Here is a 121896-nt window from a genome sequence, read left to right on the forward strand (position 1 = left end):
GAGCACCTGCCGACGCACTGCAAAGATTGCGGCCGTTTTCCGCTTTTCAGCGGTACAGTTATTTTAGGCCGCAGAAAAGACCCGCTTCAAAAGAAAAATTTTTGAAGCAGCAGTCATTCATCGTTCGGGGACAAACACGTGCGTGAGCAATCCATCTGTGACGCTGCTCAAGAAAGAATTAGGGTTTCTATCAAAATAACTAGATTTGGTGCAAGACGATGTTCGCTTGTGTCACACGTGCCGTGTTTGCTAACCATTTTGTACCTAGTGCTCTCTTCACTGTATTTTATCTTTTTGTCGATGATGAGAGCAAAGCATATATTCGTTGACGCGGGTTTCAATAAAATCAGTTGTTAGTTGGCGCTCTGTGTTTTCTATTTCTTGTCCTTGTCTGCCGCGCCGAAGCATTTCTTGAAGAACGCTCTGCTGCCAGCTCTCGGGGTCTTGGAATTTTTGGTGACGTCACCGAAGGCACAGCAGATTACCCTTGAGGCAGATGGACAGTGATACTCTGCGTAGCGAGATTAGTCAGCGTTCCTTTGCGGCTAGGCTTGACCAACGTTGGCATGATTATCTGGCGGGTATTTCTGGGAACTGCGATGTGGTCACCTGTGACAAGTCTTTTCTATCGAGAAACGGATTCATGCTTTCGCTCTGTGCGATAGATGGGTGCAGCAGACAGTTGTATGTCCCCAGAACAGCTTCAGTAGAAGGGCTGCGGTGTCTTGCACCTGACACTTGGACTTCCTCATCTCTTGCTGGAATCGAGTGAGGACTTGACCCAGTTCGACGGCATTCTGCTGTATATATATTTATTTATCCACTTATTAGCCCCCAGGGCTCTACAGACACTGCAAGAGGAGTGAGTAAAACAAAACAAAAAACAATAGAAGTGAACAAAGAGGAGTAATTGTTCCTGTTTCTACAAAGAAAAACGAACAAGGGTCGAAGGGTGTAGGCTCAGTCTTCCAGCCAATCTTTCGACGAACAGACGAAGACAGGGCACCTCTTTTCAACATTTGTATTTGCAAGCATGATAAATCGATTTAATGTATCAATCGTTACCGAGAAAAACATAGCAACTGAAAAGAAACGACAAAAATTTAATTGCCCGTATTCGTTTTCTGCTCCCGTTGTTTTGGAACACTAATGTTATATTTCGCAAAAAGTGTGCTGAGTGTTTCTACAGAAAGTAAGTGTACAGAAATTTTTTTTCTGCCCAACACGCCTTTAGAAGGGGGTCTATCCTGCGAATGACTAGCGGTAAACAGGTTGATTATATTTTACCTACATCAACCAGGCCAAAATTTGCTCAGCCGAGGGTAACTGGGTTTTCGAAATTCTAAAAACTGAAATCTATATTACGTACGGTGGATACGTGATTGTCAAACAGTAGTAAAGAAGTTACCTGTGAAATAATAGCTAACCAGCCTGCTAGTGTTACCACGTCTTCGCTGTATGCTGATGGGTTGCACCACTGATAATGGTAAGCCGAAAAAAACTGCCCTGCTAACTCAAAAGCCTATTTGCAAATATTGTAGAATATCCCAGGTGAAACACCCAGTATATAATAGAGCATTCAGTTCTTGCTATACTGTATCTCCTCAGGTAGCCCTGTCCTCTGGAACGGTGAGCCTTGTCGGTGAATTTTTCATGTCCAACATTCCTGGATAAAAATTTTGAACACAACAAAATTGTAAGGTAATGTTGTGCAAATACTGAAGGCAATGTTCCATTCTTCCGTAGCCATATCTTTGTTTTAAATTTTTGTTGCGAAAGCAACACTACGCGAGTCGCCGAGACATTTCGCGGAGCTGAGGAAAGGCCATACTGCGCATGCGCGAGGAGCAGTGACGTCACACAGCGCACAGTGGCGCGCCGCCGCCGTCCTTGCGCGGCTGACTCAGAGGTGCAGCCGCCGCGCTCGCCAGTTGCGCATGCGCTAGCGTGCCGGGGCCGCCGCCGCTGCCGCGCGCTCTCCATCGTCTCTCTCTGTCTCCTCGTTGCTTTCGCACTCCTCCAGGCTTAACCACAGGTGAACCACTGCCAATTTTTTCCATCGCTCGCATCAACCAGTTCACACCGCCATAGAAAACTAACGGGGGAACGCATTTGACGATAGCATAAACGTCAATAGCAAAAAAAAAAAAAACTGCACGTCTGCCGACGAGGAATCTGCGGATATATCGATTATTACAGTAAACTCTTACAATATAAAAAAAATGCGTTCATATGCTCTTTCCCGTTCAAAAATGCCTTTGTCCAGAAATGTTGGGTATCTACAGCGCGAAACGCCCGGAGTAGATGAATTCGACAGCCGAGACGCTTGCTCTCGAAGTCATCCTAAAGGAGCGTGATACGTAGGACGAGGGAAAGAAACAAGAGCCGACACGAGCGCAATCTAACAACTGAATTTTAGTCTTAGGAGGGTTAGATAAATAAGCACCAAACACAACGATAAAACACAAAGACACATCGTGATAGCCCCCACAAAACCCGTACGCGCATGTAGCGGGACGCAAAAACGCCTCATCCCAACAAATGACAGAAGCCAACAGCCACAGAAACCAAGGGGCACAGGGGATATTTTTTTTCTTAAATTTATTTATTTATTTCGTGGTGTTGATCAATTTAGAATATTACTGAATATGTTATCGCTTAAAGCTAATTGATTAGAAAAGCAGAAGAAAAACAACCACACGCCGCCGGCGGGATCCGAACCCACGACCTCCGAATTACGCGTCCGGTGCTCTACCTCTGAGCTACGGCGACGGCTGCCAAATCTTCTGCTTTCGGGGGTATTTATGTTTACAAGTAACCTAACCTTGAGAGTGTTCATCAGCGCCACCCACGTTCATAAGCGGCGGACGTAGAACGTCCTGAGTTACCGCAGGTGTGACGTAGAACATCATTGAACGGAGAGGGTGGAAGCTGCGTGAGAACCCTCTTATGCTTCCTATGACATCAAGGCTGCCAGAACCGAGGCCCTCGCTAAGCAATTAAGCAAACAAGGGAAGGGGAATGAGGGGCTCGTTATAAATATGACAGAAGCCAACAGCCACAGAAACCAAAGGGCACAGGGGATTTTTTTTAATTAATTTATTTATTTCGTGGTGTTGATCAATTTAGAATATTACTGAATATGTTATCGCTTAAAGCTAATTGATTAGAAAAGCAGAAGAAAAACAACCACACGCCGCCGGCGGGATCCGAACCCACGACCTCCGAATTACGCGTCCGGTGCTCTACCTCTGAGCTACGGCGACGGCTGTCAAATCTTCTGCTTTCGGGGGTATTTATGTTTACAAGTAACCTAACCTTGAGAGTGTTCATCAGCGCCACCCACGTTCATAAGCGGCGGACGTAGAACGTCCTGAGTTACCGCAGGTGTGACGTAGAACATCATTGAACGGAGAGGGTGGAAGCTGCGTGAGAACCCTCTTATGCTTCCTATGACATCAAGGCTGCCAGAACCGAGGCCCTCGCTAAGCAATTAAGCAAACAAGGGAAGGGGAATGAGGGGCTCGTTATAAATATGACAGAAGCCAACAGCCACAGAAACCAAAGGGCACAGAGGATTTTTTTAATTAATTTATTTATTTCGTGGTGTTGATCAATTTAGAATATTACTGAATATGTTATCGCTTAAAGCTAATTGATTAGAAAAGCAGAAGAAAAACAACCACACGCCGCCGGCGGGATCCGAACCCACGACCTCCGAATTACGCGTCCGGTGCTCTACCTCTGAGCTACGGCGACGGCTGTCAAATCTTCTGCTTTCGGGGGTATTTATGTTTACAAGTAACCTAACCTTGAGAGTTCATCAGCGCCACCCACGTTCGTAAGCGGCGGACGTAGAACGTCCTGAGTTACCGCAGGTGTGACGTAGAACATCATTGAACGGAGAGGGTGGAAGCTGCGTGAGAACCCTCTTATGCTTCCTATGACATCAAGGCTGCCAGAACCGAGGCCCTCGCTAAGCAATTAAGCAAACAAGGGAAGGGGAATGAGGGGCTCGTTATAAATATGACAGAAGCCAACAGCCACAGAAACCAAAGGGCACAGAGGATTTTTTTTAATTTATTTATTTATTTCGTGGTGTTGATCAATTTAGAATATTACTGAATATGTTATCGCTTAAAGCTAATTGATTAGAAAAGCACAAGAAAAATTACCGACGATTACGTTACTTCCTAATGCGAAATTTGAGCGCAGCAAATAAGCTGTTTCACCTTTTCGATAGATTGAGGCAAAGTAATCGAGCAACACATGTATGCGCTATCACAGATTTTTTTTTTTATTTTTCACACGTATTCCTTTAACAAAGACTCCACTAACAGTTCTTGACAGTCATGAAGGAAGCTTTGTGGTCGGAGAAATAGACTGATATATGTTCGACTTGGTACACCAATGCTTGATTCTCAAAGACGAGATCTATACAAGTGCCTCGCGAGGTTGTCACAGCCGTGGGACGCGTTACGAGCGAGAGGAACGGGATGTTCTCCCGCATAAGTGTTAGGAAATTGCTGTTTGTCTTTATGTCAACATTAAAGTCCCCCACTACTAACATCGGTGTGGATCGATGGACGGTTAATGCGAGTTGCAGGAAGTGCACGACGTCTTTCGTGAGTGCGGTAGGGGCGAAGTAGGCAGCTACTACCAGCAAGCCGTTGGGCAACTTTGCGGCGCACAGTTCGCCAACTTCATGTGACGTGCCAAACATTTCGACTGGTATTGCAGAGAGACCTGTGCGCAAGTAGATAGCGACTCCCGCCGCTCTGTTGTGGTCTCTGCGAGCACCACAGCAGTATAGGAAATCTATGATTTCGAGAGGCTCTTCGGGATCCATCCAGGTTTCAGCAAAGCAAAGTACAGAGGAATGGCGCAGAATGTGATCGTGGTGTACGTCCTTGGCTTGTGCGGCAAGGGAGCGTACGTTAAGAATGTGGTTGTGAATGATGAATCAAGTGCTGCCAGCGAATGAGGCGTCCATTGGCTGTCTGCGTGTGTTACTGATGTGTGGGTAACATGTTAAGCTTCGCCTGTAAGAGTGGAACGCGACAGCGTCTTGCAACGCTGCCAGGGAGTCCACAGAACGCCATCGCCAATTCGGCTGTACGCCTTGCTGGACGGTAAATTTATTTTTTGAGGAAAGGAAATGTATCTCTCTCGCATATCTGGGTGGACACCTGCACCTCGCCGTAAGGGAAAGGGGGAAGATGGGAGTGAACGAAGACGCCGTATTAGCTTGACGCGCCTTTGTTCATTCCAAACCATTAGCTGGAATTACGGAGTGGCTAGCGTGCTCGTATCGCACTCCGGAGACCCTGGTTCGATTCCCCAACTCGACCAATTTCGTTCTCGGTTTTATTGATTTATGCGGTCTAACTAGAAAGGTTAATTAGGCTATTTCATATTTATATTCTTGTTTTTCTATCCATCGTGTTCTGTCATTAACCTGTCAATTGTTGGAACTGTCTAGGATGTTCGACACAACGTATATGAAACGAGCAACGTCTTACTGAGTGGGGAAGTGCGTGGTGGTGGAGGGAACGCGGCTTCGTACTTATGTTTTTTTCAGCAGCGTCTCCTTCCGCGGACGCTGTTGTCGCTGCGGCGCGCGTCCTTCTTTTCTTTTCTTTTCTTCTGACCTCTTCATTCTCCTCTATATTAATTAGGCTAATTGATTAATTAAGCAATTAACTAAACTCAGTCCAACTTAGTTGCAGCATCACTATACGATCCCTTTGATTGGTTGCATGGTTACTAGCCAAAGTACAATTGGCCCCATTTGAAATTCGCGCACTGTGACGTCACGAGCATTTCGACCAATTGAAAAGCGTTACATTGGGGGCGGAGCTGGTTACGAGGCCGACGCCGACGACGACGCGAAACCCAGGAACGGACGCCAAAGAGCTGCGCTCTAAAAACAACCACACGCCGCCGGCGGGATCCGAACCCACGACCTCCGAATTACGCGTCCGTGCTCTACCTCTGAGCTACGGCGACGGCTGTCAAATCTTCTGCTTTCGGGGGTATTTATGTTTACAAGTAACCTAACCTTGAGAGTGTTCATCAGCGCCACCCACGTTCATAAGCGGCGGACGTAGAACGTCCTGAGTTACCGCAGGTGTGACGTAGAACGTCATTGAACGGAGAGGGTGGAAGCTGCGTGAGAACCCTCTTATGCTTCCTATGACGTCAAGGCTGCCAGAACCGAGGCCCTCGCTAAGCAATTAAGCAAACAAGGGAAGGGGAATGAGGGGCTCGTTATAAATATGACAGAAGCCAACAGCCACAGAAACCAAAGGGCACAGGGGATTTTTTAAAATTTATTTATTTATTTCGTGGTGTTGATCAATTTAGAATATTACTGAATATGTTATCGCTTAAAGCTAATTGATTAGAAAAGCAGAAGAAAAAACAACCACACGCCGCCGGCGGGATCCGAACCCACGACCTCCGAATTACGCGTCCGGTGCTCTACCTCTGAGCTACGGCGACGGCTGTCAAATCTTCTGCTTTCGGGGGTATTTATGTTTACAAGTAACCTAACCTTGACAGTGTTCATCAGCGCCACCCACGTTCATAAGCGGCGGACGTAGAACGTCCTGAGTTACCGCAGGTGTGACGTAGAACGTCATCGAACGGAGAGGGTGGAAGCTGCGTGAGAACCCTCTTATGCTTCCTATGGCGTCAAGGCTGCCAGAACCGAGGCCCTCGATAAGCAATTAAGCAAACAAGGGAAGGGGAATGAGGGGCTCGTTATAAATATGACAGAAGCCAACAGCCACAGAAACCAAGGGGCACAGGGTTTTTTTTTAAATTAATTTATTTATTTCCTGGTGTTGATCAATTTAGAATATTACTGAATATGTTATCGCTTAAAGCTAATTGATTAGAAAAGCAGAAGAAAAAACAACCACACGCCGCCGGCGGGATCCGAACCCACGACCTCCGAATTACGCGTCCGGTGCTCTACCTCTGAGCTACGGCGACGGCTGTCAAATCTTCTGCTTTCGGGGGTATTTATGTTTACAAGTAACCTAACCTTGAGAGTGTTCATCAGCGCCACCCACGTTCATAAGCGGCGGACGTAGAACGTCCTGAGTTACCGCAGGTGTGACGTAGAAGCCATTCAGCATCTTAGCACATGACAAGCACCAGCTATCACCCTGTCGCCACACATTCCACGAGAGCGCGAATCTCTTTTTGCACGAGATTAATGGAAGGCGAGGCGACACATGTTTCAGACTACTGGCTTATCAGACAGGATATTATTAGAGAGGAGAGGATACAGAGAGAGGAATATCCGAGAGGATATTGATAGGGGCGATAGTCTAGCAAAAGAAAAAGACAGCACGCTTACAAGAACCGTGGCGATTCCGTACGTACATGGAATGTCACACCGATTGAAGAAGGTAGGGTCGAGATTTGGGGTGGAAGTGGTTTTTATAGCGAAGAATCAGTTGAGCAGAGGCTACAGTGCGGTAAGGAGGAAGATCGAGTGCCGGGACGACCAAGCGAGGAATGAATGCACAGTTTCCCACAAAAAACCAGGGTGGTTTGTAACACTGGATGGGTTTATTCTATACCGCTTTCCTGCGGCAAGACGTACAGGCGCGGCCATAAGTAAACGGAGCACTCTATTGCGTTCGAAGTGCAATCACGCTTTCTCCATTGGTAATGAAGAAGCTTTGTCTGTCTGCAAGAAAGCCCATCAATCTCCTCTACCAGCATGCGCGTATCACTGCTGGAAATTTCAATTAGGTGACGCATGAAAAATATTCGAAGACAGTTGCGTGCTCCGTTTACTTTTGTCCGCGCCTGTACATCGGTCAGTGAAAGGAGCAGTGTCATCGAACCTGGCTCTGCACTGCCGGAAATGCAAAGATTGTTTCCCCCATTTGGACAGGACTAATATCTTGTTCCGTCACCCAGATCGGACCTGCAGGGAGTTAGTTGAGGCGTTTCTGATAAGCCAGGAGTCTGAAATATGTGTCGCCTCTCCTTCTATAAATCTCGTGGAAAAAGAGATTCGCGCTCTCAGGAAATGTGTGGCGACAGTGTGATAGCGAGTGTTTGTAATGAGCTAAGACGTTTAATGGCTTTGTTGGGATGAGGCGTTTTCGCGTTCCGCTACATGCGCGTACGGGTTTTGTGGGGGCTATCGCGATGTGTCTTTGTGGTTTATTGTTGTGTTTGGTGCTTATCTATCTATCGCTTCTAGGAATAAAATTCAGTTGTTAGATTGCGCTCGTGTCGCCTCTGGTTTCTTTCCCTCGTCCTGTGTATCGCGCTGCTTTAAGATAACTTCGAAAGCAAGCGTTTCGGCGGTCGCATTCATCTACTCCGGGCTTTTCGCGCTGTACATACCCAACATTTCTGGACAAAGGCATTTTTGAACTGGAAAGAGCATATGAACGCATTTTTTTTATATTGTAAGATTTCGCTGTAACAATAGATATATCCGCAGATGCCCCGTCGGCAGACGTGCAGTTTATTTTTTTCTTGCTATTGACGTTTTTGCTATTTATTTATTTATTTATTTATTTATTTTTATTTATCATCATACCCACAGCGCCATTGGCTGGCATTACAGTGGGGGGGTAAAAGAAAAAGTACACAAATGCCAAAATCGTCAAAAGCGTTCCCCCGTTAGTTTTCTATGGCAGTGTCAACTGTTTGATGCGAGCGATGGAAGAAAATGGCAGTGGTAAAGCTCTGGTTAAACCTGGAGGATTGCGAAAGCAACGAGGAGAGAGAGAGAGGCGATGGAGAGCGCGCGACAGTAGCGGCGGCACGCTAGCGCATGCGGAACTGGCGAGCGCGGCGGCGGCACCTCTGAGTCAGCCGCGCAGGGACGGCGGCGGCGCGCCACTGTGCGCCGTGTGACGTCACTGCTCCTCGCGCATGCGCAGTATGGCCTTCCTTAAGCTCCGCTAAATGGCTCGGCGACTCGCGTAGTGTAGCTTTCGCAACAAAAATTTAAAACAAAGATATGTCTACGGAAGAATGGAACATTGCCTTCAGTATTTCCACAACATTACCTTACAATTTTTTAATGTTCAAAATTTTTATCCAGGAATGTTGGACATGGAAAATTCACCGACAAGACTCACCGTTCCAGAGGACAGGGCTACCTGAGGCGATACAGTAGCAAGAACAGAGTGCTCTATTATATACTGGGTGTTTCACCTGAGATATTCTACAATATTTAAAAAAAAAAAGGCTTTTGAGTTAGAAGAGCAGTTTCTTTTTCGGCTTACCATCATCAGTGGTGCAGCCCAACAGAATACAGCGAAGACATGGTAACACTAGTAGGCTGGTTAGCTATTATTTCACAGTTAACTTCTTTACTACTGTTTGACTGTCGTGTACCCACAGTACGTAATATAAATTTCAGTTTTTAGAATTTCGAAAACCGAGTTACCCTCGGCTGAGCAAAACTTACCCTCGGCTGAGCCTGGTTAATGTAGGTAAAATATAATCAACCTGTTCACCGCTAGTCATTCGCAGGATAGTCCCCTTCTAAAGCCGTGTTGGGCAGAAAAAAAATTTCTGAACACTTTCTTTCTGTAAAAACACTCAGCATACTTTTTACGAAATATAACGAAGTGTTCCAAAACATTGCAACGGGAGCAGAAAACGAATACGGGGCAATTAACTTTCTGTCGTTTCTTTTCAGCTGCTATGTTTTCCTCGGTACCGATTGATATCATTAAATCGATTTATCATGCGTGAAAAAAGAAATATTGAAATCGGAGTATGCAGACGAAAGAAAATTCGAAATTAAGCTGTTGGTAGGATTGCAATGCTGCGACAGTCCTCTAGCGTTATTCATGTTAGTTTTCGTTCGCTTTCACTGCTTCCTTGTAGTTTTTGTGGCATGCAAAAAGCTTCGAGTACGCAGACCGATGATTTTTGGATCCATATCTTGAGCATAAAGGAACAATAAGCAAGCTGGCCGCGCAACCAATCAGAGAGGTAGCACCCAATCTGGAGCCACAATGCCACTTCCTCTGCATACAAGGAATAAAGACCTCGTGCTTTATCTAAGTCGTAGGGCCCCTTTAAGGGTGACGGAGAGGCCTTTGCCCTGCGGAACCGTCAAAAAGCTCGCAACTACTACGCAGCAGATAGTCAATCAATCAATCAAGCTTTATTTTAACATCGTGATATTGGGTGGGCACATACAAAAAGCAAAAAGAGGCTTGACGGGGAATGTGCCCCCCTGTACAGGGCATAGGTGGTTACAGCAGGGGGGTGAGTTACAAATAAACAGTAAAAAACATCATGTGGTATCTGCGTGCAGCAAAGGTTAATAATTGCATATGACCACTATACAGGCTTATTAAAGGACAGAATAACAAGAAAAAAAAAAACAAATGCATCCATTCTAATTCGTTAAGACGGTCATTTAAGTACCACAGGAGTTATATATACTATTAGGCATTTGGGGAACCAGAACTCGAAGCATTTGGCAACCATAATTAGTGCGAGAGCGAGGTATGTACCAATCATCATTAGCTCGCGTAGTGTACGGTTTGTCTTTGGGAGTTAAGCGAGCTAGAATGTCGAAAAATGGATTCTTGTCTTTTCGGCGGGTTTTATAACGACGAATTAATAACGTGTTGTAAAGTTCATTGACGGGTGTTATTCTTAATGAGGCAAAAAGCGGAGACGTGTGGGTTACGTAAGCTGCGTTGCCAGTAATGCGAAGAACTTCTTTTTGCCGATTGTTCAATTTTATTATGTTTGAGAACATTGTCGTGCCCCATACCAAATGACAGTATATTAGATTGGAATAAAACAATGAATTATATAATAACCCCTTAAGCTTCTGAGGCAATAAGAAGCGCACCCTGGAGATGATCCCTACCACTCTAGAGAGTTTACCAATGAGATGATTGATATGATTATTCCAGAGCATGTTCTCATGAAATATAACACCCAGATTTTTTATGGAAGAGGCAATTTCTAATGTGTTGGAACCGAGTGTTAGAACAGGACTAAAATCAAGAGGTTTGTTTTAAGAGCGGAATATAATAGCCTTCCTTTTCATCGCATTAACTTTCAAAGATGAAGATGTGCTCCAAGTGAGTATTTGATCAAGCATCTTGTTAGCCCTTTCTTGTAGTTCAGGTACTGTGGATCCAGTAAAAGAAATGCTCGCGTCATCTGCATAAATAATATAGGTGGTAGTTTTATCAATGTTAATTATATCATTGATGTACAGGTTAAATAGTAAAGGTCCTAGTATGCTGCCTTGCGGGACGCCTGCGCAAACAGGGTTTAAGTTTGAAGTATAGCCGTTGATGGTTACCTGTTGCTGACGGTGGTTAAGATACGTTTGAAGTAGTTGCAAGAAAACGCCGCGGAATCCGTATTGTTAAAGTTTTGAAAGTAGCGTAGCGTGATTTAATTGGTCAAAAGCTTTTGAAAAGTCAATAAAGAAGCGCCTAGTGTGTATAATTGTTTTTCAAATAAATCCAAAATTACTTCTTTTAGAGCTAGGAGGGCTGATTCGGTAGATTTCCCTTTCGTAAAACCAAACTGAGAGGCTGTTATGAGATCATGTTTGTTAATAAAACCGGTCATCCCATCATGTATTAATTTCTCTATACATTTCAAAAAGACTGGAAGTATAGATACCGGCCTGTAATTTCCTAAATTATTTTTGTGTCCACCCTTGTATATTACAGTCACTTTAGCGGTTTGCAGCCCTTTTCGGAAGATACCTGACGAGAAAATTAGATTGGTAATGTATTCCAAGTGTGACGAAATTATTTGTAATACATTCTTCACTGGCTGAATCTGAGGACCATCTACGTCCAATAGCTGCTGCTATTTTTTTTTACTGGATAGTCTCAATAACTTCTTCTCGGGTGACGGGAGTTAGGAATGCACTCTCAAAAATCTTGGGACCCAGCCATAGATAAAAAAAATCGTTAAAAGCATTTGCCAACTCAGATTCGGAGAGCATTTTACCGTTGGAAATTATCTGGGTAATAGTCGGCTTTCTGTTCTTATTTATTAAATTATTGAAACGTTTCCAAACAATGTCCGCATTTCTTAATATTTCCATAAGTTGTTTATGTAGTGTCTCCTGACCCTTCTTAGTATGGTGTTCACCTGATTTCGATAGCTTTCAAACTACTTAAGGTCCTTTGTGGCTTTAGTATTCAAAAAACGTTGATAAAGTACATTTTTCACGCGAATTCTTGTTAAGCATTCTTTTGTTAACCATGGTTTTCGTGTTTTTGGTGTCCGTGTTCTTGTTTTATACGGAAAGCATTCATCATAAATATCTTTAAAGACTTGAAAAATGCGGTATTCCAGCTCGCGTGTGCCAGTGTATCAAAAAAATGCTGCAAGGTATTTTGAGTAATATGCCGGAACCTTACAGGATAACACTCCTGAGTTGATGCTTAAGGTGATAAGTGTTTAGACGGGAAGCATATAGGTAAATAGCCTATTACCCCGGATGCCTCTTGCAGTTCTTCGCGAACATTTGTGATGAATACGTGTAGCAATATAAGTTGTCCCTTTGACCACGTGTTGGATGGTGAATGGTGTTAGTGAATGCATTGTATTCCAGCACCTGGAATATGTCACCGCTAAGTACGAGGGTATATTTCAGGATGCTTTCACATCTGGTGGTCGATATACTGCAGAATTGTTGTACAGCAACCACTTCATAATCGCTAGTAATAACAGAAAACGTTTCTAGGATTTCACATTTCGCGTACTTTTTTTGATAAGATCGAAACACCACCGCCTCTTTTAGTATGCCGGTTTATGATAAACGTGTCATATCCGGGCGTATCATTACAACACCAAAAAAGAATCCCAACGAAGAACGAAATGCAGAAATTTTATCGCCTTTGTTTCGAGCTGAATGGGCATTAAAGTGAAGAAAAGAAGAGCAATTGGCTTCACTGCATATAAAAGTAGAAAACTGACCGGGTGTTAAAATTTAGTTTTTCTGCAGAGCCTCCAGTCCCATGACTGGACTGCATCTTATCAAGGTCAGCGATACGCGACGCTAGAAGTATACGTTTCATGTTTGCGCGCAAAAATTTTGCCGTCTGTCGTCCACGCAAAACGCCACCCTTTTTCAGTCTTTCTTGCAACCGTCATGCCGAGCAGTACAGCAGCGCGTACCAGGATGCTCAATGCCACAGACAGACTTCCGAATCCCAGTACCACAGCGAGGACTGTGGGCTGCCAGAATAGGCGGACCACCCAAGGCTCCAGTAACTGCCATTGTTTGGATAAAATTTGCAATCAATCAATCTCAATCCAGATATTCGGGAGGTCTTGATGCGAGCATAGAAACCGAATGTTCTGTTGCCAGTACTCTGACAAAAGTATTATTTTAGGAAATCATTTGACCACGAATGCAGGCGAGAAATGCATCAAATGTAGGGCTAGTTTATTTGAACAATACTTATATCATGTCGTACTTGTGTACAAGTCAGACGAGTGTCCGCCGCGGTAACGTTCCTTTCGTGCAATGAGCGGAGCCGGATGTGTCGCATCTCAAAGACTGTGGACCTCACCCATGAAAAGAATGCGGTTGTTGCTTCGGTCCCTGATGTAGAAGAGGAACGGACGATCCACGGTGAACTGGACGGGTGGGGGAGGCCTGACCGACGAGAGGGGGACGATCGAGAGCCCGGTCACTGCGGCCGCGACGGTCCCTTCTTCATTGACCTCCACAGCCGCTTTGTGGACGGCGCCCGAGATGCGGGTCGGCGTGGTCGCGCTGATTCCGCTGAAGTTATGCCCGTGTCCGAAGACGACGCTCAGTCCCAGGGCTCGCATGGTTGGCACCAGGTCGTAGCGAAGGCTCATGTCGAACTTGGGCAGCCTGAGCTCGACGATCTCGGAGCTGAGCTTGCTGCAGACGTCTTCGAGAACCGCTGGCGACAAATCGGCCCTGAGCGCTGCGAGCTCCGTCTGGGAGTCCGGAAGCAGGACCACCATGCCGAACCTGTCTCCCGAGTACGGGATCTCCACGGCGGCCGCGCTATGGTGGCTAGCCGCGCTGAGCGCGTCGAGACGAGTGTAAGGGAAGCGGCTAGTGAGTTGCATCGCCGGCTGACTGACCTCGTCGGTACCTTGGTTGAAAAAGGGCCTGTTCTCTGTTTTTGACGGGTCGAACTTGGTCACCCAGGTACCCTTGAAGTAGACGGCGTTGACGATGAAGAGAACAATGTCCAGCGGCTCATTCTCGGGCAGGATGCTGTCGATCTTTCCTCGCGTCTTCCCTCGCACCCAGGCGTTGACCTCAGCGGCGACTCCCGGGCTGGCAAAGTCCACGGACCTGAGCTCGGCGTGAAACACGTCGTGCAGCTGCCGCCTGTAGCTATCGGCGATTTCGAAGCTGTCCTGCGCCAGGACCATGTCGGCCACTTCCAGCGTCACGTTCGGCGAGGACCTGAGCTCGAGCAGGTGGTTGTACGCCTCCAGGACCATGGACTTCTCCTTCAGCCCAACCTGTTTGTGACCCAGCACCGATGACAGCTGGGCTTCCGAGCTTCCCTCGGCGCCGGCGTAAGCCATGCCGAATGCGGTGGCGATGCTAGTTGGCGAGAAGAAAACATTGGAAGAAGGATTCTCCGTCGCCAAGCGCTTGAGCAGGTTCACGGCGAAGTGGTTGTGAGCTTTGGCGAGCAGCTCATCGTCGGTCTCTGAAGATGCCGACGGGATCAGCGCGAGAAGAACGTACTTGGCGAACATTGTGGATGTTTTCCGAGGACTGCAGGTCGCATGTAAGGCGCCTCTTTTTATACCGACTGGCAGTGGTGTTTTTTTTTTTTTTTGCTTTTTCCCCCTTCCTCTGCGGTCGCCAATAAGAATTTCGATTTTTGCGCCCCCCTCCCCCACTTAACCCCACGGCCAAACAAAACGCTGAGTCACTGAAGAATTTTCGCTCTAGTCAAAAACCGCTGTTCTGATTGGCGTAGCTTTTGAAGCAAGAGCCACGTACATGATTCATCGTAGCAAGACGACAAGCAAAAAGGGAGCGGTACATTTCTGTACACGCAGTGATTTTGAAATGCTGACAATTCAAAATAAAAGCCAAGTAATTTCTGTTGTATACCGCCCACCAAACGGTAACATTATGCGCTTTCTAGATTTATATGAATCTTTTTTAAACTTCGTCTCAAAAAATAACCTGATATTGGTTGGTGGGGGTGATTTCAACATCAATATCTTAGAAGATAGCCATCCTGCACGTGAATTTAACATGCTACTGCTTTCGTCTGGTTTCACAAATGTAATTGAAACACCAACACGCATTACATGTTCCACATCTTCTGTACTTGATCTTTTAATAACAAACATTGATACTACCATACACAGTGCCGACACAATTTCATCCGACATCAGTGACCATTGCCCGGTTTTCCTTGCGCACTACGTAAATTCCATACAAAAAGAAAAGCAAAAGGAATGTTTCACTACTCAGTGCATCACTGAAAAGAGTTTAGAGCTGTTCAAACAAGAAATATTATGCCAAGATTGGTCAATAGTAGAAACAAAAAGTAACGCGGATGAGGCTTATAATGAATCTATCAAGCTTTTCATGCTTGTCTATGAAAAATATTTCCCATTAAAAACAATTAAACGCACTAAAAGGGCGAGGAAACCCTGGGTGACAAAAGACCATTTAAAAAAGATAAAAAGCAAAAACCGCCTTTATCAATACTTTTTACGTACACGATTGGATACAACTTTGAAAGACTTTAAAACCCTTCGGAATAAGTTGAATGCGGAGCTGCGGCGCGCGAAGTTTTCATATTATGAACAAATCTTTGCTAATATCACTGAACAACGCACTAACGCCGCCTGGAAAGTAATGAATAGTGTTCTAGGTCGTGTGAGCAAAAATTCGCCGCCAGACACTTTAATGATAAATGGCCGTGAGCTTGGCGGTAAGGAAGTCGCTGACTACTTAAATCATTTCTTCATTAATGTCGCTGTCCCAATTCAAACTGAAATCGAGCCCACCGAAAACAGAAATCACCGGAACACCATCATTGACAGCATATTCTTACAGCCAACCGATGGTTCTGAAGTCTACAGTATAGTTATGGCTTTACCAAACAGCAATGCGCTAGACACCGATAATATTCAGATAAGACCCGTTAAATCCGTCTTGAGCATAATAACGCCTGTACTTGTACATATATTTAACTTAGTATTACAGTCCGGAAAATCTCCAGATGCTATGAAAATAGCTAGAACGTCAGTTGTGTTTAAAGGCGGAGATCGCAACTTGCCAACAAATTATCGACCTATATCTATTCTTGCAGTCTTCTCCAAAGCGCTGGAAAAAATCATCTCTGTTAGAATAACTGGTTTCTTTGATAGACATAACGTTCTGAGTGACGCGCAATTCGGCTTTAGGAAAGACAGGTCGACGGAAATGGCTCTATTAACAATAAAAGAAAGTATTTTCCAAAACATAGAAAACAATATGTTCACACTTCCAGTTTTTGTAGATTTTAGCACAGCATTTGACTGCCCGAACCACCAAATTTTAATCAGTAAACTCCAATGTTACGGAATCCGCGGAAAGTGCATTGATTTACTCAAAACATACCTTGAAAACAGAGCTCAGTTTTTGCACTTAAACAACCATAATTCAATGATTCTACCTATTAGATATGGAGTCCCGCAAGGCAGCGTTCTTGGTCCGCTATTATTCAACGCCTATATAAATGACATTGTAGACATAGATAATTCAACAGATTTTATTATCTATGCTGACGACAGCACTCTACTTATTTCTGGAACAAACACAGATAATTTAATACTGAAATGTAACGAAGTACTTGAAAAACTGTCTGTTTGGTCCAAAGCAAACCTATGATTTTTCGCGCCAGGAATAAAGAAGTTAAAACGAACCTTACAATTAAGTTCGAAACTCTAGAAATAGAAGTTGTTGACGACTACAAAATTCTTGGAGTGTACTTCTCTTCTAGCTTAGGCTGGGATACTCATATCAATTATCTAAGTAGAAAACTGTCTTCAGTTACAGGAGCTGTAGCACACTGCCGCAGGCCTTTGAAAGCGAAACTTCAAATATATCAAGCGTTATTTAATTCTCATCTAAATTATTGTACTTTAGTATGGGGCACAACAACAAAGAGAAATTTAAACAGGCTTCTAGTAATACAAAAGCGAATAATTCGTCATATTGCGAATATGGAGCCAATGGCCACTACAACGAGTACCTTTAGGTCATTTGAAATACTTCGTATTGAGGATATTTATGAATTCCGACTATTGAAAACATTTTACTTTTCCTCCCTTACTACAATAAATCAACTAATGTCATTAGCATCACTGCAGCGCCGCGACGCTAACGTACCCACAAGAAACAAAGATTTGTGGGAAATCCCACGGTTCCGAACCTTTTATAAGTATCAAGCGTTATCACACAACCTCCCAATTATACTAAACAAAAATACTCACACTTTAGGTTTGAATAGAAGAGGTTTGAGGTCTCGTTTTTTGTAATTGCTCTCCCCTGGTAATACTTTGTATTGTTATACTGTGTTTTGTTGTACATTATGTTCTTTTTTCTTTTTTTCTTGTTCTGTTCTTGTGCTTTGTTTCATGTAAATCAATTGTACAATATTTCTTGCCACGTTTCTTGAAATGTGTTTTTTGTGTGTTTTGTTTGATGTCTGACTTGTGTTATTTACATGGTATAATTTCATTGCTCCGAATGTTGTACAAAACTTGAATTTACTGTTGCAAATTAGAGGTAAAATGTCTGTTTTAATTATAATATGTTTTCACTGTAACTGCTATGTAAACGGTCTCCTTGGCCTTAGTCAAGCTGCGTGAGCAGCTTTTAGCCAAGGAGACCCTTCAGGCACTTTCTGGAAAAATAAACATTGAATTGAATTGAATTGAATTGAATCGTCCCCTCCCAACTAGGAAATGCACAAAGCCGCGGAAATACTCGGCTGAACCTGCCTTCTGGAAATTGTTATGTGTTCTTGTTCTTGAGTCAACCGCGCACGTGTTTTTCAGCGAACGACGTTTGTTCGAGCAAAGAAGCGACGGACTGCAGGGCAATAATTAGGTGCAGCGCTGGCATCTATGCTTTCGCAGTTGTCCACGTGGTCCTCGCACCCATCGGCAACACGCGAGAACTCGCGGTCTGATTTTGAAGCCTCCTTGAGTAAAGGACTAATCAGATTAAGTGCAGTGCTGACAACGCACTTCGCACACTTCCCTTTATTCACCTTAAAGACCCCGTCATGGGGTATTACGTAAGAGCTTAGCTAATATATTCATCGCCAAGTACAAGACTCTGGAAATACAGATGGGGACTTGATGGCGGCGATATCGGTGGAAAGGGCATTCCAGCCTCAACAGTTCGGAGAAAAAAGGAACCTGAAAAAGTTGCAGTACGGGACACAGGGCGGGAAGTCTGAAACGGATGTGTAGTGTAGGGTGGTTGATTTTGAGAGCTATGGAAAAACTTGCTCTTGCTAGATAAAGCCGGCACTGCTCTTAACTATTCCCGAAAGTAAACCTAAAAGGCTTTTGTGAAGAGATTTAGAAAGTCTACCCACAGAATTTTAGCGGCTGCTAGGAGGAGTCACCACATGCTCGTGTATCGTCTAATGCAGAACAGAAAGCGGCTGTGAGGCCACAGAATGCGAGAAAGCCTCGCCCTGCTCTGGGAACAAGCTTGAGTTCATATATATCGCGTTTTTGATTTCTAGTCCACACGTAGGTCAGCCTAATATTGGGACGCTTTTGTGCATAGCTGTGCGTAGTGACTGTACGAGAGCCCGACTTCATTCCCTGCCTCAGAAACAATGAATTCGTCGCAAGTGACCTGGACACTGGCATGCAAAAAGCTAACAGAAAATGCCGGCGAAGAATTTCAAGTACGGCAGGCGTAAACGGGCAGCGACAGTGATTGCAAACACCAGGCATCTTCTACTACCTAAATGCACTCTCCAGCCATACGTGCTTCGTTATGCCAAGAACGTGGTTTATGCTGATGCATAGATACACTGAGGTGGTGCTTTTAATAATTTTTCTCATCCTCAGGCAGGGTTGCCAGATTGGGCTATAAGTAGCGACACTGGGCTACTTTTTGTTCGGGTTGACGTCGAAAACTTTTCGGGGAGCTACATTTTGTCAAGGCGGAGAGAGAGCGCTGGGGCGATGTGTCTGAAGAGCAGGGAGTGGTTGGTGGCACAGAAACCCGTGCCAGCTGAAAGAAATTAATTGACGCACTACTCAGAGCCACCCCTTTTCCGCCGTCTTGGCCGTTGGCCCTTGTTCATGCGAAAAAAGGACATGTTGTGGAAGGTCGACGAAGTTGGTTATGTTCCATATAGTTGGTTATGTTCCATCTTTGTAGGCACGTGTGCACACTGCCTATAAAGCGGCACTGAATCGAATAAACACCAGTTGATAGTTTGCGCTCTTTCAGTCTCCCTCGTGTTTTTCCTGTGTGTGTCTTTTGTGCGCAATTCGTACCTACAACAGTATGCACCAACTCGCCCAACAAGAAGTTCTTCTTAACTATGTTCCATATGTTCTTTTGAAAGGAAAGTACCCCGCTCAGGGGGTAGACAATGGAACAACACCGTGTGCAATAGGATAAAGAAGGGTGAAGAGTAACATATGGGTGTCTTTTGCATTTCCTCCACGAAAACTAAACACTGTGGCCGGAATTCGATCCCACTACCTTATGATCAGTAGACGAATGCCATAATGACATAGTCTGCAACCGCGGCTGGTAGGTCAGGTAGAAGCACAAGTGGTAGACGGTATAGCATGCTGATTTACGGAATATAAGCGAATGCATTCCGGAGATTAGTGTGGCAGCTGTATGGATCACACACACGTGACTATGGGCAAATTATAAAGCTGTCGCCTCCCCGCCCGCCCGTCCATCATGTTAAACCTAGGGATAAGCAGAATTCGAAATGTGTTCTTGGCGTATGAGGCGTAGCAAAGCTCGAAAATGCACAGTATAATCTGCAAATCATTATCTGTGTTACTTCGCGGGAATAAAATAGTTCAACGTTCACTGATGGCACACTTACTTTAGTTATTGGTCAATCTTGCACGTAAGCCGGATATAAATATGATGTCTCTATTTTCGCCAAATGGGAGGCGTTGACTAAAGGCCAAAGCTTACTGAAATTGTCGCACTCATTTTCAAGTTGCTTCAGTGGAAGGCACACGTGGCCATTTCCGTACATGACAGCTTTGGAAGTGGCATTTTGTCAGTAGTTTCATTTTAAATATAGCACCAATAATTCAAGTTTTTAACCACTTTTTCCTGATTGTACCCACGAAAGGCAAATGCTCTTAATTAATTCTCGAGTCAAGGACTTTTGAGAACAAGACCACGTGTTCTCGCCTGAGGCCGGTGCGTGCGGAGTTAGAAAAGGATGTGGACAGTAACAAAATAAATAAAAGAATTCACCACTTTATTCACTGGGCAAGGTGGCACTCGCCATGGTCCCGAAACAAAGGCGACTGCAGAATTTGGCTACGTGCGCATCTGCATGGCATGTATGCCACAGTCCGGGAGAAATCAAGAACGAAGTGGCAAATGCCTCTGAAAGGAAACGCTCCAGACAGTGACTTCGACTGATATCCATGACCTCGTGGCGAGAAATAACAAGCGTCGACCAATCGTTAGGCACAAACAAAAACAAAAAGAGGCGTTTCGGCTACGCTACGGGAGCGTTGTTTACAATGAAAGGGAGAATAAAGTGAGGGTTCATTTTAAATGCTTCATGGTGTGACGTAAGCAGCGCGTGTAGATCAGGGGTAGATTTCCTTCGTTGCGGTTTAGCGTCTGTGACGTGGTTTGGATATGAATGGATTCCAGGTAAAGCCTTGTCGTCTTGTTCTTTTATTTTCCAATTATCCTCGTGCTATCCCAGTCGACGGCATGACCCGTGGAAAGAGCATGTTCTGCTAGTGCGTTTTTTGCCAGGTGTCGCTTGTTGACGTCATTGTTGTGCTGCTGCAATCTTTTGTGAAAATCACCCGTTTCATCTATGTACGCTTGGTCACAGCCAGCGCAAGGGATCTTGTAGACAATGCCAGGGAACTTGTCTTTTTCGAGCTTGTCTTTCACTTTCACTACCGCGTGTCTAAGCTTGCGCGTAGGAACGTGCGCGATGTCGACATAACAGGACCGGAATATGCGGGACAGGCTCTCGCTTATGACGGGTACATAGGGTATTGCGACCCTTTTTCTTCTTTCCTGTCGCTGGGATTGTTCTGGTGCTGGATGCGCCAAGCGATTTTCAATGGTCCGAATAAACGAACTGGGATAGCCCGAGGACAACAGGTCACGTCGTGTTGTCGCCAAATGTCGCGTTGCCCCTGGCATTGTCTACAGGATCCCTTGCGCTGGCTGTGACCAAGCGTACATAGGCGAAACGGGTAATTTTCACAAAAGATTGCAGCAGCAAAACAATGATGTCAACAAGCGGCACGTGGCAAAAAACGCACTAGCAGAACATGCTGCTTCCACGGGTCATGCCATCGACTGGAATAGCGCGAGGGTAATCGAAAAAGAAAAAAAAAACAAGACGACAAGGCTTTACCTGGAATCCATTCATATCCAAACCACGTCACAGACGCTAAACCGTAACAAACCCTTGATCTCCACGCGCTGCTTACGCCACACCATGAAGCATTTAAAATGAACCCTCACTTCATTCTCCCTTTCATTGTGAACAAGGCTCCCGTAGTGGAGCCGAAACGTCTCTTTTTGTTTTTGTTTGTGTCTAACGATTGGCCGGCGCTTGCTATTTCCCGCCATGAATTTTCCCGACCAGACGGGTTTCCGTCGAACCCTGGATTTTATCCATGACCTCGTGATTAGTCCGTATTAAGCTACGTGTCACTCTGTGGCATGACAGACGATTCACCTCAGCTTGCCATTCTCAACGCTGTCCGGCGGATTAACGCCACACGCCCTCTTAGTGCATTGTCCCGAAATTTGATCTAGGATGCCGCCAGGATATTCCTAGCGTGGCGGCGAGAAGGATGGAACTCGTCTTTTCTGTAGGAATGTTGTGTGTATATGGTGGTCCTGAAAATTTTTGGGGTGGTGACTGTCACTGGTCACCTCCTCTTGAGGCTCTCACTAAATTTGATACCATACACTATACTGTCGCATTCCTGGAAACCTGGCCCACCACAACGTCCGAAGTTCCAGGAAGCCACTAAGCTTTCACACTAAGCAGCGCAGAAACGAAGCGGCTTTTCCCAGTCATAGCACACCATTCTCGGGACCCTCCTAGCGTGGCAATAAAGGGAGCGGCGCTGGTCAAATATTTAGAGGAATCCTCCAAGGTGGAGTAGATTTCTAATAAGGGAGTAATTACTCATTGACATCATCATCATCATCATCATTTATTTGACCCTTAAAGGCCCCTGGGGGGGTATTACATAAGGGGGGGAGGGGAGTAGTACATTCAACATGACTCACATTGGTGGGGAAAAAAAGAATTAAAAAAAAGAACAAACAAGAAACACACACACAACAAGTTTTCATGCACCGTTCTAGAAGAAAAGTGTGGCAGAAATGTGAACCGAAAGAAGGTGTCAAGATCAGTGTTAATCCGAGAGTAGTCGGCCTTAATGTAGTCACGTATCTGTTTAGTTTCACGACCGGAGTGCCTATGATTGATTATGATTGGTAATTGCATCAACTTGTGATCACTGAAGTCATCCAAGTATGTAATATCGCCTATGGAATCAAGAATGCTACTAAAAATTAGGTCTAGAGTGTTTTAGCCACGTGTTGGATGGTTAACAATTTGAGACAGGTTAAGGTCCAAAGTCAAATTTAGAAAATCTTGGGATGTGCTGCTAGCGGTCGATAAATTAGACCAATCAATATCTGGAAAGTTGAAGTCGCCGAAAAGGTATAGGTGATCGCATAGATATTTCAATATAGCGGCATCAATGCTAAGGCGTAACTTCTCAACAAAGCCGTGACTCTGATCGGGGGGTCGGTAGCAGGCACCAATAAGTATCTTTGTCGATGACAAGACGAAGGTAGTCCAGACAATTTCAAGGGGGAGAATGTGTTTAGACTACGAATTACCTGATGGTTTTCTTGATGTCAATCAAAACGCCTCCGCCTTTTCTTTCTGAGCGGTCTTGACGATATATACAGAAAGTATTTCTGTCAGGCAGAACTTCACTGCTGTTTATATCAGGGTGTAGCCAGGTTTCAGTTAGTATGATATCAGTGTTGTTGTCATCGATGAAAGAACATAACTGATCACGCTTCGGAAGCAAGCTACGAATATAAGCGAATGTAACTGATAAACTCGGCACCGATGCGCTTCTTGCAGCGCCTGTATGCGTGTGAGGACCTGATTTCCGAGCTAGCTAGCTGCAAAAGATTACGGAATCTGTTTCACTATCGTATCTGTAGGTCCTGTCATCCATTCGCATTTTGTCAACAGATAACCTGAACTTTTTGTCATTTGCTTTGGCGTACTGTATTTCGGCAGTGCTATTCCGAAATAAGCGCTCTTCTAACTCCGAAAGCCTATTTTTAGAAATTGTATAAAGTCTTAGGTGAAAAATTCTCATAAGGTAAAATTATAAGGTACTGTTATGGGAATATTGAAGGTAATGGTCAATTTTTCCGATGCGTAGAAATATCTTTTAACGTTTTTCCATCGCTCGCATCGACCATATATTCACTGTTATAGTGAAATATTACAATATATGAAATAACTGCGTTCATAAACTTGAAAAATTGCCTTTGTCTGGAATTGTTGGGTATGTAGGACGCGAAAACCCTGGTAGATGAATGCGACATAGTTTTATTAACGAATACTACCGCCGAAACGCTTACTTTCGCAGCGTACTTTCCGTTTTCTTATCCAGCCTCTCATTCTGCGCAGGCACCACCGTGTTCCTAATACTTGGCGGTTCATCGTACACGTAATAGTACTCGTACTCGTCGCTCGCAGACGGCGGGTTGACGTGACGGACCACAATTTGCTCCAACAAAGATTTCTTCCCGCTATTCGCAGCGCAACGTGCATCTTTACACTCCGAATTATGCGTCTTCATGTTAATACTGGACTTGAAGAGGTCAATGTTCACCGGCGACAAGGCGTTTCGTTCGGCCTCTCCGTATCCGATCGCCGCTCTCTTGCCTGGTGGTCTACTCGTGTTCTGATCGGCTTCACCGTGCTTTTCTGTGGGACCGACTAGGAAGCCGGTTTGCTTCTTAGGGCCCTGCCGTCGTTCTACGTCGTCACGTTCACGCTGGCGCGAAGCTTCCGGGCTGGCTAAGCCTAAGATGATTTCGAGGTACGTCGTCGACTCCGTAGTCGCCATCTTGCGTGCATTATTTCTAGCGTCTCCTGGCTTTGACTCCGCTGCTTCGTGGAAGATGGCCGGCTTGCGTTCCAAGCTGCTTCCTTTTCTGGCGGCGGTAGTTCTTCGGCCACCGCGGCGGACGTTGGGGGCCGGCTCGTGGGAATCGCGAAAAGGGTAAGGGAAAGCGGTGCTGTTACGAGCGCGGTACCGAAGCGACCGGCGTACCGTCGTTGAGGTGAGCGGGGCGCGCGTCCAAACGAAGTCGTAGTCGTCGTGCAGGTGGTAGTGCGTGCTCCTCTGGCGTTGTACGTCGTTGGACGCGGGTTCGGCGGCGACGCGCTTCTTTAGCTCGCAGCTGCTGCCGTTGCATTCGCCAGATGGCGCTGCCAACGCCGCTGCGGCGCACATGAGTATGAAAGCCAGTGAGTTGTTCCCTCGCTGTGTGTCGTACTGCGGGCATCGAGCAGACCATGCAGGTGGGAACCTACTGGCGTTCGACGACGTCAATGACGCCATCAGTGCAGTCGTAAACCTAGTGTATTGAGTTGGAGTAGTGCGCGTGGTAGCAGAGCCGTACTTGCGCAAGGACGACGAGAAGGGATACCCTGTGTTCGTCTTTGGCTTCGTCTGACTGGATTTCGTTGCAACGATTGTGTAACGGGGTTTCAGGCTCTCAGCGGCGATTGTCGCGTTTGCCACCTTAGAGTCGTTGCCGAATGTGTGGAACGCTATGCGCAGACTCAAGTGCCAGCTTTCGTTGGATGAACCCTGAACGCACTGCGTTGGCTTGGGCGCCCTCATATCTGGAGCATTCTGCGACGCGTCCTCTGCGCTCCCGCACTTCGTCAGCGGGGTTAAGAAAGTCGACCTTCTTTTGAGGGCCGCTTCGCTAGTTTCTGTCGTGCTCCTGGTCGAGTGTGTTCTTCGCATGGTTTCAAACCAGGCGTAAGGTGCGATGTGAGTGATGTTCTCTGGTGGAAAGCTGCCCGACCCTCGAGCTAGCAAGGTACGGCGGGTGCTACCGGCAGGCGCGCGGTATAAGCAGTCGGTAGACCCGTGGTCCTCGCACTCCCAAAACGTCTCCTCCTTGTAGACGATTTCCGGAAGCCACAGCTTCCGGCAGCCCTTGGCACGCGCCGGAAGTTCCTCGCCCGGAAGTTTGACGAAAACACGGACGGGACACTTGGTTCCTCCTGGTCGTCCCGCTGCACTGGCCATCGCAGTCTGAAGGCGGGCTTCGGGCAGACGCATTCTGCACGGAAGTAAGGCGCAGAACTGCATATAATGCAATGTTCTTTCTCATATCGTATGCACTGAATCGTTTAACACACTCCCAAAATCTGCATACTTGGAAATAATTTGAGCGCAGTATACGCTAAGCACTAAGAGACATCGAGAGTACGCTGGCAGTAGTTTCGTTGAGTGATCCGTTCGGTGGAACACTGCTCTGGTCATAATTTACGTGTGACCGGCACAAAACCATGCACAAATTTTTCTTGTCGTCCAGGCCCACGCCGTAGTTCTCCCTTCACGCGGCGACGAGGAGTTAAATGTCCCATGCATAAAAGTGCAACAAATTTAGCTCCTGGACTTTACCTATCACAGGGTTTCTAAGCATTGAATATTTTTCATGCACACAACTTGACTAGTATAGCCTTACTAGTGAAGCATCATTGACGTTTGTCAATGTGCAAATCATGCAAGATGCCACATTCTATCCAGTGTTATGTTTCGCTCTTTGCGTCCTATTATGAGCCACCCAGATATGAATTTTCCTCCAACTCATGTAACGCCCCTTAAGTAAATGAGATAAATGGAATGAACCGAAAGCTACGTCTTTTGGATAGTGACAAACCTGGCTTCGGCGAAAGTCCCAACCGTCATAACTTTTTCAGCGCTCGCGGTCTTCGGTAGCCTTGTGACGTCCACCGCACCAGGTGTCGCCTTCAAGCCCGAGCTGTCATTCCGGGCACACGAAATGGGTGTCTTCGTTTTCGCAGCTGCACTTGAACTCGACGGCGACGGAACCGTGGTGTCATTACCACCGCAGCGACAACCCTTCTCATATATCCTTTCCACCTGCACAGATTTTGACAGCGATGCCCGGATCACCTCCCTGATCAAACTCCCGTTTGCGTCGGCTTCCCCAGCCGTCCCGTGGGAATGCGGCACCAGGAACACCACCGTGCTAAAGGTCTCGTTCGTCAGAAGTTCGGTGCAGTTGCAAGTCCTGCCTGTGATTCTGACGAAGGGCTCGGCGGTGTTGGCGCGCAATTTAGAGTCGTCTTGTCGCGCCGCTGCGCGAAAGGGGGCCAAGTCGACGTTGCTACGCTTCAGCTTTGCGGGAGGTCGCGTCGACTCCATGACCAGATCGGCTGGTGGTGTCTCGCGCGGTTCCATGAGGTTCTTCCAGCGACGCAGGACCACCTGCTCTCGCCTGTCCTGCACGGTAAAAAAAAACCTCCTGAAGTGAGGACGATTCCAGTAAACTTAACGGCTGAATGGTCGATTGGCTGCCGTTAAATTTAGAAACGAAAGCACTGCCATGTTTAACCAACTATCGGACTTAGACGAGCCAAGCTCGTCATAATAATCTGGCTGTGATTTCCGGCCGATGACGAGTCTAGCTCGTCGCATGTTTTCTGGCACTCTGTGTCCGGTTTAAGGCAAGACGGGGTCGTTCAAAGCATTTACTTGGTTTTCCAACAGATGGCACTCCGGTACCGAATGACTTTCCAGGTACCACTTTCCAAAAAAACATGAAGTGCCCTAACGGGCACATTATAGGGCACGTTGCCACTGCTGTCGCTAAACATAAACAAGAAAGGTTACCGCCCGAACGAGAGCTTCAGAGTCGCCTGCTTTCTCTGATCACACCTCTGCTTAGTATAGCAATGCAGCGTACGATGGAAGGAAGTTGCAGGTGGCTAAAGAAAGGCTATGCGCCCTTGTTTAAAGGGTCTCATCGGTTTATATTTAATTAAGCGCGCCTCAGCTGCTACCCGCAAATAGCGTCTGGAGCAAGAGAAAAGACGAGCCTGCTGACCGGGCCAACATTTCCGTGGTCATGCTCGGTGGGGAAAGTGATCGACCCGGTTCTGACGGTCATGTCCTGGCCAAAGCGTCCCCGGTGAGTCCAGGCCTTGGCACTGCCGCCGTTGTTGTCGTAGGCACTGGTTCCGGTCGAGTCTTGTTGGTCGGTGGCATCGCCTTTCTGCTTATCGTCCAGCACAGTGCTGTCGTACTGCCACGGCGACCGCTGGTCCCACTGAGAAGCCTTGCGGTTAAGCCTCTGGGACAGGACCACGCCCAAGGACGGAATAGACAGGTCGACGCGCAGGTCTTTCTTGACCACGTGGTGCTGGCGAGGGAGCAGACGCGTGACACGGTGGTGAGTTTGAAAATGTTTTACAGCGCGACAGCTGTTACAGCCACGCTTCCTATTTATGCGGTGTGGGTGAGGTTGGCGTAACACATCACACGCGTCACGATGATTGGTGATATTGGAGTGACGTCACACATGGCATCATGACAACGCGTCACGCCAATTTGTCAGAATGGACTGACGTTATTCGTGATGCCGCGACAACGCACTACGCCAGACAGACTACCAGTCCGTGATTTGTCCGAAAATCATGACGTCGCTCGTGACATCACGAGATATTCAAGACCTTGCCAGTGGCGCTACTGCAGCTGCAGAAACTCGACATCCTATAACTCCTATACAGTATTATAAACGCTCCGAGTGGTGTCTCCGTTTCTTACCGTCAAAACTGTCGCTGAAGTTCGCATCACCACAAGGATAAACGCCCGGTGTTCTTCAAAAACGTTTTGAGATAAACACTGAGAACGCCGAGCAATAGCCGTCAGATCTGGCGTGGTATGAGTACTGACTGTCATACCATACCAGTACCAGTACTAACTCATAACTTTAGGAAGTACAGAAGAGAGAACTGCTCACGCACTAATGAAATGATAGATTAATGATCACGCCTCCGAGTTCGACTCACCGGAAAGGGTTTTGAACCTGCTACATTGTGTTGAGAAGCGAAGGTGCAGTCTTGCAACTATCGCCTTTGCGAGCGCTATTATTCGCGAGGATGGTGCGCGCCTAAAGATAGCATTGAACAAATAACTCGCGAACGCGCAGGGAGTGAATAATAAATAACACGCTTGACCGCGCAGGCGAACGAGACAAGACTCACCGGATCGGCTCTTGCTCGAAGCACGCAGGCAATCAAGCCCGCTAGAAGGAGCAAGATATTTGCCAGCCTGCACCGTGCCGCCATATTAACCAGCCCCAGTTAGATCTGAAACAAGGACACCAAGTACGTTTAAATGGAACTTCCCGGGCTAATTTGTTTATACTTAAACTGCGCGAATACGGACGTAGAGTAGCGACCTTTGCAATAAGCGCACCCTGGGCGTCGCCAGTTTGCTTGCTGGACTGTTGTGTCCATCTAGCGATAGCACGGCTGAAAGCGGTGGCGGAAAGCGGTGGCGTAACCGGTTTGGAACAGTCCAGAGAAGAGGTGTTTCGATACTTGCGTGTGCACGATAGAAAGGACGTGTCTTCCACGCACACTTCGTCCATTCAGTGCATTCCATGACCTTCGAGCATGGACTGCTTGACGTGCACTGTTTTTTCACAAAGCTGAATCCATGTTGAATAGTGCAAGGGAGTGGTCACAGGGTACAACGGATATCAGTGCGCATACTAGAGAGTCCGATAGTCCCGAGGCATTCTGCGCGAACGTGGTGATTATCATTACCGATTGTCCCTCCTCGCTGAAAAATCTGACCTATAAAATGCTTCCTTAGCTCACATCAACTATTTATCAATGGCCTTAAAAAATCTATGCAATGTACCAAGCATTAGAAATTCCCGCGGTGATATTTAGTGTTCAGCGGCACCTATTGGCAGCCATGCAAACTAAAATTTGTCCAGATTTTTATCCGCTTGGCCACTGGGCCGCAACTTACGATCCACAACTAAGCGCACTCCTATCTCCAAGCAGCCACACATTGAACATATCTTTGTAAACACAATTGTCTCCAAATAAAATTCAGTCGATAATCACCGTTTCATGTGTCTGTTTCTTTCCTCGTCCTGCTCTATTTACGATGATCCTTATGCTAAATTTTCACTCGACCAGTTTTCCCTTCAACTGAACATACCTGCCTGACCATACCGAGTGGTGCAATGTGCCTGCGGCGTCGCATCGCCGTGGCGACGGCGGCGGCCTGGCCAGGCCTCCGCTACCGGGTCTGGCGTCGACCACGCCGAGCTGGCGGCGACCGGCCCCTTGCAGCGTCGATGATGATGATGCAGCGTCGGGCCCCCTTGCCTCTTCCTTGTCGTCGTCTATGTGGTCGTACTGTACCCGGTAAACACGTTGCCGACATTGTTTCAGTCTGCCCAGTTGAAAGGAGTAGTATGTACTACATTTGCTTCGTTGTGATTCGAGTGAATGTTTTCTAGGCCCGGTGAAAAAGCTTCAAATAAAATGGAAGGCAGCAGCGCCAGCTATGGCAAGAGAACTGACAGCTGACAACGTAGAGTGACAGATACAGAGCAGAGAGGGTCAGAGTATCCACTCGTATGCTGAACGTTTACAGTGTTCGAATCTCGATATAACCAGGAAACTCAAGAACGAAGCGACATACATGTATATGTGTATGCCTTTTACTTGCCAGGAAGAGGCCAGTAACAACAATTACAGGCAGCTTCCTGGAGAACACTAGCAGCTGCGAGCCAAAATCCAACAGCGGTGACGTCGTGCCCACTGCGCAGATCGCTGAGGATAGACCAGATCGCCATCCCCTTCCTGTCAGCGATCACGGTGTCCATAACAGCCCACACGTCATCGTCAACGCCACAAGTTTGAAGGAAGTGGCGGGAAAAGATATTCTATTATTAACTTCGTTTATCAGCAATAAATTCTTATTTTCTTGACAAACTGCCGACAACATAGCCACAAAAGCCAAAGAATCGAATTTCACTAAGAAGAAAATGTTGATGATGATGGATTTCAATAGCGCAAGGCTAGCTGGGCTAAGGAGTGCCACGGCACAATGACGTTTAGCTCTACACACCTCTGCCCAGCCATGGGAGAAAATGGAGGGACATGACGGCTCTCGCTGACTGTCATAACTACGCCGTAGCTTAATTCATATTTAAATTAATTAAGTTCTAAAGTGACGCCAACTGTAACGTGGGATTAAGTGACGCCGCCTTTTTCTCCAGATGAGACTTCTAATGCTGTCGTATTAAAAAGTGAGTACAAAACAGTGTATTGGAGGGACGACGAAGGTAAACGAAGCTGGAATTGCTGCCAGGAAAGACGGACCGAAAAAGAAGAACGCACGAGCCGTTCCACACGCGCATCCCGAAAGCTGAGATCGACAGCTTTGGGGAGCCTCCGAATTGGGATCAAGACAAAGCAGCCGCAAGGAGTGAGCCAGCGTCGGGCTCATCGTCTGAAGTGGAGCTCAGGACACAACAAGCTCGAATAACGAGAAAGGTACGCTTAAACCGCTTCTGGGAGGGGGCGACGTGGTAGGCCTTGTGGCACCCGAGACAGCAGTCATATTTTAGTGCGGCAGCACTTCTAGGCGTATTTTTTTTTATCTCGGGCATAATACCCCCTTTGCCAAAAGTAACCGAGCAACAGGTTTTTGCTTCTCAACCGTAAAATGGAGCCTTTACGGCACCCCTAAAGACCGAAGGGTGTCAGAACCTGAGGGCAAGGGCTCACCTTACTTTACACAGATTCATAGCTTAAGGGCTGCCATAAGTGCTTCTCTACGCGGCTAAGAAAATAAACCACATGTGCTCGGTTACGGTAATGACTGCACGTCCCTGAAGCCTGCTTTGTGGCAGGCGATCCACCTGCCCGCTGGGTTGTGGGCAACCTGCCAGGCGTGTGCGCTGAGTGGCCTTCACGTGGCTGAAGGGTACACCTGGGTTATAAACTTCAAGGTATATTCCTTCAGGGTGAAGGCCTTTACGTCAAATGCCTTTAGGGTTAATGCCTTCCGGGTAAAGGCATTTAGGTCAAATGCTTTGGTGAAGGCCTTCAAGGTAAATTCCTTCAGGGTGAAGGCCTTTAGGCATTTAGGCTAAATGTCTTCAGGGTAAAGGCCTTTAGGTCAAATGCAATAGCACGTAAGTACCTTAAGTGGCCACTGCAACTAGCGCTATTTGCACGATATTGCGCTCTTAGCCACGCTAAAACGTCTGCTACTTTTTGTTGGCAGTACCGGAACCAAAGCTTGGACACCATCATTTACGAGTATACCTTGTTGGCGAAATAACTAAGACTGATATTAAAAGGAAATGCCAGGAGGAATCGCAAATGACCTGTGACATGTAACGACCTCACATGCCCTAAGACTTGCATGCAGACTCTCTGTACTGTGGGAGGCTTTGCGGTCGTTTCTAGTGATTAAGACTATCGGAGTAATGGTGAACGGCCAACATGGATAGCCAGCTTGGTTGATCAATCATGCCAGTTCACGAAGCTTCCGGTTAATTTCCTGGATATTTCTCTTGCGTATGTCCGACGGTTGCCTCTGGGTGTTCCTCTAAATGTAAACGTGAGCTCGGACCGCTTGATTCCGTACAGAATGATATTTGTTTACCAGAGCTTGTGGAGCTGGTGAGACAGGCTCGGTGAGCTGAGGGTAAATCTTCCTCGAAGTCTGTATGCCCGGGGACCTGACACTCAAGGATGGGTGGCAACGTCACGATTTGTCTTTTCCATTAATTTTCAGGGCACTAAGCACAGAGTCGTGGGATACCTGTTCACCGACACCCCAACAGAATGACGTCATTTGGGAACGCGTCCAGTCAGCGGCCGCCTTTGAGCCAATTACCCCAGCAGAACGTTCTTCGGCCGCCGGTGCAGGCTCGACCCTGGCCAGCCTTTCCGGTCAGTGATTTTCAATTCTCCGTTTAGGTGAGGTTCTGTGCCGAGACTGACAAGCTGCCTACAGGTATTAATGTTCATCACAGTAGAGAAATGGCATTTCACAAGTGAAAGAAAAAAAAAGCATAGACGTGACTGCGAAACAGTTTCCCGGTTGGTGAGGTGCTTCTTCTGAATAGATGAGTAGGAAGTAGCGGCCAACCGTGCATACTCTTCCCTTTGTCCATGTCTTTTTCATATAATGATGCGTTAGCATGAGAAATTTCAGTGCAAGCAGAAATGGTGATGGTAGGTGCAACCTACCCACCGGGCTACGAATGAACTTGATACACTACCTGGTATATAACGAACCTCATTATGACACCTCGGATATAGCGAACGTTATTGTGTAAACCACGTATAAAACGAATTTTTGTGTGTAACCTTGGATATAATTTCATGTCTGGACCTCAGGTGTGTGTTGATCTTAGTGTGTTGATCTCGGATATAACGAACTTGAGAGAGTCGCCCTCGGATATAACGAACGCCTGGCTGGCTGATAACGCAATCAAACGATTCACAGAGGATCGCTTCAGAGTTTACTGTCTCAAGGTACCCATGTGGGCTAGTTGGTGTACATCAGACATAACTTCACCAGCGAAAGAACGAGACACGAGAAGAACAACACAGGACAACGCTTGTCCTGTTGTTCTTCTCGTGTCTCGTTCTTTCGCTGGTGAAGTTATGTCCGAGTTTACTCTCTCTTCCGTTGTATATCAACTAAAAAAATTCTAGGGGCACTTTGCTCTCACTAAAGTGCGAGGAGGCGAAAGCCATTTCCGCCTCTGTTGGTGCCTCTCTTACTGCTGTGATGACGTCATATGTGACATCACGTGTAAGCGCAGTAGGTTTCCGGTTACGACATACTACGCCATTGGATGACGTCATCAGTTTATGTTAATTATTTTTATTATTTTTTAAATTCAACTAATTTTGCGCTACAACATGCTGCGCAATGTATATGACGTATTCAGTTTTTATTGTTTTATCAAGTATTTTGGTTAATTTCAGCCTGAAATTTCAGCCTGACTACGCCCACTGCAGGGCAAAGGCCTCTCCCATGTCTGTCCAATTAACCCTGTCCTTCGCCAGGCGCGGCCACCATATTCCCGCAAATTTCTTAATTTCAATAATTCATTACGTGTTACGACATACTACGCCATGTTGATGACGTCATCACTTTGAATGACAGCTAGGGTGGGACAACAACTGCAGACGCACACGCCGGCGAGTCATGAGCCTATGAGGCTTTCGGTTTAATAGGCCGTCCTCGTCAACTTTTCGAGCGACTAATCCGCCTCCTTCGCCCTTTCCTATACGACGTCCAGGTGCCCGCACCCAAGAGGCGCGTTAACGTCGCGCCCATCGCGACCACCCCGGCCCTGGGCGCCGCCGCTGTGGGTCCAGGGACGCAGATGTCCCCGCTAGTGCTGCGTCGGATGTCGCTGGCGCCGTCGACGCAGCGCGGAGGATCCGTCGCTGCGCCGGGCGCTGCCCCGGTGCTCCTTAACGTAACAATGCCAAGGCCCTCGACGCCCGTCGCCGCTGCCGCCAAGAACCAGAGCATGTCCGTCCCCACCGCAGCGCAGCAATCCGGAAGGCAAGCTCTCTACTTCCGGTTTACACTACTTCACGAAGCATCATCCCTCTCTGGCTTTGTATGGTCGCTCGCCAGTGAACTTTGATCTCCGTCACGTTCTACCTTTACTTGTGAAGCCATTACCGTGGTGGAGCGCCCTTCGAAATCGTTATTAACGGCGTTAAGGTTCCGCGAACACAAAGGCACGATGTTGGTCAAATGTTTTAGGGGAATCCCCCAAGGTGGAGTAGATTTGTAATAAGGGAGTAATTACTCATTGGCATCCACCCGAGCGCAGCCATACGGCTACAAAGGAAAGAGAAACTTCGTAGTTAAAGTAAAGTTCGTCCTGGTCCGGGGTTCGAACCCAGGACCACCGCTACACCGGAGCAGTCGCTCTACCAATTGAGCTAACCAGGACGGCAAGCTTATGATAGAGCGAGAGCGAATTGATCAATAACTCGAAGTGGGAACAGTGTTGGTCAAATGTTTTAGGGGAATCCCCCAAGGTGGAGTAGATTTGTAATAAGGGAGTAATTACTCCCTTATTATTATGACTGTTTTAATGCGATAGGATTTCGGTTGTCTTGCAAAAAAAGAGCTTTTCAGCAAATAAATTCTGTGATTGGTCGAGAGGGTCGGGATGTCATGCTTGCCAGATTTGAAAATCTGGGGTCTAGAATGTACGAGTACTTTCCTATAGACTATCATATGGGATAATATACTAACCCGATTCACTCTTCCACCTTAATCCACTCATTTATTCCCAACGAATCCACCTTAATAACCCACTAATACTAATATTTCACCCGCTAATTCCTACTAATCGATCATAATTAATTTTCTGGATTGGGCCTACTTCGGAAATTTGAGGGCTCTTTGGAATATTTGAGATTGAGCCAACTCCCAAATCTACCGCATTTTCTTCTTTAAAAATGTGTTAACAAAACTGTCTGTTTATATGAGCGAAACGACATATCTGATGTTTGTGGCAATTAATTCATCAGCCTATAGAATCAAAAAACGAAAATGATTCATATTTTCTTCCAACGGGTGGTGCAGCTAACGTGTATATTGTGAAACTGATAGTGCATGTGTTACTGTGTGATTTGTGAGCGTTATCGAGGGATAGCTTACAATGCGACTAATCACTTTGTAAGTTAAGACTAGCACATTGTAATAAACGCGAGTTGTTAGGGGCTGAATATTTAGCAGTCGATATGCAAATGCGATTGAATCATCAAAAGAAAAAAGAGATTGGCACGCATTGCCATGTTTTGAACCATTTGAACTTTAGTCGATTCAGTCAGTTGGGATGAGTCTGCACATAATTTAGGAAGTGGACTAAATTTAACTTTAGAAACATCCTAGCCCGTGCAGGAAATTACATGTCGTATTTGCTCGCGTATTGCCCGCATGCAAAATATGGACTTTCACAGCGGAAAAGAGAACTCCGTCCGTATACCACCCCCTCGCATGCTTACGACTATGGACGTTTACAACTGCGGAAACAATGTTCTCTTCGCTGTCAGCACAAGTTTATTTTGAGATGCTCCCTGCAAGTGCCCGCAATCTCCATCGTCATCGACACACCATTGTGCCGATGTATTATTGAAGCCTGGTCGATCCCTTCATGGTAATAGTCGCGGATACAACTCAAGAACGGAGCGGCTTTTCCCCGTCAAAGGACCCCCTTCAAGCCAATGGCGTCGGCGAGTTCTCATGAGCCTGCTAGCGTAACAATGCAGGAAGTGGCGGATGTAAGGGGATAGTGCCCTGCCTCCATGGTTGCGGATATTCGCCCCCTCCATTGTCATAACCGCTCCCTCCATTGTCCCGCTAGCAGGTTCATGAGAGTCGGCCGACGCCATTGGCTGGACAGGGGGTCCTTTTTACGGGGAGAAGCCGCTTCGTTCTTTAGTTGTATCCGACTATAGAAAGTTTGATGTTAACAAGATAGTTTTGACAGCTAGCGATGGATCAGAAAGCAACAAAATCTTTGACAGCGATGACGATGCTGAGGAAAACGGCTGTGAAATTGATGATAGGCTGTGGTCGTTGGATGTTTTCCGCAGAAAGGCCTCTGTGCGCGCCAAGTCTTCGAAGGCCAACCGCCGTGCATCGAGGCTACCTCCGCCGGAAAAAATGCCCGTCTCCATGGAGGGGCCCACGGTCGCCGATGACGTCCTCCTGGCCGAGGAGTCTCGGAAACCAATGTCCAAGTGAGCGCCCGTGATGTCATTGTCCCCAGTTAGATTTCTGTATTCGGGAGTCATCTTTTTAGCCAAACATCGTTCTTGGCTCCCATCAGCGACGCGGACATCCAGGAAATCTTCTGAGCTATATTTCGATAAGACACAGATGATTTGCACAACGAAAAAAACAAACAAATTTGGGCGATCGTCCTGGTTACGCGTAGTGAACGGCGGTTATCGTAAGGTGAGCGCGAATGTTGGTTATCAGATCATGTATTCTTGTGACCAACGAGTGCGACTTTTCACACCTTGTGACTAGGCAGTCATGAAACCTGGTCGTGAAAACCTAAAGCTGGGCCAACGCCATCTCGTGCCAGGCAAATCAACCGATTCTGGCAAATTTGAGCCCTCTTGCTGTTCATTTCTCTCTCTCTACCATTAGCTAAGATTCTCGCCTGCTCCGCACTTAACATGAGAGGATGAGGGCCGCCCATAAAAAGCGGCTTGGCAGGAGAAATAAGCGAACAGCTAGCGCTATGACGTAAGTCACCGATCCCCATAAGTGGCGCCACATCGCGGCGAGTTAAAGAACTCGGGAGTTAATTTTGATACGATTGCGAATTGAGCGGGGGGAATTGCATTGAAATAAGTTCTAGAAGCGCTATTTTGGGCAGTTTCGTCTACGTCCACGGCGGGAGAAATGCCAAAAGGCCAGTTTGAGGGGATACGGTCTACAGCAAGGGCCATACCCACAGGGGGAAAAAAAATTTCCCCAGCAAACCTTACCAAGGCCGAATTTTCAACAAAAAAAGACGGTTCTTTTCAGTAATATATTTTCGGTACATCGTTCTTCCGGTTTCAGTGCACTCCGATGACCGCGTGTCTCCTAGCTGGTCGCTCACATGTTCGCTCGGTACTCCATCCAGGGCACCGGTGAGGAACGAACCCGAGACCCTGTGGGAGCGGTGGTGGCCCTTCGCCTTCGCCGTGGCGCCGCCCCAGCTCGACGACAAGGTCACGCAAGAGAAGTACGCCGTCCGTCTCCTGTCGGCGCATTACGCGCTGATTGGTCATGATGGAGTGACGTCATGCATGGCGCTAGCAACCCACCGCCTATTGGTTCCATCGGAGTGACGTTACACATGACGTCATAAAAACGCAATACGTTGATTGGCCCAAGTAGAGTGACGTCATGAGGCAATCGCTACAGCTTGACCGAGGCGCCAATGTGACAGCAGCGGCATAGTAGCACGTGAGCTGGTGTACCTCAGTCTCGCACCACCCTCAGCTGTCATTGAAATTCGCATTGCCACGAGGGTTAACATCCGGTCAGTTATTTGCAGTCTTTGATACTGGCCTACGACAACGGATGCGAGTTCCTTCAAAACAAGTAAAGTCTGTTACTCTTCAGTTTGATTTGATAAACGACGAATAATCGTTTACTAAATGCCGGGCATTTACAGGGATAACCTTATCACTTTCGCGATGTCCGGTGTTGCCTCAATAGGATTCTGTGATATCCAGGGAGGCATGGAGGAAGATAGCGCCTCATGGACTTCTATGGAAGCGCATGCTGTAAGGCACATAGGCATTCTTTTATGCGCTCACAATACGTTAATGCCCATTAAGCACTTTCCTTCCTCCTAGAGGCCCTAAAAATGCTATGCGTTTAGAATGCCCTTGGGGCATATGCCAAAGAGACAGCGGGAAAACGGATGACTGTAGAAGCACCGATTAAATGAGCTTGTAAGCTCTGTGTTAGACTTTCAACAGTTCTTCTCGTGGTCAAAAATTGGCAGTGGCGGCCCCGGCACGCTAGCTATGCGCCGCTACTGCGTATGCGCAACTGGCGAGCGCGGTGGCGACACCTCTGAGTCACACGCGCAGCGACGGCGCGCCAGCTATGCGCCGTGTGACGTCACTGCTCCTCGCGCATGCGCAGTATGGCCTTTCGTCAGCTCCGCGTAAAGGCTCGGCGACTCGCGTAGTGTTGCTTTCGCAACAAAAAAGAGGAACTATAACGTCAAAGTGTTAACCTCGATACTGGCTGCAGCCAAGACTTCTTCAGCGTCCACTTCGTTGGTATATATTACTGTAATTACGAGCTAAACGCCATTATAAAGTTCACAAACACTGTATAACGCCGCTATTACCAATTTTAAGTTGTTGCGACCGGAAACAAAAAATTCAGTGGGGCGCTTTGTTGGCCTAAAGTGCGGAGAGGCGGAAGCCTTAAGTGCGGTGGTGCTGCTTGTGTCACTGATGTGTGGTTAAGATCTTAAGCATCGCCTCTAAGAGTGGAACGCGACAGCGTCTTGCATCGCTGCCAGGGAGTCCACAGAACGCCATTGCCTCTACGCCTTGCTCGTCTGTGAATTGGTTTTTGAGGAAAGGGAATGTATCTGTCTCTCATATCTCGGTGGACACCTGAACCTCGCCTTAACGGGAAGGGAAGAAGATGGAAGTGAACGAAGACACCGTATTTACTAGACGCGCCTTTGTTCATTCCAAACCATCGAGCTGGTATGGCGGAGTGGTAGCGTGCCCGTCTCGCACCCCGGAGACCGGGGTTCGATTCCCCAACTCGACCAATTTCGAGCTCGGTTTTATTTATTTATCTGGTCTGACTAGAAAGGTTAATTAGGATACTTGGTTAATTACGCAATTAATTAACCTCAGTTCCACTTAGTTGGAGCATCACCATACCGTCCCTTTAATTGGTTGCAAGGTTACTAGCCAAAGTACAATTGGCCCGTTTGAAATCCGCGCACTGTGACGTGACGACCATTTCGACCAATTTAAAAGCGTGACATTTATGTCGACAAGTCCTGCGTACAACGATGAGGCATTAAAGGCTTCCGCCTTAAAAAAAAAGGTCACTCGCTTCGGTATCTCTCATGCTGCCGACGAGACAATATAGCAAAATTATAACTGCGAAAATCAGAACACATGTACTAACCATGGCAGCGAAAACTTGATCCTCCTGCGTTTCTCTAATTCGCTCCTTTCTTGCTCGCAGCATCCGACGTCGTCGCGAGCGGATAAGAAGGCTACGGAAGTACGACGAAGGCCGTGACTTCGAGCAGTGAGGACAATTCATTGTTGCTTGTAATTGCACGGATGTAAGGTATCGATATTTTTTTTCATATCCCCGTTACCCGAAAACTAACGGATCTCAGAGTCCAAGCTACACCGCGCCTTTCAATGCTCACTTGAAAAACGGCGATCACGGAGTCCTCGATGTATATCGTCACAAGTTTGAGTCTGCTGGCGGGAAAATTTCTAAATGCAATTTGCTCAGCAACTGATGCGCCTTCTTTTGTCTGAAAAATATAAAAAAAATTCAGGGGGCACTTTGGCTCTCTAAAGTGCTGCACGGCGAAAGCGTTTCCTGGCCACTGTTTTTTTTTTACTTTATTTTTCATATTTTGTTTTTTTTTGCTCCTTTTCTTAATTTTATTGCTTTTTTATTTTTATTCCCACATCTTTTTTATTTTGTTTTTATTTTTGTTTTTCTTATTTTTATTTTTTTCTTGACTTTACTCCTTTTATTTTATTTATGAAGCCCATGCATTCACTAGATGCGCCTTTATTCATGCTGGAACCTTGAGCCTTTAAGCAGTGACGCCGAAAGGCGGACAAATCTGCCGACGCGTCTGTCGACACGGCTGCCGACGCGTCTGTCGACACTTCTGTCGACACTTCTGCCGACGCGTCTGTCGACACTTCTGTTGACACTTCTGCCGACGCGTCTGTCGACACTCCTGCCGACGCGTCTGTTGACACGGCTGCCGACGCGTCTGATAACGACAGTATGAGGCATTAAAGGATTTCGCCTTAAAAATGATAGACGATTACGATAGCCGGTAATTAGAAATTAGAACACAGCTATTCACGGCTGGCAGGTGGCGTGATAGGCTGCTAGCCACCCCCTGGGAAGTTCCCGTGGCAGCCACCTCCCAGGTGGCGTTCCGCTCTACTACTTGGACAACCGGTTGCGCCGACGCCGTCGGTTACGACGCGGGAGCCAGGAACGGGCGAGCTGTGCTGGAAAACACGCAGCCAGAAAGAGAAAGAGAATGGGTTTTTACCAATAACAAAATGGGACGGAGATGTCCCGGGTGTATCCTTAGGATGTTCTTGAAATTGCTTTTATCTATATCGGGCATTGGGACCGCGCTCACTGCGTCGCCGTGCAGGTTCACCGACTCGTACCAGGGAGACTCGAGCCAGGGCAGCATCGGCGCCGACGACCAGGCGGAAACGCCGGCGGGCCACTACTCCAAGGCGCACCCCTACTACAAGAAGCTGCGCCTGCCCACCGGACGCCGGGTGGACATCACCAGGCGGAACTACTTCCTCAGGTATAGCAGCCAAAAAAAAGAAAATACAATGAACGAGAGTGGAAACTTTAGTGCTATATAGTGCACTATGCCTCAAAACACGCAAAAGCTCCCCCGAGACGTGCATTCACGTTCGTGATGTCGCCGGGGTCACGCAGCCGGCTGTGGCTCGTGACCATAAACCCAATGGGCTCTGGACATCCCCAGGACGTCCACAGGACGTTCAAGGGAGTTTCAGTGCCCATTGGTAAAGCGGCTCGGCAGTATGGACTGATGTTCACACTGGCAAGCGCGAGCCGCGTGTCACCATCCCGAAGAACATCGTTTCTAACGAGAATAATCGGGATTTATGCATCGAGAAATAAGAAGCAAGACTTGAGACTTCCGAGTCGCCGCTTTTTGGTTCAGCGGCATTGTGTCGCTCAGACGCGCAGCTAAAAAATCGAGAAGCTTGCGACTGGAGCAGCGGGATTAATGTTTAAATTGATTTCTCTCTGACCCTTAATTTCTGTCTACGTCTGCAGAAAATGGCGAGACAGGAAGGTGAAGACTACGTACCACGTCTTCGCCGTCCTCGCCGGCCTCTTTCTCATGGTCTCCTTGGTCATGTACGCCTACAAGGAAAACTTGCGTGAGTGACGCCGCTCCTGCGTCGTATTAGTGACGTCACGGAGGTATTAAGTGACGTCACGGGCGCCATTTTGTTGTACAGCGTGTAGCTTCAGTAGTGCATGCAGGCCGGAAGCTAGTAGCAATAAGACGATTAGACATGTGTGCGGCCTTCTGCCGTGCTCCGTACAATAGACAAAATGGATGACACTGTGACTACTCCCTATACAACCGTTATGCACTGTGGAACTTCTCAAAACTGCCCCGAAGGAAATAGATTTGATTCGGATAACAGATTTTCTAATGACACTCAGACTCTTTCAGTGCAAATTGCGAAAAGTCATTTTCTAAGCACGTATAAGCCCTTAGAAACTTCTCAAAACTTCCCCGAAGCAAATAGATTTGATTCGGATAAAAGATGTTTCTAATGGCGCTCAGACTCTTTCAGTGCAAATTGCGAAAAGTCATTTTCTAAGCACATATAGGCTAATTCTTGGGTATTTCTTCGTTTCCTGTTTCATTTATACGTGAATTCACTCCTGTACGCCTGATAACCTGTGACTGCAGCCTGGCTTTACAACATCATCAGCAAACGTGAGTTCAAATCAAGTTTGTTTTCAGAATGAGCGCATATTAGTGCTAGTTTGCCAAAAGTAACCGAGCAATGGGATTTCCTTCTCTGCCGTGTGGTTTTGGCTTAGAGAAAAGGAAATCCGTTTCTTGCACTAGCTCTTTTCATGTATAACCAACAGACCCAAATTCACCCCTTAGAGTACGCGCGTACACGCCGTTTCCTCCCCTATCGTCCAAGACTTCCGCGCCGTTCCTAAAATATATCACTAACTCGCCCTTTTAGCCATCCTATACGTACAGCTGCAACGGAAAAAGATTAGCACAAGTTACTCATGACCGGAGCGGAAAAATTGCGAGACGCGGCGCTATTGTAGCCGTATGCGCAGATAGCATAGAGTAATATAGAAGTAAAGAGCGGACACTCCCGTAGGCCCCAGCGGCCGACTTTTGTGCACAGCGCACCTAGCGGACCCGGGGAAACGCACTGGCCTCAGAGATGATAGGCCTAAACAGGAATCTTGGAGGCTCTACTGTCAAAACCTGGTGGTGGGCATCTGCCCTTGACGCAGCTTTGTTGCCTCTTTGGAAGTGCTTAGGAAGAGCCGCCGCCGCCGCCTTTAAGGCCGACAGCTGCAGCTTCTTGTTGGACAGTTCACGGGGTGGAAGAAACAACCGTCGCAGCACCACAGCAGTACACAAAACGGACGTGCCCACGAAGCTTGCAGACGCCGCAAAAAAATACAGCCGCTCACACCGTCGGTCCGTCGCACACTGCCGCCTGGGCGTGCTTGCCCGTTGGCTTGACGCACTTAAAAGACGCCGCTGTTGCTGACGTAACTGCGACCGTAGGCGCGCAGCGCACGTCACTGCAAGCCAAGATATGCCAAGACCATACTCTTTTTCTTTTTTTATTTGCACGTTCAGTGCCATCTGGCGGAAACGGGGAAGCGCCGAACTCGGCCGCGAAAGGGCCCGAGTGTCCGCTCTTTACTTTTATGTTACTCTATGCAGATAGCGAGAATGCCTGGCACATTCCACTTTCCAAAGTGGGGGCGGCCGACAGAAAGCAGCCCATCCGAAAGCAGGCACTGCCGCACATTACTTTTGGCAGTGCATCCCCAGCACATTTTTAAAGGAAAACGGTGATAAATATAACGTTGCTTGCCACGCTAGCGCAAAAAATAAATAAAACGAGATTATGTGCTTAGCCGCCTTAGCACATGGTTTGGCTGATAAGACATTTGCAGGCGTTCGTTTAAGATGTTGCATTTCTGATGGGCGAATGTCTAGGTGGGCGGCTTTCTGCCGGCCACCCCCGCTTTAGGAAATGGAATGTTCCTGGCACTCTCGCTATCGGTGCACTCGGCAACAATAGCGCCGCGTGTCGCGATTTTTTCGCTCCGATCATGATTCACTTGTGCCATTCTTCTTCCGTTGCAGCTGTACATGCTGTATAAATAAATACCATGGAAACTGCATTTCAAGAAGTATAGGATAACACAGGGGTAGCACGGATTCGCCTGCAGCTTTTTAATATATTGCAGCTGGTTTAAGGGAGTGGATGTTCATTCACATTCACCAAAGCGCAAGCATGCAGCTACAAAGGAAAGCTGTACAGCTTTAGCATCAGTAGTTCGTAGTCGAAGAAAAATTCTTCCTTGATGCTGGGATCGAACCCGGGACCACCGCCTATCCGGGGCAGTCGCTCTACCAACTAAGCTAGCCAGGGCGGCTTGCGGATGATAGGGCGAGACGAACTGATCCACAACTCGGTAGTGGGAATGGTCTTAGTCCAATGTTTGGGGAGAATCCCTTAAGGGGGTGTAGTTTCGAAATAATGGAGTAATTACTCATTAACATCCATCCAAGCGCAGCCATACGGCTACAAAGGAAAGGAACTTAGCTGACTCACCCCAAGGTGATGTAGCTTAGTGCACTGCACGGGCTCGGGCCAGCCCGAAAGCCCGGCCCGGCCCGCGGGCCGGCCCGGCCGGGTCGGGCCGGGACATGATTTGTTTTGCCGGGCCTGGGCCGGGCCAGGGCCTGAAGTTGCGGGCCCGGGCCGGGCTCGGGCTTAAAGCTGCGTGCCCGAGCCGTACAGAAACGGCTGGTGTTCGCGACTTTTCATTCACTATTGCGGAGTGAAGTGCACAACTGCGGCATTGAAGCAGCGACATGGATGAGCTATGAGTTATAGTACGCGCCGAGAAGAAACTAAGCTTCATTCATTGACTTATTTATTTCTTTATATCCACGCCGAGGTGCAGTAAGAGTAAAATTCAACCGGCGCTAATTGGTCATTGATGGTTCGTGATCCCAAAACATACCGATACATTTTTAGAAATGCATTCGGGAAGAACATATTAGTTTAGGACGCTTATAGTCTTCGAACACATACCGTGAAATACTCCAGCCTTTTAGCTTGTCGTTTCTGCTGAAAGGCGACCAGGTCGGCTATAAGCTCAACATGTGAGATCGTGTCCTACTGCTTGCTAGGCAGCTTTAATATTTATACTTCGCGGGCGGCAGAATATAACTGATTAAAATCATGGGGAAACGCAAAGTAGACTACTACGCGCGTATGCAGCCATTTTTAGTTAGCTCTCGGAACTTCCGAGCTTATCCTTGCCCACATACACGAGATCACTCTCGAAAAGAAGGGCCTGGCGAGCACTACTCTTAATCACGTCCTTCTGGGTTAAAAAGAACCAACTTTCTGGTAGCCAAACTGCGGCTTCAGAACTTTTGTCGGCCAGTTCCTTATCGGTGTAGTAGCAGTCTACTTGCTCAGAGTGAGCAGCATACCTCAAGCGTTACTGTGAAACGGGCCGGGTCGGGCCCGGGCTGGGCTTCACTCCGGGATTCACGGATCGGGCCGGGCTCGCTAGAACGATAATTTAGCGGGCCCGGGCCGGGCCCCGGCTTGAAGCCGCGGGCCTGGGCCGGGCTCGGGCTTGAGGTCTCGGGCCCGGGCCGGGCTCGGGCCTCAGATTGAGGCCCGTGCAGTGCTCTAATGTAGCTTTCCAAATTTACAGCCGCCTTTGGTGGTTCCCTTAAACTTTGTACTACCCAAGAGGACTATAGTCACGTAATTGGTCATTGGGCGCAACTGTCTTGGACCAGATGGAAGGTTTGTCGTCTTTCCGCCCATTACCGCGATGTCGCGTACACGATTTGCCAATCAGGAACGAGAGTGCCGCAGAGACTTGCTCGATCTGCAAGAACGCGTTAGGTCTGTTGTACGTCACCGCGCCAAGTAATGAGAAAATGTCGCACCGCCTTTCTCTCTCTCTTTTTATTTTTCATATTGCGCGTGTCTGTGCCCACAGTCCGCGAAGTGGCTCAGGGCACGCCGGAGGGGAAGCGTCGCAGCACTCCAGTGCATCAGCTACAGGCTCACTGGAGGGCCGGTAAGCACGAAGCGCGTCGCAGCTGGCGCAAACAGATGGGAACTTGCATGAAATACCGAAATGCATGCTATAGCTCTGTTACTGTGCCGCTTAGAGTAACGCAATGGAATACGAAGACGGAAAAAGAGCTAAGCCTACCGGCTTAGCGCATTACTAAGCAAAAGCCGTTATAGCTTTGAAATTAGACATTAAGCCCTGCATTTGGCCGTGGAAAATACATCGTCGGCAGTAAAAGAAAGCCTAGTCGTGCAATGCGAATCAGCGAAATCTTATCGGGCCTCTCTTCACATCCCACCCTCTTCACCCTCCCAGGGATCTATGAATGTACAGCATAGAGAATGACCTTCTTCGTATATGGGAATTAACTCTTTACGTTATCACGTCGTACCCTTAAGGTGGCGGTTAAGCGTTCCCTCCAATTTCTGGCCTCAGGGTGTTTCTAATTGTATCCCAATAATAATATAAGAATACACCCAAACAGCATAGGTAATCGGCCCATGGTATCACTCTGATCCTTCGTAGATCCAGCCTTTGCCAATACGTTTACAATATTGCGACAATTACATTGCTGCTTGGGAAGCGATAAATACTCCACACTATATTTTAGGGGGAGTAAAACCACTATTACTACGAGACACGGTAAAATAATAGAGAACACCATACTATAGATGCTAGAACACATCCACGACGTGACAGCTGCTGGGAAGGATTCAATACGCGTCTGCGAAACGCAAATGGAGAGAGCCCACTTTGCGGTGGTGGTAATCCGAGGCTGCATTGTTGGTTGAACGTGCAGCGACGCGAGCGGCGGGCGGCGGCGACGACGACTCCGTCACCGAGACGTCCGACACCACCTCCGAGGGTACCGTGACACCAGGAGGCGCCTTCGGCGCCGACGACGACATGCGCAGGAGGCTGGTCTGAAGAGCCTCGAACGAAGGCCGTGCCGGCGCGGAGCTCGGCTGTCTTGCGTATAGACTATACACGCCCTGCCAGCATTATAGGACCTGCGGCACCACGTTTGTTTCGAAACGTAAATGCTACAGCGTCTCAGAGATGCACGGTAAAAATACTTCTCTCGTAAAACGTTTTGAAGACGTACTCTTCTTTTCTTCGTATAAACGCAGAGCAGTAATATATGTTACTCCCCAGCATGAACTTTGCATTTAGCTATATAGTATAGAATACTGAAATTAGAGCCGCGCATGAGGCGGAATGACAGCACATTGTGCAACTTCGCCTTACATGCAACATCTCGTCACAAGCATAATGGAGCAAATGCGTCTCTGACAAGCTTACATTCATTGGAAGAAAGGTTCATGCACTCCTCCTCTCTTCTTTAACACCGTCATCCTCGCCAAACATAAAGACAGGTTAACACGGGAAATTAGAGGCATTTCATATTCACGATGGAGTGGCGGGTGCATCAGCGATCCCTCTATCGCTCTCAATGATAGTGTTCTTATCCGGAAAAGACATCTGTGTCACGCGCATGTGCCACGGCGTTGATGTGTGTGTCATGTCACCGTCATGTATGATCAGTAGCTTTAGTTGTCTTCCTTTAGTTTTGGTGTTTTCCTGGATAGGAAAGCATTTAAACGAACGTTTTCTTCCTATAAAAATCAGTTGCGAGTCAGCGCTTGTGTTGTGTCTTTCTTCGTTCGTCTCGTTTTCCCGCGGTGTATTCACAATGAATCAATACCAACCCGCCCAAACCGCAGCCTTAATTTTCATTATGGTCACTAACTACCAATGAATATGGAAGATTATGTGCAATAAAGCAGTATGTGATAGCGTGGAACAGTTGGTTCATTAGGGTCACTATCAATTAATATGGACGATCATGTGTAATTATTAAATAGTATGTGGTGGCGGAAGGGTACGCCAGGTAACCCCCAAACGACCGGATCATACTCTCGAGTTGAACTTAACTGTCCCTCAAGGTCTTTGAACCCGCTTCGGTTACTGCAGAGATATAATATGCCGCAGATGGCTGGAACTTTTACTTCGAGCTATTTGCGACATGCCCGGTAGGGCTATGGGTAAGTCACGTATGCCAAATGAACACAGTTTTATGCGAAGCATACTACTTTAGCTACCACTTCAGCCCTTCACCGTGGTTATGCGCCTCCAAATCACGTGATACATGACGTCACACTACGTGACACGATGACGTCACGACAGTAGAGAAACGGGGGCCCACCTCGCGCCGTCGCTGTGGTTGTGCACCTCCAAATCACGTGATACATGACGTCACACTACGTGACACGATGACGTCATGACAGTGGAGAAACGGGGGCCCACCTCGCGCCGTCGCTGTGGTTGTGCGCCTCCAAATCACGTGATACGATGATGCCACACCACGTGACACGACGACGTCACGGCAGTGGAGAAACGGAGGCCCACTTCGCGCCATCGCTGTGGTTGTGCGCCTCCAAATCACGTGATAAATGACGTCACACCACGTGACTCGATGCTGTCACGACAGTGGAGAAACGGGGGCCCACCTCGCGCCGTCGCTGTGGTTGTGCGCCTCCAAATCACGTGATAAATGACGTCACACCACGTGACACGATGCCGTCACGACAGTGGAGAAACGGGGGCCCACCTCGCGCCGTCGCTGTGGTTGTGCGCCTCCAAATTACGCGACACGATGATGCTTCGCATTCTCCAGGCTTAACCAAGTTAAGGCTCAGCCATTTTTTAATAACGCCGTCGTGTTACAAGCGCCGGTGTGGCTCCGAAACAAATGAGTGTTCACTGACTTGTTCTGCGCACATCAACATTAAAAAAAAAACTAATGAGCTAAATTATTTAGATAGCTTACCCACCACCTACCTGGTGGGTGAGCTTAATTAATTGAGATTTAATCAAGAGAATAAATCCAGGTCAGTTGGGCGGGTCTTCATTGCATGAGCCCATATTGCTTCTGCCACCGCTCTTGCCCGGTTCACCAGCCAAATCTGGTCTTCCGGGTGTAAGCTGTACAGCACCGCCCTCCGTGCAGTCCTCAGTTGTTGGGTTATTGATTCTCGCAATGCCTAGATTTTTCTGGTATGCCCGTATCATATGTGACAAAAGCTAGCCATTTCACCAGAGAAGGCGCTAAGCGGATAGTACGAATTTTGCAACAATTTGACTCGGTTGATATAAATATTTGACTGCACTTTGCTCAGGATGACAGCTTGCTCCCTGTTTAGATTTTTTTTTTCCGGTTCGGCGTATACTTTACTTCTAACCTCAACTGTTGGATGGTTTTGTTTATGGGGGTTTAACGTCCCAAAGCGACTCAGGCTATGAGGGACGCCGTAGTGTAGGGCTCCAAAAATTTCGACCACCTGGGGTTATTTAACGTGCACTGACATCGCACAGTACACGGGCCTCTAGAATTTCCCCTCCATCGAAATTCGGCCGCCGCGGCCGTGATCGAATCCGCGTCTTTCCGGTCAGCAGCCGAGACCCATAACCACTGAGCTACCGCGGCGACTAGATGATTCGGTACGCTTCAGTAGTAACAGCTGCATAAACCCGGAACCTCTCACCGGTGAAAGAACAGAGGAAAAACGAACAGGGGTCAACTTACGGATGACGAAGAACGAGCAAGTGTCAGACCTCACTAATAGGCGACCAGGCAGTCGGAGTAACAGAGAAGAGACTACACATACCATAACCCGCTTAGAGGCTTAGCGGCTTAGCTCCCACCCGGCTTGCAGGCGACTGGCGGCACCTATACGTACTATCAGGGAGATAAGTGTCCGGGACGCGCCGCCGTTGGCTCAAACAGCTCAGATGCATCGCTGAATCACCTATAGTGGTCCGAGAATATAAAGTGCCCAGTCAGACCCCTTTGCGCTCGGTACGAGAAGCAGCTCGCGCGATGAGTCGACAAGCTAGCGTGCTTCGCGGCGTATGCCACCACTTTGATAAGGCGCCGCCAAGCAACATTTGTTATTGGGTTTCACCAGCTGTTGCGGGCTAACGTAGCGTTTCTTTGCGTATCAAGACGAAGGATTGGAGCACCGTTCCGGACACAACCGCCTCAGCCGCTACATAGCGCCCATCCAAAGGGCTACTAAAGTACAGGCTGGGACACGAGCCGAGAAACAAAAGGTTCCCTGTCTCTGACTTGCTAAATGCAAGGAGTAGGACGACACGATGCATGACGCGAATCAGGTTTTTCACATGACGAACTTTTTGATGTGCTACCTGTTTTCTCCGAGCCATGGACTCCACTCTGAAGAACGCGGAACATAATTGGACACTTAAGTTATACCATTGATGATGATAGTGAATTTTTATGGCGCAAGGGCATCTGCGGCCAAAGAGAGCCGTGGCACAAGGTACCTTCGTTTGCTCAAGGTGAGGTCAAAGACCCATTTCCCAAGCATCATCATCATCATCAGCCTGACTACACCCACTGCAGGGCAAATGTCTCTCCCATGTCTCTCCAATTAACCCTGTCCTTCGCCAGTTGCGGCCACCGTATTCCCGCAAACTTCTTAATCTCATCCGCCCACCTAACTTGCTACCGCCCCCTGCTACGCTTGCCTTCTCTCGAAATCCATTCCGTTACCCTTAAGGACCAGCGGTTATCTGGCCTTCGCATTACATGCCGTGCCCAAGCCCATTTCTTCCTCTTTATTTAAACTATAGGATATCATTAACCCGCGTTTGTTCTCACCCACTCCGCCCGCTTCCGATCTCTTAACGTTACACCTATCATTTTCCTTTCCATAGCTCGCTGCGTTGTCCTTGACTTAAGCTGAACCCTCTTTGTTAGCCTCCACGTTTCTGCCTCATAGGTGAGTACCGGTAAGATACAGCTGTTGTATATTTTTTCCCAAGCATTTCACCCTAGAGAAGCCGAGCACCAGGCCAGGGCAAGCGTGTACCCATTGCATAACCGGTGGGTACCCGGCGGCACTGGGGATCGAACCCCGCACCTCCCTTATGCGAGGCAGATGCTTAACCACCAGGCCACCGCAGCGGTTTGTCACACCGTTACTTTGGATAAGGCAAATGCGATCTATCTCTTCTTCGGAGTTTTGTCGAATGCGCAGCGCACCTAAATGCGTCATTCTGCTTGATGAAATAATGATCTGTGGCAGGAGTCGACGTCTCGCTCCGTCGGTAATATCCGCAAGAATGCTCATTTTGTTCTCTTGGCTTCGGGAGAGCTGCATAAGCGCATGTATGGACGTTTTCCTCGAGCTTCCAACGAAATTTGCGTTCGCGCTGCAGAACTAAAAATTTCAAGCCATTCTTCTTTTTTTTTAAGATCTGCATTCAAGTGCGCGTCTTATTTTGCATGACCAGAGATCTTATTTTGCAGATTCTAATGTGGTATTAGCTGTTTACGCCAGGTATCTGATCGGCCCGCAATGGGAGAATTCAGGTAATCTGGGAAATAATACTCCGTTCTAAAACAGCTGGAGCTGTGCTCTACTAATTGACTATACCATTCTCATCCTGTAACAGCCCGCAAAGGCTAACAATATCTGAAAATAAATGAATAAATAAAGGTGACTAGCTGCAGCTCAAATTTTGCCTTTTTTTGCGCGAAGGGATTCCCGGCACGTAATTCGGATTATTGGCATCTGAAAAGGACCCCCTGTGTTCAACTTATACGAATACGCTCACATGGAATATCGCGCATAAACTTGCGTTGAACCTCGTTATAACGATTTTGAAGGCGCCCGGCGATTACTTCGTTATAGCCGTAACTTTGTTATAGCACGTGTTGACCGAGCTTCCAAGGGGAATCGTCATTCCTTCGTTACATTCATTATTTCGTTATAAACCGCTTCGTTATAACGAGGTTCGACTGTATTAGGCGCGCAGCCAATCCTTCGTCGAACTTGTCCCTCCATGGCCGCTGCCCATCGCTTCTATATGGCCTCAGTAAACTTAAGAAACTTATGCCGCTTCCTTTCACCTGCCTAGAGGCTCAACCAAACGCACCACAACTTGTCGGAATATCACCAAATATGTTAAAAAAAAATTACCGACGATTACGTTACTTCCTAATGCGAAATTTCAGCGCAGCAAATAAGCTGTTTCACCTTTTCGATAGATTGAGGCAAAGAAATAGACTGATACATGTTCGACTTGGTACAGCAATGCTTGATTCTCAAAGACGAGATCTATACAAGTGCCTCGCGGCACTTGTACGCGGCTTCGTACTTATGTTTTTTTCAGCAGCGTCTCCTTCCGCGGACGCTGTTGTCGCTGCGGCGCGCGTCTTTCTTTTCTTTTCTTCTGACCTCTTCATTCTCCTCTATATTAATTAGGCTAATTGATTAAGTAAGCAATTAACTAAACTCAGTCCAACTTAGTTGCAGCATCACTATACGATCCCTTTGATTGGTTGCATGGTTACTAGCCAAAGTACAATTGGCCCCATTTGAAATTCGCGCACTGTGACGTCACGAGCATTTCGACCAATTGAAAAGCGTGACATTGGGGGCGGAGCTGGTTACGAGGCCGACGACGACGCGAAACCCAGGAACGGACGCCAAAGAGCTGCGCTCTAAAACACGCAAACGCAAGCGTGGCATAGCCAAAGCGAACTGCCCTTTTGCCTTTACACAACGCAAGTCGCTGCTGACGCCAGCGCCGCCGCACATTCGTGACGTAAAAAAAATCTCTGCCTCTCCCGTAACCGAGAGTAGAGTAAGCATGAAATGTTTACGGGCCTAATGTCATCTCGGTGGACACCCGAACCGCACCGTAAAGCAAGGGAGGAACGCCACCACCCGTTCGGCGCGATGCCTTGCCCTTTGAACGCAGCTCTTCTCCCCCGGGCCCCTGTGCACCTGCGCAGCTTTGCTTCAATGCGCGAAGCCCCTAAGAGATCACGTACGACAACGAAGTGTACGTGGCATTTATGTGCTTTTTGCACGCGTTATTAGAAATCGGAAATTATAATTCCGTGCATTATCAAACGCACAGCGCGACTGATATCTTGATAAACATTGAGAAGGCACTGGCAGCAGTTATTTTTTGTGACTCGTTTGGAGACCAACCGTTGCTTGCATGCCGGTCGCGTAGGAGGGCTTAGAGAGTCTCGTTAAATCTCGTTAAGTCTCGTACGGTGCCCGGATGTTCTCGTTTCAGAGCCCGGATGACTGGATTTCAGTGCCCGGATGACTGGGTTTCAGTGCCCGGATGAGTGGATTTTAGTGCCCGGATGAGTGGATTTCAGTGCCCGGATGAGCGGATTTCAGAGCCCGGATGAGTGGATTTCAGTGCCCGGATGAGTGGATTTCAGTGCCCGGATGATGGCTTTCGGTCTCGGCGTGACGTCACCACACTGCCGACAACGGGGGCTAAAAGCATTTCATGCTTAAAACCTAGCTGTACCAAGGTTACACTACTAGCGACAGCTCTCGCTGCGCTATAGGTTAAACGAAGCTTAACCGAACTTTGTTTCATTCTGCTGTCGCATGTCCTGTTTCATGCTGCTTGTTTTATTAGATCGCGAAAGCTATTGCTCATGACTGTATCTGCCGAAGCGCGGCGTCCTGCAAAAATCGAGAAGCTTACATTATGAAGAGGTTGCCATTTCAGCTGCTGCCGCGGAATACACGAAATCCAATCGGGTGTTATAAGTACATGCATGCCTTGTTTTCAGCGAAAGCTCAATTTCCGCTCCGCGACAGCCAGTCCACTTGCGAGTGATTTCAGCTACAGATGCAAACGGACAAAACAATCCTGTTAGAACACAGAGGGCTAGCCTTGGTTTCGGTCGGAAATGTTGGCGTACATCGCAAGACTGAGACCTGGTGCCAACAAGAACGGAAAATATGAGTAATTTTATCTACAAAAACGCCCGCTGGGTGCGTCGTGAGCGCTTCCAGCGCCAGGGCGCGGCCTCGCCGAAAAAGTCTTCATTTCAGGGTGGGCTTGACCGGCTTGACCCAAGCGCGCAAGGCTCGCGATCCGTGGGTGACGACCTCCCACAGTCCATTGGCGCTTATCACACTGCCGTCCTTCCTGATGGCGACCAGGGCGGGAATGTTGCTGACACCGTACTTGGTCTTCAGCTCCCTGCATAGAAAATAAACAAAAATTGTAAAGCTCAGCCTTGACCCGATAGCGTAAGTGTGTTAGATAACAGCTCACTTCATTTTGTAGCGAAAGCTGCATTGGCCACGAACTTGCGATTTCGCTGTGGCGGTGCTCCGAGGAGGCACAGAGACCGACCCTGAGCAATACCTCCTAGAAATCTTTCTAGGAGGTATTGCCCTGAGCCGTTGCCTAGCAACCGCCGCGGCTGGCGGACGCCGCGCCATCTGGCATGACGTCACACCGCGCGCCTCGCCGCCGTTTGGTATGACGTCACACCGCTTGCCTCGTCGTTGCGCTCGCTTTCGCTACGTATATCCAGGCAAAGCCGGGATAAGCCACTGCCATTTTTTTACTCCCATATAGGCTTATTTGTGTTTTTTTAAATAAAATTCAAGCCTCTCTCCGAATGTTTATTCTGCTAAGTAGTCAGGAGGCCAGGCGGAAGTCCGATGGGAGAACAGCTATTTATAAGGTCGGCTCATAGTCTAACAGCCAGCACGAGCTCAAGCCACAAGTTCAATCTCGGCGCTGCTACTCATGTCTAGCATTCTCAGACAAAAATATTGAAAACTGGAAAATTGTAAAATACTGTCATGGAAATACTGATGGTAATGGTCCAGTCTTCTGATACGTAGCAATCTCTCTTTTAAAGCTGTTTCCATCGATCGCATTGAACAGTTAAGGCTGCCATAAGCTTTTGACGATATATCAAAAACGTTAACGAAAAAAAATTCACGACTGCCGTCGGGTGATCTGCGGATATATTGATTTTTATAGTGAAATCCTACATCCTATGAAAAAATTGCGTTCATAAACGGTTTTCCACTCAAAAATGCTTTTGTCCAGAATTGTTGGGTATGGTCGCAACTGCCTACAACGCATTCGTTCAAGGAACATTCACTTCACTTGCCTGGAGTCGATATTCAGCCGAAAGCCTTTATTAGCTCATACTCGCGGTCATGAATCTGTTCGTTCGTCCGTCACATCTGAAGTGAAAGTCATAACTAGTCATTACTGGTCACAAGTCATGAATAACTAGTCATTAACCAGTCATCAACTAATTAGTTACAACTAGTCAATAACCAGTCAATTAATTACTAATTAGTCATGACTAGTTAGTCATTAACCAACCATGACTAGTTAGTCATTGACCAATCATGACTATTTAATAACTAATCAATCATGACCAGTTAGTCATCAACTAATTAGTCAGGACTAACTATTCATTAGCCAGTCCATCAACTAATTAGTCATGAACCAATCATGACTTGCCAGTCATCGACTAATTAGTCACGACTAACTAGTCATCAACCAGTCATGACTAGTTAGTCATTAATTCCCAGATGCATCAAAAGTATTAGCCAAAGTTGCGTGGCAAGGCTTTCATCTCGCGCACTATAGCTCGTCAAAGTGCCCCCTAAATTTTTTGTCTCCAGACTCCAGCATAACGTCCTGACGGCGGCAAGACCGTGCAGTTTCCGATCACTCACTCTTGTAGAGGGTCCCCGTACTTGACGGCGTACCAGTCTCCGTGGCTCTGCCGCATGTAGCCAATCATGGCGAAGCTCGAGCGGTCCTCAGAGACGAAAACGACCTCCACCTTCCGCTGCGCCTTGTATGCCCTGGCCAATAGAGGAGTAAAGAGGCGACACGATGGGCACCATCCGGCCGAGAAGAACAGTGCCACCACACTGACGTCCTTGAGAACATCGTCGGCAAGGTGCTCGGAACCGTCTTTCTGAATTAGCATCTTGCCCCTGAACAGGTCCATGGTGTCTTCCGCCTGGAGAGTGAGTGAGTGAAGAAACTTTATTTCCGCCAGAAGAAGACCCGTGCCCCTCCGGGTCCGCACGCAGGCGTCCGGGGAGGGGCAGCGTCGCAGCTGGAAGACTAGCAACGGTATAGTCGCGCAGCTTCTGCTGCCAGGCGGGTAGCGTATCGTTGTATGCTAAGGTCGGCACTTCTGAGTATGGTCTCCCATTCCTCTGCATTATTGATTCTGCCATATCCTGGGGCACTGGGGCATCTCCATAGTATGTGTTCGAGTGTAGCGGTATGCCCGCAGAACTCGCACACCTCCGCATCCTCCCTCGTGTCACCTCCTGTCCAGCTCCTCCAGAGCGGGGATGCGAAGTTTCTAGCTTGGAGTCTTCTCCAGTCATAGGCCTCAGCCGAGCTAAGCGATCTATCCGGAGGAGGATAGATCCTTTTGTTCTTTTTCTGAATGTCTGTGATGCTATTAAAGGTATTGGTTTCCTCTTTAGTGCTGAATTCGTATGAGGTGTCCACGGCTCCCCGAGGTAAAGAGGAGCGGGCGAGCCTGTGGGCGGCCTCGTTTCCAACCAGACCCGAGTGGGCTGGGGTCCAGATAATTAGAATATTGTGGGAGATATTTAGCCGCCATTTCGTGGATGCGTCCCTTGCTGTAATTTCTAATTGCGGCTTTGCAGTCGCTTACTACGTATTTGGTACCTGGCTGAGTTAGAGCGATCGCTATTGCAACCTCCTCCGCCACAAGGGGTTTTAAGTCAAGGTGTCTTACAACGCGTAACGTTCTGCCTGAGTCCCCGACGGCTACGGAGACGGTGTCTCCTAGCGTGCCTACCGCGGCATCAGTGTAGGCCACGGTTCCCTGTGGCATCTTGCCTAGCTTAGCAGTCAGCTGTGCGACCCTGCTTTTCCTTCTGCCTTTGTCGTGGATGGGATGCATGTTTCTAGGTATGGGAGCGATAATAAGATGCTCTCTTATTTCTCTTCCCAGATCTGTTCTGGTGTTCACTGTGCTATCTACGGTTGCCCATTTCGCTAGCTCTAGGTATTTCCTTCCTGCGGGTGTGGATGTTAGCCTTTCGATTTGCGATGTTCTAACCGCTTCAGTCAGTTCTCTCCAATTGTTATGCAGGCCCATTTTCTCCAGTATATCATTGGACGTGGAAATGGGCAGCCCTAGCGCTCGTTTGACACATTTTCTGATGATTGTGTCTAATGCCTTTTCTTCGGTTTTGTTTATTTTCAGGAATGGGGTTGCGTAGCATATCCTGCTAACGATGAAGGCCTGCGTGAGTCTTAGTTTGCTGGACTCTGAGAGTCCTTCCCCCCTTCTAGATACCTTTCTGAAGGCTCTGACGACAAGTTCAGCTTGCGCTTTGAGCTTGTCTAGCGTACTTTTGTTTTTCCCTTTTCTGTTAATATACATGCCTAGGATTCTTATTTCCTCGACAATTGGTATCGTTCTATTTTCAAGTGTAACCTCGATTGCCGGTATCCTTTGACTGCGCTTGCTCATTGCTACAAATAGCTCAGACTTTTGCGGAGAGCAGCTGAGACCCACGCATTTCGCATGCTCGTTAATGATATCCGCTGCCTTCTGTAGCTTTTCTTTCATTTCTGATTCGCCTCCTTTGTTTAGCCAGACATTTACATCATCTGCGTAGAGGCTGATGTTTAAGCCTGCTATCTCTCTAAGCTTGCGGGGAAGGTCCCTCATTACCAGATTAAAGAGAAATGGGGAGAGGACAGCCCCTTGTGGGGTTCCTCTGCATCCCATGGGGAACTCATCGGATGTGATGCCCTGAAAGGTAATGATAGCAGTCCTGTCCCTTAGGAACGATCGGATGTAGTTATAGGTGTTTTTTCTTACAGCTATCTCATTTAGCCCATCAAGGATGGCGTCATGGCTGACATTGTCAAAGGCTTTTTTAAGATCTATACCTAAGATCGCCTTCAGGTTGCCGAGGTCCAGCTGATCTACTATATCTCCATAGAGTCTTAGCATTGTATCTTGGGTGGTGAGCCAAGGCCTAAATCCGACCATTTCATCTGGCCAGAGGCCGTTATCCTCCATGTATTTGGTCAGTCTGGTCAGGATGACCTTCTCAAGCAGTTTCCCTACACATGATGTTAGTGAGATCGGCCTGAGGTTCTCCAAGCTCGGAGGTTTGCCCTGCTTGTGTATAAGCGTGATCTTGGCCTTCTTCCACTCCTCGGGGACAGCGCCTGCTTTCCACACTTGGTTGAGATACCTAGTGAGGCTATTTATTGATTGATTCTTCATCCAGATTTCTCAACAATCTGTTTTCTACTCTGTCGAGCCCCGGGGCTGACCTTCGTTTTAGCTTCAGCAGTTCCATCCTGACCTCGGCTCTTAATATGGGGGCATCCAACTCCTCATTTGGTTGTCCCTTATAGTCGTCATATTTAGCATGCACGAACAGAGTGTCCAAGAGTGAAAAAAGGTTTGCGCAAAACTAAGATCGATTGGCTAAACACAGAGCGAAAGCATCATTGCATGAAGGAAGCTTCCCAGGAAACGAGTATTTTCGGTTCAGTCTGTTCGTTTCAACACGTCTGTTTTTAAGCGTTGCGTGACACGTTATGCACCAAGTACTGTCACCCTGACGAACAGGTGGTTAACCAAGGACTTCCTCTGAACTTACAGTCGCGTACAACTCAAGAAAGGAGCGGATTTTTCTCCAACAAAGGACCACCTTCCAGGCAATGGCGTCGGCCGGTTCTCATGAACATGCTAGTCTCACAATGCAGGTAGGAGACTCTCCCGACTACGGAGGAAGGGGACTATCCCCTTTCATCCGCCACTCCCTGCACGGTCAAGCTAGTACAGCTCATGATAATCGTCCGACGCCACTGGCTGGAAGGGGGTCCTTTGACGGGGAAAAGCTGCTTCAGTCTTGAGTTGTATCCGGCCATAGTTTATTCGTCATTATGATAAGAGGTGCGCAGTCAATCGTGGACACAATAGCGGAAATCCAGCGTCGGCCATGTGTGTTGTGACCGTTTCGGTTGAACACCCGGTTTTCGAATTGCGGAAACATTGACACAAGTCCAAAAACTCGGCCTGAGTGTGCACATTCACTGATGAACAAGGACAGTTTGTCGCTGCTATAGTCGGTTACAACTTAAGAACGAAGCGGCTTTTCCCCGTCAAAGGACCGACCCTCTTCCAGCCAATGGCGTCGGCCGATTCTCATGACCCTGCTAGGGTGACAATGCAGGGAGCAGAGCCACAATGAAGAGAGGGGTCTATCCCGGACTATGGAGGAGGGGACTATCCCCCTTTCATCTGCCACTCCCTTCATTGTCACGCTAGCAGGACAATGAGAATCGGCCGACGCCATTGGCTGGAAGAGGGTCGGTCCTTTGACCGGGAAAAGCCGCTTCGTTCTTAAAGGTGCACTGAAGAGGAATCTGAACTCGTCTTTTTGCCGCGGGAACTCAATCTGCACGTTCCGAGCATTCTTAGAAACTTCGATTTATTGCCCTGTGTGGCTGATTTTCCTAATTAAATCGAATTAACGTCCGGCTCCCGCCTTTTTTTTTTAATTCTCCCTCGTACAGTGGGCGGAGTCGACCAACGTGGGGAGTGCCTTTCACCCAGTTCCTTGGCGGTATGGAGTTTTTTTACCTCCATGCTTGGCGGCTTGCCGCTCTGCCATCGGCGGAGTAATACGTAGTAGTCCGTAGAAGCAAATAGTCCGCGCGTATTTTTATTTCTGCGGGCTTATTTTGCGGCTATATTATCTGCGAATGAAACTATTTATTCACGGAAACCTAAAAAACAAAATAAAGCAAAAGCAAAGCCTCCACGGAGCTGGCTGCAAGGCACTCCACGCGTTGGTCGACTCCGCCTACCGTACGAGGGAGAATTCAAAAAAAAAAAGGCGGGAGCCGGACGTTAATTCGATTTAATTAGGAAAATCAGCCACACAGGGCAATAAATCCGAGTTTCTAAGAATGCTGGGAACGTGTAGATCGAGTTCCCGCGGCAAAAAGACGAGTTCAGATTCCTCTTCAGTGCACCTTTAAGTTGTATCCGCCTATAGCTATGATCTCGGCCGCACTCACAACGTTGAACCACCAAAGCATTGTGAAAACATCGCCAGATACCACGTTAAGTGTCGGCAGAATGAAACCGGATTCCTGTATACCGTTAATTCACGGACAAGAGTGGTTAATAAGTTCACTGTGATCACGGTTTCCTTCGTTCCGTGTAACTTAAGGTTGTTGTTGTTGCCCCCGAAGCGATGTCACGTAACCGCGGTGGGGGATTGGCCAGAGTTTGATGTAGATCCAAAAAGGATAAAAATTCATTCAGGCTAATCTCAAGCGGCTCATAAACAAGAATTGAGGAATCAACTTACGGTTGAGGGACACACAGCCGAGAGAGATTCCTCTTCTTCTTCGGCGTCTTTTCAAGAGTCCATCTTCATGCAGCCGCAGAAAGCGACACACATCACAACCTCATAATGTTCAGAGACTATGTGAATAATCGATCAGCATTGGGGTATACTCAATATTTTACCTGAGACTTTCCACAATTTTTAAAAATTGAATTTCTGAGTTAGAAGAGCGCTTTTTTTCGGCACAGCATTGTCAGCGGTGTAGTACATCACAATACAGTTTAGACGTGCTAACTAGCACGCTGGTTAACTAATATTGATTAGATAACTTTTTAGCTATTACTGAGAGGCGTGTAACCCACCGTAAGTAATATAAATATCAGTTTTTAGAATTTCGAAAACGTGGTTACCTTCGGAGCCGTGGTCCAACAAATTCTGGCTACATCGCGCCAAAATACACGCGCTTTCGAGAAGCTTGCAGGCAAAGCAACCTCTCCAGTCCATGTAACTTGTCAAAATAGCCCAAATTTTTTGGACCACAGCGTCGAGGGTAACCGCGTTTTCGTTATTTCAAAAACTGATATGGATGTTACTACGGTGGGCTGCATGCCTCTCAACAATTAAGGAGCCCAACAGTAACAGTTAAAAAGTTCAATATTAGTCAACCAGCCTGTAGCACGCCTTAGCTGTATTCTGATATATTACACTGCTGACAATGCTATGCCGAAAAAAGCGGTCTTCTAATTCAAAAAGCCTATTTTTTAAAACTGTGCAAAGTCTTAGGTGAAACACCCTCTATATCTTTATAGGCGCGAAATTGAAATCGGTATCAAGCTCGGAAAGAAGCGCGGAAGCAGAACATGTACATGGAAATTCGTCATCAAGGTCTGCTGTCCATGTTCTTCCTCAACTTCCGTGCAGCTGTAGAGGAGCACTTATTTCACACAGGCTCCGAATACCAACACAATTTCTATTTTGCACCGGCAACTGGTAAGGGCAAGTCTGCCGGTCCAGCGGTGTCGGCGTCGTTGGCGCAAAATTGCGCCACGCTCACTGGTCGGCATGCAGTGGCGTCACGCATGACGTCACTGCAATGCGCCGCGGTGAGTGGTTAGAACGTAGTGACATCACGAGTGGCTGCGTAGTGACGTCACACGGACTCCACCAGAGAAGACGTAATAACTATTTCTTCATTTTTCATTTTCTGAAAAAATGTTATGGGGAAAATGTGAAGGCATTTGCAGGATAACAAAAATGTTTTACAGTTTGTTTTACAGCTTCTGGGCCTTCAGGTTGGTTTGACGCCTTCGATTTGGTCTTTTACACAACTCGGTCTAGCTGCGCAAAATGAGCCAAATACTAGCAGTTTCTAATAAGCGAGCGCCGATTTCTTAAATTTTAGCGGCGCTAACATAATTTTGATACTGGCTTTTGATTGTGGGTACACTAACTAGCATCATCATCATCATCAGCCTGACTACACCCACTGCAGGGCAAAGGCCTCTCCCACGTTTCTCCAATTAACCCTCTCCTCTGCCAGTTGCGACCACTGTATCCCCGTATCCCCGCGAACTTCCTAATCTCATCCGCCCACCTAACTTTCTGCCGCCCCCTGCTGCGCTTGCCTTCCCATGGAATCCACTCTGTTACCCTTAAGGACCACCTGTTATCTTGCCTTCGCGTTGAATGCCCGGCCGAAGTCCACTTCTTCCTCTTGATTTCGACTAGGATGTCATTAACACGCGTTTGTTCCCTCACCCACTATGCCCGCTTCCGATCTCTTAACGTTACACCTATCATTTTCCTTTCCATAGCTCGCTGCGTTGTTCTTAACTTAAGCTTAACCCTCTTTGTTAGCCTCCACGTTTCTGCCCCATAAGTGAGTACCGCTAAGATACACCTGTTGTATACTTTTCTCTTGAGGGATATTGGTAAACTGCCATTCATGATCTGAGAGAACCTAGGATGTCATTAACCCGCGTTTGTTCTCTCACTAACTAGCATAATATGGAGGTAATTATTTTTTTTTGTTGCATTACTTCATAATTTGGGCATCAAAGGGTTGAGATACACCAACCAGTCCCAACTGAACTCCTTCTGAAGTATCCTTCCACAGTGCAAAACTTGAACAATTGCGCGAGCTACGAGACCATGGGCTGTACGCACACGATCTCTCGTGTATACGCGTCCAGTATAGGCGAATGCGGGGCCAGCGTCGACGGGACGCGGCCATTGTTCGATCCGCGTCACATCAACAGCCTCGCGCGTATTGACGAGTGTCACCGGCGACTATGCAAAGCGCTGCGTCGCGGACCCTCTGGCCTCGCAGGCAGGGTCGCAGTGCGTCTCTGCATCAGCGACAGCGGCCATCGGTGTTGACCCGGTTTCGGAGGTCTCTGGGAGAGTTGCACAGCTCTACCTCTCAAGACGCCAGAGTTACCACCGGATATACAGCTCCGACATACAGCGGGTAAGCGTACGTCCACCAGATCCACTCCGAATTAGTGCTTTCGAAATGTTTTTCGCGTTTGCCACGTAGAGAAGACATCTCGTTATTTTTACCATCAAATGTTCTCTCGTGCTTGCATGATCACGTGTTCGTTGCACTCAGTGAGTTTTATTTAAAAGGTTCCTCAAATAAATCCTCCAAACACTTTATTTCGCAATTAAGATAAGCGCAGTCCACACTTCTCTGAATAGTTGCCTTACAGGCAAAGGTGCAGTGATCGCCAAAATTCAAAACATTACGTGCGCGGAACTCTCTGTTCCGTAAAGTGGTCACATGTCAGCATATATACACTGCGCAAAATATGAATCGGTGAAGAGCATTGCTGAGTGTAATCTTTTAAACTGTCATTGCCGCAGAAGTAGCGCACTCCGGACCGTACTTTAATCCAGGTTTGTTGCCAATTAAAATAAATGCGTGGACTGAGGCAGGCGTCAGAAGCCGTTTGCTGATAAACTGAGAGCAATTTTGCGTAAGGTAGAGGTAGGTCCAATAAGAAACGGAACACTGTTTGCACGCGAGAACGGACTCTGTTGTTACTTATGCACGGAAGTTAAAAATGCCGCCTGAGCATTACCACTGTAGTAAATTGCAGGCGCTGTATAGTTTTACACGGAAAGAAGGGAATCCAGGAAAGACGTACTTGGTGAAGGGAGGTGGAGGTAGAAGGTAAAGGAAGACTCTATGAACTCCCCTTACCTTCTACCTCCCCCCTTCACTAAGTACGTCTTTCCTGGATTCTCTTCTTTTCGTGTAAAACTTTTCAGCGTCTGCAGTTTACTACAGTGTTAAACAACCAACTAGCCCGAATACAAACTATACTAAATGGGCATTAGCTTCTTGATTAAAACTACGTAGAACAACGAAAAAAGCATGCTTTTCACTCAAAATTACACAGTAATCGTTGGTTGAGTGCGGATGTGATCCCTCTCGTATTGGAGCTACCTGTGCAGCTTATTTCCGTAATTCTGCGCTAATGGCGACGCATTCGTGATTCTTTCTCGTGTACATTTCCCATCTGTACCGCATATTTTCCTTTTTGCCATTGCGCCGTCACTTAGACGTCATAACTCCCGTGGGCATGTCCGCAAATGTGCGATTTCCGATTTGTTTTTCCGCCCATGAAAGAAGCTGAATTAAGCGGCTGCTCTCTTGCAGGAAGCCCCTCCATTCCAGGCTTCACTGCGATGATGAAGGGACCAAATTACGCAGCTTGGACGGTCCTTGTCTTCGTGACTGTTGTTCACGGTGCGTATACGCATGTCTTCGTACGAGTTAACAACGCGGACTTATACTTGCGGACAACTTTCTGTGTCAATGCAGTTGAGGCTGGAGGACCGAACAGCAAGTGTCATTCCGCTGACGACACCAGCAAGTTAATACAAAGTATCGTATACTCGCGGTCAATTTTCCGTGGCTCTGCCACGTCCGGGATTCTTGGACTTCACTTTTAATTGTTACAAAACTGTGCAATATTGTTAGGTACTGGTATGGAAATGTTGAAGGTAATGGAATTGCCGAAGAGTAGCAAAATATTTTCCACCGCTCGCACTGAGTAGCTAAGACTGCCGTAGAAAACTAATGGGGAATGTTTTTTGACGGTACCAAAAACGTTAATATAGCATGATACAACTTAAAAAAAGACATCAGTTGCTAACACTGGGCCACAGTCCGCGGCGTCCTGTATTACTCCGCTGGCCGATCGTAACAGTTAATGTCTGACTATCTTAAACCAGGTATCAAAACTTTAGAGTTTATCATTTTTTTCTTGTGATAACCTTCTTGTTAGGTATACAAGAATAGTTTCAACGACGGACTACTTTTTCGTCGTGGAGGAATTCTGTGCTGTGGTCCTGAGTGTGGGCGGAGCTTCGCTGCCAACTTGTTGCATCCGACTATGCAAGCTTGCCGAGGGGAGATCTGCGAATACATTGATTGTTATAGTGCCATCTTACTATATATGAAAAAAAAATAGCGTTCACAAACAACTTCCCGTTGAAAAATGCGCTTGTCCGGAATTGTTGGGTGCAAGTCAAGGTTAGGCATGAAAGAGGAGATGGGGCCTTTCTCTCCGTTCTCCGTGCCGTGTCACTCCGCCAAGTAGTTCGGCCAGAAAAAGACTGCTGTTTCCTGATGAAGTAAATAGTTCTGATTAATTTATGAGCTGCTGGTATCAAGGACGACTGTTCCATTTCATTCCCGTTTCAGTGCCACCGCCTAAAAAACCGCTTTCAACAGGTATACATTTGTGTGCGTGCGTTCTCAGCGCATCCACGGATACGATGCCACACAGCATACTCTAACTCTGAAATAAACTCCTGAACAGCGAAATACTCGTACTTATAAACGGGACACTAGTCCCTTACTCTCGTTCCCAGGTGTACCCCGTGCACAGCGAGTGAGTGCACGCAAAAGCAAGCAGAACGCAGTTCGATCAAGGACGCATGCTACGCTTCAGCGAGCGCATCAGGGTTACGGTCGCTTGCCTTGGGCGGATCTCAATTTCCGCCACGTCATGGGCGACCGCGTTCAGCTCACAGCACCTTAAGCGCCTCATTCGCTGTCGCTTGCTGCTGCTAATGGTTCCGTGATCGCTGTGCCAGCTTCGCACAGTGCATGCAGACAGCTATAGTCGGATACAACTTCAGTCTGCAATGAAGCTCCGCCCACATTCAGCCTCCGCGCACAGAATTCCTCCACGACGAAAAAGTAGTCCACTTCTTAAACGTTTCTTGTTACCTAAACAAGAAGCTTATCGCAATAAAAAAATTATGAGCTCTATCATTTTGATACATGGATTGTTTGATATAGTCAAACATTAAAAAGCTGAGTTCGTTTACTGCTGCGATTGGCCAGCGGAGAAATACAAGACGCCGCGGACCACGGCCCAGTGTTAGCAACTGCTTTTTTTTAAGTTGTATTATATATCCTACTACAGTGGCTTCTTTCGAGGCAAAAAAGTCGCGCCAGATTCAATTCAGAAAATTCTCAAGGTAATATAGAACTTTACAGAGACAATGAGGTTAAAACTCTATATGCAATAAAAATTGTTCTGAGTGAAAATCGATTATATGGTTCTCTTCGGCTTTCTGGTTGATGGTTGTTCGTGCATGTATTGCTGAGAAAGTGCTTTCAAAAAATTTTTCTGCCACTCATTCAAACTACTTACGTCGATACAGAAAAAAAACTCCAAGTAGTGTTCAGGGTCTAGGTCAAATGTAGCCCAACCTCAGGGATACTTACACTATAGCAGGATACAACTTGAAGAAAGCAGCAGTTATTAATACAGGGCCACAGTCCGCGGCATACTGTATTACTCCGCTAGGCAGTCAAAAAAGTGAACGAAATCAGTGTTTTCATGTTTAACGCTATTAATGAAGCCGTGTATCAAAATTCTAGAGCTTGTAATTTTTTTCACATGATTAGCTTCTTGTTTAGGTGACGAGAAGTTTTAACGGACTACTTTTTTTGTCGGGGGAATTCTGTGCGCTGGTCCTGAGTGTGGGCAGAGCTTCACTGCAGTTGTATCCTACTATAAAAACTGTCTCGACGTCAATGGAGTGTGCTTACGAAAACTGCCGATGGTGGCGATACATGTATTTCGTTTTTTTTTTTTTTTTTACCTTTTATAGTTTAAAAAGCTCTGGGTGATCTATCGAATCAGGCCAGCATCGATTTGCGATCAGTGTCGTCGGTCGGCATTGAAGACCAAAGACCAGACAAAACCAGGAGCGCCTTTCTGCACATCGTAAACACGATCAGCCTATATATAGGAGTAAAAAGAAAGTAACCCAGCAAACCAAAAACCTCTCAGAGACGTCTAGCTAGACGTCTGCGAGAGGTTTTTGGTTTGCTGGGAAGCTGTTCTCTAACATCCTCCCTTTTAGGGGCAGCATATGCTGCCCAAGTCCCTGGGTAGATTTCCACCACTAAAAATACGGAATACTTGGTCGATAGCGGAGACGAATTTCCTCTTTAAAACATGCGAAGAAAAGTTCGAATAGTTCTAGGACATTAGTAATGGCGGTGTTCAATGTACTCTCCATCTGGGCCTCGCAGGATCCGGCTGGAAGCACGACCTCTCGCGTCCTGTCCGTGACGAGTGCTGCAGAGACCCGGACAAGTGCTGCCCCTACGGCTACCGGTGCGACTCGCGCTACCGCAACTGCGTGCGCATTAGCGGGGACGCCAGGCCAGTCTACACGTCGTCGTCGTCGAGGACTCAGCCCATCACAAACTACGTGTCCGGCACGCGAGGCTACTACTCGACGGGCTACTCCACAGGACGCTACGGCGGCGTGCCTGACCAGGGCTTCGCGCTGTCGCAGAGCACCTTCTTGAGCTCAGGTGAAGAAACGTCGCAGACAGGGCGCACCGAACTCAGTGGAAGTTTTTTTTTTTTTACAGCGATAGCTGTTAAAGGCGCGTTTCCCGACTCTACGGCGTCGGCGTAACAGGGAGGAATACGACGAGAAAACGGAAGAGCGAAGCGGGTGCAGAGGGCCACACGATTCGTCAGCGTGCAGTGACGCCACGTAGGACGTCACATGAAATGTATAAATCAGGCATATCTAGATACATCAGCTGTTTTCCTTGCTGAACCAGTTTGTTGCTTCTACCAGATGAGAGAGGAGATTCCCGCAAACTCCCCAGCTAACTGCTGCTGTGTATGGGCACGCCTTATGCCCTTTTATTGCGCAAGCAGTAAGAGAGCCATTAGGCGAAAATACCGGCGTGCACATGTCTCTGTATAGCCGCAAAGGGAAGCCTGCGGCGCCTGCAGCGAGCCAAAAATTGATTTTGAGGAAGGCGCAGCAACTGTTTCACTTCTCAGTAGACACCTCAGCCGTGCGTGAGGTAGGGGAGGAAGGTCGGAATGAAAGCAGAGAAATAGAGGTGCCGTAGTGAAGAGCTCCAAAATAATCTCGAATTTTTAAAAATGGGGTTATTGAAGTAAACAGACGCTTCTTACGCGCAGTGTTGGCAGACATCAGAAAACAGGCAAATGATAACTAGTAAACTGATTAATTGCCTAAATTCTAAAAGGCAACTTTCTAACTATTAAAGATATGTGTGTCTGATTGAAATTTTAGATTTGTAGCCTGGCTTCAGTAACATGCAGCCATATCAGCTTTTCGAAAACGTGATTACCTTGCCCCTGTGGCTCAGCAAATTTGGGCCATAATTCGCGCCATTCAGAATCTGCGGAGAGCGCGAAGTCATCATATATAGATCCTTTAAAGTGCCCAGCAGTGTAGGCTAATCATCAGGACGACATTCCCTGTGGAGAGGGAATAAACACTACGCCTATATAGTGCAACGCATCAAGTGTGCGCAGAACGCATTTACGACGAGCGACAAAAGCTAGAAGCTGGCAGCGACGTCCGCCGCAACGCAGGCGTATTGGAGTTTGTAGAGCACAAGTTGGCCTATACCTTCAGTCTGCTTCTAGCTAAACGTCTGTCGTGCCGCAACACTGGAGTTTTAACAGCTGGCGCCTAGGAGCATTACGGGCATGACCACTGGCGGCTCGCTGTAGTGCTAAGCGGCGCACGCTACGCAAAACCCACCATACTACTGCTGCTGCACTACTGCTGAGAGTGAGCCACCAGTACGCATGCAGATGGTCATGACGAGGCAAGTGTGCCCACAAGCCAGCTGCGGGCCATCTGCACATGCGCACTGGCGGTGTAAGCCACGCTAAAAACAATACTTGTACACTTACTGCACAACACGCTGCTCGCAGAAAACTGCCCCACGGGCACCTACTGCTGGGACGTGGACACGTGCTGCCTCATCCGGCACGGCTACAACAGCCTCTGGACGCGCGTGGAGTCCACCTGCTGCACACGCTACAACAGCCCAAACTGCCAGAGGGTGCGTGGCTGCAGGGTCACCATGGGCGACCAGCGCTACAAGTCGTACCGCGAGACCTTCACCCGAAGGCCCGCCTACTATGGAGCGGCGCGGCCAGCCGCCGAGCTCCCATCCGCTGTGGCTGTCCTCGCGGCGATAGCCGCGTGGCTCTCGGCTGTCTAGTTCACTACACTCCCGGTGGAGCTTTCAGCTTCCGGAGTGTGACCGCACGGCTCCAGGCAAAAGGGTTACAGCGTGCAGGAAGCAAAGAACCCAGGAGAGGCGACTATATCACATCTTTTGAAGCCAGACACGAAGGCTTCCCCCTGCTCCCCCCCCCCTCCCCGCCTACCTACTTGGTTGCCGTCTCAGCACGCTTGAGCACGCTTAGCACATAATGTAGCAAACGTCACCGTTGCGCCAAGCATTACTATGGGCTGCGCAGTCGGCCAGACTCCCAGTAGCCCTTGCAAAAACACGTGACTTTCAGCACACTTTTTGGCGTGCAGCTCGGACAGTGGGGGCCTCTCCTGAGCTTTCCATCCTCCTTGGCTTAAGCAAGCTTAGAGGCCAATGTGAAGAAGTGCACTTTGTGCCCAGCCAATCACGACTTCCGTTGAAAGCCAGTGAAAGCGAGAAAGGTAGGGACACCAAATTTTCCACTCTGTGCTCCTCTTTGGAATGCTGTGTTAGACAACAAACATGGATCATCACGTGGCGTTCGCCTATGCCCGGCAAGAAATTCGTAAATTTCTACTCTAATTCCGTTTGAACAGCCCAACTGAAGCTGTGATGTCACAAGTGGAGCCCTAGCGCAGTTGTGCGACACGCGAAAACTGCATATATAGCTGTTTGTTCAATCGCTGTGATTCGGAGAAGCTGATGCATGAGTTAGGGCGCATTGAAATGACGAAGCAACTATTATACAGCAGTCTTCATATGCTTGAGGTGGCCTTGACCTTACTTGTGATGTAGACACACCATACATGTGCTGAAACAAACTGTATGGGACAAGTACAATTAGAAACTGCTTACCGGATATAGGCAATTCCAAGTCATGATCTATGTTTTTTAATTTTTTACACACCACTCAAAAGAAAAAAAGACAGCAAAAATTTGGAGCGTCTACTTTAAATTAGCAAAGGTTCATGATAGTACACAGTACGATTCATGAACCTGCAGTGAAGATAAATTTCAAGTCTCAAATTAAGTTTTATTTTGACATGATTTGTATCATATCAAAACGTGAAGTTACTTACTAATAATATGAGATGTGAAGTTTTTATTAAATAATAATATGAGATTTACTTTCGTAGTTGGAACACATGTATTCACTTGATCACCATCTATTTATATGCTTTCATTTTGGATAAGAACTCAGCTCAGCATTAGTGCCTCTCCCATTCTCTTGCAAGACCAATCTGTCCATTTTTATCTTCAGACAAAACACTTCCAGAAGCATTTCCGAATTCTTCTTCACTCACCGCTGACAGGTAATTCGCACCGGTACCAGCTCTTGGCAGGTGTTAACATGAAAAAACATGTACAATGGATGCACATAAGCTAAAGGTAATCGAAGAGGATGATGCAAACAGATTGAGCTAAAGCTTATTTTCATTACGAACAGATTTAGACAAAGCAGAAATTTTGCAAGGCTAGAAGTACATGTTATACTAGCACTTACCAGCTATACATGAGGTAGTGATTTAAATGAGAACATCTTCAACAGAAGCCTGCCGCGTTGGATTGAGATATATCAATTCAGAAATGCCAACACCAACCAACTAGTTCCTGGCATCATACATCAGCGAGGCAACGAACATCTCCGTCAAAAAATCAGGCAACACAAAAAATGACATCTGGTGGAAGAACACAGAATGCAACTCCCTCGCCAAGCACTGCGAGCGTGCTGGCCACGAGATCACCTTTGAACAAGTGAACGTGTAGGCTGTGGAATATAACCTCTTCAAGAGTTATGTAAAATCGTGGCACGTCCATGTCTATGCACTGTAAACAGGTTTCCAAAAACGCTCTCCCCTGCATATTTGAATGGCCTTCGTTATGTGACTACTAAGAGGAAGCTAAGGCTGATCACAGCTGCTGCTAGCTCAACTCTAAGTCATCCCTGAAGAATGGATCGACTGGGTCCCGAAGCAATGGGCTGCTAATAAATATTGGTTGGTTTCAGTATTTCTCAGCATTTTGATTTGTCCTAAGTATGCTAGAACTTTCGATTCACTCCTCGTGATACAACAGCACTGTTCACCCTACTCTGACATTGCATCCGATGCACATACTGTCCATATGAGTACGCAAGTCACAACCATACAATATTATCACTAGTAAAGCAATGAACTGTTTGAAAGTTTCAAGTACCTTGGACTTATTTCTATTGAGTGCACACGAAACACAGTCAGCCAATAGAAGCGATACATTAGTATATGGTAATTAGTAGGTGCTGTGCCTGTGCAACACGAGATTACTGCAGTGCACAAATGGCAATGCAAAAAAAATGCAGTCATCTCTCTGCAACTCATGACAAGGTAAACACAGGACACACTTTTTGGGCACAGCGAGAAGTGGATAAATTTAGTTCCCATGCAATCATTAACAGCCGTTTGTATCTGTTGGCTCGTTGCTTCATGCCCATAAACTTGGAGAATTCTTTCTATAGTTATTCTATTACGCTTCTCTAGAATAGCCATGACAAGCAATTTCTTCGAACGTCTAGTATTCAGCGCAATGCAATATTTATCAAAATAAACCTGCTGTCACAAAACCTAATCAATAAGGCACTGAAGGCTCCTTCACGAAAAATTCTGCCCTTTAAATCAATAACATTAAATACTGGGGCTAATAACAGGTGTGTTTAATGCACAAACATCTTATTTATGCAAAGACATAGTTCTTGAGGATCACAGGTGCCGCTCGTAAGAGGTACAAATGTATAAAACCGACTGCAGGAAGCCTGCGCAGTTTGTTCTATACTAGACCTTATAAGCGTTTGCTATGGATTCTAGTAGCCGTAAGAAAGGGTCCTTGCATCGCTCGGGTCCATTAATCGATAGCCACCAAAACCAGTCCAGATAAATCTGAAATGCCCCAGCCTCTCTCAGTGGGCCAGACAGCTTCAAATTCGACAGCACTCGACGCCATGCGACTCGAAGCTTCTGCGTGTTAAAGAATGCGTTGTTCCCTTTCGATGACGATTGTCTGGTGTCTCTGCCACGGCGCCCAGTGTCGTGAGTGAGACGCATTGGACCTTCCTGATCTTCAACCCCTTCAACGCGTCGGAATGCTTTGCCGCCATTTGAAACAATTACGGTTTCAGGAAGGACATGGCTTGAAATCACACTCGCAATCGTGCCTGGATCATCTTCCTCGATGAGCCTCAGCCGGAACTCGCCCGTTGACTCAGCCTGTAGCCCCAACATGAGGCGTTCCTCTTCTTTCTCCGTGCCCTTGGCACTCCTCCTGAAGATGCCTGCCTGCGCAGTGAATTCATTTCGCATCATCTCAGGAGGAAGTGACATTCCTACAGACCATTCATCGTTTACAAACACCACTGGTACTGTCTCTATCAAGAGTACATGGGCTAATGACTACCTCAACATCTCAGGAGGAAGTGACATTCCTACAGACCATTCATGATTTACAAACACCATTGGTACTGTCTTTATCAAGAGTACATGGGCTAATGACTACCTCATCATCTCAGGAGGAAGTGACATTCCTACAGACCATTCATCGTTTACAAACACCATTGGTACTGTCTTTATCAAGAGTACATGGGCTAATGACTACCTCATCATCTCAGGAGGAAGTGACATTCCTACAGACCATTCATCATTTACAAACACCATTGGTACTGTCTCTATCAAGAGTACATGGGCTAATGACTACCTCATCATCTCAGGAGGAAGTGACATTCCTACAGACCATTCATCGTTTACAAACACCACTGGTGCTGTCTCTATCAAGAGTACATGGGCTAATGACTACCTCTGCAACAGGCATTCAAGTTTCCCAGGAAAGGATACAACAAGGCTCTTTCTTGGGCTAGCTGATGGCTCATACTGACAAAAACATGAGCACACAAGAATACAGGGATCCGACATAGACACAGGACAGTGCTATATACACACACACATGCACACATGCATGCACAGACACACAAACACACTGAACAGACAGTTCAACAAAACAAAGAGCGAAGGAACTCAATGCATGTGCGAGCCACCGAAATGCAATCTCCTTATCCAAGAGATAAAATGAAGGTGTGCTGATGCACTTAGTTGCCTTCTTGCCAATCATACATGCTTCTATAACCTAACGCATGTAACGGCTCCTCCTCCTCGCTTCAATTGTGCACTATTGGCAAAACTGGTGACTGCAAATGACAGGCTGGGTCATCATTTGTCGGAAATGACCAAAACCCAGCTCGAAATTTTGTCCTTCAGCAAACACAGAGCCAATACCAAATGCTGTGCGTTCAGTGACATCACACATGCAAGGTTGCCAGTAGAAATTTTCCTGATTGAGGCTAAAAATTGGGATATTTTAAAATTAATTTGCACTGCAACAAAACATCGCCCCGCTGCAAAACTTGGCACAAAAGGAAGGCCAGAAAACTGCAGGTGACAAATACGACAGCATGAAAATACTGTTCTATATTATCATTGAAAGTAGGTCTAAAGCTCAACACTATCTCCTAGCGTACTCTGCGGAGGCCTGTGGCATTTATCAGAACACCGCAGCAAATGCCTAAGTTGTAGCCGTGGCCGCCTGCTCCCACTACTACCACTGTGCCGTAACTGTTGGCTGTGAAAACTTGCGAGTGCTGCTGCCACTGCTCCTCAGTACCAATAAACCAATACCAGCAAATCAATAAACCATACCAATAAATATGGCCAAGTATACTGACTTGGAGAAAATGGTGCGAAAAAACAGAAGTGTGAACGGAGACACCCTGTTTTCAGATTGCAGCTCTTAGGTGACTGTTCCTGGGTTGAGCGTTTGTGTTGGCGTAACCAAGAGAGCAAACGAAGAGGACAGTTCAGGATGAAATTACGGCGATAGCGAAGAAAGCATAGAAGGAAAGCAAACGAGGATGAAAGTGGCAGAGGAGGGTACAGCTGGGGCATGTGAGAGTGCTACAATGATCCATCTGCAGACAGCAGTGATGCCAAGCTGTAGATCCCTATTACTGTGAGTTTGGCTGCAGCCAAGCCAAGTGCCGCCACTGTTCAGCACTCCACTCCATCTTCGATCACCTACGGTTCAAATGCCTCAACAACTGCGACAATACAGCAGCATCATAAACATGCAGTAAATTTTTGCGCCCCTTCTTGTAAGTGAAACCATGTACCGTATAAACCGCATATAGGTCGAGTGGGAATATAGGTCGACCCCCTTACCTTGAAGTGAAAATAATTGAAAAAAATGAAAAGAAGCAAATATTGCCGAAATGCATTTATTTGCGGCGTCGGCTGCGTCCGTGGAGCACCGGAGCGGCGACCTCACTCCGAGCTGTCATCAGCGTCGTCAGACGACGATTCTTTGTCGCTCGCCGCCTCCCAAAGTGCGTCGTCCTCAGTGCCGTCAAGCATGTTGCTTATGCAGCACTTTTTGAATGCGTTCTCGACCATGGCGTCTGGCAAAGAACGCCAGGCCGACAACACCCAGCTGCAGACGGTCGCAAGCGGAGGCCTTTGCAGGCGGCCCGTTGGCGTCTTAGGGTTGTCCCCGGACATCCACTCGTTGTACTCATGCCGCACTCTGTCCTTAAAAGGCTTGTTCAATACGACATCGAGTGGCTGAAGGGTGGACGTCATTCCACCAGGAATGACGACGAGGTCCGTCCTAGCCTCGCTTAGGGCACGCTTCACGGCTTCCGTAAGGTGGCCACGAAATGCGTCCAACACCAGCATGCTCCGAGGGCGCAGCAGTGCACCGGGCCGGCGATTCCATACCACGCGGATCCACTCAATCATCATAGCCTCATCCATGTAGCCCTTCTCATTTACTCGCACGATGACACCTGAAGGGAAGGCTTCCTTCGGTATTGTTTTTCTTTTAAAAATTACAAAAGGTGGCAGCTTTCTGCCATCAGCTGTACACGCGAGCATGACAGTGAACCGCGAGTGCTCACTGCCTGTCGACAGCAGCTTCACCTCTTTGGCGCCGCGTTCGCTGACGGTGGTAGACGAAGGCATGTCAAACCACACAGGGGTCTCGTCAGCGTTTCCAATTTGCCCCAGCATGTAGTTATGCTCCTCTCGGAGGCGGATCACGTACCGCTGGAAGCTGACGAGCTTATCAGCGTACTCCTCCGGCAGCTTTTGGCAGATCGATGTGCGCCTACGGAGGGAAAATCCCTTGCGCTTCATGAAACGGCGCACCCATGCCTTCGGTGCGCTAAATTCTTCGCGGCTTAGTCCGGCTTCACGCGCAAGCTCCAGGACTTTGCACTGAATCAGATGCGCCGTCACGGGTAGTGAGCGCGCACGATGATGCCGCACAAAGTCCGCAAGTGTGTCCTCCAGTTGTGGGTGCACTGCACTACGCCCACGAAAGGACATTTTGCTGGGCTTGCACGCGAGCAACTTGTCCTTTTGCCCTCGCCAATAGCGCACGCTCTTTTCCGAGACGCCGAACATGCGCTGAGCGGCCATGTTGCCGTTCGCTTCAGCGAACTCGATTACTTTTTTCTTGAATGCCGCCGTATACTGCCTCCGCGTGCCGCTATTCAATGTTGAAATGGAATTTCAAGCGAGGGCTAACAAAACACCGCACGGGAAAACTAACGGCCAGCGAAGGAGAAAGGAAATGCAAGCGAAGACGTTTGATGTCGATACGGCTTCGGCTGTCCGTTCGCGAGCAGCTACGCCGCATGTTGCCAGACTGCGACTCATGTTCTGCTAAAGGCCGCTATATAAGACGAGGGGTGACTTTAGCTTGCTATTTTTAAGAAAAAATCTCGACTTATATTCCGGTTTATACGGTACCAACCGGCCCAAACAGCCTACATTCTGAACAAGAGGTACTTTCGTTTGGGCTAGTTGGTTTGTAGCCATGTTTGAAACAGAAAGGCACAAATGGGGACGAGGATAAGACGGAACGAGAAGTCTGTCCTGTTGCTTCTCAATCCTTCAGGCCTCGTCCCATTTGCACCTTTCTGTTTCAAACATGGTCTGAACAATAGTTGCTAGCCGTAGAAGCGCTGCACTACAGATGACAAAGTGCCTTAGAAGAATCCAACTGCTCAGTTAGCTGCACAAGGTTGCCGCCATCGAAAGGAAAGGGACATATCCTCATCGTTGCTATGAGACTATGGACGAGTTTGTGTCTTGCTCAAGGGTAACAAGACAAACTAAGTGAGGGATCGCCAATTTTTAGTAACGGCGTGCGAATGACATCCCAAATACGAATTAAATATGTTTTTCATTCGGTTCATATCCAATTTGAGAAATTGGCACTCGAACATTTCAAATGTTTGGCAGCAATCAAACATTGTGCCGCTTTCACAAATCCAACAGTGGCAAAGCCAGATACCCGGAAAACTATCCGAAGATTGAGTTTAATGGGGAGAGCAGTACAGAGACATCCTCTTTGTTTTCTGCCATTTATCGTGTGGACCAGTTACAATTGACACTGACTGGCCTGGACTTCAAGAGAAATTTCACAAGTGGGCTTTTGCACATATCACACGTGAAGAGAACAAGATTGCCAACTACCCACTTTGAACAATCGCAAGACGGAAGCGCGTTGTGTTTGATCCTTCCATAATGTGCTATATACTTAACGCCCACACCCATGGTTGGTAAGGTATATGGGGTTTAATGTCCTTGCATGATGCTCCTAACCCAATTTTTCGGCTAGCTCCATTAGCATCGAAGATAGTGGCGATTAAAAATGACGCTCCTCTTCTCACCTCTCAACTCAAACATGCCGACAAGTCAGAAACACAAAGGAGACAAGTCGGAATAGCACCCCTTTGTGTCCCATCCCACCTGTGTCACTTCAGCACACCCAACGTAAAGGCTCTCCCAGACAGCCCATTTACGTCATGGGGGTAGGGGCGGCCAAGAGCATGAAGTGAGGTGTTGCCCTAATCGGTTGCTAGCAGCAATTTTCCAGAATTATTTGTAAACTACAGGGTCCATGCAGAGCTTTTAAATTTCACTCTAATACTCACAAAGACCACCTCTACAGATTCCTTGCTTTAGAATATGAGCATCAAAATTATTTCAGGGTACCTTTAATAACTCTACCTACGGATAATTGGGGCATTTCTTCCTTTCCATCGAAGTCAGAATTAAAGAGGTTTCACTACCCACCAAATATGTTATTTTTAATTTTTTCGTTTTGTTATTCATTTTATGCGACTTGTTTGATACTGTTAAGTTGTCTAATCAAACAGCATACATACACTTGCACATCATATTTTCTTTTGTAAGGTACAAAGCGTCAGTTTGGTTAATGCAGTTGTGAAGACCATACACTATTCTAAAAAAAAAAGGGGGGGGGGGCAACAACATATGCCTATATGCCTATTTATCTTTTCTTGAAATTATTATGACATACTGAACACATATTTGATTTGATATTAAAAGGCATTTTTTCTTTATACTTGTATTTGATTCATATTCAAAGATCTCAATATTTGCACACCCCTAGTTTTTAGCCCCGGAGAACCCCCAAAAGTTTCCATAAGTTGCTCAAGTACATCACGTGTCTCGGCGCTTCTTCCCTAATATGCACGTAAAAAAAGTGCATGCATGCACACAACCCTTCGGAAAAATTATCAAATTCAATAATTACGATCAGGGGCATAGCCAGGAGGGTGGTACGGCATCAGAACACCCCCAGAAATTTTCAGAGCGCTGGATCGCTCCCCCCTCCCCTTCCTCTCGGCCTTTTTTTTTTGTTCGCTCATGTTATTTACAAACCACATCGATACAGTAAAATGTAAAAACAAAATAAGAGTGCCAGCTTGTTGACAGAAATGGTTCCTGTTCTAGAAACCAGATGGCGCCACTAAGCTGAAGTTATCGCTGCGTCTCTGCATGTGCTGAACTAAAAGTGCGGATGTAACGGTGTACATTCTTGCAAAACGCTGGCACTTAGCGTTTGTAAGCGTTGGGGTGTAATCAGCTAGCAACAACACCTCCGGATAAGCACCTAAGCTAACTGAAAACGCTTCTGTCCCTTCGCTCAGCATTGAGATCCCCATAAGACTCTTGATTTTGACTTCTACGATATCATTTCATTGCACTTTTGAAATATACTTTCAATTTCGTGCTTATCTATCGTGTGTGTGTGTGCGTGTCCTTAAATTGGCGCTTTAGAAATGCGCTAAAAAAAACCAACTCAAGCTGACACTGAGCCCTTTAAAGAAAAGAGAAAAATTGACACCCACTACAAGTGCCGCACCGGCCACTCTAACAGAGATGGCACAAGCGTCTCCAACAAGGTTAGCGAACCTTCAGATCAGGCAGCGTCATCTACTTGTCTGATCGAGAGCAGCGTTTCCGTCAATGACATCGGACTTTACGCTGCATGTGGCCTGAGAAATCAACAAATTAGGAGTATTGTAATATTGTTAATAGCAGATTTTTCGTCTGTTTTTTTTTTTTTGTCAGAAAATAAACGTTCTTTATAAGCGAAGTCCTTGCAGTCCTGTGTGCACTAGTATTTTTATGTAGTATTACAATGAGCATTAAATATTGTTTCGGCACAGGTTCTCTTTTTATTTTTTTTACTGGCGGCATATAACCTCCTGAAAAAATATTTCTGGCTAAACTACTGACTATGATTGTCTGTACGGTGAAACAGTTCACTATAAGCAATTGCAGTGAGTTTAGTCCCAAAATAAAATGGTTGAAAAGAAAAGTGACCACAGCGGGTGAGGTGATGATCGAGGATGGATTTAGGTACTCAGGAAACCCCAAAAAAGGCCGCCACCATCAGGAAGACGTTGAAGTAACAAGCGTTAGTAGTTTGGTTTACTAGAACTGACATGGTTGTTTCTACATCGCTATTGTAGATGGCGCTACAAGTCTCAATGCGAGATGTGCTGTTTTCTAGTTGCTGCCACAGATGGCGCTGTGATCTCAGGGTGGTTAGAGTTGCTGTATATGCTACTAAAGGTAGCAGAGTTGCGCTTTTGTTTGATAAACGGCGCTCGCGACTCCATTGGTAGAGCACCATGTACTGCGGAGAAGACGACGCTCGATGGGCAAAATCGTCCACTTTCGGTTCTGAATCGGTTTTACCGGTGTCGAGTGCTCGCCCGCCACCTCTGTTCCCCGATTCGAGACGCCCTGCAGCCTTTCTTCTCCCTGTGAGAGCCTCCTCGGTACGGTGCATGTTTTGCCCATCGGACCAGAAACACGTGCGCGAACTGGATTGACAGCTGGCCAAGTTCGAAGCGGATCCACTAACCAACGGCTGTTTACGTTCGCTGCTGTGGGGTGTCTAGCGTGCGTAGCTCACGCCTTTTTTTTGTTTTTTTTTTGCTAAAAGTTGCATTGAGGTTTCTTTACCGAAAACAGGCTGGACTTGCGGCTCTGCGCTTTTTCGTGTACACTTTTGAAACGCTAAAATAGAGCTCTGCGTTGCATATTTGTCCCTGTTGGCATAAAATCTGAATGGCAAACAATTTTTAATCGAGGGAAGCATGTTTAGGCACCTGATTGTTTACTTCCGATGGTAAAGTTCATCCAGTTTCGAGTAAACTGTATTTTGGATTTTTATACTGTTCTTTTTATAGTTCCGGATCATAACTTTTTGCACAGTTTCGTATTTAGTAAAAGAGACTATAAACAGGTTTTTTAACGCAGGCCCGGTGAATAAATGTTGCCGCAAAGATGAATGAATGCTGCATTTGCACGGCGTATTTAGAATATTGAGTCTGCCTTTAGGTTATCAGGTAAGTAGTTCGGGGAAGGTGACTGTGGGAATCGCTTGCTGCCGCAGCTGACAGCGCGCGCTAGAAAGAGCACCGTTTTTTCTTGGCTATATTTCTTGACTGGGTTACGCGGTCAGCATTTTAGGTGCTTTTTATTTGCGATCAATCGAAAAATTGGTTTAAGAACCTCGGAAAAGCGCCCACGGTCGATCGGTGGTGCGCTAGGCATGTCGCCTGCAGAAACAGAGTGCGGCTTCGCTGCATAACTTCGGTTGCTTGACAGGCAAGATGGCGGACCTACGCGCAACTCTGCTACCTTTGGTAGCATATACAGTAACTCTAAGGGTGGTGGCAGACCCCACGAAATCTCAAAACATGACGAGTAAAAGCTAATGCTCTTAAAAGCACTCCCAAAGGGAAGCTGAAACAGTTTTCTGCGAATTCGAGGTTATGCAAGAATTCGAATCTGTCAAGCTTCTAGATAAAGCAGGCAAAGTATTTTTGCATTAGCATTTAAAATGGTGACATAATCGTCGATTAAAACCGCGACAATGTTTAGGCTTCTCCTCACTACGCTGGAGAAGTGCGAGGAAACTCCCCAGTGACGTCATTGTTGCCGAAGTTTTAGATGCCTGCTGCTTACGCCTGCATGCTGCTGTGCGTCGTCAGATGGCGCCAAACAATGAATCGTGAGCTTCACCTTCCATGGCGTCGGTTTTCTTCCATGGAATAACCGTTTCTTCGCTGGAAACGTGGTGCCGTCATACGTGACGTCATTATCGGGGCCTCTGCCCGTTGCTGTGCACTTCAGAGAAGCTGAACGCTGACGAGGACTTTATTCGGCGATTACGCCACCATTTCAAATGGTAGAGCAAAACGATTTCGCAGGCTTTACCTGCACATTTTGCACATTCGGCAACCTCAAACTCATCGAATTCTAAAACCGCTTCAGTTGACCTCCAAGGAACCCACAGGCTCTGCAACCCAGTGAAAGAACCCCCGGACTAAGCCATACCTGCACCCTCTCTGAGCTGCCACCTAGGCGTGGGAGGTCAGCGAGACTCCTGGAGGCAGCCCGTCGCACCCGCTGCCGCCAGTGGACCAGAGTCCCAGATGCCAAGGAGAGGGTTCTTCCCCCAAGATCCCGGGTGACGGTCGCCGACAGTCCCTTGGCCATGCAGTACACTAACCACAGTATTGTGCGCTTGGGCATTTTTACATTTGGCCGGCCCGCAAGGTCAACTTCGTAGAAGAAAGACTCTGCCGCCTTGGTTGACTGCTGGGCCCACGGTGCTGCCCCACGCCTCTGAGAGACCTGCGCCGTGGAGAATGCGAAGCTGTACAGCAAGCAAACTGGTAAACTGGACTCCTTCTAACACCAACTCTGCTGAGGAAACGTAGTTGGGTTGAGTGAGAATAGGCCGGCTGTCACTGGAGCAAGACAGGGTCAACAGGAGAGCATTAGGAGAGCCCGTTGTCCTGCATTACGGCCACCAAATTTCCTCCTTTGCGATAGGAGCGGTGCAGCTGTCACAGAACAGTAAGACCTTAAAACAAACAGCTTATGTGGAGAACCAAAGGAGCAATACAACTAAAATTGGATACAATCAAACTGACTTTGCCAAACACAGGTTTTTGCTACATATAGTTTTCGCATGAAGACACAAAAACAATGCAGAAACAAAACTGAAATGAGAAATACATGCTGGTGAACTCACTCAGCAAGCATTGACAGTAAAGCCCTCTTATTTGAAGCCGTGAAAGCAGAGAAACATTTTTAAGATAAGCAGAGTTTCAGAGCGAGAAAAGCATCAAAATGTTCAGTGCACTGATTGCGGACTGTAAAAATATTACTTATTCACAGGGTTGTTTTCCAATGAAAGCTGCACTGTTCGATGGAGCTCCATGTAGCAGCAAGGCAGTGCAAAAAAAAAAATGGCTGTGGCTCAACTCGGCTGAAGCGGGTTATATGGAGCGAAAGGCAACCAAAGCATTGGATGTCAACGCGGAGACGTTGGCAGCATGCGCTGCCCTTTTCCGCTTGAGATGTACTTCTTGCCTGTGTCACTGCTTCTCCAGACGTACCTTCCTTTCTTCATTGGTTTCATCAACCCGACGAGCCCATTATCCTGGCTTATATCTAACCAACGCGGCTTCATGACGCTCTCTGTCGTAGGGATTGCTAGAAGCAGCCCAGCGCCTCAAATGCTCAGTTGAACTCATCCCGGTGACCGGTTCTGGCTCCATGTGTCTGCGGTGTCTAGGCGGTGTCTAGGCAGCGAGCGCTGGCCTTTATTCAGCAAAAGCGAATCGCATGGTTAGTCACGTGACACAACTGGCGAGAGCGGGCGTTCAGTGTGGCGGAACGAGCAGTAACAGCTGCGACAAGTCAAGTGGTATGACATCACAGTCACACCTGCGACGGGCCTCCAGTTAGAGGTCAAATACAAACATCATACGACCTTCAGCTTCGCATGCAAGAAGTGTAACTCTTCGCTCGAAAACAAAACAAGAGTGACAAAGGATGCATGAGCTTTGCACCCACTATCGCGTTAGAAAAGGAACCGGGGCAGCGGCCGCCACCACATGAGTTGTTGGCGCCAAAATTACACGAAGAATACAGCTGCGGCTAAGGGCATGCATTGTTCATGCTATGTCTTCTCTGTAAAGTCCTCTTTGTTTCATGCTAGTTTTGAACAGCTGCTGTAGCGCCACTGAGTGTCATGCTACATAAAGACTGCAGAGACCGCTGAATTTTCCATCAGGTGACGCTGATTACACTGGGGATGAGGCATTATGTTAGCTGCTATTGTTTGGTTTGGTTTGGTTTACGGGGTTTAACGTCCCAAAGCGACTTAGGCTATGAGAGACGCCGTAGTGGAGGGCTCCGGAAATTTCGACCACCTGGGGTTCTTTAACGTGCACTGACATCGCACAGTACACGGGCCTCTAGAATTTCTCCTCCAAAGAAAATCAACCGCCGCGGCCGGGATCAAACCCGCGTCTTTCGGGTCAGCAGCCGAGCGCCGTAACCACTGAGCCACCGCGGCGGCTATTGTTTACTGCGATCATAGATAAATTCTCTAAAGGCTGGTTGTGTTTCATCTTTACTTGATGTGCAACTTTTGTGCAGTTCAACTGAATTTCAAGAAATACACGCACTCGCAGATGAATGACGTAGCAAGTTCGTTGCGTCAATCAACTGCCGTGCCACATTTACACACGCTTTTGACGAGGGCAGTGCTAGGATAATTGAAAAACTTCATAATATTGAAGAATTCGCTATATACAGGATCACTGCCTCTATGTCTGACAATGTGAAACTTCTGGATGTATTTGTCAGAACGCTAATCGCCATTTGCTTGCAAACACCTCCTTATTTATGCAAGTCCGAGATCCTTATTCAGTAATACCCGTGCCACACGCTCACAAGAAATGGCAGTAAATGCTTAAGGCCTTAAGTTTGTTAGTGCCATTATGTTCGGAGTTGGTGCTACACGTCCACATTTAATGTCATTATCGAAAGTGACGATGACGATAACGCTTGCAAGGTAGTTAAAAGTTTCATCTGAATATAAGCATTGCTAATGAGCACAATATATGGGAAATGTTGTTCAAATATAATATAAAATCGATTTTTCAGAAAATACGGCTGTTCCTGCTTTACAAGTCGAAATAGTAGCCATAGACTCGCATGTCAGCACCCAAGTCGAGAGTACCTGTCAATAAGGCTGATAAAAATGGCGCTCTTCGCATCGAAAATGCAGTATAGATGCCTCATCTGACTGAAAGTTAAGAATTAACTATTTCCTACTGGTTAGGAAGTTGCTACTAACAAAGCTGCATGCTTTTTTGGTGTGGAATGGGAACGAGAGTAGGCATTGCACGGGCGAATGAGTTGTGGCGAACTCAGTAGGTCGCGAATGGCAGTAAGGCTAATGCCATCAAATTTGTGCGTGTGGCACCGCACGAATGCCATTAAAACTTAAGGCAGTAAGCACTTAATGGCATTAAATCTGTCCGTGTGGCACGGGTATAAACCTTGTGGTGACAGGACTCCCCGATTACTTCGGTAGCCAATCGGAGATCACAGCACAAACAACCACATGGGGGGGGCTCTACCAAAGAGGTGTCCAATGTTTCTGGATCAGAACTCACCGTCTTTTTGCAACCAGTGCAGCGGTAGCAGAGGCTGATGCTGCCGGATTTCCCTTTCCGATTTATAGTGGTGACACATCCTCTGCATTGTGGTGCCGCAGGATTGAACCCAAGCTCCACGCACTTGCCCCAGACTTCATTTTTGATCCTGCGCCCGCGCTTATTAGGGCTGGAGTCAACATCTGGCCTGGACAGACAGAAATGGCAAAGCAAACAAATGATCTGAGGGCACATACCACACTGATATCGCTCATGTAAATGTTAAGGGGGGACACTGGTCTTGAAAAGAAAATTTTATTAATTTAGTCATAGTTATGAAATTTTCAGGGCACATGTATTTTTGTGCGCTGATTCTAGATATGTCATTTAATTTCATGTAAAACAATTCCTTGAGCACTTATGCACTTTTTATGCAAGTATTTTGCGGAGAGTTTTGAAGAAAAATTGCTGCAGGAAACTCTCTGAAATGCATGCCATTGGGTTCTCTTGACACCAAGGAATACAATAAGGGTAAAATTATCATCCTGGCTCTCATAGAACTTGACTAATAGGGTACTGAAGCTGCCGCTTCAGAAACAGGAATACACACTTTCCTTCTCATTTCTGAAGCGACAACTTCAACACTTCAAAACTTAACTTCAAAACTTCAGTTCTATGATAGGCAGGAAGACAATTTCACCCTTATTGTATTCCTAGGTGTCAAGAGAACCCAATGGCATACATTTCAGCGAGTTTCCCACAGCAAATTTTCTTCAAAACTCGCCGCAAAATACTAGCATAAAAAGTGCATAAGTGCTCAAAGAATTGTTTTACATGAAATTAAATGACATACTTACAATCAGCACACAAAAATACATATTTCCTGTAGATTTCGTAACTTATTCAAGATGCTTAACCCAACTAGCCCGCCAAAACATGTTCGTAACTGTGACTTCATTAATAAAAATTTTTTTTTCAGGACCAGTGTCCCCCCTTAAACCCAAACTCCCCAACACGCCTACAGTAACGTAAGCCCCATCACATGAACGTAATGAAGGAAATGAAGTTCCTCACAAACTGAGTTCACAGGTGTTTCTCCATTTAATCCTTCATTTTACCAAGAGAAGATTTCCATATCCACGTAAGCACTAACAATCATTTTCATCTCCCCATACAAACAATCAATGATTTGTGCCCTGTTGTTCATGCTGAAAGAGAGTGCAATGCTAATTTTTGGCTAGCCTGGAGCACGGCTAGCAGCAAAGACTGCTTGTTGCTATAACAAAAATATCGTTGTGAAAAAGAACTTTAATGCCCCTTCATTCCATTTTACATTTCACATGATGAGTCTCAACTACATACTCCACTGTTGTAAGCAGCCATCTAGTTCTCAATATGTACACCCATTCTATTAAGTGACTACGTTATGAACTCAGCTAAAGAACTGTAAACTACTAACACTTTCGCTCCATTAATGCAGGCTCCTCAAATTGCTTTGCAGTTTCTTTTTTCCACGCAAAAAGACGTTTTTTAATCTATGAAACTCATAAATAAAGAAATAGTCTTCATGGAAAGGTTTGCTGATATATACCCACAATTAAATCAGTAGCCTGTAGTGACATCACTAAGAGCTTCCTTTTTTTTTTCGTCATTTTTAAAAACGATTCACTTTCCAGTATTTAAACACCACCTTTAAAAAGAAACAAACTGAACTATGGGCTTTAACATATCCAAACGACACAGGGGCTATGACTGACGCTATAGCGGAGAGCTGCAGACTAAAGGTGCACTGAAGAGGAATCTGAACTCGTCTTTTTGCCGCGGGAACTCAATCTACACGTTCCTAGCATTCTTAGAAACTGCAACTTATTGCCCTGTGTGGCCGATTTCCCTAATTAAATCGAATTAACGTCCGGCTCCCGCCTTTATTTTTTTAATTCTCCCTCGTACGGTGGGCGGAGTCGACCAACGCGTGAAGTGCCTTTCAGCCAGCTCCGTGGAGGCTTTGCTTTCGCTTTATTTTCTTTTTTAGGTTTCCATGAATAAATAGTTTCATTCGTAGATAATATACCCGCAAAATAAGCCCGCAGAAATAAAAGTCGGCGCAGACAATTTCCTACTACGGACTACTACGTATTACTCCGCCGATGGCAGAGCGGCAAGCCGCCACGGGACTGGGTGAAAGGCACTCCACGCGTTGGTCGACTCCGCCCATCGTACGAGGCAGAATTTTAAAAAAAAAGGTGGGAGCCGGACGTTAATTCGATTTAATCAGGAAAATCGGCCACACAGGGCAATAAATTGAAGCTTCTAAGAAAGCTCGGAACGTGTAGATTGAGTTCCCGCGGCAAAAAGACAAGTTCAGATTCCTCTTCAGTGCACCTTTAATTTGTGCTCTAACACCGCACAGCACACAGGCTTTTTTGTGTTTTACCTCTATAGAAATACCGACGCCGCAGCCAGGATCAAATCAGCATCTTGGGATCTGCCGCCGAATACCACAGCCACTGAGCAAATTTAAAAAAGAAACAGCTCCAAGCCAAAGCACGTCATTTATCGTGCCTTTTGTGTAACTATTTCTAACAATGTACAAGACAGTAGGTCTCCTCGATTCGGCTGCACTTTCAGCACTAGTTCACAGAACTGCTGTGCCAGTGCAGTGCCAGTTCTTGCGGCGCGAGTGTAGCCTGGCACTAGTGCTGTCGGCGCAGCGGCCAAATCGAGTGCAAAAGTGCAGAAACGTTCGTCTGCTGCGGCCGTATGTTGGTGTTTGTCGCGTGGTTTGACATATGCGTGGGATTGTGCTAGACTTTGTACTGGGCCAGTTTGCAGTGGGATATTTAACGCGGGATATTATATTAAAGCGCAACAACCGTTTTCACGCGAGACTTGGGCAGCATGTACCGACAACGGCCTTAGCATTTCCATGCTTTGGCACATCCCCGCTCTCAAACTAAACTTACGTCAAACAGGCTTAGAAATAGTGAACTGAATAAACATCCTGCTTGGTCAGAGAAACCGACATGTCACCGACTGGAAGCCATGTCCACGCACCGGACCATGCAATTCTATGACTGCGCTTTGCTTGTTTGCAACTGCCGGTACAGCAAATCCACCCAGTAATTAGTTGCGGCCCTGCGTCTAGCTTTGTTGTAACGAAAGAAGATCACCTAAAGGCCCAGCAATTCTACACTGGCAACATTTCAAGCGGTAAGCATACCTTGGCATTGGTGGTGGAGGAGCGACACCAAGGCCGAATTCAACCAGCAAACCTTCGAGGCGCGCTGGGTCAGTGAGGATTTTGCCAAATTCTATTATGTCTGGGTCAACACGCACCGAACCCAAGGCATTGCGCCACAATTGTGGCTGCATCTCGCCAGCTCCTGTAAAACACAGCAGATTTGACGGTCAGGAGTTTGTCGTGTAGCATCGCTAGAACAAATGGCAGTCAGCAAGGAAAGATCTCTGAAAACATGTTTCCACTGTGCATTTTTCTCTACACTGTGGGGACGCCTTCGTCCCCAGCGTTCGCTTTCCCTCAACTCACTAGTTCCCTGTGGTTAGCTTCCCCACAACGCACTCCCTTTAGTGGGGTTACTTCTAACGGGAGGGCGCTCGCGTCGCAGCAACACCAGCGCCACGGATGGCGTTTTGCAGCGCACTCGCGGGGAGCGACGGGGTCTCTTTTGCTCGGCACTGGGATAGCGTGTGGACGTTCACGCGCGAAGCTCCGCTCTTCGCCGCGGGTGGCCTCGTGTGGAAACATGTTCCCCTCAGCTCGTCCCGTCCGGCCTCGGAGATATTCCCTCTGCCCTACCGTGGGCGAACGTTCGCTCGTAACCGTGCTGGTGAGTCGGACATCCTCGATTCCTCAGTGTATTTTGTTGCTAGCTGGCGTTATTGTTGTTATAGCAATAAATGCCTTGTTTGTGTCAGCCAGTGTGTCGTTCCTTTGTTCCCGCAGAGCACGGCCCGCCGTGGTCGGCGTGCGCTCGGTAGCGCTCGCGACCACGGGGTGGGGTCCGCGCGGCTTTGAATTGTGTCAGCCGCGGTAAAACGGGGAGAACGTATTTATCTTCCCCATTTTAAACCCCACAACACATATAGAGTAATAGAACGGGGCTTTCATGCGACAGTGTTCACTTTCTAAGTTTACTTACTGTGATAATTATACACAGCGCTCGGTTACACTGCACCCAGCATAACTGACCACTATGTTATTACTATGCATGGTAAGCTTGGCAAGCTCGGCAACAAATCAATGCTGCATACCTTTTTCATTTCCGCCAGGTGTGAGGGAAATACTGTATGCACAGGTTTGAACCTCTTCCTCTCTGCCAACCTCTGTGCAGCTGTTGTCTGCAAAAACAAGTTGTCACACAAAAAGCTCTTACAAGCTGAGCGGCCAGTGTAAATCCCGATTGCCCAATTCTAGCCACTTTGGACCAGACTAGAGCCCATCTTTCATTCATCTTTCATTGAGCAGTGGCAGCGGCTGTTGCTATTGCATGCTGTTATGGCTGTCTCCGCAAGATAGGCTTTGATATTGAAAACAATAATTATCAACTAAAATGCGCATTGCCTGATACCACAAAAGGCATGCTAGCAAGTTCACTGCATTGTGAATACTACAGCTAGTGTGCAATGTCATTCATTTTGGTTGTGAGGGGGGCCAAGCAGACAGGTAATTAGACACACACACACACACACACACACACACACACACACACACACACACACACACACACACACACACACACACACACACACACACACACACACACACACACACACACACACACACACACACACACACACACACACACACACACACACACACACACACACACACACACACACACACACACACACACACACACACACACACACACACACACACACACACACACACACACACACACACACACACACACACACACACACACACACACACACACACACACACACACACACACACACACACACACACACACACACACACACACACACACACACACACACACACACACACACACACACACACACACACACACACACACACACACACACACACACACACACACACACACACACACACACACACACACACACACACACACACACACACACACACACACACACACACACACACACACACACACACACACACACTACCTGTCTGCAATTATAATATAATATATACAGTGTATACAATATATATAGTTTAGCACCTCGAAACTGCACCCAGGCTATGGGCCGTACTGTTATGGATGGCTCTGGATCATTTTCAATTGCCTAGGGTTCCTTAACCCACAATGACATTGCACAGCACATGGGCACTTTTATATTTTGCATCCATCAAAGTGCAGATGCCATCGCTGATATTCGACCCCATGAACTTGGCTCAGCTGCTGAATTGCATTGCCACTGAGCCCCTATAGAAGGTGAGCCCAATTGCTAGTCCTGTCGTTGACCACTTCACTTTTGATAGCTGACAGGCACACGACTGAAGCAGCAAACCTTGATATCAGTTCACATAAATGAAGAGCGCTAAGCTACATTCACTGAGAACACAAATTAGTTTCAACACAGCAAGGAAAATACAACAAGAAAGAGCACATGAAGAATAAAAAAAATTGGAGGGGACACTTAAGGGGGGACACTGGTCTTGAAAAAAAAAATGTTATTAATGAAGTCACAGTTACGAAATCTTCAGGGCATATGTATTTGTGTGTGCTGATTCTAAATATGTCATTTAATTTCATGTAAAACAATTCCTTGAGCACTTGTGCACTTTTTATGCTAGTATTTTGTGGAGAGTTTTGAAGAAAATTTGCTGCGGGAAACTCGCTGAAATGTATGCCATTGGGTTCTCTTGAGACCAAGGAATACAATAAGGGTGAAATTATCTTCCTGCCTATCACAGAACTTAAGTTATAGAGTTTTGAAGTTGTCGCTTCAGAAATGAGAAGGAAAGTGTGTATTCCTGTTTCTGAAGTGGCAGCTTCAGTACCCTATAACTCAAGTTCTATGAGAGCCAGGATGATAATTTTACCCTTATTGTATTCCTTGGTGTCGGGAGAACCCAATGGCATACATTTCAGCGAATTTCCTGCAGCAAATTTTCTTCAAAACTCTCCACAAAATACTTCCATAAAACGTGCATAAGTGCTCAAGGAGTTGTTTTACATGAAATTAAATGACATATCTAGAATCAGCGCACAAAAATACATGTGCCCTGAAAATCTCATAACTATGACTAAATTAATAAAATTTTCTTTTCAAGACCAGTGTCCCCCCTTAAGCTCAGCCTTAAGGGTATGACGGGACAGCGTAATGGGTTCCCACATATGCAGGCCTCTCTCTACCTTGCATTCGCAGATCACTAGGAGCCCCCATACCACTCCCGGCGGAGTGGATCAGCGCTTAAGTGATCCGCCACTACCCTGCGATGGCAGGTGCTCCCAGCAGGTTGCTCTTTCCGAGCGACACGTCATTAATTTAACTGCCACCTGCCACGGTGGGCAGTTTGGTGACTATCCAATGGGCAAGTTGTGATGACACCACAAGGTCACATGACCTTGGTGGCCCACTTGCCTCCTAAATTGCTCTCTGGGCACCACCTACCAGAGTCGTGCTTGTGATTTTTCGCTCACAACGAAGGCAACGCTGACGCCGGATTGGTAACGGGCCCTTTAAAACTAGCGTGTTAATAGTTACAACTAACACCACAACCATGAAACTGCAAAAAAAAAAAGGAAAGCTGCTCAGACGGACAGTGCTTGCACTCCCATTATGATATTTCAGCACCGACTAGCAAAATCTACCAGCATGGCAAGGCTCTGTTCAGGCGGAAGTTACCAAAGACTAATTTTTAAACATTTGAACAAACAGGAGCGTAGACATCAAGAATTGGAAGCAGCACACAGATGCAACAGCAGCAGGAATTTCTGTTGTGCCAGTGGCAATCAATCTTACTACACATGTAAGGCAGAAGAGGTGCTGAATCAATGTATGTGTGTACCCTGTTGTGTCATCTCCTGGCTCCCACTTTCAAAAAACACTTAAATGACATCACAAAGTCAACTGACTTCCCCAATGCACAGCCATCGACAGTGGTGGAACTGTGATCGCTCACACAATTTTAGCTTCAGGCCTGACGACACTATCCTCACGCTGCCACTGAATGCCTAAAACTGCTACACTCACTCAATGCTTTGCATCACTAGTTATTTACTTTCACCTCAACAAGACTTCTGTCGCTACAAAGCCACAGCCCTATCTTTTTTTCTGTCACACCGATATATACAAGTACAGTGTCTTTTTTCCTGACCACTGAGCTCTGGAATCACTATTTCATAAGATCTGTTGTTTAAACAGTCATAAATTTTTGGAAGCCATTGTGTCTTCTTAATATTCCCCAATTTCTGTTAGTGCTTGAATTGTATTTGAAATTCTTATTGTTTTTCTCCCCCAGCCTCACCTCAGCAATAGCCTTACTAAGGCTGTAGCATATAACAATAAACAACCAAATAACTGTGCATGCTTAGCTATGGTCACAATACTCATGCTTCTGGTTTGGTTTGGTTTATGGCTTTTAACGTCCCAAAGTGACTCAGGCTATGAAGGACACAGTAATGGAGGGCACCAGACAATATTGACCACCTGGGGTTCTTTAATGTGCACTGACATCGCATAGTACACGGGCCTCTAGAATTTCTCCTCCAAAGGAATTCCACCGCCGCAGCCGGGATCGAACCCGCGTATTTTGGGTCAGCAGCCGAGCACTTACTCACACAACAACAAACAAAAGATGCCCCCAACCACCGTCCTGGCGCGGTAAGGTCATGCGTAATAAGCAAAAATTGCAACCTGCAGCATTGCACAGATGCAATGAATGCAAAACAGAACACATCAGAGCATGCTGATGAGTGCTAGCAGCATGCATGCTACAGGCTGTTATAAAAACGGCAACACACTCAGTCGCTGGTGTGCCTCCATAATTAGGAACACTAGTATGTGGTTTACAAGCCCCCTGTCATATCATACCATCCCTAATGCATGCCGAGGAGTGCTAGCAGCATGCACGCCGTTGTCATGCCACCCCGTCCAGACTTATAAAGCGGACATTGTGCAATAATCACAGGAAGCGCAGCCTGTGTGCACTGGAAAGCTTATGACAGGCTACGCAGGCAACAACGGTGGAAAGGAAGTTACAACGAACATCAAAACTAAAGTCCGCGATATCGAGACTGCTAAGTGGAGGTAAGAAATGGGAACAAAAGAATCATTTAGGGAATACAGAGCTGGTAAGGAAGAAATCCGGAAGGAAACGCTGTATAATAATTCAATACGCAGCACCCTTCTATCTGAGGCTTGATCAAGCTGCATGGGCAATACTGAAGCAAGTATGAACAAGATAAAATTTGTGTAGCATGCGGAAGCAGTGTAGAAAACACTAAACATGATCTTGTAGGCTATAAAGCTGTACAACCAGATATCAGAGGACATAGTAAGCCTTCCAGTAGCCTTTGTTTTTAGGGACCGTGAAAGCAAAATTAAAACATAAGCTGCAGAAACTAGCAAGAGAAGACTAGACTACTGGCGGCTTAAAAGTGGAATGGAGAAATTGCACAAAATGTCACAGAAATTGAAGTCATATAATTTAGAACATAATAAATAGCACAGAACAAGGAACAGGAAATAAACAGAACAAAAATCAAAGTTAAAAAAAAAAATGGCGAGAGGGGAGTACGTAACAAATAAAGCCATTAACCACTTTAATTTACTGGGCAAGGTTGTACTAGCCTCCACCCAAATACAAAGGAATGCCAGTAGTTTATACATATATACAGTGCTTAACCCTTTGAAGGTTTTTGCCGTATATGTACGGCGGCGGTTTTCTGTCCCGCAAGGTCTTTGCCGTACGGGTACGGTTTCGATCTTCCGTTTGAAATTTTGCGCCAAAAGAACAATGCGTGCTCACTGGAAGGTGCTGCCACCTCTTAGGACTTACAAAAAGTGTTCGAATTTTGTGCTGCCTTCTTACGGAGATAAGCAGAACTTATGTCTAGCTTTAGCGCGGCGGCACAGACTGCGGCATGGAGGAAGGACTGCGGCAACACCCCTTTTGCAGTTTTGGTTTCACCGCGTGATCGCAACGGAGTCGCGCGAAATTTGAGTTTTCTTTTTGTCAGCACTATCTTGCAGGGGCTGCCGAAGTTGATTTCTAACTTTATTGGCGCTGCTCTTAGCTTGCTTATCACCGTTGCTCGCGAGGTATTCTCGCCCTCTGTGGCAACGCGCCTACGTGGTTTCGATTCCGCCGCGGGATCGCAACGGAGTCGCGCGAAACGTGTTTTCTCTTTGTGGGCACTGTTTTGCAGAGGCGGCGAAAGTTGATTTCTATCTTTATTGGTGCTGCTCTTAGCTTGCTTATCACCGTTGCTATTCTATTCTATTGAACATTTTCCAGTTGTGAGTGATGCTGTCACCAAAGTACTGTTCCTAAATTTTTTTTACTATTTATTCTCGATTATGTACATTTTGTAGATGCAAGATCCGCAATAAAGTAATTTGACCACCTGGGAAAGTTTTCTTCAAAATAATTCGACCCTCAAAGGGTTAAAGTCTGGCTCCATCAAAGGGGGTCTCTATACTTGGTTTCACACATCAAGTGCAATGTGGCATAAGGTATGAAAATAGCCAGTATGAAAAACTAAAGGGAGGCATGTTATCCTGCACCTTTTTAGCAGCAGAGTGGTCTAAGGCATGCGAAGGCGAGAGCATGTCGTCAGCAGTAAGTGCACATTTAATCAAGCTCATGACAAATGTGCAAGGTAATAAGCAAGCCGCAAAGCATTTATTATTTTTTGCTCACCACAATGAATGTACTGCCTTTTGATCGCTGATGTAGGCAGCGCGAACAAAAGCACTAGCTTTGACAGCATTACACCCGATGTATGAAACAGAGTACAGTGATTCAAGCACAGGTGGAGAGTGAAATAAAGAGGGAGAGAGAGAAAGTGTTTGGCAGCCTGCATCATTTTATACAAAGGTGAGAAATCATTTTTAAAGGTAGTTATTTGCTCAGTTTATGTGACAGACCTGAAACACGATCCAGACGCTCTGCTAGTGTGCTTGCTGTTATTGTGTGGCCTTGGAGCAAAGATGCCAGGTCTGCACTGACTTGTGCTGTGAGGGCACGGGTTTCCCTTTTTTCCTGCTATCGTTCATGTAGTGCTGCCAACTTTGTACTTTTCTCAGTCTCGGGTTTTAGAAAACATGTTAATGATACATACCAAAGATCAGAGCGGAATTTTTGAAACAATCAAGAAATGAACTGAGCCGCCACAAAAAGAATATAAAATGGCTGCTTACTTTAGATTCATACAGTCCCCACATTCTAGCACAGGGGATCTCAGATCCCTTTCATAATGTGACGGGCCTGAGACCTCCCCCCGAGACTGCACACTCACTTGTTCCCTTTCATACTGACTGCACCTGTATTATGCTGACATAGTGGCAGGGACGTTAGTAACAGTGCCGCACTCTTGATAACACCGCCAGTGTTTAGTTCATTTCTAGCAGCACGACCAAGCTGCAACTGTCCATTTATGTGCCAAAAACGCACTAAACTGTGCATTACTTGCTCGACACAATGGCCTTTCAAGTAGCAAGCATAAGTGCTCACACCACAATGCCAACATGTACCAAAATAAATGTTGCATACCTTGGTCATTTGCAACGAGCATCTCGCAAGGGTTGCTCATGTCCTCGACGATTTCTCCCACGGCTAGCATTGTGCCGTAGGCTGCGGCGAGAAACAACCAGTGCAATTCCGGAGAGGTTAGAACGGCGCAAAAAGACATAGGCAACGATGTACACACAAAACACCACGGGCATAGCAAGCATATTAGCAACAAGCATATTAGCAACAAGCCTATTACGAGCAAGCATATCAGCAGCAAGCATATTAGCAACAAGCCTATTACGAGCAAGCGTATCAGCAGCAAGCATATGGGCTTTCCTCAGACAAAGAGCCCTTCGCATCGTGACAGGGCTACCAGCACTACCGGTCACGACACAGCGCCGACATGTACCAAAACAAATGCTGCATACCTTGGTCATTTATAATGGGCGCCTCACAAGGGTTACTCGCGCCCTCGATGATTTCTACCTTGACTGGGAGAGCGCTGTAGTCTGAGGCGAGAAACAACCAATGAAATTAGCACCAAGCATATGGCCTTCACTCCGACAAAGAGCCTTTACCATCGTGACAGCACTACCATGTCATATCCCAACGCCGATATGAACCAAAACGAACGTTACGTACATTGCTGATTTGAAAGGAGCCCCTCACAAGCGTTACTCGTGCCCTCGATGACTTCTACCTTGACTGGGAGTGTACTGTAGCCTGCGGCGAGAAACAACCAGTGAAATTATCAACGAGCCAAGTAGCAGAGCCTTAGAAACATCGTTTCGTACCAGACATGCGACAGTGAACATCCAGTAAACAAACAAAAACGGCAAAATACGAGGAACACACTCTTAGAGCGGAGGAGGAGGGGCGCCTCTGCGAGGAGGGTTATACAACGCCGAGGAAAGAGCCTGACAGGGACGCGTGCTTACAGTGTTCCGTCAGTATCACCTCTGGTTCCATCATCTTGCAATTTCGTGGAAGCCTACAACATCGTGATGCATTTAAAGCAGGTTGATAAAGCTGCAGCGTTATTTGGAAGTTTCTGCAGAAAATACTAAATGCACAATGAGCAGACAGCGCCAGAATTCGCGGGCACCCGACTTGCTTCAGGTTGGATACGGATCGGCTTGGCTAGATTGCAATTCAGTTACTCAACTTAACTTTTTTTTCTTTTCTGCCACCTCTCCTTCGCCTTGTTATTTTAATGTGTGGACAATGTTCTGCGAACTGTGAGGTATTACGCTTTTTGTTAATGTTTTTTTTTGCTGCTCTTCGTAGCACAGTTTCAAAGACCGGCGGGAGTCATATCAACAACAACATTGCGATCGCCAATCCAATTCAATCCAATCCAATGGTTGTGGCTGTGTGTAGCTGTGTGCACTGCGTCGGCAAGCTATATAGATCCCTGGCTGGACCCCGTGATATCCTTTCATCTCTGAAAGATATTTTATGCTTATGCGCGTGAGCTATTTCGTGACAAGTCGCTGGTTAGAGTACTTATAAGATGGCGCAAGCGAAAGGGCTCAGTCAGAGCAAAGAAGCCTTGTTGAAATCGTACACCAAGCAACTCAAGGATGACATGAAATCGATGGTCGACAACTTCACGGAGATCATAAAATCCACGCGTGTACCTCTCGATGAAGAAGGACAGGTGTTGAGGCCTCTGCAGGGGATACAAGACCACTATGAAATGACCGTCCGAGCGGCAAACATTGTAAGTTATGCTTGCAGTTTCCTTTCTGGACCAAGGTGCGCTTGGTGAATGTTACGATGTTAAGTTGGTTGCTACATACACATGCTGTGTGTGGCGGTGTCAGTTTAGACCTGCGCACTTCTTTTCAGTGCGTGATGCCGCAGCTTCTTCATGATGTGCAAGTCACTGAACTTGGTGACGATCATAAAGTTTCACACACATTAATTGTTTCAATGCCGCCATATATTAGTCGTCATGATGCGTTGGGTGTTTCTCCCATGCATGCATTATTTACAAAACGCTCGCACTTAACGCACGTTTAGGATTGAGCCATGATACAAAATGTTGTGTCTTAAGTAATGATGGTTCAGCATTGTGAATTGCTGAACGGTTGTGAGGAGTGTGGAAAGTTTGCTGTAAGCAATAATGGTTCAGCTTTGTAAATTGATCAGTGGAACGGATACTGTGAGAAAATGCAGCGGATGGTACAAATTGAAGGAGCTAGAAGCAAGCCAGAGAGTTGATGACAGATGAACATGTATGTACAATCAGTGTGCTAGTTCAGAGTGGTTAAGGGAACACAAAAGTTAATTTAGAAAAAAACCTGCGTCTTAATACGACGATTTTAATGTACCGTATTCTGTTCTCATATTACTTGACAAAACACTAACCTGGGGTTCATTTTGAGGAATGAAGCCTATACCGTGAATTAGCGAAGTTATTATTGCTAATAAGTGAAACTGGTTTGCCATGCAAACATGGCATGTGGAACGATTGCTTAGCATTTTATCAGATGAACTCTCCAGTTCACATCACATCATTTGAGTAAATTGTGCACAAGGACTGCCAGTACAGCCATGAAAAAAAAAAAAATAACTGCTCATCCACATAACGGCGTCATTTTCTTGGCTGCTCGGCTGCTGTGCTGTAAATGCTGAATTAGGCACACATGATTAACACATTGCTTTTCATCTTTCCTTAGGTCCGTGCAGGAGAGTCATTGACAAAATTAATATCAGACATAAAGCAGTACCTTATTCTCAACGATTTCCCCTTTGTAAATGACTCGATAGCCCAGAACAGTCAGCGCTACTGTGCGTTTCAAATGGACTGTGATCAGCGACTGATGGCATTACGCGACGACATGGCGGCTGAATTGTATGAACTGGAAGAGGAATACTACTCAACGTGCTACAAGCAATGAACTGCTCGTCCCCGAGGCTCCCTTTGCATCAGATCATGTCATTGTATTATGTGTTGTATTGTGTAATGCACCGTGTATTTTAATGCTCATTGTATTGTATGTTTCCATTCATGTAGCTAGTGCACAGCACTTTCACAAACTCTCCATCATTTCAATTCTGTTGATGTTCCCTGGAGGTCCTTGAACAGTGACTACCTTCATTGCGTCTGTGCTGCTGTCCACCTGAAGCAGCACAGACAAAGCTTGAGCCACTCTCAAATTTTTGCCTCTGCAGCACTTCAGCCAGCGTTTATTGGAGCACGAGTGATGCCCAATACTAGATTAGTATAACAAAGTGAATGCTGATTTTTTTTCTTGTCCAAGAACGCCAAGCAACGACTCCTCCTATGTATTTGAATTTGCTGTCCTGCAAGTAAAGATGAAGCAAAAAATGAACCTTTTCAAGTTGAAAATCAAGACTAAAGCCTTGTGTTCACTTTATAAGCACCTTTTTTTGCACTTGTTAATGTTTGCGAGGCAAACTTGCTTACATCTTTATCGCATTACTTCCCTTTTTTTTTCTTTCCTGGCAAACTCTCGCTACTGTCAGTGCTGCTGTGTAGAGAGGAAGTCAAGATCTCTCAAGCTGTTTATACAGCTTTATACCTGACTTTCGTCACGCCTTGTTGCCAAACATACCTACAAATCGTGGTTATGTAGATTGCTGGGACCGTTGCCAAATTCTTCTGCACCCTTTCTTCTTGTTTCCGTGTGTGCTTTTTCTTGTCTTGCTTCTTACACCCCTGTAGTAAAGAATTGTAATAAATCTCAGCTTCCAGGTCATTCAACCATTAAAGGAAGCCATCTGACTTCTTGATGTTGTAGAAAGTCATCACTCAGCCTCCCCTTAACTTTTTCATTTAGACAACTGCATTCCCAGGCCATGACCAAATTCATACCCCTTTTGAAAACTGATAAACAAATGGTACTATATTTTCCATGTTATTCAAGATCATTGAATAGTTCCGCATCCTCATGTATGCCTTCAGTTTAGAAGCAGTTTGGTTCATGTCCCTGAAGGATGTACCTGAAGGTATAGGAGGTATTCACATGACGCCATCCGCAAGGGGCGCTAGCGGCCGGCGCGGCATTCGCCATGTTGGTGGTCGCGCGCGCGGCCGCCGCAGCCAGCCGCAGCCTTTGAATAGCTGGTGATGGGTGAAATGTGAGTGTATTTCGCGTCTCGCCGCACGTAATTTCTGTCCGACCCGTGCCGCCGCGTGACTGAGTGAATACTTCGTGAACTGTGCGAAGCAGAAAAGAGCGGGCACGCTCAGAAGGTTCTACTTTGTGAAAAGGTCGACCCCCCCGCAGGAATGCGGAGGCACCGGCATGGTGTGCGACGTATACAAGACTGCCGCCGCGCGTTGAATTCACCGGTATCGAGGCCCACCTTGTGCACGGCTTAAGTTTGCTGGCGGGCCAAGGAATTAAAGGATATAAACCTATGAGAGGGTGCAATTACTTGACAAGCGGGTGAGTCTAAGAGCCGTGCTGTGGGTGCCGACGGCCGAAGTGCCGTTTTTGAAGAGGTGAGTAATTCGAAGGGTCTGTTCACTTAGCTGTAGCTTAACTTGTCACCTCTACCTGCTGAAAGTGACGTGTTACAACTGAATCTAGCGGAATGGCTGCACACTGCGTTGCTGCGAAAACGGTCTTGTGCATACGAAGCAGCGCTACGTAGCTACAATTAAAACTGCAAAACATTCTCGCTGTGTCTGCCGTTCGTGCTGCGAGCGCATGGCAGTATTTGTTCTGTCGGGTAAATAAGGCAGCTATGACGTTTTGCCTTTCTGCTGAAAGACCGTACGTCTGAGAAGCGTCAGCAGTTCGCGGACTACAGCTAGGCGCTTGAATTATCAATTTCTGCGGTGGCAGTTCTGGAATTTCGGTAATTAATCGTGCTGTTTATCCACGATGTGCCCTGCATGACTACCTGACAGTTATCAACTGATATTAAAAGCTGCAAGTTGTGTACGTTCTTGCGTGCAGCGCAGCCAGCCAGTTTTGCTGCCGAGTTGAGGCAGCTCGGTTATATCACGGCGCAGAAGAATTCTGCTGCAAACTTCATGCACAATACGCGCTCCACAAAGATAAGTGGTCGCTGACGTATTCAACAACGTACAAATATGTTACGGATCACTAACAGTTCAGGCCGGGTACCTCACGGCGCACCGTGACACTGCGCGAGCTCGCCTGAAACGACCGCAAACATGGCGCGCCTGCCGCAACGACGCTCGCGCCGTCTGGTAGCGCGGCCTCATTTTAGTTTCGATACCTGGGCGCCGCCATGTTTGTTTTACTCGAGCGCCGCCTACCGCCGACGCCATCTTGGGCTGATAATTTGCAGCTGGTGGGCTGCAGCCGAAGCAGCGTGCGATCCCTGAAAGTGTCATTCGCCCATTTTATTCCTGCCAAGCCTAGAAATTTTGGGTGGGCGTTCGCCTCGTGTCAATCCTCGTGTGTGCTATGCCATTAGCTCCTGCAATAACCAACTGGGAGCAAGAGAACATTCCTCGACGCAGCGAACGATCAGCATCGGTGAGTGCCATGCTCGCAGTTCACGCGTGCTTTTTTGTCGCCGGTTGCCTGTAGGGCAAACGTGGCACGGTGTTGCATGTTAGAAAAACGAAAGCAAAATGTGTTGAAACACAAGGTCGCGGAGGGCAATGATTATCTAGTTTTTCGTGGAGCGCAGTTTTTCATGAACGCTTTCGCTGCCTGCTTGGACATGGCGACTGTGACAGTTTAGATGCTAGGCTTGCGACAGAGTACCCCGTTTACAAACTGAACATTTTGGAAACAGCGAGTACATGACCGAAACGAATCCACTTCTGATGATTAGAATGTTTGTTTGCGGAGATACGCGCTATGAAATTGAAATTCAGCCCCTCCTGCCGCTTGCGTAGGGCTGTTCGTACTACGAGCGATACAAGCCAGCTGACTGAAAGCGATTCGCATTCTCGCCTTCTCCGCTCCCGCCAGCACTTACTGGTGCACAAATGCCAGAAAATGTGCAGTTACACGATCTAATAGGTTGGTACGCTAAGGAACGCTATTACCACTTACTGACAGGCAGAATCGCCGACCTGTGTTGAGAATTCCAATCTCAATCGGGTCGGGGCACTGCTCAAGTCGCTGCGTTTGTTGTATCTCTGGCACGGTTATGCATAGTGTGGATTTTTTTTTTACAGTGCATTCGATGCGATTTCAGGCGAATAATTTATTGCAATGCATGGCAGAGTTTACCGTCCTGTACACGCCGTGTATTTTTCATCTTACGTTGCCATGGCTGCATTTTTTCTCACTTTGCAGTTGGGTAAAAGTTCATGTCGCCGCCTCTATTCATGCCATGCTGTGCAAATTAGATTAGTATTTTTGCACTAACGACATGTTTATTTTTTTTTTCAGGTGGCGATCCCCACACCCCCCCGATATTGACGAACATGTGGCGCGGCGAAAAGAAGTTGTGGCCAAATTTGTGAAGTCCTCACATAGTGTACTGCTGAATTAAAAAAGAGCTCTGCCAAGGCCTTCCAAATACTTGATCTCTTAAAATTATGCACATATTATAGTTTGGTAACCCAGGCGCTGCGCTTCGTTCCGCGCCCGATATTAGGTACAGGAAGTGGGTTTGTTTCTGTCTGCATTTCGTTCACAAACTGCGCTAACGTTTAGCTTTTTGTTGGCGCAAGTATTTTTTGTTCACCAACTACATCCACTGCCAATGCAACTCGGGACCGGCGGAACAGCGGTGAAGAAATGGACACCGCAGACGTGATGAGACCTTCGCATAACATGATGCGCGTGCACACTGGCGGCGTTTGTTTTTTTTTCTACTTTCGTCTACTTTTTCTGCAACCGACAATAAAACAGTGATGTCTAGAAGGCGTTCGTGTTCCGTACAACATTGCTGCTTTTGTTGTACAGGCGCAAACACGCGCTTGACCGGTAGCTAAGCAGCCGCGGACGTTGCTCCGCGCGCCGGATTATCAGCCCAGGGGAGGACGGCAACAGTGGGGTGTCGCGCAGCGCACGTGTTTGAGAGTATTTCTCCCTCTCCTGCCCGCTCCTCGTAAAATAAAATGGTGCATAGCAGCGCAAATCGGGAGGATGGGAGGCTGTCTTTAACATTAATTCTTTTGCGAAAAAACCTAATTGTTCTCCGGTGTGCGCGCTCATTCTTGGAGAAGAACATACAATACTAATATCGCTGACATTTGTGAACATCTAAAAATTGCCGGAGTTGCCCTTTAATGCCCTTTTGCTTTCCTAAAGTTCTTGCTAAAGCTAAAAAATATCTTGAAAAACGATCTACTGTTGGCGTGGGTACAGGCATATCTATCGTCTCGATAATCAGTCCATATCAATCGGCAATGCATGTTTGAGCCCAGCTTTGGTAAGCTCCGGTATCCCACAAGGCTCAGTACTTGGGCCATTGTTCTTTTTAATTTTTATAAATGACATTGTAAAGAAATTCCTATCAAAATCAAGCTGTTTGCCGACGATTGTGTATTATATCATGAAATACGAACTCCTGCTGACCAGCTTTTTCTTAATGACGCCTTGGCTAAAATTCATGACTGGTGCTCAAAGTGGCAGATGAGTATTAATACTAAAAAAACAGTAGGGGTGTGCGAATATTCGAAATTTTTCGAATATTATATTTTCAGTATTTTTATTCGATTCGAAATTCTAGTATTCGTGTTAATTCGAATATTTGTATCTAGCCAAATATTCATTGTGAGCACCGGCGTTCATTTTGGTCCGCAAGCCCTATCGACGGAGACATAACCTGGCGGCGCCCAGAGCAATGCGCATGGATGAAGGAAAATTTTTACTTCAAATTTTTCCTTCCTCCAAGGGCCATGCCGTAGCTGACTGCGCTGGTGCGCTTTTTTGTGGCTATACCAATACCAATTCAGAGCTGTGCACGAAGTACCGCGCAATACTTGCCAGGTCAGTGCCAAGTGAGAGGGCATTTTCTGTGGATGGAGGAGTCGTTTCAGCTAGAAGAGAACTACTTCTGCCTGACCATGTGGAGCAGCTGGTTTTCCTTCACGAAAACCTTTTATGTTCATCCCAACAACGTGCTTTTGTGCTGATGGCAAGCTAGCCTTAATCAATGCTGTGTACTAGCCATCCTTTCTGATATTTCCACTCTTCTAAGAATAATGTTCGAGACTTTGATACCTTTTGTGCAGCCACACACACCTTTTGTGTTCATTTAATCATCGATAGTTGAACTGTGATGTTCTTGGGTGCTCAAATAAATGTTTTGCAGTGGTTAAATGCGTCTGTACTTGATTATTCGATTCGATATTCGAAAAATTCGATATTCGCACACCCCTGAAAAACAGTTTCAATGTCTATCACGCGACAGAAGCAGCCATTAAGTTTTGCCTATACTATTAATAGCCATCCTCTGTCTACCGTGAACAGCTACAAGTACTTGGGATTAATGATTAGCTCTGATCTACGGTGGAACAAACACATTTCTAATATTAAAAATAAAGCTATGAAAAAACTTGGCTCTCCGGTGCTCCATGCAGGAAATTAGGTTACTAGCTTACAAAACTTTTATCCGACCTGTTTTAGAATACGCCTCTGTTGTGTGGGACCCTTATACTAAAGAAAACATTAAAACACTCAAAAATATTCAAAGAAAGTCAGTGCGATTTATTTATAATTCATACAGCTGGCAGACGTCCCCTACCATGCTACTTGAGAAAGCAAATTTGGAGTCTTTGCAGCTCAGGAGATACCGCGAGAGGCTTAAATACATGTTCATGATTGTTCGCAACAAATTAGGAATTAACAGCAGCAAGTACATTGAGCTCGTCCCGGGTCATTCGACACGATCCTACCATTCTTTAAAAGTGAAGGAGTACTCATGCCGCACTGAAACATACAAGAATTCTTTCTTCCCCCGTACTGTGCGGGAATGGAATGTCCTCAAAGCGAATATTGTAGAGGCTTCTACTGTGGAGTCGTTTACGGCATCGCTTAGGAATTCGTAACAATTTTGCAGCATTCAACATTTCCTTTTTTTATTTCTTTCCCCCAGTGCTCATTTTGACGCGAGGTGTCGTCTAATATTGTATAATGTTGTTTCTTTTCCTCGTTCATTTCTTCGGTATTGTGTGCTGAGTTGCGTGTACTACAAGGAGGTTTTCTTTTTGTCTAAGTGTATTTTACACCCACTCCTGCTTAAGGCTTTGCAGTAAAGCCTTAAGTCTTCTGTAAATAAAAAAAGTAATAAAACTATCCTGCGCTTGCGTAGTTTGTATTGGTGACACATGGAAGCAAAAGCGGTAAGCACACATCTGCTATACTTCGCATGCACAGTCCCCGCGAATAAAGTCCTTAGATCAGCTTTGCGAAGTAGTGACAAGCTCCTCCACACCCAGCCTCCTTTCTTGCGCAGCTCGCGTCGTCCGCCATGTTCTTCCTCGGACGGTGCGGCTTGCAGAGTGACGGTTCCACCTTCGGGGACAGTTAAAATTATGGCAAATGAGCTAGGCACAGACAAGAGAGGAAAAATTCCACTAGTGCACTCCAAGTTTAATTCACGTGGTGTTTTGCCGCAAACGGTCAGAGCGGCGAAAGTGCGCAGCGCGGCGGCCGATTTCCGGGCAGTTTTGTGACAAGCTTTATCCCCTGTACTAGTACACTCTACCTGTACGCTGCTATCCAAGATGTATTTTCACTGGGTACGAAGTTTTAGAGCATTAACTTTTGTTAGCTCGTTCCTCAATTGCGCGCCGTCTTCGTCTGCGTGAATCACTCCATGAAATTCTGCTGCAAGGCCGATCGTCGCACGCGCGTCGTTATCGAAATGCCTACGAACCAGTGGTAAAGAGAGCGAAGAAGCAGCTCTGGAGCGGACGCGCACCGCAAGGCATAGGACTCGCCGAGTTCATAATCGGCGTTTTCCAGTTGCTACACCCCGAACCAGCGCCCGAACAGGTAAGTCGCATATACGTTAGAATGGGCTAGTTGATTCTTATGGAAGGTCTACACTAGGGCATTCGACATCAAGACAGAGCAGAATTTACCGCCCTCGGAATGCCGTGGCGCTCATAAAGTGATGTCAGTGTATCACACGAAGCACCCGTGCTGGCAACGAGACCACGTGTGTGTTCAAGGCGTTGACGGGCAAGGATACGTAAGTGGGCAAGCGGTTGAAAGAGTACAAGTAAACTGGAAGCTCCTTGACGACGTACGTTGTCAAGGGTTTGACTAACGGCATGGCGGTTGGAAGGGATAAGGTTTGAAGCGGGTTGGTTCAGAATAAAGCCATGGAAGCTCGTCTCGCAAAGGCAGACGAGGAATGTGTGCACCCTTTGTCAAAAGCTTATGGAAGGCAGTATTAAAGAACAGACATAATTTCACCACCCTCTCTGAACGCAGTCAAGAATAGAATCATGCAGCTTAATTAGTGGGGTTTGAAAACGGGGGCCGGGGGGGGGGGGGGGGGGGGGGGGGGATAGCATGTTCTCTCCGCATAACCACGGCTGGCATCGTTCAAAGCCGCCGCACCCTATCCCGTGATCGCGCGCGCTACTGAGAGCACGCCGACCACTGCGGGCCTTGCTCTAAGGGAAACAAGGGAACGGATCACGCCGTCCGTGGCGCTCGTGTAGCTGCGACGCAGGCGTCCTCTCTCGTTAGTTAAAGGTAACTGACTAGAAAGGGTGCATCGCGGGAAAGCAAACCAAAGGGGACGAGTAGGGCGCGTCCCCACAAATTTTGGTTACGCAAATGGATGAAGAAAATAGGGACACCTAATTCAGAATTCGATCGCATTCGAAACAGTTGATGCCTATACCGGAAGGGACTGATGGGACTTGCGAGTCCAAGGTTGCTCAGCCCTCTTCCCGTACATCACCTGCCAGTGGTGGCATGCAGGTCGAGACAAATCTGGTCTTGTGACGTCACTTCCCTCCAGCCAGTGGGCATACTCCGGTCTGGTGACATCATGTCCCTCCAGTCAGTCGGGGATTTATCCGTTATGGTGTCGTCACTGATGACGTCACTATCATCCAGCCATTCAAGATTTTTCTGGGCAACTCCGGTGATGCTTCAACGCCATCGCATAAAACTAATAAAAACTTCACCAAAGTCGCCTTCCAGAAACTTTTGACGGCGTGCGTATACAGAATCTTTCGCTGGTTATGATCTCCAATGGGCAGCCTGGTGTGCGGATAGGGTGTGCCGAGGATCTGAATACGACGGCTCGCTACGCCCAGTTCCCACGAGGCAGGTAACGATGCACTCTTTCTGCGCGCATCTGCCAGTGCGCAGTGCCTTGCTTGGCTCTCTGTCTGCCGGCCACCAAGGCGCGTGGATGGAACTGTTCCGGGGTAAGGTGCTCCTGAAGAAGGACGGCACGACCATGGCGGCCGAGGCGGCTCTGCGCAACAAGCGGCTCATCTGCATCTACTTTGCGGCCAAGTGGTGCCCACCTTGCCGAAACTTCACGCCCATGCTGGCCGAAGCCTACAGGGAGGCCAAGCAGGAAGGCCTCCCCATCGAGGTATACTACGCCTGCGGGTTCTTCTATGCGTTCCATGGTTCTTCAAGGTGGCCTTGTGGTAGAGCATCCGCCTCCCTTTCGGGAGGTGCTGGGTTCGATCCCCGGTGCCGCCGGGTACCCACCGGTGTCTTTCATGGGTACAAGATTTCCCCTGGTCTGGTCCTCGGCTGTCTAGGGTGACATGCTTGGGAAAAGGGTCTTGACCTCAGTTGCCTTGACGGATCAGAGATAAGTTCCACCGTCAAGCAACCCTAAATCCGCCTCGTGCGGTAGAATCTCAACTTGTGGCTCTTTACTGAAAAAGCTCTCGGTGACTCCTGTCTTGAAGCCCACAGTGACGGGATTTGAAGGCGCAGGCTCCCTTCCCAAGCAGTGCAACCATAGGAAGTCGAGCACCAGGCCGGGGCGTAGCTTTCACCCATTTCGAGAAAACCGGTGGGTACCCGGGCGGCGGCGGGAGCCGAACCCACCACCTCCCGAAGCCGAGGTGGGTCCTCTACCAAAGGAACGTGGTTTCACAGCTATTACAACATGTGGGCCAATTCGACCCTTCTGTATGCTTCTCTTCTGTGTTCCAGCTAAGATAGATCAAGATTTATAAAAAACAAACAAACCGCTCTTCCGAATTGAAATCGAGTGAATGTTGTCAGGAACAGCCGCTGGCGCTTATCTCGGAAACAACCGCGACGCGTAGATAAGTCGTGGGCAGCTTAGAATGCAGGAAGATGGCAGCACTTTACCAAGGAGGGAATGAGAGCGTTGTAAAAGGCGGCGCATATTCGGGCGCACGGAACAAGCTGTCACTTGGTATTTTTTTAAACTTCGCGGGCTTTATTTTTGCCGAACAGTAGAGACTACGCTAAGGCTACCTCGTCAGAAACACATGGGTCGGACCATTTTCTAGGCGCCCGACAACTTGTAACAAACATGCAAATCGGACAATAATTAGACACTAAGGAACGATCTCCTTTTTAAAGACGGGGATAATCTTTCCGCGTTTTAGTCCATGACGAAAAATGAAGGTTTTAAACATTAGGTTCACTATGAGTGGTAGAACGTCAGTAATGATGTGTGCAACCGTTTTAATGTGCACAGGATGAATATTATCAAGGACAGAACTCGTTGCTTTCAGATTACGGATTACGTTAATTATTCCCTGTGGTGCGGTTTGAAAAAAAAGAACGAGTGTGAAAGGCGACTATATAATGGGTGTTGGAGAACATGTCTGGGAGCCTTGTTGCTCTCATTAAAGAAACAGTTAAAAGCAGTTGCAATTTCTTCTCGGACGCTGTTATGTTGGACAAGAAATATTTCTTTCTGCATTTCGTTTAGAAAGTTTCTGGATCTAGATGATTCTTCCCACGGGTTTCGTTTTTCGCGCAGAGCTTGAAATGCCTTGTGAAGAATCCAATGTTAACTCAAGGTTATTTAGGTTAGGTTCGCTAGACTGCATTACTAACATCCGCGGCCCATCAGAAAGCCGACAAACGAACTTTCTTTTGTCGCAGTTAGTGTTCGTGTCGTCGGACCGAAACTCGACCGAAATGGTTGAATACGTGAAGACCTCCCACGGAGACTGGCTTTCGCTTCCCTACGGAGACGTATTGCAGTCGTGAGTTATTCATTCCATATTTCCGCGGCCTGTCTCACAACGCACAGCGCCCCAGCTAACCGTTCGCAAAAAACTACCTTAGATAATGCTAAACGGATGTCGATTACAGTAGTAGAACATAAGGTTTGGATTGGTTTATGGGGTTTCATCGTTCAAAAGCAACTCAGGCTATGAGTGACGCCGTAGTGAAAGGCTCCGGTGTATTGTTGATGGTCGCGGAGAGCAACTAGGAGCGTTAATTAATTTTAATTTATTGAATTAGGCAGTGATATCGACTTTTAAACGCCTGGAGCTTGTGAAAGACTTTCAGTTAGAATGTGCACAGCGCCAAGGACGGAATTTTTGTAGCAGTCGGTTTCTGCTAGAGAGGCAGCGCGAAATTCGAATACTTCGCGGCAAGAGAGCACGTTTCGGATATCCCGAGCATAGCAGCGCTGTTGTATTGGCCATTGGCAAAACCCGCCTATAGTTCGCGCAGCCGTAGTAGCTGTCAGCGCTTGCCGAAGGAGGGGGCGGAGGCTTGTGAGGAAATGAAGACGTTGTCATAAAAAGGTCGAGCCAGAATGCTCTCGCACTAAACGCAATTGCATCTTCAGATTTTTTTTCTTTTTTTTACAACAGCACTTCCAGGTGCTTGCAAGAATGACGACGCGGTTTCCCAACATTTTATGCACGTGGTCTCCGCCCAAGCAACATACGGAATCGGTCCAGTATTGGAAATGTATTGACAAAACTGGTCCTACAAAGGATCAGAGTGAAACCATACCTTTCCAATGTTGAGCCGATTACCTGTGCTCCATGGGCCATCCTTAAACCACCGGTACCAGGGCAGCGATGAGAACTGCACAGTGTGGCATTGACGACCGCTGTGATAGAGCGAAATGCAGTCTGGAAAGCTTCGAAGATTACCGCACTTCGAGTTCGTTTCATTGGCCACTCGCACAGCTCGGGCGGGAGCGTAGCCTGGGTATATAGCTCAACGATTTTCTTTGAAAAAAAGAAAAATCTGCCGTGCTGAGCTTATTTGCTTAGCGATTATTCAGCAAAGCTGTTAAACTGCGCGCTGTGATGCCGAAGTTGCGCGACCCTCCGGGCGCGGTAACCACCCGTGTCGTCGGCCCATGCACGGTGAAGCTTCGCTCGGGGAATGCTCCGTATAACAGCTCTCGCTGTATGATGAACGAAAATTTGTTTTCAGGAAAGGAAATTACGCAGTAACTGTCTCACTTCTCGGTGGGCACCTCTACCACGCCGTCAAGGAAGGCATGAATGAGGGAGTGAAGAAAGGGACGTCCTATAGCTGAGGGCCTCGGAATCATTTCGACCACCTGGAGTTTCTTTAACGTGTGCCGTGTGTCGCACACTGCATAGGAGCCGTTTGCATTTCGTGACAACCGAAACGCGACTGCCGTGGCCGAGACCGAACCCTCGTCCTCGGGTTCAGCAGCCGAACGCCTTAACCACCGAGTCACAGCGGCGGATACGACCCAATTTCCTTTGATTTGATGGACGCGGCGTACCATGGACCAATCAGCTTAGAGCAATGAAAAGAAATCAATTTCAGTCAAGCTTGTATCACTGCGTGTATGGTAACGGCCTTTATTCCCCCGCTGTTATTGTACCCTGTTTACATAGGGCCCGGAATCCAGTCAAGCTCTTCAGATCTCTAAATACTCACTGATTACCAACGAGATTAAGCTTCGGAGTAGAAACGAATTTGTCGGGTGCCGCTCTCTATCTCGCAGGGTTCTGAAGGCTCGCTACAAGGTTGCCGGCATACCGACGCTGGTGGTCATCAAGGCGGACGGCGCGCTAGTCTGCGCCAACGGCAGGCCCGACGTCCAGGCCAAGGCTAGCCAGGCGTTCAAGGACTGGCTCAGTTCCATATGAACCTGTTGAAGCGGAGAGGGAAGAGGAGACGAATAGGACGAACCTCGACCGCCATAACACTTCGGATGCCGTATAGCTGTCCTTCACATATATGTACAACGCATGTTAGGACGAAGATTACGAACTGCACTTTACTTAAAATATATACTACGTGTTACGCATGCATATTCGAACGCTTCGTTGTATGTACAAGTAGCTTCCATATAAAAGAGACCACACTATCGGCATTCAATCAATCATTTATTTATTTATGCGACAGTATTGAAGCTTCAATCAATCACATATTTATGCGACAGTATTGAAGGCCCATGGAGCCAAACTACGCCGTCGGTAATAAAATTAGCCTATTGGCTGGAGTGAAGCACCGTTATGAGACCGGAAGTAACGTCACTTCCGCTAATGACATCGTATGGCTAACGTATAATGGAATTAGGTGTGTCTGTTTTTCCACAGGAAGTATGTTTTGGCTACAGGAAGTAGCCGTTGTATAAGCGACGCATTCTTGTTTTGCTGCGTATCGAGCAGCTCACACACACAAAAAGACGGCTGCGTACTGAGGTAGCTTTCGTTCCTTGGTTGATTAAAGGGTAGTCATGAACTTTATGCGTAAAAGCTACGCGAGAATTTTGTCGCAGCTCCGTAAGCATCGCAGCGTAGACAAGCACGCTATCCGAATTTATTTCGCACAAACTATTAAACGTAACACAAACTTTCACCGCGCAATATCCAGGAAAAGTTACGAGTTTCATTTGTAGGAAATTTGACGACGCGCCAGATTGCAACGAAGCCGAGGTAGCTCAGTGATTCGGGCGCTCGGCTACCGATCCGGAGTACCCGGGTTCGAACCCGGCCTTGGCGACCGCGTTTCGATGGAGGCGAAACGCAAAAGGCGCCCATGTGCTTGCGATGTCAGCGCACGTTAAAGGCCTCCAGGTGGTCGAAATTATTCCGGAGACCTCCACTATGGCACCTATTTCTTCTTTCACTCGCACCTTCCTCCATTCCCTTACGGCGCGGTTCGGGTGTCCACCGAGCTGTGAGACAATTACTGCGCCATTTCATTTGCTTAAAACTCACTAAACACATTTCAGAACTCATGCACTATATAGTTTGGCAGCATACCAGTATTTAAGAAAATCAGGCTGCTCAGTATGTAATAATTCATTTCAAAGCGTCGGCGAGGTAACGGCAAGAGAGAGAGAAACAACTTTATTGCCATAGATTGGAGGTATTTAGGGCAGGTGGGCTTGGTGTGGCCCCCAGGTGGGGGCGACTTCCTGGGCCCACGAAATGAGTGCCAGTTGGATGCTCTTGTCTGGCCTTTTGAGGAGTTGGTTCCATCCTTCTTCGGAGGGAGCTGGCAGTAAGGTTCGAGGGGGCGGATTTCCCGCGCAACCCCAGAGGATGTGTGCCTGGGTGGCGATTTCTCCCTGGTAACAATTTTGGCAGACGGGGTCATATTCCCCGTCTGTGATGAGTGAAAGTCTAGAATGGCTAAGGATGGAGTGCGTCTGCAACCTGCGGAGCAAGCTGGCTTGCGCTCGATTCAAGTCGGGGTGTGGAGGCGGGAACTGGCGTCTCATCTCTCTGTAGAGGTTGGTAATTTCGGCAAATGTCTGGGGAGCCTCGGCAAGAGCGTCTGGGTAATGCTGCAGTGAGCGAGTTTAGGTGTCGGAGGTAATTGTGAAGTTAAACTCGTTGCAGCTAGGCGAGACTCCTAGGCGAGAATAAATTTGTCAAAGTTTTGGGCACCTTTTTTTTCATGAGAAAATTGCATAAAACTCAGTTCCAGCCTCAAAAGAAAGGGTTTATTCGCTTTACTTTTTAGCGGCTCAAGTGGCTCCCTTGGTTCTCAAGAAGAGCCAGTGAATGCACTCTGCATGTATACGGTAAGTCGCCGTCAACTTTTCAGTAAATTTACAAAGTGCTGCATAAGCACTAGCGCACAGTTATAGTTACATAGCGTAAAGTTCGTTCCTCGTCGTTTCGAAGAGCGCTTTCCATCTTGACTTCTGTCAGAGCAGCCACCCACGTCACGTGGTGTTGGCTGCAGCAGCACGTCGTTCACGGAAGCGCAGGCCGAGCAAACACAGACAATGAGAGCAGAAGGAAACTGTACAAGCTGAATATACAGAGCCCCAAATTTATCCTGTCAAGTAGCACTTTACGGAAACTGCGACCTTTGTGTCATTAGATACAGCCAATGCTACGCCTAAAAAAAAAGAAATAAAGCAAGAATCAGCCGCGTGAATAGCGGAAAGCAGTCCATTTGCTAGCGATGCGACAGCCATGCGCCACAATGAAAGCACCTGAACAAACGTCAAAACAAGAAACGTGGTTTGTGCACGTGAAGTTATAAAATTGTCAAATACAGCACACTTTTAGGTATTCTTTTGAAAACATGAGCGTATATAACACGAAACGGAGAATTAAATGTACGTAAAAACACGACAAAACAAGTTTCCCAGCGTCTGTGACGCCCTATGTCCGACGAACATCTCGGTGCAGCTCGCGCGCGCGGCATCGCGGTAATCAGTGTATAATGGCGGAGTTATTGCCGCTTTGGAGACACGCTGGCCGTAGACTTCCGCTTCTTGCTGCGTAGCGGCGTCCCGGAACCGCTGCGACTGCCGGCCTGCGTCACCTCTTTCAGCAGCGTCTTCTCGGAGAGCGTCAGCAACAACATCGAGAAGACCATCGTGTGGACGGCTGCCACTCCCAATGGAAGCGCCGTGAGGTCGCTGGGGAGGGCATCCTCGACGACCCTGAACGCCTCCGACGTCATGGCGCCCAGCCTGCCGAACATGTACGCCCCCGAGAAGGCCACGCTGCGGATCTGGGTGGGGAACAGCGCCACCGTGTGGACGCAAAGCAGGACGTAGGCGATGTTGAGGAGCAACACCCTCCACATGAGGCCCAACTGAGCCGGAAAGATGAGGCCGAAGTACTGCAAGGCCGCCTGGAATAGCAGTAGCAGGGAGACCGCCAGTAAGAAGACTACCAGGGGAGTCCGCCGGCGGCGATACTTGGTGATGAAGTAGGCCACGGCCATGGCCGGCGCATTACCAACGATGACAATCCACTTGAGGACCGAGATGTGCGGCAGGTTGAGGTTCCGAGTGTAGTAGCTGACGTACAACGTAAACCAGCAACCGAAGATGACGAAGCAGTGGGCCAGCACGATCCGAGAATAGAAGTAGCGCAGCCAAGGTTGGCGAGCCGCCGGTTGGCATTCATCCTGCCGGTCGCGGTTGGTAGCTTCTGCTCCTCCGGCAGGGCCAGCCAGCATCTCCTTGACCTTCTCCAGGCGCTCGACGACGACCTCGGGATCTTCCTTGTTGAGCCGGGCGGCCCAGAGAGCCACGCGTCGAGCTTCTTGGAAGCGCTTGTTGACGATGAGCCAGTGGGGCGACTCCTCGGTGAAGTACACCGTCAGGATGAGCGCCAGCGCCGGCGCCACAAGCCCCGCGTGGCAGATGCGCCAGTCGAGCGCCAGGAACGCGATGCCGCCCACGTACACAGGCGCGAGCACAGTGGGCCAGCAGACGGCGAGTGCGCAGAAGGCCTCCCGCGGTCCCGGAGGCGTCGACTCGAACAGGAGCACGTAGGCGACGACCTCGAGAGCGCTCACGGCCGCTGAAGACACGAAGCGCAGCGCGATGAACAAGGCCGCAGTGGGCGCCAGAGGGGTGGCCACGCCAGAGCACAGGAGCGTGCCCAGACACGCCCACATGACCGGCCTGCGACCCCATCGGTTGGACGTGAGCCCCGCGAATGGCACGGACAGTGCTCCTCCGCACATGAAGGCCGCGCTGATGAGGTGCTGGTACCAGGCACGGTCGCAGACCATGTTCCACTGGACCACCACTGTGCGGCCCGTCATGCGCGTGTCATAGTCCCAGGCGTCGCAAGCGACCACGGCCCGAGGTTCGCCTACGGCGTCCGCGCCAGCTACTCCCTCTGTCGGTGCGACTGACGTATCGTAGCGGCTGCAGCGATTGAACCTTGCTGCGGAGCCCGACAGCCGTGGCAGAGACAGATTCTTCCAGACCTCTGCGCTCGTGTTGGAGTACTCGGCGCTGGGCCGGCACCAGTGTTCCACGGGCTCCAGGTCGGTGGAGACGGCGAAGCTGTACGAGTAGGCGACGAACGTGGTGATTACCGCGGAGAGAAGCACCAGCCTCTGGAAGCGTCCGAATCCGAACACGACCAAGGTCTGCAAGAGCGTCTCCGTCTCGCTGTTCGAGAATGGCTCGGCCGCCGGACGGAACAGGTTCGGCAGCAAGCCTGACACCAAGCTACGGGAACGCTTTCGTCTCGCCATAATTATTTCGGTGGTTCCCTTGATGCCTCGAAACTTAAGCCCTGGCCGCTCCTGAATCGTAGAATGTTCTTCTTCGTCTCCTCTCGCGCAAGCACGCGCCTCGACGTGCCGGTGGCCGAGACACGGGAGATTAAGCTTTCTCTTTTTTATCTGATGAGAATGATAGGTCAAAGGCTACAACATAACTTCCTTTCCTTTTTCATTATGCCTGATGGCAAACAGCTCGAATAAAAAAAAACGTTAACAGACCGCAAGCGGGCAGAGTGGGCCGGGGATCAAACACGGTTTAACGACAACTTAGTCGAAATCAAGAGGAAGAAATGGGCTTGGGCAGGGCACGTAATGCGAAGGCAAAATAATCGCTGGTCCTTAAGGGTAACGGAGTGGATTCTGAGAGAAGGCAGCGTAGCAGGGGCGCCAGAAAGTTTGGTAGGCGGATGAGATTAAGAAGTTTACGGGGATACGCTGGCTGCAGCTGGCAAAGGACAGGGTTAATTGGAGAGACATGGGAGAAGCCTTTGCCCTGCAGTGGGCTTAGTCAGGCTGATGATGATGATGGTGGTGAAACCAATTGGGATCACCACCAACACCCTTCCAATTGGAACCACCTGGAAAATGAATTGGTCCAATTGGAACCAGTTGGAAATCCAATTTGTTCTAGTGTTTTTTTTTTCAATGGGACGGCTTTACGCGGACTGAAACGCATCTCCTCATCTCCTAAAGGCCCAAGCGATATGAAATAAAGTGTGCGACATCCTTGGTTTACTTCCTTTCTCCAAGTGTATTTTGCATAGCACTGTCACAATGCAAAGTGTACGAATTACGCAGCCTACCGTACCTACAAAGGCCGTGTAAAACTGCACGTTCGATAATCTAACTAGACAATCATAATAACGGCGTTTATATAAGTGTGCGAGGAATCGAATCCCCACAATACGTTAAAAAAATTGCATGCAGTTACACGGCAGCTTAAGCGCATTCGATGCTACTACGCCAGCCGTAGCCGTCTTCCTGTGCACCCTTATTCTTTCGCTACCTCCAGCCACACCTCTAGACAACTACGATCCTTAGGCGCGAACCGCGCCCCTGTCTGATATATCAGGTGAAGCTCATGGTGCCTAAGCTGCAAATTCCACACAAATTGTGGCGAGGGAGGCGACTCGCCAAGCTCTCAGCTCCGCACTCATATCACTCCTTTTACGCGTAGCGCCCTCCCGTGCCGCTCCGAGCTCTCATATCGCTGAAACTAGCTGAAACAATCCCGCTCTCCGCCCGCTGACAATACACTTCCTAGTTCTAGGGTGGCACGGCTGACTAAAATCGAACCCTTTTAAACCAAAGTTTCTGAAAGCCACTTCCAAACAAGCGCATGGTCACGCCTCTAGACGTAGCCACAGCAGCTCTTAAGAATAGTGGCGCTGAAACAATACAACCAATACAACTTTATCGCCTGAATAAATAGTTTTTATTTCGGTTTCTTTACTTTTTTTTGCTACAGTAGTCACATTTCAGCTAGGTTGAACGCATGCACAAATGTCGGAGTGGTGTGCAGTCCGTGGGGAAGTGTTTGCGGACACGTATCGCATGGTGTGGGCATGCCCTGCCAGTCCTGCTTTCCAACCCCACCCTCACCCCACCCGAGAGGACTGGGAGGCTGCCCTGCTCGGCTGCTCAACTCTCCAGGACCAACGAGCCCTGGTGACAAGAGCCCGGGCCGCCGCGGGAGCCTCAGGGGTCACGGACTAGGGATCCCTCCTAGTGATTGTGAGGGCCGGGCCCTTCAAGACCGGTCCAAGCAATACCTATTCTGTAAATAGGATTGGATTGGAAAACATTTATTCCGTCAAAAATGCAGATGCAGACGGTCCGCGCTAGATGGCCACCAAACCATGGCTGGCGGCGACCTGAGCGGCCCACTCGGTGGCCAAGGTTTGAATGCCCGGGTCCGAGCTGACCAGCACGGCCTCCCATCGCTCAACAGAAGGAATTCGTACTAGATCCTCCGGTGGAGGTTCTTCTTTACATTGCCATAGTATGTGGTCATACGCGGCTGTTTCGCCACAGAACCTGCACTCGGGGATATAGTCATCCGGGTACATTTGTGATAATAGATAGAGGGTAAGAAAGGACCTCGTTTGGAGTCTCCTCCAGGTGGTCTCTTGCGCCTTATCCAACGTTTTGTCAGGCGGTGGAAATTTGTGTCTTTCCAATTTGTAATGAGTTGTAATATCATGAAAAGACGCCAGCGCCTCCTTGGAGTAATCCATGGATACGGACGACCCACCGACTCGGTTGACGAAACCTCGAGCCATGTTGTGGGCCGCCTCGTTTCCCGGATTCCCCGAGTGAGCCGGCACCCATATCACCTCAATTTCCTTGTAAGGTTCCCTGGTGTTGCGACCCGGGTAGCATGGCCGGAGACCGGTGATGGGACGAGGAGTATGGGAGACTGGGTTCGGAAGAAAGGTAACGAAAAACTTTATACACTTATTTACATTATTTACATAGAGCGGGACTGAGAATGGCTCCCAGTGGAAGGGCACGTCTTCGTCAACCGTAGTCGACTGGAGCTAGCAGGCTTCTCTCGGCCACACTCACAGCCGAGTTAAATATCGTTCGGATTCCCCAGATCCCTGGCTGGGGAATAATGTTCGAAGAGCACTGTCCAATCGGATGGACCGAAGGGGACGTTCTTGTTACCACCCACGGCAGGGCAGGTGCGGGCTTTTCCACTCTCTCGCAGCTGAGTCGATGAGAGGGGGAGATGCTGACTCATCCAGCCCGGCTGGAAAGGAATCTCCCGAGCGGTTCGTCGCTGGGAGGAAGCTGATGTGCGGCGGTGGCGAGCTCGTCGGCTTGCTCGTTGCCGCGGATGCCGCAGTGACCGGGCACCCACTGCACGCGAATACTGCATCTGCGCTCCGCGAGGCGCTCAATGCGCTCGCGTAACGCGCACAGCAACGTGGTGCCACGGGCGGGAGTCTGCAGGCGGCTGAGGGCGGCACGGGAATCACACAGCAGAGCACACCTGGGTGGCGGCGGAGTAAGGGTGAGCACCAGGTCCAAGCCCAGGCGAAGACCCAGTAGCTCCGCCGTGGTCGAAGAGCCCAGGTAAGCCACTCTTTGCTGGCGGTGCAGCTGCAGGGCGGGGATGGTGGCCGCTGTGGCGAGCGAGCAGTTTTCGCTCACCACGGAGCCGTCAGTGAACACAAGCAGATGGTCGCGCAGTTGCTCGTAGATGACGGCTCCGGCTAGCTACTGCACTGCACATAGTGGTGTGCTGCGTTTTCCCGCGATGCCGACGATCTCTCGCTGTACCTCCGTCGTGAGGGACCAGGGGGAGCAGAGGCCGTAGGGGGGCGTGGCGCGCGTCAGCTGGTCATATTCCTGCAGTGCCGCGCCCATTCTTGAGCGCGGGTAGTGACGAAGGCGCTGCAGGAGTTCCGCGCCGTCTGGTGCGCGGTGAAGGCGGTCAATGTGGTGCAACGAGCGCTGCGTGGCCTGTAGCTGCAGCGGCCACGCGCCCGCCTCGGCCAGTGTCGCCTCGCATTGCGAGTTTCCGGGTAGACCGAGGCAGGTCCGCAGCGCTTTGCGATGCTGCACCTCCAGTGCCTTCCATGATGGTTTGCGCACCGTGACGAGGGGCAGCGCGTAGAGTATCGCCCCTAAGGCTGCGGCGTTGTAGAGGCGCAGCCTGCTGAGAAATCCCCTGGCCCCGGGCGGTGAGCTTGCGCACAGCGGCTGTAGTCCTCTTCATCTGCTGGCAGGCCCTGGTCGCCGCGGGGCGGAAGGAGAGGCGCTGGTCGATTTCCAGGCCGAGGTACCGCACGGAGCTCTTCCACGGCAGCGGCGTCCCAGCCAACGTCAGCGGCGCCAGGCGGGCGCATCTGCGAGCTGCGCAGGCCATGGCTGCAGTCTTCTCCGCGCAAAGCGCCAGGCCGAGGCCCCGCAACCGGTCGCCGATAGCGTCAAAGGACCCCTGGAGACAGTCTCTCACGCGGGAAGCCTCGCCTGGAGGTCCCAAGCACCACAGAGCGATGTCGTCCGCGTATATGGAGATGTACACGCGGTGCCGGTTGCCTGTGGGCAGACAGCCCGGCACCGCCGACATCGCCACATTGAACAGGGACGGGGACAACACCGACCCCTGCGGCACGCCTAGATCCACCGGGCGGGGCTGAGAGAGAGCCGCTCCCACGCGCACGCGAATAGTGCGCGCGTTGAGGAACCCCTGCACATAACGCAACAGACGAACGACCACGCCCGCCTCTTCCAGCCTCGCGAGAATTACCGCACGGTGGACGTTGTCAAACGCACTCGACACGTCGAGCAGCAAGAGCAGTGCTACCTGCCGCGCCGCCACGGCGTGCTCGAGTGCGGAGACAACGTCCGCGATTGAATCTGCCGCGCAGCGCATCCCGCGAAACCCTGTCTGACGCTCGTCGAACAAGTCTGCCTCCGCGGCCCGCGCATGCAGGCGTTGGAGCGCCATATGCTCCATCAGCTTGCATGCCGCCGACGTTAGCGCCACTGGCCGGTATCCGCTGAGCTCCGTGGGTGGGCGGCCTGGCTTCGGTATCGGGCAGACGACCGCTGTGCGCCACTCCTCAGGTAGCACCCCGCGTTCCCACACCAGGTTGAGCTGCCGCAGGAGGACTTGACGTTGTTCCGCGTCCAGGTTGCGCAGCATCTGGTACGTAACCCCGTCTGGCCCGGGCGATGAGCGGCGGGTGCAGTGGTGCAGCGCGTCGTTCAGTTCCGCCGCTGTGAAGAGCGCGTTGCACGGGCCGTCATCCGGGGCGGGGGAAGAGTACCTGGCGTCAAAACTGGGGCCCGATGTCGTCACTGCACTGCTCGCGGGACGCTGTGGCGCAAATCGGTCAGCGAACTGCTCAGCCAGCTGTTGGTTTGTTTGGCCGCTCGAGATGGCGAGAGCGGCCAGGGGCTGAGGGTTCGCCTGAGGTGTAGTGATGCGCCGCAGGGTGGTGAAGAGCCGCCGCGCGCTGCGATCCTTCTCCATCGTGTTGCAGAGAGAAGCCCACTGCCGTCGATAAAGCTTGTTGGAGTGACGCCTTGCCGCTGCGTCCAGCCGATTGTAGACCGTCCAGTCTTCTGGCTTGTCCGTCCGTCGCGCCCTGCGCTCCACCTTGTCCCTTTTGTCGCGCAGATCGAGCAGCTTATTGTCGGGTGTTGGCTGACCTGCCCGCACCTCTGCGCGACGCGTGGCTGCGAGGGCGCTCCGGACAAGACTGGTGAAGTAATCGGCGCCGGACGCAGCGGCGGCGTCCACCTCTTGGCGGAAGCGGCCCCAATTCACGATTGCGTACGTACGCATGGTGCGCGCCTCTTTAGCAGTGGGCTCTATGGTGATGGAGAAGTGATCCCAGCCCCAGAGTGATGGTCCCAGCTGCGTTGCTGTGTCATGCAGGTCGTCGCCGCGCCGGTCGTTGCGCGCACTGCCCCACGCACAATGATGGGCGTTGAAGTCACCAACTATGAGCTGGCGCGGGGCACAACACGACGACACTGCACGAAAACACAGCGCGTTCCACGCCACAGCTGGGCGCACATAAACACTGGCCACTGATGTGTCAACACCCCCGACGCGCACTGTCACTGCCACGCACTCCTGAACGTCACCCGTCGCCGCCGCCGTGCCGACGACCGCGTGCTGGACGTCGCGTCGCACATAAATGGAGGCCCGCGATTTCCCGGGTCGATGGGCTGGGTCGCCGCAGGGGATCGATGCACATGACTCCTCCTCACACTGCGTTGGTGAATGGTAACCGATGTAGCCGGGCAGCCGCCTTTGGGGCTCCCCATCCCGCAGCCGGACGTAAGTTTCCTGCAGCGCGATCACCTCTGGTTGTTCGGATGTTATGCGTGAGCGGAGCTCAGCGTATCGCGCTGCAAGGGAGCGGACGTTCCATTGCAGGACTGTGGGAATGCGGGGTACTGCCCGGCGACTAGCCATGTTGTTGGCTGTTTAGTGCAGGAGGGCCTGTCGCTTCCTCACAGATGCGGCGACCCTCGGAGCCCTCTGGCAGGAGCACGCTTAGTGCTCGCAGCGCGGCCTGCAGGCGCTCGATTAAGGCGTCGCGTGCGTCCAGAGGGGAGCCACCGGAGGTAGTCGGTGCAGGCCTCACTGGTGCGGTGCGGGAACCGGCCTGCTGCTTGGGATGCTGCCCCCGCTGCTTCTGAGGCCGGAGCTGCTGAGAAGGCTGCTGCTGCTGCTTGCTGTGGCCCGCAACCTGCGCATAGCTGCGCTTGCTTGGTTGCTGCTGTGCAGCCTGCGGAGCCGTTTCTTCGCATACAACCGCGCGCACGGCCCGTCGTGAGAGAGGCACCTCTGACGAAGCCAAAATCGTGGCGACATGCCTCTCTCGTTGCCAGTGGGGGCATGAAGGGTCCGTGGCAGGGTGTCGACCGCCGCAATTTGAGCAGCGCGATTTTCCGCTGGTGCACGCTCCAGTGTCGTGTGGCGCACCGCAGCGGGCACAGCGGGCAGCAGCTCTGCAGGCCTCGGTGGCATGGCCCAGGCTGGAACAGCGGGAACACTGCAGTGGGCGCGGGCGGCAGGGCCGGACAGCGAGGCGCCGCCTGTAAATGAACACATGCGGCGGCGGGATCGGCGCCGCAAATCGGAGATGCAGCGTGCTTCCCGACAGCGACGCCGACGTCACTGCCACCGCCGACTCCACAGCGGCAAGCAGCTGATCCGCTGAGCGGCGCGCGTCCACGCCGAACACGAGCCCACTGGACTGGTTGCGAGGAGCTGGCTCCCTGGCGCACACAGCCAGGCCACGGATGACAGTCGTGGCCAGAAGCGAGCCGAAGGTAGCTGCGCAGCCGGTGTCCACCGCCACGACGTTCCGCCGCGTGTTAACGCGAACCGCCAGCACGCCAGGGCGCGGGCCCAGCTCCTCAGCAATCTCCCAGCCCTGTTCCCTGCTTATGGCCACGCCGCGTTCCGCTGGCCGGAACAGGACTGTCCAGTGGAGCTCCTCATGGACCGCCACAGCAGCAGCAGCTCTCTGCAGGGCAGCCTTACGCCTTCGCTGTGCTCGGGTTGAAGCCTGGCGCCAGGGGATCAGGCTGGCGGTCTCCAGTGAGCATGAGGATGCCAGGGGGGCGTGGCGTTCGTTGCTGTCAGGCACGCTGGCAGCGTGCGCCGCGCTCCGTCTGAGAGCCGCAGCTGCGGCCTCTGGGTCACGTGCTGGGTTTGCTGGCTTCTGCGCCGCGTCAGCCGATGTCGTCACCGGCAGCTGGTCCCTCAGGGTGGGGGCTTGCGTTCCGGTGAGAGCAGGGGGAAAGCAGCCAGCACTGGCAGACACGCCATTGTCGGCTGTCACCTCCCTGGCTCTTTGTCCTGTGGTCGCTCCCTCAGGACGCGGAGGGGGAGGTGAGACAGGTGCAGTTAGCTGCAGCGCTTCGCGCTTAGCAGCAGATTCCTCGCCCCCGCTGCCTTTGCTCCCCTCCCCCTCTTCAGAGTGGGTGGAACGGCGCCGCTTGCGATGGATGCTTTGATCCACGGCGTCGTCCCCCTCTGGCTCTTCTACAGCTGCTTCCACCGCTGCTGGAATGTAGCCGCCGCCGAGTGGTGGCTGCAGGACCGGGCTGGCAATGGCGGCTCCCACGTAGAGCTGTGCACGGGCCGCAAATTCTAGCCCGCGCCCGGCCCGAGCCCTACACTACTGACGGAGGCCCGGCCCGGCCCGACACTGAAGAAACCTAAGCCCGCCCGGGCCCGGCCCGAGTTAAGGCCAGGCCCGGGCCCGGCCCGACCTGCAAAACTGAAATTGAAGTGACGATGAAACAGAAAGAGATAATTTAAGGAAAATTAGTTTATTTCAATGTTTTTAAAATGCTCGGCTCTCATGGTCTAGAATACTACAGGAACCTTACTACCCGGAAACCCGCAGAGCTCTAAACTTTTGACTGAAGGCTAATTCACTCTGGTGACTCGCGGAGGCACTCTAATCGTCACGGAAGGGGCGACCCCAATGAGTCGCCAGCGACACGTTTGGTGCCTGATTTCGCTGTCGTCCGTGACGAATCGGAGACCGGTTCTGACCTTTGACCGAGTCGGACGTGTTTTTTGACGCTCCTTCGACTTCGGCCGGGCCTAGCTACGCCGTGCAGCAACCGGGTTGGGCCCGCATCGCCTGCACGTACGACCCGCAGGCAACGGACCTGGACCTAGGATAGCCACCTCCCGTGGCCCCCCGGCCATGGAGCCCCACCAGGAGGCCCGCGGCCGCGGAATACGCAAGCCTAGGACTGTGCCGGACGGACCTCGTTCGCAGAGCGCACGCCGCGACCGGTCTATCGAATCATCTCCGCTGCTAGAGAGGTGGATAGAGTGCGTGCAACGCGCAACACAGCGCGCTGCCCTGACTCCGGAGACGGCGAAGGCAACGCTACGCACCTTGGCCCTTCCGCCACGTGCTGCTGCGATGGCGGCGCGCGCGGACCAACACGTGGGAGCCGCCATTGCCAGCCCGGTCCTGCAGCCACCACTCGGCGGCGGCTACATTCCAGCAGCGGTGGAAGCAGCTGTAGAAGAGCCAGAGGGGGACGACGCCATGGATCAAAGCATCCATCGCAAGCGGCGCCGTTCCACCCACTCTGAAGAGGGGGAGGGGAACAAAGGCAGCGGGGGCGAGGAATCTGCTGCTAAGCGCGAAGCGCTGCAGCTAACTGCACCTGTCTCACCTCCCCCTCCGCGTCCTGAGGGAGCGACCACAGGACAAAGAGCCAGGGAGGTGACAGCCGACAATGGCGTGTCTGCCAGTGCTGGCTGCTTTCCCCCTGCTCTCACCGGAACGCAAGCCCCCACTCTGAGGGACCAGCTGCCGGTGACGACATCGGCTGACGCGGCGCAGAAGCCAGCAAACCCAGCACGTGACCCAGAGGCCGCAGCTGCGGCTCTCAGACGGAGCGCGGCGCACGCTGCCAGCGTGCCTGACAGCAACGAACGCCACGCCTCCCTGGCATCCTCATGCTCACTGGAGACCGCCAGCCTGATCCCCTGGCGCCAGGCTTCAACCCGAGCACAGCGAAGGCGTAAGGCTGCCCTGCAGAGAGCTGCTGCTGCTGTGGCGGTCCATGAGGAGCTCCACTGGACAGTCCTGTTCCGGCCAGCGGAACGCGGCGTGGCCATAAGCAGGGAACAGGGCTGGGAGATTGCTGAGGAGCTGGGCCCGCGCCCTGGCGTGCTG

General features: G+C 48.4%; 8 protein-coding genes and 1 pseudogene across 10 annotated transcripts; 4 read left to right on the plus strand and 5 right to left on the minus strand.

The window, feature by feature from the left end:
- Window positions 1–13545: 13545 nt before the first annotated feature.
- Window positions 13546–14748, minus strand: LOC149365866 (iripin-2 pseudogene; annotated as a pseudogene).
- A 9107-nt stretch (window positions 14749–23855) lies between these two features.
- Window positions 23856–41113, minus strand: LOC149365867 (uncharacterized). 2 transcript variants are annotated; one of them, XM_089546906.1, is made up of 6 exons: window positions 41021–41113; window positions 29554–29753; window positions 28581–28685; window positions 27422–27736; window positions 26231–26817; window positions 23856–25627 (listed from the first exon to the last, which is right to left on the minus strand). In XM_089546906.1, exons 3-6 carry the CDS (start codon window positions 28662–28664, stop codon window positions 23899–23901), a joined length of 2715 nt encoding a protein of 904 aa, XP_089403032.1. In that variant the 5' UTR covers window positions 28665–28685; window positions 29554–29753; window positions 41021–41113; the 3' UTR covers window positions 23856–23898. The 2 variants fall into 2 exon arrangements, with proteins under 2 accessions (XP_089403032.1, XP_089403037.1); XM_089546911.1 differs by lacking the exons at window positions 28581–28685; window positions 29554–29753; window positions 41021–41113 and having other exon boundaries at window positions 26231–26812; window positions 27422–27562.
- On the plus strand, window positions 32586–46567 carry LOC149365868 (uncharacterized). The gene is made up of 10 exons (XM_089569351.1): window positions 32586–32594; window positions 33674–33945; window positions 36000–36146; window positions 37046–37147; window positions 39139–39204; window positions 40319–40483; window positions 40987–41093; window positions 41639–41665; window positions 44974–45054; window positions 45851–46567. Exons 1-10 carry the CDS (start codon window positions 32586–32588, stop codon window positions 45976–45978), a joined length of 1104 nt encoding a protein of 367 aa, XP_089425477.1. The 3' UTR covers window positions 45979–46567.
- Window positions 46568–52801: 6234 nt separating this feature from the next.
- LOC149365869 (nucleoredoxin-like protein 2) lies at window positions 52802–54908 on the minus strand. Its single transcript, XM_089547465.1, has 2 exons — window positions 54615–54908; window positions 52802–53103 (listed from the first exon to the last, which is right to left on the minus strand). The coding sequence occupies exons 1-2, from the start codon at window positions 54893–54895 to the stop codon at window positions 52944–52946; spliced, it is 441 nt and encodes a 146-aa protein (XP_089403591.1). The 5' UTR covers window positions 54896–54908; the 3' UTR covers window positions 52802–52943.
- A 6650-nt stretch (window positions 54909–61558) lies between these two features.
- Window positions 61559–69813, plus strand: LOC149365870 (uncharacterized). Its single transcript, XM_089546937.1, has 4 exons — window positions 61559–61731; window positions 62926–63015; window positions 65827–66114; window positions 67514–69813. Exons 2-4 carry the CDS (start codon window positions 62955–62957, stop codon window positions 67804–67806), a joined length of 642 nt encoding a protein of 213 aa, XP_089403063.1. The 5' UTR covers window positions 61559–61731; window positions 62926–62954; the 3' UTR covers window positions 67807–69813.
- On the minus strand, window positions 68891–94479 carry LOC149365871 (uncharacterized). 2 transcript variants are annotated; one of them, XM_089546920.1, is made up of 9 exons: window positions 94304–94479; window positions 94008–94088; window positions 93794–93874; window positions 93405–93485; window positions 86945–87031; window positions 85893–86055; window positions 82694–82880; window positions 79551–79850; window positions 68891–71111 (listed from the first exon to the last, which is right to left on the minus strand). In XM_089546920.1, the coding sequence occupies exons 1-9, from the start codon at window positions 94335–94337 to the stop codon at window positions 70611–70613; spliced, it is 1515 nt and encodes a 504-aa protein (XP_089403046.1). In that variant the 5' UTR covers window positions 94338–94479; the 3' UTR covers window positions 68891–70610. The 2 variants fall into 2 exon arrangements, with proteins under 2 accessions (XP_089403046.1, XP_089403052.1); XM_089546926.1 differs by lacking the exon at window positions 94304–94479 and adding an exon at window positions 94160–94191.
- Window positions 94480–94740: 261 nt separating this feature from the next.
- LOC149365872 (mediator of RNA polymerase II transcription subunit 22-like) lies at window positions 94741–97119 on the plus strand. The gene is made up of 2 exons (XM_089546948.1): window positions 94741–95088; window positions 96050–97119. The coding sequence occupies exons 1-2, from the start codon at window positions 94879–94881 to the stop codon at window positions 96269–96271; spliced, it is 432 nt and encodes a 143-aa protein (XP_089403074.1). The 5' UTR covers window positions 94741–94878; the 3' UTR covers window positions 96272–97119.
- Window positions 97120–104644: 7525 nt separating this feature from the next.
- LOC149365873 (nucleoredoxin-like protein 2) lies at window positions 104645–108545 on the plus strand. The gene is made up of 3 exons (XM_089547562.1): window positions 104645–104849; window positions 106358–106461; window positions 108207–108545. The coding sequence occupies exons 1-3, from the start codon at window positions 104661–104663 to the stop codon at window positions 108349–108351; spliced, it is 438 nt and encodes a 145-aa protein (XP_089403688.1). The 5' UTR covers window positions 104645–104660; the 3' UTR covers window positions 108352–108545.
- A 2324-nt stretch (window positions 108546–110869) lies between these two features.
- LOC149365874 (solute carrier family 22 member 6-B-like) lies at window positions 110870–112721 on the minus strand. Its single transcript, XM_089547661.1, has one exon. It carries the CDS (start codon window positions 112673–112675, stop codon window positions 110903–110905), a length of 1773 nt encoding a protein of 590 aa, XP_089403787.1. The 5' UTR covers window positions 112676–112721; the 3' UTR covers window positions 110870–110902.
- Between the last annotated feature and the right edge of the window lie 9175 nt (window positions 112722–121896).

Source organism: Amblyomma mixtum, chromosome 1, assembly GCF_055824585.1.
Source record: "Amblyomma mixtum isolate Tamu chromosome 1, ASM5582458v1, whole genome shotgun sequence".
NCBI classification, from domain to species: Eukaryota; Metazoa; Arthropoda; class Arachnida; order Ixodida; family Ixodidae; genus Amblyomma; species Amblyomma mixtum.

Bases quoted from the DNA above. Each gene is read 5' to 3' on its own strand.
- LOC149365867 (XM_089546906.1), bottom strand. From the start codon at position 28,664: ATGGCGGCACGGTGCAGGCTGGCAAATATCTTGCTCCTTCTAGCGGGC. The intron at 26,818-27,421 runs GTCAGCAGGCTC...TTTACCGTGCAG, and splicing joins ACCACGGAAATGTTGGCCCG to GACAGGCGAGAGCAGGTGGT. The intron at 25,628-26,230 runs GTTTGTCACTAT...ACTTCCGTGCAG, and splicing joins GGGACTTTCGCCGAAGCCAG to AATGCGTCTGCCCGAAGCCC.
- LOC149365868 (XM_089569351.1), top strand. The intron at 41,666-44,973 runs GTGAGTTCAAAT...CTGTGCCCACAG, and splicing joins TTACAACATCATCAGCAAAC to TCCGCGAAGTGGCTCAGGGC. The intron at 45,055-45,850 runs GTAAGCACGAAG...TTGAACGTGCAG, and splicing joins ACAGGCTCACTGGAGGGCCG to CGACGCGAGCGGCGGGCGGC.
- LOC149365869 (XM_089547465.1), bottom strand. From the start codon at position 54,895: ATGGACCTGTTCAGGGGCAAGATGCTAATTCAGAAAGACGGTTCCGAG. The intron at 53,104-54,614 runs GTGAGTGATCGG...TTTTCTATGCAG, and splicing joins TACGGGGACCCTCTACAAGA to GGAGCTGAAGACCAAGTACG.
- LOC149365870 (XM_089546937.1), top strand. From the start codon at position 62,955: ATGATGAAGGGACCAAATTACGCAGCTTGGACGGTCCTTGTCTTCGTG. The intron at 63,016-65,826 runs GTGCGTATACGC...TGGGCCTCGCAG, and splicing joins CTTCGTGACTGTTGTTCACG to GATCCGGCTGGAAGCACGAC. The intron at 66,115-67,513 runs GTGAAGAAACGT...CGCTGCTCGCAG, and splicing joins GAGCACCTTCTTGAGCTCAG to AAAACTGCCCCACGGGCACC.
- LOC149365871 (XM_089546920.1), bottom strand. From the start codon at position 94,337: ATGATGGAACCAGAGGTGATACTGACGGAACACT. The intron at 94,089-94,303 runs GTAAGCACGCGT...TTCTCGCCGCAG, and splicing joins GGTGATACTGACGGAACACT to GCTACAGTACACTCCCAGTC. The intron at 93,875-94,007 runs GTACGTAACGTT...TTCTCGCCTCAG, and splicing joins GCTCCTTTCAAATCAGCAAT to ACTACAGCGCTCTCCCAGTC.
- LOC149365872 (XM_089546948.1), top strand. From the start codon at position 94,879: ATGGCGCAAGCGAAAGGGCTCAGTCAGAGCAAAGAAGCCTTGTTGAAA. The intron at 95,089-96,049 runs GTAAGTTATGCT...ATCTTTCCTTAG, and splicing joins CCGTCCGAGCGGCAAACATT to GTCCGTGCAGGAGAGTCATT.
- LOC149365873 (XM_089547562.1), top strand. From the start codon at position 104,661: ATGGAACTGTTCCGGGGTAAGGTGCTCCTGAAGAAGGACGGCACGACC. The intron at 104,850-106,357 runs GTATACTACGCC...CTTTTGTCGCAG, and splicing joins AGGAAGGCCTCCCCATCGAG to TTAGTGTTCGTGTCGTCGGA. The intron at 106,462-108,206 runs GTGAGTTATTCA...TCTATCTCGCAG, and splicing joins TACGGAGACGTATTGCAGTC to GGTTCTGAAGGCTCGCTACA.
- LOC149365874 (XM_089547661.1), bottom strand. From the start codon at position 112,675: ATGGCGAGACGAAAGCGTTCCCGTAGCTTGGTGTCAGGCTTGCTGCCG.